The 114,278-nt window shown below is 43.2% G+C and overlaps 1 protein-coding gene across 8 annotated transcripts; it reads right to left on the reverse strand.

Moving 5' to 3' along the window:
• Positions 1 to 4,591: 4,591 nt before the first annotated feature.
• Positions 4,592 to 101,528, reverse strand: LOC133345208 (POU domain, class 2, transcription factor 3S-like). 8 transcript variants are annotated; one of them, XM_061555762.1, is made up of 14 exons: positions 101,484 to 101,528; positions 65,653 to 65,709; positions 29,221 to 29,294; positions 24,598 to 24,723; positions 23,734 to 23,964; positions 21,057 to 21,320; positions 20,340 to 20,525; positions 20,088 to 20,229; positions 19,694 to 19,830; positions 17,798 to 17,932; positions 17,459 to 17,519; positions 17,176 to 17,311; positions 15,471 to 15,541; positions 4,592 to 14,794 (listed from the first exon to the last, which is right to left on the reverse strand). In XM_061555762.1, the coding sequence occupies exons 1-14, from the start codon at positions 101,515 to 101,517 to the stop codon at positions 14,619 to 14,621; spliced, it is 1,830 nt and encodes a 609-aa protein (XP_061411746.1). In that variant the 5' UTR covers positions 101,518 to 101,528; the 3' UTR covers positions 4,592 to 14,618. The 8 variants fall into 8 exon arrangements, with proteins under 8 accessions (XP_061411746.1, XP_061411751.1, XP_061411745.1 ...); XM_061555767.1 differs by lacking the exon at positions 23,734 to 23,964 and having other exon boundaries at positions 21,057 to 21,124; positions 21,203 to 21,320; positions 29,203 to 29,294; XM_061555761.1 differs by having other exon boundaries at positions 29,203 to 29,294.
• Positions 101,529 to 114,278: the final 12,750 nt, after the last annotated feature.

Consider the following 114,278-nt stretch of genomic DNA (forward strand, 5'->3'; position numbering starts at 1 on the left):
AACATGACTCCCACTGCAATCCAGACAAAACAAGTTCCATCAATCTTTGAAAGGTGGCTGGCGCGGAGTGCAGCCCCATCGGTAGCACATTAAATTGGAACCCTTGCGGCGTGCGGAAGGCCGTCTTCGGTTTAGATTCCTCGTCCAAAGGCAATTGCCAAAAGCCAGACAAGAGATCCAAAGTGGAAAAAAACTTTGCACCGGACAATGCGTCCAATGAGTCGTCAATGCGCGGGAGCGGGTATGCATCCGCCACTGAAACCTTATTCAATTTGCGGTAATCCACACAAAATCGTAGAGAACCATCTCGTTTTTTAACCAATACGATCGGAGCTCCCCATGGGCTGGAAGAAGGGGAGACAATATTCTGTTGCAACATCTCGTCAACCGTTTTCCGAATGCAATCCTTTTCCAGCGGGCTCACACGGTGAGGATTCAATCGATGTCGCAATAAGGTCGTGCGACCGACATCAAACTTCCCTGAGCTAAAAACGTCCCTGAATTCCCAAAGCAACTCCCTTAACCGCGTCCGCTGCTCGGGTGTCAAATCGTCGTTGCATTGATACAAATCGCGAAACCAGCTCGGTTGCTCCTCCACCCGTAGCAGCGTGTCACCACCCCCAGTTGCCAAACACGCATCTCCTTCCGAACCCTGCGCGACCGACGCGTGCGCCAACGTAGTCCCCTCTTGAAAAACGACCGGCTCGTGCCCCGTGTTCACAATCTGAATGAACGGTTCGGCCATCGCCGGCACCATCGTAAAAGCACCCACCAAAGAGGGCATTCGTGCCACGGCATTTGAGGGCGACAACAGAATGCCTTCCTCCAAGTTACCCATTGACAGCCCTTTTTTCAACCTTAGCGGCACAAGCATCTGCGTCGCAGGCGGAACGCGCACCGTGCGGCTAACCACCGCCTGAACCACAGCGTTGACACGAGCAAATTTAGACGGAGTTCCCAAAAAATGTAGGCACTTCCCAGATGGCAATTCCAATCGTCCCTTCTCAATCGAAATCTTAATTGGCATCTTTTGCAAAAAATTCGTGCCTAACAAACAAGGTACAGCCAAAACAGACGAAACCAAAATGTATCCAGTTACGCACACCTCCGACTTGTATCGTTGCAAGTACTCGACCCAAAATTCCCAAACTGCCCCCATTTGCCGCTATACACGGTCCATCCACAGGTTCCAAAACATGGGGCGAGGTTGGTAATAATCGGAAAGTTTGCAAGGAAATAAGTGTCGCCGAAGCCCCCGTATCGACAATGACTCGAACCTGAACCCCTTCAACAAGCGCCATCACATCCGACGAACCCGGCGCGGCTCCCAAAACACGATGAGCCAACGCACCCCATACAGCATTCCCCTGTGCATCATACAAAGGGGGATCAACAGTGTGTGGTGTCGCGGATGGGTGAGGTGTAGGATACGGCCGTGTATTGCATGTGTCGCGACTCGCCTGATAATCCTGCGCTGGGTAGAATCCCCGGTTGTAGGCTCGTGATGATCGCGGGAAGACGCCTCTCCGTCTCCAGCAGTCCCGTGCGAAGTGTCCTCGACGCCCGCACTCGTAGCACGTCAGCGGACCGCCACGTCCGCCCGTCCGCGAGCGGCGGGGTGGGCCCAACGGCGGTCGTGCGGCCGCTGCCGTCAGCGACGTCGGCTCCCACTCCGGTAGGCCTCCATCCGCCCTGACGCCCACCACCAGGGGCTGTGGTGGCACCGCCGATGGCTCGTCGCGAAGATCCAGGTTGACCTGGATGTTCCTGGCAATCTGCAAAGATGACCCGTCGTCGTCGCTGTCGCTGGGAAGTGAGAGGACGACTCGTAGCTCCTTCGCCATCTGCAACAGCTTCTCCTGGGCCAAGGAATCAAGGGCAGCCTCATCCATTGCCGGGTAAGCCGCTTGGCCGAGGGTCAATAGCGCACTGCGATACGCGAGGGGAGATTCTCCCACCGCTCGTCGCCTCAACTGAAACTTGCGCTTGGCGACCGATTGAGGTTCATAAATGTCCTGCATCGCCGTGAATATCCCTGACAACGACAAGCGAACCCCCCGAGGGAGGCCGTAGAACGTCGCCAGCGCGTCGTCCAAGGCCGTTGGCAGGGCCCGTAGCGCTTCAGCTTCCGTCCACCCGAGCGACTCATACGCTGCCCGAAATCGTCGTGTAAACGCCGTCCAGTCGCCGACTGTAACCTCGAAGCGTTCCACGTGCAGTCGGCGTGGCGTGCTCGAAGGCAGCGATTCCGGCTCCTCCACAGCATCCAGCTGTGCACCTGGCGCATCGGGAGATCCAGCCGCGCCGCCGGCCCCCACAGATGTAACGAGGTCGTGCGGCCGCTGATCCGATCCCGTCGGCGCCTCCCGTACCGTCTGCATAAATTGTTCAAATTCTTGCGTGAGCACCGCCATCCTGACCTCCCACGCCGCCAGCGTAGCTCTCCATACATGAGACGGGCTCTGCTCATCCTCGTCGTTCGGGTCGCCCTCGGCACGCGGCGGCGCCCCATCAGTCGCGTCCCCCGGGGAAGCGGGAGCCTCCACTCCCGATGGAGGTATCACGTCCGCATCGCTGCTGTCAGCCGACGATGCCGCCGGCTAGTTCTTCTTCTTCGTAACTTTCTTTGACATATCGGCGTAGTTCTTTCAATCACTTCTAACACCAGTTGTAGGACTCGTACTCTCGTTGTCTTTCTCGTCTTGTTTATTCACGCGTAGAGTTCACACCTCATCATCGCTCCGTGTCTCTCCGTTCGCTCCGATGCACAACTCGCCATTAACAACACTCCATGTCTCCCCGTTTCTACCGTACACTGTATTCTCTCTATCCACTGCTACCGTACACTGTGTTCTCTCTATCCACTGCTAACCGTACACTGTGTTCTCTCTATCCACTCTACCGTACACTGTGTTCTCTCTATCCTTATCGTACCTATCCCTGCTCACTGCTGCTCCGTCTCTCTCCCGGGCACCAACCACTCCAGCTCCAATCCCAACCAAGACTCCCGTCTCTCCGTTACGCTGTGCTCTTTATCCCCGCACCAATCCGTCCCAATCAATTATCTCATCCCCCGCTTTGCTACTCGCCCCCAGGCCCCCAGCCTCACGTGACCATGTTATTGCCGCCAGGCCGGCGTCGGTCATTAGCCACTCACCCTCCTGACCAATCACCGGCCTGCGTCCTCAGTCACCCCTAACACCTGTCGCGTCTCTTAACGACCCCCCCTTAATGCCACGACAACAACAACCGTGTCCTCAGATGCTCCCACTGTACTCTGCTCGCTTGCCTAGCAACAGAACGCGTGGCGCGTGATATTTCAAGTCCTACATCACCCCCCCCCTGTTGAAAAAAGTTAGCCGTCCCGGCTAAACAACGCGTCACGCGGAAACACAACATACAAGGAAAACACTATACAACAGAATGCCCTACACACTGCATAACATGGGTTAGGTGACTATACAAAGTAAGACACGGGGGGGGGGGGGGGGGAGTTATGTCGTTTTTCTATCACGTAATAACCCGTTTACCACACGTGTCATATCCACCATTGCCAATGCAATATGCAATGCTATAATTATACCGCTTGGGAAGTGCCACCAACCAGCTTTTGCCAACCAAAAAAACCCTTCTAAATACGTGCACACCCTACCCGAGGTACCTGCGCTGGAGTTAACGAAATTGTACAATCCCCCAAAATATCAAACCCCTCCGACTCCGTGGGACTTGGTACAGACTGAGACAACAACAAATCCCTTCCATAACTGGAGCGGAGTCAGTCACCAACAGCCAAGCACCACCTGGGGAGATCCACCCACGAAGGGCCCCCCTGCAGTTCCCACCTTCCACACGGGACTCCTTGGGGCACGGGTCCAGACGCGAGCAGAAGAATCTTCCCGTGGAGGTGGGCGGGATGCAACCGTGGCAGTGAAACGAGTTTTGACGATGTGTGCGAATGAAAATTACTTTTCCAACGGAGCCACTACCACCATCGCTTGCGAGGAGAGCGAAAATCCATGCGAACTACACGGCATCCAGCAGGCCTCCCTCCCTAAAGCCCCCCCCCCCCCCCTCTACAGACGCCACAGGATTCAGGCCATAACCACTTGTGAATGGGGCTGTCCAGTCACTGCCACTTAATCCCAGTTGACACGCAAGCATAGTTATCACAGACTGAGTTTGAGTGGGCCCTGATCCTCCGAAGAGGAGCTTGCAGGTGGAGATGTATCTTTTCAACCATAGCTCTAACCTTTTCTCAGAGGCAAGTAAAACCACGACAGGTTCTGTAACTGGGACAAATAACTCGGCGAGGTAGGTCTAAAAAGGCATGGGAGCATAGATGTGTATATTTAGCAGGAAACAAAAAATATTTGCAACACTGAAGGTAGAAATGTTAATCGAATTGTAGGTGGTTCACGTTTTGACCGAACAAAATTGTCCACAGCTGGAAGAACCATCATCCTGACAAATCTTAAATAGTGAAGTCAACTTGGATCCAGATAAATTCCCCCGAGGTAATCGATGTGTGGAAAGGGTACCAACAGAAGCACCTGGCAATACGCACTCATGGAAGGCAGTCAGAACGCAAGGCCACTCTTACTAGATACCTTTAATACTTAAAATACAGGAGTACCAAAATCTCAAACATACATGATTTAAGAAAACCCAATATATTAAGGTTGTATTAGAACATAACAGTGATAGCCAAAGGGTGAAGGGAGCTGCTGCACGATGGGCCAGATGAACAGGGCCAGCTTTGCCTCGTGCGATCGCTTGACCCCATGTGCATGTGCAGGGTCAGATGTAACTTCACACTAGACAAGATCTCCTTAAACTTCATGTCGTATGCCATGCATGCTCCCCTCCCCCCTCCGTGGTCCAACTTTTGTGTTCGTCAGTCAAAAGGTGCGCTCGGTGGACCCTAATAACCAATCTGCGGGTGAATGTGCAGAAAACTGATCGTACAATAACACTGGACCACGGACCAGGCATGTATGAGTAAGTTTAGAGGAATGATCCTCGATACTTTTTAAGCAAACCCCAAAAAACTACATAACTTAGAATTCAATGGACATTCTACATTAGAGAAATTCCCAAACCACTGGCACTGCGCCAGCGATTGAGCATGTGTAATATAATTATAAACTGTATTCTATTTTCTCTGTGAACGTTCCTTTACACTGCTATATTCAAAGCCATGCCTCGGTGAAGGGCAAGGCTTTAAAAGTTAATCATGGCACATCGAGGGCCCTCCGTTCACCCCCTGGAAAGCAATGCAGCGCTCGCCAGGCGGGACAATTACGTGAAGTAGTCATTGATTTAAGTGTTCAGTATTCGTCGGCTGCTTCAGCACACCACACGTTATAAGAGTACAAAAACCAGGGATGGGGGGGGGGGGCCAATCCCACCAATGCAGGAGTTACCATGAGCATCGACGTACGGGGCCGGCTCCTCGAGCGAGCGAGCAAGCGGATCGATCCGCTTAAGCGTTTTAATGGCACTGTACGATAAAGCAAGGCGACACAGGGTCAGTTTGTACAAATCGTATGTGCACACATTCACACGTACAGCACAGTACAGCACTCAGTTTTGGTTTTAGTTAAAATTTTCAGTGAAAAAAAACCACAACTATTATTCAGGCACCCAGGCGGACACCCCCCCCGAGCTGGGGATCCCTTCCGGGCAAAGAATGCTTCTCTTTGGTTTCAAAACGAATCAAACAAAAACACACATTTCGCTCGTCTCGTTACAGTTCACAATCGGAGTTGCACGTAGCACTTGAGATGAACATCACATTCTGCTCGAGACGCTACAACCACCGGGCGTCGTAGGAACTCACGCAGCTCACGCGGACGGTGAACGCGTAACGCCACTTGTTTGCGGAAAGCACGCATACAAACAACGCTTTGCGTACAGACGCGGGTCGTCGCATCACCCCGGACAAGAGGCTCGAACCCGCCAGCTGCAGTAGGACTTAAGGTGGCACCTTGCCGGCAGCAGCAGCGGACACCGCCCGTCGCTGCATTCGCAGGTCGAGCCTCGAGTCCTCGGGCTACGCAAGCAAGCGGGTGTTGGGGTGAACGAGGCCTCGTGAAACGTAGCAGTGATGGGCAGCTCTCCAGACCTACGCTGGGCACGGCCGGAGGAGCTGACACTGACCCACAGTGAAAACACAAGCATTTTAATGGCAGACACCAGACGTTGCCTCAGGCGTTGTCTCATGTCCCAGTCCTTAAGACTCCCCCCCCCCCACCCCCGTCCATTACTACTCCTCCAGATGCAATGTAAATTAGTTAGATATGAAAATGGCAGGTGTGTTTCGGACAGAATGTAAACCATAAGCGTTGATGCAGCGCGTGTGCTCAACAATTGTCCTGCTAAATGTATTCAATCCACCTGGGAAATGGACGTGAACCGTGGATTATTTATTTCAGCCGATTCAGACACTAAACAATTAACCCACAGAATGCAACAAAGAGATAAAAACGAATGACATTTCATACGAAACCAATGGTTATGGAACGACAACCCTCGCGTAACTCACACAGCCCACCTGCCAGTCCAGCTTCTTCACCAACCAATGGACAACGCGTGCCACTGATTATCCAATTTCCAATTCAGTTGGTGAACATGACAAGACATGGGGAAAGCTGAACTGAAGATGCACCGCGGGGAGGGGTCGAGCGGACTGGAGTGTCACAACTGCTACGTTTATTATTCGTACAATGCAGGCGTGCACCTCACCTATGCATCACATTCAAGAGGCACCCACAGAGGTAATTATGTGACGGGGGGTGTGGGGGGGGTGGAACAATCGTCAAAGCAGCAGGGCAGATCCTGCACATCGGAACTGGACACCCGGTGGCAGGAACGTCACCCCGACGCGAAATGGAACGGTCCGATGCGAGGAAGCACAACGCACATCCAAGTGCCGTGCAGCAACTTAAACCTGAACCCCATGCACGTTCATCATCGCGATCCCGTCTCTAGGTTCGCCCATCACACATCCTAATCAGCAAACTGAGCTCGTCATCGATCACGATTTGAAGCAGTGCTGCGCGTGAACGCACAAAGCCACTAAACAATGCAACTCCCAACTGTGCAACTAGGACAAGCTCGACATTTGGTTTCTAGACAGATGAGGTATTTAAGTAAATGGTGCACTCCTTCAACATCCACAGCCACTCTTCTCTGTACCCGTTCATCCCAGGGGAGGTGCGAGCACGAGGGTCATGGGTCCGTGTTCGAGGGGTCAAGATCGTAGGCGCACGCGCCACGCATACCTACGGCACTCGGGCGCGCACGCACACGAGCACAAACCCGAACCGTACGAGCTACTGTTACAGTAAGCGAAAGTCTGTCTTGCCGACGGTACAAAAATAGTTTTGTTATTTGCATCGTCATGGCCTATGTGTATTCACGTGAGGTTAACTTTCGTGACGTATGTGGCACTGGGTTAACCATATTCATTAGCCCTTTTTACATGAAAGAATTGGTTTCAGTGCAACAGAAAGCTACTCGTAAAAACACTTTTAATGAACTCAGTTTTGAATAAATCTTTTTTTATTATTAAAAAAATGTTTCCCAATGCTTCAATGTGTACTATATTCTTTATTTTCTCATTGTAAATATAATGGTTTGGTCAAAATGGTTGCACTGAACTGGTTTTTAATTTGTCTAACTGCTCATGCTAAATACAAAATCGCACTGTGCAACGTAAAGTGGACATTAAACACCCTGTGACACAATTCGCAAGAGTAGATGCCCCGTATCTGCGTCATTGCCAATATCACGTGAAAATTACCTCCAAAAAAAATCGGAGCATTTTTAACTACTCGATTCCTTTACAACAACAGTTAAGTCATGCAGAGAGCCTCTGCATAAGAGATGATTAATCTCATCACGTCACAGCTTAGTTAATCGGTGGCTATAAATTCATCATTTTAGACCGGGTTAAGATAAAACTAGATTTTAGTACTCGGGCTAAATCTAGTTTTCATAGGTGGTCAACGACACGCTCCGAGTCGCAGCGTGTCGGTAACCGCCATATGAGCAACTCACATTACCACGTGAAACCAATCATTTATTATTTCCTACTCGAGCAGGGGGGGCTTGTGGCTTAATTTCAGTGGGAGGCGCTTACCCAGTCCGACCCCGTAATGAGTTAGTGAGGGGCAGTAGATACGCGGAAAGTCGTGAACTCAATACTGCAAACTTGTTAGGGAGCCCTTGCACAAAAAACCGACGCCGTAATAACAGCAGCGCCTAAGCCTATTTTTTTGTCAACAGAATAAGCATTTAACCAATAAAGGACGATATTCTGTCACACGTTTTTTTGCTGTTTGTTAAATGGGACACTGCCGTTTGGAATTTCCACCATTATATTGGCCACCTCGAACACCAAGTCTTCGTCGGCTGAACGCACTGTTCATTCGCGTGCACTGCTGGTATGGACAACGCTCGCCGAATTGAGGACATTGATCAAAATACCGCTGGAACCAATCCGCAATCGGTGAGGACTTATAAGCACTCGGTGATGAACAAGTAGGGTCGGCGATGGACACTGGCTTCCAACGCGATTTTGCAGGGCATCGGCATCTCCTACACAACAAGCACCGCCAATTATTTCTGTTTTATGTATAAGTTCGGATGTACAGCGACTTCTGTGCCGCCAGTCCGAAAGCTCACCGTGGGGGTTTCTAATCACCGTCGAAGTGTGCCCTTTAACAGGGAGGCTTTCGTGACCAACTGCATCGCCTTAGGAAGAAAGTGTCGACCCAGATAAATGGAAATGAAGTATTGTAACTAGATAGAAGTCAGCGCTTAAGACTTTAAGGGGACGCACATACAGGTTTACGTACATATGCACATGCACAAAAATCTCTTCACAGGCTATCATTGAACCTTAAAAAAAGAATTCTCTCTATATGTACAGGACATAACACAAATATAAAAAAAGAATGTACATGTTAAAATCATGTTTCAGAATCCACTGGCTCCCAACACCACTTTACCTGCAAATAAAATTAAATATTTCGAATGAAAAATAAACGTTTGAGGGGCCCACCCTGAAGATGCCCAACGCGGATATCCAGGGCCCCGAATCGTGGATCTTGGCACCCAGGTTGCGAGCCAATGGTGTTCATCAATCAATATACTCTTGTTAAAAACATCACAATGTAATCATTCACTGGAATACTACCACTGCTATATAGTATATACAAAAAAGACCATAAAAACGTGTTAAATCAAACTAAACAATATTTTAAGCATTATTTCTCCTGGAACAACCCGTAACCTCTGAAAACTACAAAAGCCCAAGATACGATTAAATTAAATTACAATGTCGCCGTGTTTGTTTCCCCCTGCTTCATCATCCGACTGCGTCCGCAATGCGTGGCGCACAGCACACGCCGCCGCATTTAAACACAGAAGCGATCTTAATGGGGACGGGGGAGGGGGGGACATCTGTGCGCCGAGTCGCGCTGAAACGAAGGCAGCGAGAATCACGGATGAGAGCCACGTCGAGTGCCAGAGGGGGCAAATATATTGGTGGTCAGAACTAACTCAGAAGGGGTTCACACACTTGCTGAATATCTATTTATCCAGGAAAGTCCCCGTTGAGTCACAGGACACTTTTTTTCACGATGCTGTTGCTGGGGGGGGGGGGGGGGGGTCCTGCCAACATTCCCAGGAGGGGGATATGATGCTAAGTATTTTGAGGTCCGGAGAAACGCCGATCTCGCACACAGCATCTCTACAGAGCTACGTGCAAACTGTTTAAAGACTCAGAGCTACAAGGAAGGCAAATGAAGAGCATTTAAGCTGCGGCCGACTTGAGGCCGAAAGCGTAAATCTCGAGACATTTCGAACGCTGTGCAGCAATGTGCGCACATGGTGCCACGAACTGTAACATCACTCGAGCAGGAGCTCCAGCTGACGCTGCAATGAATAGGAAAAAGCGCTTCCAGGGGTCCCAGGTTCCCTCTAAGAGTATCGTTCCAACCACAGGTCGCCCTCGGAACGGGGTGGTAACTTCTGTGTAAGGAAGACCAAGCACAGAAAAAACGGGTTTTTGCAACGCGTACTGAATCTGCATCGAATGCATTCCCACTCACCGTTCTGCCATTCATTTGGACTGCATTGATATAAAAAAAGATTTCTTAGGAGTCCGTAAGTGCTGTGACTGCAGTGCCCAATGTAATTAGAGTCCAAAAAGACAAAGTCCCCCATATAGCCTTAAGAGACTGTTGGGGCAGGTGCTGTTAGCGAGCACCTATTAAGGCCGGCACGGCACATGAGAGATTGCCAGTATCACGCTAGGCCGCCTTTGTCTCCCTAGTGGTAATGTTTACACACCGCACCAGGTATTGATTTGAGGCAGAGTTGATCTAGGTGCAGGGGTGGGGAACCTTGTTTCTGCCAAGGGCCATTGGGATATTTATAACATCATTCGCGGATCAAACAAAAAGTATCAACTTAAAAATTTGCCTGTTATAATTGGTCAAACATTTAATGAACTCACCCCTGTGATGGTCGGAACTGCTTCTCATTGGCGAGGCGTGTGATGTTAGCTGCTATTGATGATGTTGCTACTCGCAACTGCTTTTCCAGGTTTGCTCCTAGATTTATTGAATTTCGAGTCGCGCCTGCGGTTGCCTTGGCAGGGCCACATCAAATGATTTCGCGGGCCTCACACGGCCCGCGGGCCGGACGTTCCCCACCCCTGATCTAGGGGATACCCAGGACCGGATCAAATAATTGTCAGTGGTGTTGGCCGTGAACAGGAATCGAACTCGGGACGCCGGGTTCGTAGTGCAGCTCGCCAACCGCTCCACTACCACTCCCCACAATTCAATAGAGCCCCAACACATGCAGGCACAAGTACACATTACGTCCTCGACCTCTAGGTTTCGATCTCATATACATGACCAGCTGCACACCAAAAGGGGCTCCTGGTGTGGCTTCAAGAGATAAATGAATGCCCTCAACGAAGGGAGTCAAAACTCAATCTCCAATGGAAGTTACCACTCGACGCTGCTGCATGTGCCACGTGAATCGATGTTGAAACACAAACCGACCGTCGTTATTTCGATCCAGTTCTCTACTTTTACCCAACTTATTCAGCTGCGAGAAGCGCAGCCAATTTCTAATCGTCTGTTAATCCCCCCCCGTGCGATGCAGAAATGATCCTGAGCAGAGGAAGCTTCGTCGCCAAAATTCAGCACTTCCACATGAAAGCCGGCAGGCGGCAGACGAGTGCCAAGGTAAGGACGTGTGTTCAGCTTCTTTCATATTTTGTCGAAGTCGCAAGACGACGAACCAGAAATCTGCGCGAGTAGCATCAACAACACATGTGACAAAGAGCTTCATGGCTCATCGGATTCCTCCAGGATAAACATTCTCATTCTTACAATGAACACCTCCTGTAATGCTGCCTCATTTGACGCGGAGAACTTGCCCCGAGCGACATAACTTACTCATCTTCTTGGTTCTTTCGGTAAAGTCACGTAGAAGGGAAGTAATAAAATAATAAAAATAAAACAAAATAAAATAATTCTCACGACGTTTCGGCTACAACGCAAGCAGCCGTCTTCAGGTGAAGAATGAGACTGCCAAGCTAGGAGCTTATATATAAGCTGGGTTGGAGGTGGAAGAAGAGCGCCTTAACAAAAAGAATGTGCATATCAAGAGGAATTTAGCATATTCATGGGAATATGTAGCCGAAACGTCGTGAGAATTATTTTATGTTTTATTTTTATTATTTTATTACTTCCCTTCTACGTGACTTTACCGAAAGAACCAAGAAGATTAATCCCTGCAGTCACGAAAGCTTTAAATCGATAACTTACTCAATTCAGAACCTTACCGAACCCTCATCAAAACATTATTCTTGGCATGCAGTCACATCTCACGTTAAAATATGTTCAACTCGATGAATTGACCCTGGCTATCAAGTTCATAGATTCTATTTTTTTTGCATGAACACAGAGCACCGTATCCCCGTGCCAGCTGAAAGCAGTTAAAGCTCACCAAACGTGCATTTAGATTGTTGTTTAAAGCTGCGCACATGGAAGATTTCCTGTTTACAAACGGCATGCAGTGGGGGGGGGGGTGACGGACAGCTCTCTTCGATTTGCACTTTGTCTCACCCCAAGCACTCTCAACAACCGGGCTCAAGTGATGAGCAGGAATACATTGACCCACAAGCACATTGCTTAATGTAACCAGACCAACATGCCCGAATGTTAGACTCATGTGCAAATGTGAAAAAAGAAAACAAATCAGACATCGGAGCAATGAGAACTGTGATGAGAAAGCAGCAGTGTATCCACAAAAGATAATGGGACTATTTTAGCCTGCACTAATCTTAATTTACCTAACAATGTCTTATTATTATTCACAAAATCACATGAGCACGCACCACTAATTTACTCTTAGAAGTATGAAGTAACATCACAAAGATGACAATGGATTTGTTGGACACGAGAAGAGAGTGATTAATAACAGTCTTCAACTCAATGTGGCTGGAACTGTCTGGCTGCATTTCCCTTGGCAAATTAAACACACCCTTCACACTGACCACGCGCCTACAATGCCCAACCGATTGAGGACCAGGCTTACTCGATTACATTAAACGGTGCTGGCGATTCCCCACGCACCTCTCCCAACTGCCCCTGCCTGTTCCAAGTGGCAGCTCGACGAATACCGGGTGAGAAAGCACATCGAGCCATCCAGCGGGCGGACTCTATTGCTCGGGCGGCAGGAGACAGAAGGCAGTGATGGTGCACACATTTGCAATCTTGTGACCTAAAGGCAGAAAGTTAAACCTGAAGGTTTAAAAGCAGGCTGCTCTCTGAACTTAGTTTGTTGTCCTTCCCTCGCACCTCTGATTAGCACAATTAGCTACGTAGGGTGCGAAAGAAGTTCAACATCCATAAGAGGTGTTAGATCGTGTAAATGTGTCATTAAAACCCGCCACCACCCGACACAGCCAACTAGTAAGGGTTGTCACGTAAACAGAACATGCCAATTCTGGCTGTTGCCCGATGAAGCTAGTTGTAATTACTGGCGAAACGTCGTACTCGGATTGTATATGTTGTGGCTTGACTCTCCGACACACCGGTGTGCTGTACTAGTGACGAATTGGCACGTTCCGTTTACATGACAACCCTTACTAGTTGGCTGTGTCGGGTGGTGCCGGGTTTTAATGACACATTTATATATTTACGCGATCTAACCCAAAAACCTCTATTATGGATGATATTGGTCACGAAAGCCTACGTGTTCAAAAGTTCAACATACAATACGTACAAAGGGGCGTGACTACACATATTTGGCAATGGAAAACAGCCTCATAATGCAGCATGTACCATTTACAATGTCAAATCCAACTTCAGCTTCTCATCCTCCTTGTGCAAATGAAAACCATGTCTCCCTCACTGTGGAACAAGCATTTAAAAACAAGAGCTGTGTGCAAAACGGACAGCATCGGCAAAAACTAGTTGTGCACTTCAATAGTTGCTTGCGTCTCGCTCGTGACCACGTCTGCAACAACCAGACGCATCACGACGGGTGGAGAAAGAAAACAGAAATTACTCAATTCAATCTCAGCTGGATGCACAAGTCTCCTGACCGCACATGTATCACACACACACAGAGCACACAGAGATAATCTTTGGATAATCTGCAAAGTTTTCATACGGATACTTGCCAAAAAGCTCCGTGACCTCCAAGGGTATGCGTTCAGATGCATCACACGAGTGTTCAAGGTAGGCTATAAAATGTTGTACCATAGGGCTTCATCCGAATACACTCTGATACAGTTGATCTCTTTATCACTTCAGTAGAAGTACACACTGGCAGATTAACAACTTGAGGGCACCGGTGGGTTGAAGAGAATCCACACTCAGGCCCAGAGCAACGGCTCATCTTGTCAGGGTGGAGAAAAATGGCCTCTCCACTTCACGATGCTCTGCCCAAAACCTTAATAGCGTACCATGGCAATGCCACAAATATTTCTGAAAGCGCATGTAAGTAGCGGCGGCGTTAACACGAGAAGCATGGTTATGCTGGGGTCAGCACTGCCCTGCGGTTCCCATGGGCGGAGGGTGTGACTGCCATGTGGGTGTGCGACACTGTTGAGGAACGTTGGCTGGCTGGCGTGCTTGCCGCTCGCACTCTGGCGGTGCGTTTGTAACGACAGCCTGATCCACCACCTGGTAATAACTGGCCAACGGCTGCCGTGTTTACAGTCTCAGGGTCCCGAGATTGGTGCAGCAGCAGCTGAAGTCCCTCTGCCCCTCGCCCGGCTCCTGTGGTGGCAGTAGTTAGGCAGTCGGTTTTTGCAGAGGCTGTGGAAATGATGGGGCAGACTAAGCAAATGCCGTGGTGATGAAGTAAGGGAAACAAACACAAGTTTCCACTGTTAGCAACGACGACCGCCGTTTCTCCTCGAGTCTCCCACCAATGTTGTTTTTGTGACATTGTTCTCATTACACAGACGTCGCATCCTCAACATCCATCGCCACGGCCCGGTCGGCAGCCAGCGTGGCGCTGGCAAGGCCTGGCGGCGGCCGTTGAGGGCGAGGCAGAGGCCACGCGCGTCACCACGGCGGCTACTGCACGCGCGCCGTGGCGTCGGAGGTCGCGCTGGTGCCGGCGGGCGTGGTGACCACGGTGCTGACGAGTGGGATCCCCGCCGCGCTGATGAACAGCGGGGTGGAGCCCGCGGCACCCGCAGAGCTGCCGATCAGGAGGCTCCCGTCAATCAGGGTCCCCCCACTCTGCAGCGCTGTACAGGGGCAGAGACGCAGTGGAGGGGGGGGTCGGCATCATCGTCGTCGTCGTGATGTAATATTTCGATTGTGCGCGTCACTCATCCTGCCTAAAATAATGGACGCATGTCAAATCGCAAGAACTGAAGAGGTAGTGGTTTAATTTGAAATGTTCGTTTGTTGAGCGATTTTTCAAAAGCCCATAACAACGGCACACGGTTGGGCTGCTCTTATGAAAGGTGTCACAGGAGTGAGATCCATGTTAAGGCAGACGCTGTAAATACGGTGCGAGCACCACATTACCGTCGGTCAATGTAAAAAAATACTAACAGACCTGTGCTGGGATCAGGTGGTGGAATCAATAGCACGCACTGGTGTGCATTACATTTTTGACACATTCATTGACAATCTCCATTGGTAGCAGCTTAATTAAGAGACAACCCCAAAAGCTTAAAGAGATATTTGAATTACTTTTGATAACAGACATTCAAACTTTCTGCATTGTAAAATGCTAATTTTGGACTATGTATATATTTTTAAAACCTCGACGAACAAAACCTCACGGGGCAAAACGGTCTCAGGACACAATGATCAGAAGGTTCTCAACTTCGATTTGGTGCAGGTGCATAAATTGGGTTCAGCATCGGCCGATCGTGTGCGGGGCGAGTGCGCGGGGTGCTGCTGCCGCCATACTCTGAATGGTGGCAAAGGTGGGGGCCGAGGACGATGCCAGTGGCGCCGGCGTGAAGCTGACGACAGTGCCCCTGAACGACGAAAACAACAAAGACAATAACAAAAATCCCCCGTGTAGCCTTAACAACTCTTAAGGAAAGTGCTGTTAGAGAGCACCTATGAAGGCCGGCACGGCACATGACGGGGGTGAGGGGTGCCAGCACCGCACCCAGGACCAGTTCAGATAATCGTCGCTGGTTTTGGCTGTGAGCAGGAATCGAACTCGTGTCACCGGGTTAATAGCGCAGTGCACTAATCGCTGCCGCTCGCCACAAACACCACCACGGCCATCACGGCGCGGAGCAGGCAGAGTTACCCACACAACCGCCACGCAGATGATCACGCGGAACCAGTAGTCGCACATGTAGAGGTACGAGTTTCACGCGGGGAGCAAGTTGAGTGGGCACGGTGGGGTTAGGGGGTATAGGGTGCATCGGGCGCAGTGCAAGGCAGCTAGCAGAAGAAAAGAAGAGTGCAGAATGAACAACAAGAACTGACAGGGTAAAAAGAGATTAGAATACAAACACATGACTCAACAAGACAAGGTCACAGGATTGATTCAAAATGCTGCAGCCACTGTGCTTACTTAAATCAACACACGAGCTTTTTGTTAAATTCAGGATGGACTGTACATTTTCAAATACTACTTATGAGGTCCTTCAGTCTCAGGCCTTCATATTTATTGGAACATCCAACACCTTTTACCTAGAAGTCAGTTCCTAGAAGTTATCGAACATGTATTGATTGGAAACTGGGTTTGAGTTATATTTTCAGAAGCATCTTGGGATAGCAATCCACTAAGAGTTTATTTGATATATATTTTTTATATATCACAGTTGCTGAGTACAGATTCAAAGCCCGAAGTGCCAAGCAGCCAGCAACAAAACAGCACTATTATGAGGGGGAATAGAAAATAATTATTATTGAACTGAGAAAATTAAAAATAACTTGGGGAAAAAGGACATTGGGATGGACAAAAAACAACCTGTGCTGTATTATCGTGATAGTCTAAGTATGTGGGTGTTCATGGTGCAGCGTGCTAGTCGAGATTGTGTGGACCACACCATGAACACAATCGGATAAGCTAAATATGTGTTGTATAATTTGTTTCAAATTTGTAACTGTGTACGCTTTTTATTGTTTTGTGTAACTCATATTGTTCATAATAAAGGATTTTGGATTCGATCGCATAAGTATGTGTCGTAGCCCTCCACCCCCCGCCACAGCCAGTAAGGTTTGTCACGTAAACAACGCACCAATTAGTTATTACTTCAACCCACCGGTGTGTTGGAGAGTAAATCCACAACATTTACAATTTGAGTGGTACGACGTTTCTCTGGTAATTACATCCAGCATCATCGGGCGATATTCTGGCAAAGTAGTAACTAATTGGCACGTTTAGTTTACGTGACAAACCTTACTGGCTGTGGCGGGTGGTGGAGGGTTACGACACATTTATATATACGCGATTGAACCCAAAAACCTTTATTATTAACTCATATGTATTGACGTAATAGTAACGTTCACTTGCGAAGCGCTCCATGATAATTTCATTGCCAAGGGCACATAGCAAAAAAAAAAAATCTAGTTGAATGAATCGATTGATGAATTGACAGGGCAAGAAGTTAAGGGCTGAGCAAGGCTACTCTCGCCGCAGTGGACCCACCCCGCCAGCTGCGCCATCTGCCCGCTGGAGAGCGAGTGCTGCCGTGGAGACATCAGCATCTCGCAGCCGGTGGCAGGGATGGGTGTGGAGGGCAGTGCCGCCGTGGTGACCACTGTGCTGCTGCCCAGCGACGTGCCTGCACGGCCACGCAAAACCGAGGGGTTCTCAGGAAGGAGGTGCCATTGTGCGGGCACACGATGGCGCTCATAAGCGGGAGAACAACGGAAAGGACCGCCCCTGACTTGACAAAAACCCGACGGAGGATTACGTGATGCAGTTGTACCTGAGTGCGGCATCATTGCGGTGTTGAAGCTCACGACCGCGTTAGAGTTGGTGCTTTCTACCTGTCATGCACACATACATATGCGTCCGGCATGTTATCAGTAGCCACGCCTCTCTAAAGCCCAAGGAAAATCTGCATTTCAAAAAGCCTCAAAGTCCGTTATTTGCACTCAGCGTTAAAATATATACCAAACACGACGCAAGCACACAGGTTCAAGTCTTTGTACGCGTACGTAGCCCCAACATCCAAAAAACCTTTTCCAAAGTTAGCCCCACACCCACAGCACTCCCTCTGCATTACTACAGCCTGTGCCGAAGCCCTTAACCAGTCGGCACGCACCAGGGTGTTGGCAGGTGGGTTAATGCGTTTCTCCTTCTGTCGGCGGTTACAGAACCACACCCGCACCACCTCCTTCTCCATGTGCAGCTGCTCCGCTATCATGCTCAACTCCTCCGATGTCGGTTTGCAGTTCTGCTACAACACGCACACACGCACGGACAGAGACACGCGCGCGCACGCACACACAGCCACGCGTATACCACAAGCGCGCGCACACACACACAAACACGCACACACACAAACACGCAGCTCCTTGAGTTTCATACACAAAACAAAACATTCTGTACACTCGGAGATGTTCATTAGTTAAAATAGTTGTCGTCGTTGTTGTTTTAACATTCCATGCTGCAAGCTCTGGGGTTATTCACTTATGTGAGCAGGATACATCTTCTTGTTTCTTTCGGTAAAGTCACGTAGAAGGGAAGTAATAAAATAATAAAAATAAAACATAATAAAACAATTCTCACGACGTTTCGGCTACAACGCAAGCAGCCGTCTTCAGGTGAAGAATGAGACACTACCAAACTAGGAGCTTATATATAAGCTGCATTGGGGGTTGAAGAGCGCCTTAACAAAAAGAATGTGCATGTGAAGAGGAATTTAGCATATTCATGGAAAATGCGTAGGCGTTGGGCGGGGGGGGTGTCAAAGTCATATTATGCCCATGCATTATGCAGGATCAGCAGCAACCAAGGGGGGTGCAGGGATTAGCAGTAACAAAGGAAAGGAATGTTAATGATATGTAGCTGCAGTTACTCAACAACCACGTAGAAAACTAAAGTATAAACTACATAAAAAACTAAAGTATAAACTGCATCGCACCATCAGTATACTTACTATACTCTATAATAAGCTGAGTTACTAACAGCAAGTAATACATTACAATTCTACCTCGTAAAAATTCTATAATATGCTTCCATCTAAACCTTATTCTCTTATATCACACGAGCATATACCGTACTATATACTGCCATAGATAAACCCAACATTAAATTATATACTGTATTGCTGTAAACCAACCTATATCTTATACATTTAATATAACACTATGTATTATTCTACACACACTAATGTGTATCGAAATGGTTTATTGCGTCTTTCCAATGATTGCTGAGCCAGAATCCATCTTCTCGGTTAAAATTGTCTCTGTGTTTGTATATGTGGATCGCCTCATGAACGAATCTCTCATGATAGCCAGATGGCTTGCAGAGAACCTCTGTCTTGGAGAAGTCGATATCATGTGAGCCCACTGAGTTGTAACAGTGATCTGCTACGGCTGAGGTGTTTGTCCTACCGTGTTTCAGGTCAGCTTTATGTTCACGGATGCGGTCCGAGACATGTCGTTTGGTTTCCCCAATGTAACTGCTACCACAGAGGCAACTTAGTTTGTAGACGCCAGGGTACTGTATGTCTGGAACCACATCTTTTACAGACGGTACCAGATCACGGATTTTATGTACTGTGTTGAATCGGACCTGGATCTTGTGTTTAATCAGGATTTTGGAGATCTTTTTTGTGACCCCAGCAATGTAGGGTAAGGTGATGGTCTTGAAAGGCTCCTCAACAGGATCCTTCTTGATGGTTGGAGTGATGGCTTTGCGGATTGTATAGTCGGAGTAACCATTTGCCTTAAGAGCTTGGCGTACGTGTTTGAGTTCACTGGAAATGTGTTCATGGTCGGAGATGCATTGGGCTCTATGATATAGAGTCTTGATCACCTGAAGACGGCTGCTTGCGTTGTAGCCGAAACGTCGTGAGAATTGTTTTATTATGTTTTATTTTTATTATTTTATTACTTCCCTTCTACGTGACTTTACCGAAAGAAACAAGAAGATGAATCCCTGCAGTCACGAAAGCTTTAAATTGAGCAGGATACGTTTGTTCATTGGGCCTCACCTCCAGGAAGCTCTTCTCCAGAGCCACGCGCACGTGCGTGTCAATGCTCGTACGCTTCTTTCGCCGCCGACCCAAGCCCTCCAAACCCGAGGGGGACGCGTTTTGATTTCCGGGTGAGGTGTCAGCCGGAATGTGCTCTGGATACACCCGGTGGAGACAGGGGGACGGGGGGGGGGGGGGGAAACCAGGTGAGAACAGCCAGGGAAAAAACACACGCGGAATTACGATTGCGAATGGTGATGACGACACTCAAGTCCTGCAGAAGGCGCCCGGCCGAAGAAGGGAAGCATAGACGTGGGGGACAGGGAAGCACAGAATAATAATGGATGTTGACGCACTGCCCTCTGCGCAACGGTTGCCTGTATACCCGCTATCCACTCACGCACGTGCACACCTGTGTCATTGAGCCACTTCTCCAGCAGGGGCTTGAGCTTGCACATGTTCTTGAAGCTAAGGTTGAGTGCCTCGAAACGGGAGATGGTCGTCTGACTGAAGTCATTGCCATACAGCTTCCCCATCGCCAGGCCTACATCTCCCTGCGAAGAATTACAGAAAACTAAACAGACGAACTGGCGCGTACAATACGTGAAACAAAACGCGATGCGTGTCGACATGGGAGAGCCCCCTCCAGCTCACGCTCTACTACCTGTGTGAAGCCCAGCTTGATGCGCCGCTGCTTGAACATTTTTGCAAACACCTCCAGCTCCTCCAGGTCTCTGGGGTCCTCGGGCTGGATGCCTGGGCTGGCAGCGCCGCCAAACCCACCCGTGCCGACGCCCATGCCCGCGGCCACGTCGCCCTCGGGCACCGTCGCTCTACTGGGCAGGGTAAACTACACAAAGACAACGCACGCACGCGCGCACGCGCGTGTAAGCCGCTCAGCTTGCTGCGAAAGTAGGCCGTCACCGGGCCGAGTTGCCCGTCTGGGCCTTTTTATCAGGATCGTCTAATGAGCATTGGGAAGTCCTTAACGACACTGACACATGCGACTTCGCCAGGGCTGAAGACCGGGGCCATGTCGTCATCATCATGTGCCCGATACTGGATACACATAATTGGTGTCAGGAGACGAGAAGATGAGACAATCGAACCAGCAGTTGATTGATCAAAGTTGATGATGCTGATGAACCATTTAACATCATCAATGACACGGCATCATTAAAACAAAGGGCACACGGCACCTATACACAAGGTTTGAGAGAAATGTCTTGGAAAGTTTATTCCCATACAAGTGATGGCCAGTGCACGAAGTATAAAATGCCTCGTTCGTAAGCATATGATGAGTAACCACCCGAACAGCTCTCGCCCCAACAGTGCAATGTCGGCTACATGGGGGGGAATCATTGTCTCTGCGTGCACTCACCGGAGCTGCGACGCTGCGCTGCGTCACTTGAGGCAACTGCTGCAGGACGTTCTGTGCTTGCGCGAGTCCTGCGGGGACATCGAGGGAGCGTGAGCCACGGCGGTGCATGACCTGAGCCACCTTCCCGCCCCCGGTCCTCCCCTCACCTGGCCTGGTGTGGCCCGCTTGAGGCAGGATGACTTGAGCCTGCTGCAGCCCGGTGGCTAGCCCAGTGGCGGGCTGCAGGAGGAAGAGCTGGTGAAGAGGCAGCCCAGTCTGGAGGTCCTGACCACCGGCACGCGACGCGGCAGAGGGGTTCCGTCAGCGAGCAATACGCACTGGGGCTTTGTCTGTCATAATCACTTTGCGAGCCTCTACATGAGCTGCCGAGGATTCCAATTAGCATGCAAACGTGCACGTGTGGCCATGCGTAACAGGAATTTAACAGATTCACCACCTTGCCCCCATTGTAATTGATAAATTGTCACGATTATGGGTCATGATTCGATTCAAGAATCTATACATTCTTGCCATTGTGGTGAAAGTAAAGCTTGCAGGGTTTATATAAAGCCAATTACGTAACACATCTGATTAAAAAAAAGATATAAATTTTCACGCACATAGATGCGTGTGCTGCGAGCATAATAAACGTTTTTAATAGATGAGCCAATGCATCGTTACATAAGGTTGTTTTTTATTTGTTATGCAATCTGGATTTTGATTGTTGTTGTTGGCAGCGTCCACAGGACACCCACTTGATGGGCCCCGAGAGCAATTGCGACTGGAAATAATACGTCTGTGGACGCCAGAAACGATGACCGACATAAGCCTAAAGCTTACAGAAGGAAAGTGTTACATGCATTTATAAGACAGTCAAGCATCGAATTACACAACCCATGCAGCGATATCCAATGAATGCAAAGCGGGATGCATGTATATGCCTGATGTTTACAAGTATCGACATAATTGTACATCAACAGATGAAGCTCAATAGGTTTTAATTAACACCCAAAAAAATGATTTTATATATATACTGCCCAAGTTGTATTACGGATGCGTACATTTCCACGACTGGAATGTACCGCACAACATGCAAACAACGGGTGTAATCGGAGGACCCAATTAGCCTTCATCCGTGTTTCTTTTAATGCATATTACAGCTGCAACTGTCGATTGGGTCTGTTCATTTTTACTCCGACAAAAAAAATGGTCAATTTTGTTTTCTGTAGTCAAGAAATCAGTTTCCATCGTAACTCTCATCCAAAACCACCATCCACATTGAATACCCGCTCAATGTACATGGTTTAATCTACCAAATACAAAAAACCATGGCCTCATCAGTGTTCCTGTTTTAGCCCAATGTGCACAAATCCAATTTAATTATATATATATTTCAAACTACAACCGTTCAAATGAATATACCAATCCAAATCATAAAAGAATATAAAATGCGTATTCACGATATATAAAACAGTATATGATGATTGTTGTGCTAATGAGCGTTCACCCGGTTCACCTAAATAGGCATACAATAAATTTTGCATCGTCAGTTGTTGCAGCAAATATATATTATCATTTTTTTTGTGTTTACTTTGTTGTCCTTCCCCCGCACCTCCAATTAAGCACGGTTGGCTACGTACGGTGCGAAAGAAGTTCAACATACATATGTACATTAACTCAAAGTATACTTACATATTTAAATAAAAAAAAATTTAACTTACAAAACGGTCGTAAAAATCACTACACATCCACTTATTTGCACACACTTGACAGCAGGTAATGGTGGAGGTTAAGGGATTCACGACGAACATTAGGGCTGGTCATGCAATGGTCTTCGAGCAGGGGATCATGCAATGGTTTGAGACGTGGGAGAATGTTACAGGGCTATTAACACTCACACCACAGCGGCACAGAGATTCCCAACAAGGTGCATTTCGGCACACATGGTACTCAAGAAGGCCAACTGCACGGCACCTTTCCTGGACAACCAGTGTTGTCGAACGAGGCTGTCCGTATTGCAATCAAATGACCACTTTTCCCAGGCTCACATTAAAAGCTGCATCACACTCCATTCCACCCCTAAAAAAAAAAGGAACCAGAAACACCGTCAATGGACAGTGCTCGCTGCTAACTCACGAGAAGGAGTGCGGCTTCGTTCATGAGCTGGTGAAACGGAGTTTCCAATGTCGCAGCTACGGTGAGAGGAGAAGCTCGTGCAAGCTTCGTGATAGAGCCCAGGGGAGAGGGTCAAGGGCGAGGAAAATGGCCAATTAGAGAGCCCTGTGGAGACGACACGAGGTCACTAAAAGTGCATTGCACAAAAGAGTCTGACTAGCGTTTAAGTTGAATTTCTCAATGTCATATTTGTTTACATGAACGAGAGTACGCTTTCAACGTAGTGAAACTAAACAAACTCTTATCCAACAATTTAAGAGAAAATGTTATATTTTATCATTAAAATGTAACATCACAAAAGATGTCTCATTTATCAACTGCACAGGGCTCTGTGTATGGAATGACGATGATGAAGCCAGGGTTGGGAGTCTGTAGCCGGTTGTTTAAAACATATAAAGTGGACCTTGCTCTTACGACTGTCTTAAAGCAGTGCCAGTGAAGAAATAACAAGGTCACTTGAAGTGTTTTATGCAAATGGCCACAGGAGTCATGCTGACAGAGGTGGGTGATCATGGGGTCACACCTGCGTTGCAATTTGTATAGGCTGAGCCAGGGATATCTGTCCCTGCAGTTGACTTAGTGAAATCTGTCCTGTGGACTGATTTATGGTGAAGTGGGCAGTTGTCTGCCCAGCTGTTGTAGCCTGTTGCTGCTGCTGCTGTTGCTGTTGTTGCTGTTGCTGAGTGGCTGAAGTGATGAGCTGAGCCTGCGCCTGCTGTATCAGCAGGTGCTGCTGTACACCAGCCAGCGTCAACTTGCAGGAAAAAGAAACACAGACCTAAGTGCCGTGCGCCCGGTGGTAACCACACAACTCGGTGGCTGAGTGGTTTGGTAGTTTTCGGTGAGCCGAACCAATTGTGCCGCAGCCACCATAACACAACACAAATTAAAAGATGCATCTCAACCGCAGTTGCATGTCGTGGAACACACCATACATAAGTGTCAATATTTACCATTTAAAGTTTTCCTTTCGGCAACAGAGCACAAAAAGAAAATCAAGCTTCACTTTCCTAGCACCTTATCTTACCAAATGGAAAGTTACATCAAAGTACAATCTTCAGTATGTTATACTGCAAATAAAAACAATTTACTGCATTGACAGTCTTCCCACGAATGTCGACATAACTAGACTCTCTTTTTTGCAGCTGTGTGGAGCTGAGAGACCACAACATTAAATTATTAAAACGTTCATCCAGCAATGGGATGAGATGAGCCAATAACACAAAAATGCAAAAAAAACACTTTTTACCCCATCCTGCGTGTGTGCTCTCCGGATAAAACAAAAGGAACGCACACCACAGCCTTTAGTCAGTTGTGGCTGAGCTCGCACAGTAACCTTCGCTTTTGTAATGTAGATGAGCTGTTTAAAATGTTAAGAGGTCGTTACCCCAGCGATCTGGCCGCCTGCAAACAGCAGCTGTGCCTGTGGAAGAGCTGCCATGGTGATGGAGGGCTGGCTGGTAACCTGAGACATTTGTGCAGGTGCCTGAGCCAGACTAGCTTCGGCCTTAACCTGCGAAACACACGTCGATACCAGAGTGCACAACCCCACACACAAGACACAACTACGTTAACGTGCAGTCTGCACCACAGGCGGGAGGGCGATTACATTCACGGCAAAGCACAACAGCGCAGCCTTACAGTAACATAAGGCAAAACTATTTCTTGGCGAATGTGAAGTTCTGACAAGGCCATTAGGACGAACCGAGGGGATATACTCAACACTGCCCTTTCCCCCTTGAGATCACCGTGAAGGGGGGGGTTAACCACCAAGGTGTGCAAGCTCACTAATCCTCCCTGCCAAATTTGTAGCGATGAGGAACTAAGTTTTCAAGTCAACAGACACTCCATCCAGGTAGCTAAACGCTTAAAAGAAATCCCAAACAACAAGTTCAGCACCAGATGTAGGTTTCAGGGTGCCATATGGGACTTGAGTTGTGGCCTTTACTGTTTCATCGCCTAAAAGAGCCTGGTTAATGTTTTAAATGAGCTCATGGGCAACCCATTTTCACCTCCTTGTGAAAGGCCGAGATGGTCGAGAACCTGACCACCTTCTTTAAGGCCACTAAAGACAGGCCCACAACAGAATTCCATTGAAAAGTATTTGCCACACAAGAAGAGACCAACCACACGAGACTGGGTGCATGCTCTCTCTTGACCACACTATGACCAGTCTCCAGGTGGAGGGATCTTCTGGACTTTTACAGAAATTCCTGAACGTCGGGGTCTCGACCCCAATTTTCAAACCTGGCTCTTTCAATGTCCAGGCCTTACGCGTAGGGCTACGAGGCCCTGGTATTAGTGTATATCAAGCTTGTCCTTCCCTTGCACCTTTCTTTAGCACAGCTGGCTACATACGGTTGGGCTACATACGGTGCGAAAAAAGTTCAACACAAATATCAATTAAAAGTATAAGTATAGGTTTTTACCCTTTCTGGCAATAAAACAGGTGTTAAGATATTCTTGGTTCTTTCGGTAAAGTCACGTAGAAGGGAAATAATAAAATACCGAAAGAACCAAGAATATGAATCCCTGCAGTCACGAAAGCTTTAAATAAAAATGTAGGTGTTAAGATGTTAAAACACCAAACTGAAACTTTTTGCAAGGAATCATGTGTGCATTAACCATATATATGTGTGGTGAACATGCAAACAAAAAACATGCTCTGGTAGTAATTCATCAATTAAAAGTGTCTGCCATGGGGCTGGAATTTAACACTGGAAATTAATAACTCCAACACATTTTCCGATGGTAAATATGCAAAAGCTTAAGTTACGTGCCACACAGCGACACTTACAACAGTGCAAAGGGGGGGGGGGGGGGATGCCATCATCATATTGTTTTGTGGGCAAAACCACAGATGATGCACACAATGAAAAATAACATCAGGGCAGATGCCAAGGAGAGGACCGGTAAAGTGGCAGTGCCGTGGAGCCACTTGAGGGAGCCATCGCCTCTAACGTACCACCAACCGGTACAGTGCAAGGAAATTAGGTCAACTTATGCACCGCTCATAACAAAACAGTTGCTCACGTAGCTAACACCGGTGCATGTAGCGTTAATGCCACAGGAAATATAAATAATGAAGGCGGCAGTGAGTAAGGTAACAGCAAGGAGTGAAATTGGTCCTCTTGCCTGCAACTCTGGGGTAGGAGATTAAAGTGGGATTAACTGTGGTTAAACCTCCCCTTACCAGCGAGTACGAAAATGAGACGGAGCAAATTTTTCGGGCAGTGCACAATGAGACGTAGGTGGCATCAGATCTAGGTATGTCCGTTAATTGAACTTCTTTCGCGTCGTACGTAGCCAACCGTGTTAATCGGAGGCGCAAATCAGAGATGACGCTAACCGCGGAAAGGGTGTGAACGACCAATCATCTCGTTAAGCGTTTGCGGGACCTGCAAGGATGGCGCAGAACTGCTGGAACTATGCGGTGCAGCATCATCATTATTCACCGCTATGGGGGGGGGGGAGGAGCGGGGTAATTTTTCAGTGCCGAATTTTCGGTGCCAATTAAACCTTTCTAATCTGGGTCCACGTAGAGTTTTCACAATAGGGTGGGGGGGGGGGGTACGCCGGTATCTGAGAGGTGGTGCACAAGCTTCAAGAAATAAAGCGTGGCATCACAAAGTGTGCAAGTCAATCAATAAACATTTTTTCGTAAAAATTCGCCCCCACTAAAGAGAGAATCGCAATACAGTCTAAATTAAACGAAGGTAGTCCGACCTATAAACTCAAAACGCATATAAAAATAAAAGAGCAGACACACTCAAGGCAAAGCAAAAAAAAAGGAAATGCAAGTGTACACGTTTTGCTAAAACGAGCACATTTTATGTTTTATTTTTCTAAGTACACGGTTAAAGTTTCCAAATGATTGGCAATGCAATGCACGACTGTACCATACTGACGTGTGTCATTCAAAAACCAAATCCAGATTGGCAATGATGAACAAAAGAATGAAACTGAACTTTTATGTTACTAAGTGACAAAGCATTAAAATGCAAGTGACCTTGACATGATTTGAGAAAATTGGCCGTTTCTATGCGACACAGGCAAGATGCTTAAACAAAAAGCAAACGTACGCGTGCAAGACGTCAGAAAGTTTGGTTGCTGCAGCTCCTTAGTATTAAAATTCCCTCCCTTTATTACTGCTAATCCTACTTCCTCCCTTTATTACTGCTAATCCTACATAATACACGAGCATAATATGACTGAGACCCCCCCCACCACCTACACATTCCACTAGTGACTAATCCCTATCTGCATTTTCCATAAATATGCTAAATTCATCTGTTGATATGCAAATGCCTTTGTCAAGGCGCCCTCCTCCTCTAACCCAGCTTAAATATACGCTGGTGGTTAATTCTAGATTTGAAGCTTTCGTGACTGCAAGGATTCATACTCTTAGGTTTTTTCGGTAAAGTCACGTATGTAAAAAATAAAATTAATCAAAGTAAAATAAAAAATCACGACGTTTCGGAGGCAACACAAGCTTCCGTCTTCAGGTGGAACCGTCACAGCACGATTGCTGTATTTTGTTTTTACTTGATACAGCACTTGACTTGACACTTTACTTGATACTGCGATCGTGCTGTGACAGTTCCACCTGAAGACGGAAGCTTGTTAAGCCTCCGAAACGTCGTGATTTTTTATTTTACTTTTATTAATTTTAATTTAATTTTTTACCTACGTGACTTTACCGAAAAAAACCTAAGAGTATACGCTGGTGGTGTTCATTCAGACGCCGTCTTTCCGACAGCCCTGTTCTTCACCTGAGGACGGCTGCTTGCGTTGTGGCCTGAAACGTCGTGAGAATTGTATTTAATGTTTTATTTGGATTATTTTATTATTTCCCTTCTACGTGACTTTACCGAAAGAACCAAGAAGACGTCAGAACGGCTAAGGCTGTTCCAAGTGCTGCAAGATTAGCCCCACTGAGCCACAGCGTGTAATATGCAGCTCATCATTCCACTCCCTGCAAATCCCGTAATGGCATTACAAAAAATCTATAACTCTTTTTACCGAAAGACACAAAGAATATGAATTCCTGCAGTCACGAAAGCTTTAAGTCAAGATTTTTTTGTCGCACTTTTGCATGGTCTCCGAGTCTTGCACGATCCTGCCTTACGTGTTCCATAAACCCAAAGGTACAAATTTAACATTTGATTTTAATGCTATTTGCATAAACTATAAATAATTCGATCTTAAAAGCATGATTCAATGAATGTATTGTGACCACAATTATGAATTTCAATACAAAAAGTTGATGAATGATTATAATCCATGTATATTCCAAGAACAAAAAACCTTACTTATGTAAATAATTAAGAGACAAAGCAAAGACAAACATATATAAACAATTAGCTAAAATGATCAGTTGAAGCCTAAACCTGTTAAGGCATGGCTCGTTCCTGCGGACAGTTACCAAACATCTGCGGATGTAAATTTAAATAACGGAGTGATGCTCTTCCCCCAGCTGATCACCAACACGGATGTGACGTCCAGTGGTCACTCGTTGGGAGCACTACATGGCCCGAGTTTTATCTATTGTCTAGCAAAGGGGCACAACTGGCCCACACGTGGTTACGTCACAGCATCAGCCGCAGGGAGCTCTGGCCTATTTATAAATAGCCGGATGCCCAATATTTTTGAAGCTGACGTTTTGATGTTTTTTTTTATGTACGATTGAGTTTTTTTGCTATTCAAGCGCAGTATAATACCATAGCATCCCATTCCCAAAGACGAGGCAAGCACCTATTTCTGGCATCGACATTCACAGATAAAGATCTGTGAATATGGCAAGGCAGTCCCCTCACTTGCCTTTTTAAAGTCTGAACGCACCGATAATAAATTATATATACACATCTCTGTTGAGTGGGGATTTTACTCAAATTTAGGGGGTTTCCCTTCAATCGTATCATGTTTTTTTTTCCTGATGTGGAAACATTGATGACTGAGAACGTGTGGAGGGAAGTGAATCGTGCAGCCTTACCCAGAGTTCCTTGCTCACCTGTCCCAGCATGCTTAGCGGGAGACCATCGTGGGCGGAGATGATGTGATAGTCCACTCCATTCACCTTCGGTCCTGCAGGCATCAAATGACAATGCTGGGATTCAAGGTGCCAGGACGACCCCAGTTAAAGCCTTCAAAAATTGTACAATTCAGATTTCATAAGCTCTTTGTACATATGTTGAACTCGACTTACAAAAATGTAATCCCTGTTGTAATGTGAGAGGTAAAGTGCAGAGAGTGAAAGAAATCTCCTTTGGACGCCGCAAAAACGAGTACAGCAATGCATCATGTTGGGAAACAATCCAAGGAAGAGATAACAATTAAATACTCTCAGTTCATTTTAAAATGTGTCATGACCAGAAATCAGAACAGGGTACTCCTCTCAAGCGATGTGGTGACTATTCATCAATATACAGTATAATAAGCCCTGAGAATGGACATTAATTGAATTGCAAAACCAAATTATGAATGTGATGTTTACAGTGACTGGCAACAATGACGAAAAATCAATCTAATTACAAGTGAGAATCTGTTTCACTCCGAGTGGTTGAACGGGGGGGGGGGGGGGGGGTATGAACCTATGATTGAAACACTTTTGATGCTGTGGCTCTGACAGTCCGCCGGTGGATCCAGGTGCCTTTGATCTTCTATCTTGCAGGCATTTGCAGAGCTATTATAGGCTGTAAGCGCGGGAGCACCCCTAACTCTGCTGAGCATTATGTGTACTCCGGTAATATACATGCTCCAGCCTCCTGCTCAAAAGGCATGGCATTGTGATGTTTTGTTTTATGTTCTTTATATTTTAAGTAATTGGGATGGCAAGGGTATAGAAAATATGGGAACGTGTTAAAAGCGTGCGTTATGTATCCATAACACAAGTGTTTTGGGTTAGATCGCTTAAATATAAATGCGTCGTTAAATATGCTACCACCCAACACAGCCAAATAGTAAGGTTTGTCACGTAAACAGAACGTGGCAATTCGTTACTAATACGGCACACCGGTGTGTTGGAGGGCATATCCACAACATTTACAATCTGAGTATGACATTTCGCCAGCAATTACAACTAGCATCAAGTGACGGCCATATTTTTAGAGAAACCCTGTTTCGTTCCATAAAGAGGGATAGATGTGATGAAAAATAACTATCTGACTAGTTTATCGGAGTACTCCCGCAATGTACGGTATTTTTATACTTCAATTACTTGGTCAGTTTCAACGCTCGTGTTATTTGATTTGGTTTTGGCATTCAGTTTATTTGTGCATCATTGTAACTGTTCAATTGCAGCGCTTCTTCAACTATCACCATCTCACATTTTCTTAGCCCGATGTATGAACATCTTGTTAGCCCGTCCAAGGACGGAAGTTGTAATATTAAAGATGTAAATTCACGTTTTATTACGTGATTGTTAATTTTATTAGGAAATGTAGCACAAAGACAATTTTCTTAACTTATTAAATTTCGATTTAAAGCTGCTTGCGTTGTGGCCAAAACGTCGTGAGAATTATTTTATTATGTTTTATTTATATTATTTTATTATTTCCCTTCTACGTGACTTTACCGAAAGAACCAAGAAGATTTATTAAATTAAATTAAGGACTTGGAAGATTTCTCAGTATACGAAATTTTGTGTGAATCTCTTATCACTGTTCAAAAGGTTTCCCTGCAGTTGGCTATCCTTGATGAACACATTGATCCACTGAGGATATTTAGATCTAGACAGGGCATTTATACACTGTATAGGGGCATTGTGATCTGCAGAGGGGCCAAATCCAGCTAGCATAAGCGGCAAAAGAAGCATTAAAATTGGTACATTTTTTGACCAAGGATTCTTCGGTATCTTACACAATAGGCAAAGGCGAACAATCTCTGTGGCTGTATAATTTAAAAAACTCGTAACTTCACTTTAGCACTGTTTTCAAATCACCTGAAGCTGTTAACTGACAAATTCATCTTGACAGATGGACGCTTGATAGCGCAGAGTGAAGAAAGTAGAGTGCTGACACTGTCTGAAGTAACTTAACAAATAACGAAGACCAAAGGAGAAGTATTAGAGTTATGAATAAATTGATCAAAGTATAATTGTATCTTGTCTAAATGTAATGAAGGGAATATTAAAAAAAAATAAAGTCATAAAACACTTCACTGCATTTCACTGTAGCACTGTATTAACGGCAGTGAATGTTGCACAAAAGGAATTGATAAAACACCTCACAGCATTTGACCGCATCACTGCATTAATGGCAGTGGTTGTTGCACGCAACAATGTCAAAAACACCTGACGTAATGTCACAGTAGCGCTGTATTTAACGGATGTTCAATTACTTGCAACTCACTGCTCTGATACCTACTTATCTTCCGCTTTCGCTCGCTGGGGTTAAAAACAATTGGAATTCGATACAATGTCTGCAAAGTAGCAGATGTTTATTGTAGCATAATTTGGAAGCGTAAAGTAGAGACTTACCTTTTGTTGGACGTGCCGAAGAAAAAAATAAAGGCACAAAATGCACTGTGATGCGGCGTATAATTATTTATTGCCTTCACTTTCTATGAAGATACTAAAATAAAGCGAATTTGCATTAAAAATAATCATAGCCGCTCGACCTTCTTCTGCGTTAGTCAATGTAGAGTGACGTCACGTGCGTTACACACAGACATTCTTGGCTCATTATATTAGTGATAAAGGTTTTTAGGTTAGATCGTGTAAGTATAAATGTGTCGTAACTCTCCACCACCCGACACAACCAATTAGTAAGGGATTTGTTACGTAAACAAAATGCCAATTAGTTACAACTTCAGCCCACCGGTGTGTTGGCGAGTAAATCCAAAACATAAAAAATTTGAGAATGACGTTTCGCTGGTAATTACATCCAGCATCATCGGGCGATTTGCCAAAATAGTGAAGCAATCCACCTGCTTCCGGACGACGTCATCACTGAACCCATCATGTGCAGAGATCAGAGGAGTTTATTGTAAGTATATAATAGATTAGTAATCTAATATTGATTTGAAGGTTTTGTGACTGCAGGAAAAGTCACGTCGGTAGAAAAAGAATAGATCACGACGTTTCGATCACAACACAAGCAATCGTCATCAGGTGGGACAACTACAGCAAGAAAAAACTGCTGAAGAAGGCGAGAGATATGCCGTGGCACGAGGTTATAAAGGCCTCGGCAGTAGGGGTGGGAGAGAGGAGGTGGGGGGAAGGAGGCAGGGCAGAAAGTGGACCCCGCGGCAGCACCCGGGTCACTGGAGTAGAGAGATGCACGGAGTCGTAAATAACAGCTGACATAGGCAGGCAGGATGGAAACATCACAGTCAGCTAAGACTTTACCTGGTTGATAACGTCCTTCTAATGATTGCTCAAGTTTGTACCCATCTTCTCGGTTGAAGTTGTGTCTGTGTTTATATATCTGGATGGCTTTATGAACGAATCTTTGTTGATAGCCAGTGGGTTTGCAAAGTATCTTCATCTTAGAGAAATCAATTTCGAGTGAGCCAACCGCATTAAAACAATGATCAGCAATGGCAGAGGTATTGGTCCTACAAGTGTTTCGAATCTGCCTTGTGTTCGCGAACGCGGTCCGAGACATGTCGTTTCGTTTCCCCAATGTAACTGCTGCCGCAGCCACAACTCAGTTTGTAGACACCCGGTATTGCATATCAGGAATCACATCCTTTACAGATGGGATCAAATCACGGATTTTGTGTACTGTGTTGAAACGAACCTGGATCCTGTGTTTGTTTTAAAATTTTGGAAATATTTTTGGTAACTCCTGTTATGTATGGTAAAGTCATGGTATTGGTTGGATTCTCGGATGGTTGTCTCCCCATTGATGGGGAGGCAGCTTTGCGGATTGTACGGTCAGAATATTCGTTCATCCTGAGGGCTTGGTGTACGTGCTCCAGCTCACTGGCTAGGTGGTGCTGGTCGGAGATGCAACGGGCCCTGGATGGTGGTGGGAGTCAGGCTTTAGATAGGCATCCGTGTGGGTGGCTTTCCTGTAGACAGTGTCCCAACGAGCCATCAGGTCTCTTCTCGATCAAAACATCCAGGAATGGTAGCTTGCCATCCTTTTCCACTTCCATGATTAACTTGATAGATGGGTGTATGAAATTGATGTGGTTGAAAAATTGGTTCAGTGCTGGCAGGCCATGTGGCCAGATGATGAACGTGTAATCTACGTATCTCTTCAACAAGGAAGGACGTAGGGTGGATGTCTGGATGGCATCTGTCTCAAATTCCTCCATGAACACATTCGCTACCACTGGTGATAAGAGAGAACTCATTAGGGTACCCTCATTTTGTTTGTAGAATGTACCATTCCAGCTGAAGTAAGTGTTGGTAAGGCAGTGCCTTACCAAAGTCGGTACATCTGGATTCAGTCCCTGTTGGAGCAAGTCTTCAATGATTGCAATGGTATCAGGTACAGGTACATTGGTGAACAGGGAGACTACATCGAAACTGACAAGTAAATCATCTGGAGACAGTGAGTAGTCCCTGATTAGACAAACCAAGTGAGCTGAGTTAAGTACAGCTTCAGTTTCATTTATTTGGTATAGCCCTGTGAGCCATTCGGCTCTTGAATCGGGTGCAACCGCAACACACACGCGCAAACAGAAAAATCCAGGAAAAAACAGCAAAAAAATCTTCCAGAAAAAAGCACCATACACCCCCACCCCATAAACCCCCACCCCTTACACCCAGCTGCTTTGCCACATTAAAGCAACTGGAGAGAGGAGGTTATACTGGTAGGAACGAAGTGGATCAGCCTACAACAGATTATATCGTCCGTCCGTCCGTCCATGTAGCAACATCGCCCCCTACTGCAAACACTTGGCATGACCCTACAAAAACCTTTAGACTCAGTGACGCTTTCCTGGCTAAACAAGTGTAACATTCCCTTATAATTCCCTCAGATAGCTTTTAATTAAAACATTTAAATTAATGAGGCTTTCCTGGCTAAACAAGTGTAACATTCCCTTATAATTCCCTGAGATACCTTTTAATTAAAACTTTTAAATTATAATTTAACTCACAGCGCCCTAAAGCCTACAGCTAGGCCTAAAGCCTCGAACTACGCCTCAAACTCTCCCTTCGTATTGTACCCCCGCGTGTGTGCAAGGGAGTTAATGTTTAACAATGTTACATTCCCTGATGCTTTTAAATAGAAACATTTAAATTTAAAGCTTTTACATAAATATTAAAAACATTTTAATTAAAAATTAACTCACAGCAGCCTAAAGCCTACAGCTAGGCCTAAAGCCTAGAACTAGGCCTCAAACTCTCCCTTCGTATCGTCCGATTAGGTGTAGCTACATCGCTCCCTACTGCAAACACTTGGCAGGACTCTAGAAAAACCTTTAGACTCAGTGGGGCTTTCCTGGCTAAACAAGTGTAATAATACATTATGTTTATATTCTTTGGTTATTCGTTCCTACCAGTCCACCCCGCAGGGTCCTGTTAAAGAGCCATTGAATAATAAACTCCGGGGCAAAGGGAAGTTAATGACAATCTGGGAAATCTCCAGATTGTCAAAGGACCATATGACACGACCTCCACGGACGTTTTGGACAGTTTCACAAACAAATCTCCAGACTCACTGGTACGGACGCAGAGCACAGGGCGTTTTTTTAACGGCAAAAGTTCGAAACTTAGCGACAAGAATAAATCGACATTATAGACTGCCAGTACACTCTCAGATTAAGAACCAGACTGCAGTCTACATTAGTGGCTTTTTTTATTAATTACCTTATTTTACTCTTATTCACCGCATATATTGGTTGTTATTGTATCTTTCTATCTACGTAACTTTACCAAAAGAACCAAAAAATATGAGTTCCGGCAGTCACGAAAGTCTAAGTCAAAACTTAGCCATATCTTGAAACCTCAGGATATCAAAATACAACTCGAAAATAAAAAACACGGATCACTGGATAGACAGGGAACAAAGGTTAATAAAACCCTCGGAATACATGTGGTAACAACTATGGTAGATCACCAATCTTGGTTAAACATAAACCAAATAATAATCATTAAGTATTAGACATTGGGTAAGTCAAAAGAGATACAAGGTGAAATAGGTCAATCACACACAACCAAGATAATATGCATTCCATAGGACCAGAGCCCCAAACTGCCTTTGTCTTCCCACAATGACACAACACATGGTAGCAATAAAATACGTATGAAGGGAGGATGCCTCCCCTTGAGATAGCAAACACCACCAAGGCAGATCAATGAGGACATCTCCAGGAGTAATGTGTTGATATTCCTAGCATAAGAGTTGGCATATTAGAGTGTTGTGTGTTTTTTATTTATATTAAAGTTGCTTAACACAGAAGAGTCTCAGTGGTGTAGTGAGATCTGAATTTTGAGACCTGACAAACACACTAAGACATAATCAGTAAAAGCTCAAGCGAGAATCATTGTATTATCCCAATTGATAATACAACCCTCCACAACGAAGCCAAGCCAAATTAGCATAAATGCATAAATTAGCAACCTTACATACACTTAAGCAACATTCAATTACTCCTTCCCAAATTAGCATAACTATATTTGCATAATTACATAAATTAGCATACATTTGTTTTATTTTAATTAATTTTCAAGACCCAATATATACAACAGAATGGGGTTGCTCATCTGGGATCTCTCGCAGACAGTTTATGCATGAATTAAGGAATGATTCACTGTTGTGTTAACCAGAGTATTGTGAACTAACATTGCCTTGTGATTGTAAACGGGCGTAAAACAAACCAAAAAACTCACTTTTTCCGCCTGAGGACGACCGCTTGTTTTGCGATCGAAACGTCGCGATATATAATTTTTTGTTTTCTTTTCTTTTTCTACCGACGTGACTTTACCGAAAGAACCAAAGAGTATGGATTCCTGCAGTCACGAAAGTTCTAAGTCAAGATTTATTACATCTTTTATTCTAACAAGGTTACAGGTAAAACATTGAGTTAGTTGTAGCAAATATTCAGTTTACATGCACACCTGTGGTAATATTTAAAACTAGCCTATAGCCCATCCAGGACGGGTGTATTGTAGTAAATCTGACATATTCAAGCGAAAAGCAGACAGTAAAACCATATTCAGTGCATCCATTGGTGTGCCATTTGTAAGGCTGGTAACAGAGACGTCTCAATCGGGTTACAGAGTTCGCGTGGTATGAGGGTTCTGGCTTTTTAATGAGGGTTCAGTTTTCGGTGAGGAGCCCCCCCCCCTTCCCATGTGGAGTGACGTCAACCGCTCATGATTATTAATGACAGCGTTACGGAGTGAGCGTGACATCAAGGCTCTGGCTTTTTATATATTAATGATTTCTTTATTCCCTTTACTTTCCATAAAGGTCAAAATGAAAGCTAATTTGCGTAAACAAATGTTTGTTTCCGCTCCACCTTTTTCATGTGGAGTGACGTCACCCGTTCATGATTATTAATGACGGGGGGGGGGGGGTCCATGTGGAGGACCCCACCTGTTCATGATTATTAATGAGGGGGGTGGGTCAACGTGCAGTGACGTCACGCGCCCCTTTTTACTTTGATGTCTCAACAGCGTTACGGAGATCGCGTGACGTGAGGGTTCTGCCTTTGCAGTGAGGGTTGTGAGTTGACGCTGAGGAGGGGGGGAGGAGGCGCCTCGCCCCCCCCCATGTGGAGTGACGTCACCTGCTCATGATTATTAATGATGGACGGGTCCATGTGGAGGACGTCACCTGTTCATGATTATTAATTAGGGGGGGGGGCTAGTCGACGTGGAAGACGTCACGCGCCTTACACACTGACATTCTTGGGTAAATACAGTAGTAAATACGTTACTTACTGAGGGTGGAACAAATGAGGTGTGGCGCCGTGCCGAATATATGGGGTTTGGGACTGCATTTCAAACACAGTTACCATGGTGGTGATGCTGTGCTAGGTCATGCGGATTTTTCAAAACAAAACAATATTAATTTGTTTTTGAAAACCTTGGTGACAAAAACGTATTTAATTATTATCCAGGAGATATATTTACGTGGGCATTATTTGTCCTATTTAATATTAATTTGCAGGGCTTTTATTTATTTTTTTGCTTTATGGCTGGCACACTTTTATCCCTGGTTAATTACGATCACTCTTTTTCAGTGGACAAGATAGCAGCTTTTAATTGGGTATGCATACCCCGTGCAGTATGCACAAACTCTTAAAATGTGACGTGATTTGCTGCGGTGTGTGCAAAGACTGATTAAATCCCCCAGAACGCAGCCGATCTCATCAGACCTCGGACGCGAAAGCACAGTTGGGGGTCTCTGGACGATGCTTGGATGGGTGACCACCCTCCAAAACAAGTCGGGGTCGTGGGCAGTAGGGGACTGTGCCGCTAAATCCAGTTTTTTGCACTCAACCCCACCTTCACCTTCAATAGCGCTTCACAAAACCCCCAGTGAACCTGCGTGGTGAGGTATGGTCAAATAAGCCTGCCTACAGGGTGCAGTGAGGCTCTTAATCCTGCAGTATACCAACAAATAGGCCATATATCTACGTGAAGAAAGCCCATTCATCCAAGCGGTCACTCATATACAGGTGCACTGTATTTGGTTAAAACAAACTGGTTGCGAAAGCAACAATTAGAGGTGCAATTGTTAACCAAATAAGCTAACTTATTTAAGAGGTGCGGTCATTTTTACGGTGCTACACTGATTAGTGTAGATGGTTTTGATGCCAAAATAATAATGGCAATAATTGACTTATTTCCACATTGCTTCTTATTGTAGCACATATGAAATGTGGTAGACTACCTTGTATTTCTGGATGAAAAAATATTATTCAGTTCTATTAAGTGAAGATAAATTGTGTTTATAATATGTTCTTAACACGAGTACTCATTATGTTTTGATGTATACAACTTCAGACTTAGGATGCCTTCCCCGTGACATTGCTAAGTAAAGCTGCCATAATGTGCACAGCTTGCCAGCTGCCTGTAAACATCACCTGCCACTTGGCAAGTGATGTTCACATGGCCACCTCCAGCCATGTTTTGCCCGGCATCGCAATGCTATGTTGGTGCAAACAGCAGCACGATCCTAAGATCCATTCACACCACCATCTTCATTATCATAATTGGTTTTTTACCCTTCTATCTGGCAACAAAACTGACACCTTTTTACAAGGAGTCATGTTTGCATAGACCACAATACCTGCAGCCATAATGCAAACAAAAAACATAACTCTGATAATATATGCACTGTCCTTGAAGTTGATTGGTCCACACCCGAGACAGCTTTCCTTAGAGCCTAGTCTCACATGGGTTGGACCAGATGACGCCAAAAGGCGCAAAACTCAAAGACAATGCACCATCAGAGTATGAGAGCTCGGGGTAAGCATTTACACCATTGGAACCTCATTTGCCAGTAAAAAAGGTGTCAGTTTTGTTGCCAGATAGAAGGGTAAAAAAACAATTATCATATTTTTTACTGGCAAATGAGGTTCCAATGGTGTTAATCCTCATTATCGTCACCATTTTATCCTTCATCTCCAAAGGTTTACCTTTCAGTACCTACTCTAATATTAATACTTAATTCCACGAAGTGCAACACACATCACATTATACACCGTGAACGTGAACCCCCCCTTCCCCCCCCCAAAAGAACACCAATTATATTAGGCACTCACTTAGTTCCCAGATTGGGCTATCGCTGAGAGAACGGAGAACACGAAGTGGGCAGCCACCAAACATGGCTGTAAGCAGGTGACCAAAATCACATGGAAAGCAGCCGATCATGGAAGCAGGGTTTTCATTTGACAAGAAGCACAATTTTCATACACGACATGCTTAATTTAGATTTTGGTTTTCGAATAGCCCACTGAAGCAGGTACGTTTCAAACATCTGCCCAAAGAGACATTACCAACAACCAAAACAGGGCTCAGAGAACTACCGTTAAGAGGTGCCAGTGCTTACAAAATGTACTCATATAGTGCTGCCATTGCAGGATGACAACCGGTTACAATGTAAGCATTGCGTAATGATAATTTAATCAATTAAGGTTCATGGCTAGGGACTCCAGACATGTAACCTTTCTAGTAATGGATTTACGAGTCACGAAAACAAAATAAAACGTGTGGTGAGGATGGCCCCCGAGATTGGCCAATGACAGCCTCCTCTTGTCCACGTGTGATCATTGACCGTTTGGTGCACCGAGCAATTACACTTGCACATGGGAGGTGTCGTAGCCAGAGTTGAAAAGCATACCACACTTTATTTGTACGCACGTAGCACTTCCTTCGCACCGTACGTAGCCAACCATGCTAATTAGTGATACGGGTTAAGGGCAAACAAACTAAGTCGGTTCGGAGAGCAGCCGGCTTTTAAACCTTCAGGTTTAACTTGCTACCTTTAGGTCAAAAGTTTACAAATGTGTGCACCATCACTGCCTTCTGTCTCCTGCGGCCCGAGCAATAGCGTCCGCCCGATGGCTCGATGTGCTTTCTCACCCAGTACTCGTTGAGATGCCACTTGGAACAGGCAGGGGCAGTTGGGAAAGGTGCGTGGGGAATCGCCAGCACCGTTTAATGTAATAGAATAGGCCTGGTCCTCAATCGGTAGGCGCATGGTCAGTGTGAAGGGTGTGTAGAAGGGAGATGCAGCCGGGCAGTTCCAGCCACATTGAGTTGAAGACTATTAATCACTCTCTTCTCGTGTCCAACAAATCCATTGTCATCTGTGTGATGTTACTTCATACTTCCAAGAGTAAATACGTGCAGGCTGCAATAGTCTGATTTTCTCCAGAAGAGTTTTGTTTGGGTTAGATCCCGTAAATTACTAATATTTGTCGTTAAAACCCGCCACCATTTTTAACAATGTCTCATCTGCAACCGCTAATTGGTGTATGTACACAAATTCAGCAGTCCCGTTTCCTACAATGGGGCCTACTTCTGAAACGAAAAGATTTAATTTACATTGTAAGAAAGAGTATTTGTAAGGCATGACAGATACGTTGGATCGACTGCCAGTTACATATGCACAGACACAACTGAACTGTAACTAATGGGACCTAAAGCCTTTGTGGAGGCTACTTAACGACAACAACGATAAAAGTCACACTTGGAAAGGTCCATTACAAATTACAACCCAATTATGCAAATGGTACTCTGTGTACAAATTTCAGGTGAATCCTGAGGTGCTGAAAGGAAAGTGAGGCATTCTGGGTAGAGGGGACTTAAGGGAGGGGTGGCGGAGGTGCACAGAAAGTGTCGTCTGTGAATTATCTGCAATTTAATCATCACAACTTCAACATAAATCAAACATCAACCGTGCTCAGGAAATTAGTTACTACAATAAAACCTCATTATTCGAAATTGAGGATAATTTGACACGGCTGCCCTTTTGGCATATATAAAGTATTAGTAATTCGCCATGAGCCGAATTGCCAGACCAAATGATCCAACTTCGGCATGCATATGGAGCGACGCCGCACGCCACGACCAAAGCAATGACTCAAGTCTGGTGGCGGCGCGCACGTGGTGAGCGTTAGTGCAGACCTGTTTGCTTTGGACTTAATCTTGTTTATGTACTCTGTGCAAGCCAACCCTCTCAGAAATCTCGTCTACACCTACATCAAGAAGTTATAGAAAGGGACTGAAGTATAAATCCCTTAGTCTGCGAGACAAATCCAAAGGTCAGAGCACCATGTGTCGAATTAACAAGAGTTTATTATATGTCCCAATTATGCAAATGTTGTTCAAGCCCTTTAGGTACAAAGCAAACAAATTGAGTTCCAGTACCCAGAACACAATTGTCAACCCTTCATTTGACTTCAGTGAAAGATGAAATATTCTCAAGAAAATGCATACTTGGCAGCCGCGTAGCATACAATTTGGCATCGTTAACACTGAGCTAGAAGTTCGATTGCTGCCACGAATGTGGGGGAACTATCATGCCATACAATGATGCAAACCCACCCCACCACCGTGTCCGCAATTCTTGGTACCCCGCTCGTTATGCGAAAAAGGTTTCGTGTCAGGAGTTCACTTTCAAGTGATCCTATGTAGCTTAAAAATATCGTTCAGAATGTTGAGTGCAGTTGATGAGTGAACGAGGTGATATTGTTAGATCTGAGGCTTGTGAGATGGCATTAACTGAGATGATATTTCTTGATTTGAAGCTTTCGTGACTGCAGGAATCCATACTCTTTGGTTCTTTTGGCAAAGTCACGTAGGTAGAAAAATAATAGATCAGGTGAGACAACGACAGCAAGAAAAACATCAGTTTTTCTTGTCCCACAGCAATAAAAACTGCTGTGGTTGTCCCACCTGATGACGGTTGCTTGTGTTGCGATCGAAACGTCGTGATCTATTAATTTTCGATCTACGTGACTTTACCGAAAGAACCAAAGCGTAGAGATGATATTTGTAGAGTAAACGGTGTTTCTTGTACATTTACCCTCAATTATGTATATTTATCGAAAACGTAGACATGCCAACGGCAGACATGCCATGCGCTACCTCTCACTCCTGACAACAAAAACACCTAATCATTCAAGCAAAAGGGGTGCCACTCTCTCTCTCTCCGTCTGCAGTGCTTGGTTAAACTGACACGGTTGAGACGTTGTTGGGAAGCTACGGAAGATGAATGGCAAAGCAGTGCATCACTCTCGCCTGCATGTGGTCTCCGATGTTGTTCCGGTGTCTCAAGATTTCTTGGTTGCACGCAGAATCTCTTGAGGTGTCTAAGCCTCCATAATAACACACAGGTGTCACCTTGGACTCGACATATTGAGTGCAACACAGTAATGTGTTTGCATCCAAAGCAGAAACGTCTTCTACACAGCTGCCTCAGCGGTAGGCATACGACAGTGTTTAATCCTATTGTGCCTCAGTGCATTTACGATGCAAAGCCCAAAAATAATGCTAAGAATTTATTGTAAAATGAAAGGCAGCATTAACTTAGCCATCTCTTTGATGGTCAGTAACACAAATTAACACAACATGTTTGCAAACTAACCAGGCAAACACTATAAACAACATAATCGTATTCATAAAGCATACTAATACAGCAATGCTATGTGTCTCAACACACTATTTGTATGCAAAACCACCAGAAATTAGATAATGATGTATAGACAACAACGATTTTACCCCAAATACTAAACTGTCTAATATATAGCTATCTCAGTATAATCACATATTATTTCTTACAAAACAAATATTCATGTATCCTAACACAAAGCACTTGTGTGCCTCGCACTCTTGCTGTCATTCAACAGGAACGCGGACGTTGAAAATTAACACCTCATTTGAGACCAAATCATCACAACCCCTGGCTTTGGCATTCCTCCTCCTTGAAGACACCGGTGGTGTAACCATCAACCGCATCAGAACGGCAACGTCCCGATGGGCACAATTCCTTCGTAAATAGGAAAGTCAAGGCATAAACCATAGTAGTGTGATTGTGGTCATGCAACGCAAATTATGGACCACATAGTAAACCACTGTAGTTTACGCTCGCTCAATGGAGGAGGAACAGCAATACTACACCAGGTCTCTCCTGGAGTCAACTCGTGGCTGTGATGGCATTCATCGCCTGAACATAAGGCCATCGGTAAGAAAATAACTTAAAAATTTATTTTTTAAATGTTGTCCTTTCTCTTGTATTCAAACAGCCTTGAGCCTTACGACGGTTCAACTCAGTCTTGTTTAAATGGAGACACAACCAGCATATAAATTATAACAATGGTTTAAACAAACACAAACGAGGCTGGTAAGAACAACACTCAGACATTAATAAACAAAGGAGTGTCTGGACGACATCATACACCTTTTATCTCATTAATCGACACAATCCACAAACCCCCATTTGGGAACGAATACTTCCCCAAACACAACAATCATATTTTGCAAAGACATCCTACAATGTTTCGGTGGCAAATCTTTACACACGAGTATACAAACAACAACAATACTTACTTAACAAGTGATGATCAAATAATAGCATTGTTTTTTTCTTCCAAAAAGACACCCGTACCGCAAGTGTCAGAGTTTATGGCGATTAATGTTAGCAGAGGTGGGACAAAGTCATTGTTATGCAAGTCCAAGTCGAGTCTGAAGTCATCAAATTCATGACTCGAGTCTGACTCGAGTCCAAGTCACATGACTCGAGTCCACACCTCTGAATGTTAGCATTGCAATTTTCACATCATCACGACACAACTTCCGTTTCATGCTCCCAGAAGAGGAGATGAGGGAAAAAAACTGTCAGATACAACCTCCGCCCCCCACTCGATTTGCATAGTTACAAAAGGCAGATTTCGATACCTTGCCACCATCAACCGTGATGAACACCGCTCAGGAGTTAGCATACTGAAAATAATTCAGCAGAAGGCATTTCTCGATCCACATCACCTTCACCACTATCCTATAGCAAATGGTACACACTCCACATGCGGCAACATCAGCGTAACCAAATACACATATATAATAGCCCAGATCTGTCCTTCTGTCATTCTGTGACTGTGATTAACGCCCCCGGATTGGTTGAAGTGCGTCACGTGACCGCGGGCAAGCAGCCAACCAGAGGTGCGCTCCTCCCAAACATGTACGCCCCCGGATTGGTTGAAGTGCGTCACGTGACCGCGAGCTGCCCACTTCGCGTTGTGGTGCGCCCCGCACCTCAGAGCCCCGAGAAGCAGCAACATCAAGGCCAAAGCGCCGGAGACGCAGCCACGGAAAGCTGATGGTCGATCCACTCACACACGGCTCACTCATACACACAGCTCACTCACACTCACAATCGCATGCAGCTCAGAGGAGACGGGTGAGTGAGAGTGAGGCAGCCGTGCTCCGTCAACTGCTGCCCTGAGGGAGAGCCGTGCTCTGTCCACTGCTGCCCTGAAAGAGAGCCGTGCTCTGTCCATTACATTAGTACTAGAGTTTTTTTGGTGCTTAAATCCACTGCTGGATGAAGGCCCACCGCACGCTGTGCGAGTGGATCGTAAGGATTTACTTGACCAGTCTATTGGGGGCCGCCGCACGCTGCAGTTGTTGGGGAGTGCCACAGGCTGTGGTTGTGCGGGGCGCCTATGGGGCCCCCCCAACAACCTAGTTAAAGAATACAAGTAGAAAAAAACATACTTGTTTGGAGCTGGGTGCAAGGCACTTTTTTTGTTGTTGCCAGGAACATGTGATTGAATTGAGAGGCTAGGCATGTGTAAAGAGGGGGGGGGGGGGGGGGCTGGGCTTCGGTGTTGCAGTAAGAAGGAGACCTTTTTTTTTAAAGACCTCACACACAATGCTTCATTCAAGAATTCTTAGGGAGCTGCTAAGGACTGAATAATAATGTTGGCTTAAATGGAAAAAAGCGCCGATGCCCCACTTGATGACAGGTCTGCTGCATGCTACACTTGAAGCCCTCACACCGAACAGGAACAAACAAAGATCAAGACGACTTCATTGCAATGATACGTTTACAAAGTGTAAGCGTCTCCGTGTTCAAATGAACATTGTGCAGCGCTCGTCCATGCTGGATTTTGGTCTCGAGAGAGTAATGGATAATTCCGAGTCTCACGGTGGCAATTTGTCTCTCTCGACTCACAAACCATTCCAGACTTCCCACAGAGCCATATTAATTTAATCAAACTGAAAAGAATGATGGGTTGACTTGACCCCCTGTTTGGAATTTAAACTTGTGCACTTGCAATTGTTAGACACTGCTACAGTGCCAGCTGGCAGGATAAAAAAAATTATAATGACCAGATAATCTAGATAACTGTCATAAAACCTAAATTAATTTGTGGACTGATGTTAAAGTGAAGATTCATACCAGGATGTAATAATCAATTACAGATCTTACCATTTCAAACATTATGATGAACAAAGTATCTTCAAATTACGAAATTAAACAACCAACATCATCAAATGTTGTCATAAAACTAATGACCTGTCATGACTTGCAGTGTCTCCCAATGCAAACTAATGAAGCTCAATGCTATGACTATTTTGTTGTGAACAAAGGCCAACAATCTACATTGGAAAGCCTAAGGACGCAGCAACACTCGATGTATCCTCGGCAGCATCCATTTGAATTTACTTGCAATGCTTTTATGCAACCATTTCACAGTAAAACGAACATTAATTTTGAAAAGAAGCCGTTTCTTTGAACCAGTGGAAACAACGTCACTCTCTCAGGGGACCCCACACAAGCCGTATAATGAAGGCCATAATGATGACCATAATGGAGGAAAAATACAAATAAAAAGCATGCGTGTGGGTGGGTGTGAATGCCAGGGCCGGCGTACAATGAAAGTGAGCAATGAGCGATTCCATCAATTGTGGGTTAAACACACAGAGAGTTTTGTTTGTAACCGCAACTAGCCAAAAAATAAGTTGACTACACATGTCACACTTCCAATTAGCACAGTTGGTTGCCTACAGTGCAAAAGAATTTAAACATACATACACATGTTATCATACATTGCTTGCAGCTTTTGTAATCCTATAAAATTCGGTAGTAAGTGTTTCCTAATTGCTGATGCCTAAAAAGTATAGAAAATGGCTATTATTCCCCACAAACTTTGCTTTTGTGACCAGGACCGTGATATTTTAAATGTACCTATTTTCGATGAGAAAATGGGCGAATTTGTGTCTTTTCATTCACATGAAGTCAGAAAAAAAACATATGAATCAAAATTAACATAGATTTATGCTAAAGTAATGCAAAAATTACTACAAAGGATTTAGAAGGGAGTAGTTTTTTGAGATTTACGATTGAACTGTAAATCACTTTCACAAATCAGCCCCCAAATGTAGTCGCTCCCATCATGTTCTCGTTATACTGTCCTTGGTAGTGGCGTTCAAAGTCCAGCATATCCTTGCTGCTCCGAGTATGCTCCCATGTTCTCCTTGAATTTATGAAGATGAGCATCAAGGATATGGACTTTGAGGGACATCCTACAGCCCATTGTGCCGTAGTGCTTCACCAGTCTCAACCAGCTCCACATATTTTTCGATCTTGTGATTGCCCAGGAGGCCACGAACCACTGCGACAAAGCTGTCCAAGCCACTTTCTCCTTACTAGTGAGCTTCTTGGGGAATTCAATGCACTCCAGGGATCTTCTTTATCTGTGGTCCGACGATGACACCGGCTTCGACCTTTGCCTCAAACAGCTCTGACAAATTGTTTCATAAGGCCTAATTTGATGTGCAGTGGTGGCATCAGCACCTTCCGGGGGTCCACCAGTGGCTCCCACTTGACGTTGTTCCTCCCCATAGAGAACTCAGTCCGCTGTGGCCAGTCCCGCTTGTGGTAGAGCACCTTGGTGTCCCTGTTATCACTTAAACTGGTTGATGACGTCCTTCCAATGATTGCTGAGTTTGTACCCATCCTCTTGGTTGAAATTGTGTCTGTATATATGGATGGCTTCATGAACAAATCTTTGTTGATAGCCAGTGGGCTTGCAAAGTCTTAGAGAAATCAATTTCGCGTGGAGCCAACTGCATTAAAACAATGATCAGCCACGACTGAAGTGTTTGTCCTCCCGTGTTTAAAATGTGCCTTATGCTCACGAACACGATAATCATTGGAACGACGTCATCAACCAGTTCAAGTCATAACTGGCTGTGATGTTTCCACCTTTGTAGTCATTGTATTGCTTTAGTATAAATACATGTTAATTTTTATTCATAGGTTGTTGTTTTTCTGACTTTCTGTGAACGCAAAGACACAAATACGCCCGTTTTCTCATTGAAAATAGGTGAATTTCTAAAAATCACTGTCCTGGTCTCAAAAGCAAAGTTTGTGGGGAATAATAGCCATTTTCTGTACTTTTCAGGCATAAGCAATTAGGAAATAACACTTAATACCCAGGAACAAACAAAAAAGTCACTGTTATAGGCCCTTAAAACTTAGAAAATTCAATCAAACTTATTACAAATTCAAGCCATCTCCTTACAACACCACTTCTGAGGACCAACAGGTAGGTATGGTGACAGCGATCCTTTACATGAAAGATTTGGCAGCCCATGAGGAAGCCATACATGCAGCACGAGCCACCATCCCACCTCCCAAGTCAATCAAATTTACCTCACACTGGGCTAGGCTGTTACAAAGTGTAAATTTTGACCTTTGCCTGCTTCAGAGAGCATTTCGAGCTGAATTCTCAAACAGTGATTGGCGGGCAAGACAGCAGCAGCCAAATAATCTGTCACGAACCCACGAGCAATGCTTATAGAAACTCCTTACTCGTAGACCATGGGCTCAGTTCATCGAGGTGGAATACTTGGTTGTGTTTTATGAACATTTTTATTAGAAATATAAAACGTAACTCTAAACACAACAGCCTTACTGGTAAGTATTCCCAGTGCCAGTTGCACTCGTGACTCAATGTGGGAGGACAAGGTGAAAGAAGACCAGCTGAACCTAAATATTTAAAGGAGATATTGCTGATAAAAGCACATCTTATTAAAACTGTTAAACAACTCAAGCCCGTGTTTTAAATATAGAACAATGCAGCTGTTATCACCCTTAAAAGGCGCAGGTCGTGCTTCCCTAACCAGCACAAAATCTTACATGACGCGCAAATGAAATGTTTTAAATTCAAAATGCGAAATTTATTCTGACATATCTGCACGAATAATTATGTTTGCGGCTACATGTTTGACAACACAAACATCCCACTACACACATTGTACATGGTACCTTTCAAGCAATGATTTCACAAGCGTGTTGTATTCCAATGCCGATTGCCACTTGTGTATGCAAAGCGTATTACTCAGCATGAAATACAAATGTACCGTCAAAAAATATTTTTAAAAGTTCTTCGTCAGCTTGCTTGGTGAACCCTGAGATATGCATACTTAGATGAATGTGCTGATTTTGGCTAATAATCAGTTCAAATGTTACTAATTGACATACAAAGCAAACATTTGCAAGTTGGCAAAAGTAAAAACAGGTCAATTAATTTTCGATTTAAAGCTTTCGTGACTGCAGGGATTCATCTTCTTGGTTCTTTCGGTAAAGTCACGTAGAAGGGAAGTAATAAAATAATAAAAATAAAACATAATAAAACAATTCTCACGACGTTTCGGCCACAACGCAAGCAGCCGTCCTCAGGCGAAGAATGAAACACCACCAGCTTAAATACATGCTCCAAGCTTGGTGGTGTTTCATTCTTCGCCTGAGGACGGCTGCTTGCGTTGTGGCCAAAACGTCGTGAGAATTGTTTTATTATGTTTTATTTTTATTATTTTATAACTTCCCTTCTACGTGACTTTACCGAAAGAACCAAGAAGAAGGTCAATTAATATCTGTTAAAAGTATTTTTGGAAGTGACTTATTGGTAGAAAATCTAAAACTTTGAAGGTTAGTTTCCACTTGGAACTAACACATTGCCAACACCTCGGCGCTATGTGCTTCGTCCGTTACACGATGGAGGGTTCCGCATTAGAAACGCGGGTGCATATTTCAAGCACTTTAATACAGAAACGGACAGACCTGATCATTTTGGAGTGTCAGCAGAGCAGCATTATCTTATTTAACTCCGATTGATTGTTCCAGTGAGGCCATGGCATGTACTTAAGAAGTCAAGCCAGGTGCTACTGTTATTATGAATTCTTGGATTTTATTCTCACTGTCCTGTAGATGCTAATGTCGAGGAAACAGATTGTAGTTTAGACTCAAAAACTAAGTGTGCATCCTTTCAGTCCCATATGTCAGACATGGGGCTGGTTTGGCTAGCACTACAAGTAGTCACATTTGTCTTTAGTGGTGTTGATCTTGATCCACCATATTTGATTCTTAATTTAAAATCAGCCAATCCAGGGGGAGGTACAGATGTTATTGTCAGTGTGTATAGTCAATAATCGTACCCAAGTGGCCAGACAAGAAACCCTGTGCTAACCCTCTAAACACCACCACGTCCTTCATTTATATTAAGCCTGGAATGATTGATTGATCAATTTAAACCTATTCTTATACTAATGACATCTGCATTGAAGAATGGGCAAAAATCAATTATGTATTCTATTGATATGCAAATTACACCTTTAATGCTACCTACGTGACTTTCCCGTAAGAGTATAAAATAAATGATGCGGACCCAAAACAGATAAAACCGACAGTAAAAAATTTGACAAAAATAACACATTCTTGAATCTAATACTGACAAAAAGCGGAATCTTTAAAATGTATCTAATCATTGGGGGGGGGGGGGGGGGGATGGAACCGTGTTCGCCACTTATGGCAAAAGCTTGTGGTTCAAATCCAGCAGCCTCCCTGATTGATACTGTGGGTATATTAATCGGAACAGTCATCACTTTTGCCATGTCACAGATTCTATGCCAGAATTCCCAAGAGGAGGGTACAAAAATCCAAGCAGTGTCATGAACAGATTTCTAACATTGTTGAAATGATGGGAAAAAAAAATCTGATTTCTAAAATGCTGTACAAACCTCTTTATAGAGCGAATATGCAATACAATGTGAATGCATTACATGCATGATGTACCCTACTTGAGGTTCCATGGATTAAATAAAATAAGCGTCAATAAATTATGGTTACCGAATATTATGTCGGCCTTTTACAAACACCACCTAGAGAGTTTCATGCAGATATGTTTAAATGCATAACAATAACAAAATAGAGGTTAAAAATATTCATCATAACATATCACATTTGAAATTATGACTTGAATGTATTTTTTTATTAAACACCCATCACTTCCAATCACACTGCAATGGATTCTAAAGTGGATACCAGAAATAATGGATGTTGACGTGCACACGTATATTTTTCATAAAAACAATTTTCATTTCATGCCACTGCCCTCGGTGGCTCAACACCAAAATGCAATAAAGTTAATCCAAGATTAGTTAATGTTATTCTTACATTAAAATATTTCAATAATTAGTTAGTTATTCCTGCGAGAACCTTTTTAATGTAGTACTGTATAATAACACTATTTATCTTGATAAAAATCTGATGATCTATGAAGCTCTTTTTCACAGGTGTCCAAGTAGGGTGGGGTCAGAAAGTTACAGTATACGTATCGAATCATGCATGAGAATCGATTATTTACAATTTAAAAACGAAAAAGAACACGTGCATTCCCCCTTGGTCAATCCACTGATGGACAAGGGAGGCCCTCTGCACGCCATGTGGGCCACGGTGGTTATTTGACCATACTTCACCGGACTAATTAATGCGGTTTGTGAATGTGGCGGAGCATACGTGTTGGCGCGTGTGAAGTAGAACAATAGATTTTGCTGCATTGCCCTTTGCCGACACCATATGCAAATGAACACGTGCGCAAAAAAACCTATATAATAAACAGGATGATAAAATACGTATTGAGGTTGAGACTCAACAGGGGCATTGTGCACACATCAACACCCTTCAGGAAACATCACACAAACGCACGCTCGTGCTTCAACGGCATCCAAAAAAAAATGTATCAACAGAACAACACTAAATTAAGCAGCTAATTAACTTACCTTTCCAATTAGCAACTGTCTTAGACTGACAAAATAGATTGCAGCATGTGACAAACACGCTCAATGATGCGCACCTGGGTCTAAGCTGAGAAGATAATGGCAATAGTTTGTGCAATCACGAATTGACTTAAAGTTTTCGTGACTGCAGGAATTTATATTCTTTGGATTTTCGGTAAAGCCACGTAGATAGAAATAATAATAAAAATAATAACAATATCACGACGTTTCGATTGCAACACAAGCAATCGTCATCAGGTGAAAAATAAAGCGGGAGCGCTACTAAGGCAGGGAGTTATAAGGATTTGAGATGGGTGTAGCCCAAGGGTCAGTGGGTGGGGCTAGAGATGAAATTTGCATGTAAATGTAAGATCGGGTAAATCTTGACAAACGAAGCTGTGGGGGTGGCCATTGTATTGTGAGAGATTAGCATGTCAATGTAAGAAATGTGCTTGTAAATGTAAGCTCAGAGAGAGCTCGGAAAGGAACATCACCACATGGAGGTGGAAAAGGATGGCAAGCCGCCATGTACTAACACAGCTAACGGTGGCTGTGTTAGTGAATGTGACTCAGAGAGTCGGAAATAACTGCTCACATCGGTAGGTAGGAAGGGAACAACACAGCCAGTTATAACCTAAACTGGTTAATAACGTCCTTCCAATGATTGCTCAGTTTGTACCATCTCGGTTGAAATTGTGTTCGTGTTTATATATCTGGATGACTTCAGAATAACAATCACAAATTTATTTTCAATTAGATGGCATTTGCATGTCCTTCACAGGTGCCACCTGTATGAAAACCTACACTGCGGTCACATGAGTAGCAAGTCCTCTTTTCACATATCATCTCTATCGGACACAATTTCACTTCAGAGGAAAGCAATTTAACATGTAGGCTTTCGCGACCAACATCATCCATAAAAACGTAATATAACCCAAAAGAACCAGTATTATGGATGCAGACAAATGTTGTCTCCCATTATTAAGTACTTTAATAAGTACAAGGTCATGCGTTGTTTTTCATAAATGTAAAAAAATACGATTTATTAATTAACTTACACTTTCATATTTTATACCCATGGTGCTCTCAGCTGGTTCTAATCGAGACTTCTTACCAAACCTGTCACTTTTTAAAGAACCAAACACTGAAAGGTTTACGAAGGTGTCGGTAGCTGTTCACGATGCTATTGCCGCCTGTTATAAGTTGATTTATGAAGAGAAGAGAACAACTGTGCAGACATCTCTTGGTAAGCTTTTCAAGAGAATGGAGAGGAAACACGAGCGCCAAAGGGAATTAGAATCTACATCTGGAGAACATCAGAACCAGTGGCATCTACATCTGCAGGATACTTTACAACTTTTAAAGCTATTCCCCGGGTTTAGTATAAATTCCGTACAACATGTTGGAATGGATAGGAGCAAAGCGACTTCCAAACAGACCTCTGGAACCTAACTCGTTCGTAAGTAGAGGAGTCCCAGTAGATGCAACGTTACGTGCCAAATAAATAATGAAGCTAAAATGCAGTTGCAGTTTTCACAGAATAAAAACAAGTTAATTCCCTTCACTGAACACCATGACTATTCAGAGCAGTAATTAAGTGACTATGTCAGACTACATTTTCCACTTTCAAACATGAAAAAATTGCATTTGACTAAAAGGAAATGTGTGCAGTCGTAAGCTCTCACGAACCTAAATTAAAACATATTTATGAACAAAAATCGTTCACAAATACAAAACAGTGACATTGAGATTGCATAGAGAAAGTACCAACATGCAAATAAAGAGTCAAACAAGAATGGCTATCGCCAACATTATTGACAGCAACATGAGAAGTAGTTTTCATTAAATTGGATTCAAGAAACAAAGGTATAATATTCATAAGGAAAACATTACCGTACTATGATTGTCATAACAATGAATAGGAATGCACTTAAAATAAATTCTATACAAACTTAATATAGAAGGATGCAAAGTGGGGCTCAATATAAACATAAGCAAAACAAAAGCCGTGTATAACAAGTTTGCTATATAAATTAAGATATGTCAGAAGATTCAACGGGAAAACACATACGATTATGTAATACCCAGAAGGTGTTTATCGGATTAATTGCTCTTGCAGAACACGCGTGCCAACAAGAACACTCAATTGACTTTGATAATGTTGAAGTTATGTGCAAAACTAGTTACTACTGGCCAAGAATTATTAGAGAATCTGTCGAAATTGAGAAATAAAATTTTTATTTTAACCGTTCAGATAGCTACAGGCTTAGTGCTGCTTGCAAGCGAATTATCAAATAATACATCGCTTAAATGCATGCCTATACAGGTCACCATACGTTAATTGGGATTACCTGTACGCAAACAGTAACAGGTACTGCTATTTTAGTGCACGCAAACGACAGAAGGTACTAGAACAATGTGCATGCATAATGTGGATGCATAATGTGGATGCATAATGTGGATGCATAATGTGCGCTGATTACCATATGAATAACCCAACTGGCAATGGATATTCATTGTCATCTGTATGCATTCATTAATCCCCCCCCCCCCCCCTTCGGACGTGAAGGGCTCACAAATGACGCCATCACATCTATTCTTCTATTTAAGGAACGAAACAGGAGGATTTCTCCAGAAATCTGGCTGTCCAACTGATTATGCTAGTTGTAATTACTGGCGAAACGTCGCACTCAAATTGTGACTGTTGTGGATTTGCTCTCCAACACACCTGTGTGCTGTGCGCTGCGCCACTGTCCGAGTAGTGCTAAACCTTCAAAGCCCGGGTGAACATCTGACTCCAACGCATTCAATGAATGAGCATGAATGAACATCAATGAGTTTCAACGAGTTTCAATGTCTTTCAACGAGGTAAAACTGATGGAAAACACAAAATACAGCATCCATTGATACTTGCAACATCAATAACACTGCAGCATCATAACATTGTCTTAGATAACACGAATCTCAACGATAGGTCCTGGATGGACCAGGCACCTACATTAGCACTGAATAGCTATACAAGAGAATAAGCTACTGTGTTAAATAAGGTCACTTTATGTAATCACAATACTGCAGCCGAAATGTACAGTGCTGCATATAACACTGACCTGTGGATGAGATACTTTTTCATCCTTGCTCTCAACAGCATATAAAAGTTACATGGGCACAAGTCTGGCTTGACTTATCCAACTACAAATAACATTCACAATCATGAAAGTGGCAGGCGTCGTTGTTAACTAGGCCCCATGTTCATCATAACATTATAACAGCATTCCCAGTATTATAAAAAAACATAAACGAACTTACAGACAATGCTTCTTAAAGTCCTGCAATGAATAGATGCACCCGTCTTCACTGAGACACGATTTGTGCCTCCATATTGTACTCTGTAATGGCTGACACCCCCACCTGGCCTCGTGGCTTAAATACCTTTAACATGGAACTTCCTGGTCACGTGACCAAACTCAGCACCCTCATATCAGGAAGTTCCTGTATCAACACACCCCCATATCTGCCGTGGGACAGAACAAGCTGTGTAGGGTGTTGACGGATTTAACGACACATTTATATATTTACGCGATCTAACCCAAAAACCATGTATTTTATATGGGTATCCATTACCAGTTGAGTTATTCATATGGTAATCAACGTAGGTTATGCATGCACACTGTTATTGTACCTCCTGTCGCTTGTGTGTACTAAAATAGCAGTACCTGTTGTCTGTTTACAAGTAATTCCCATTGACCAGTACAGGCATGCATTTAAACAATGTATTACTTGATGATTCGCTTCCAAGCAGCACTAAGCCTGTAGCTATCCAAACGGTTACAATTATTTTCATTTCTCTCAATTTCAATAGATTCTCTAATTAATCTTGGCCAGTAGTAACTGGTTTTGCACAGAAATTTCAGCCGCACCACCTCTACATAACAATAGGCTCAGTCAACCATTCTACACAACAAAGACTAATTTCCTGGCAGCGATTTCAGCCGCATCATCTCTACATAACAAATAGGCTCAGTCCCTTTAACATGCACCTTTACATCAGCTGCACCTAGTTTACACAACAAAGGCTCATTCCTAACAGCGTGCTTCAGCCGCACCGAACCTCATAAAAATAATATTCAGGGCCTACCTTGGCTCCTCCCACCCTCAACCAGTATATATACAAGGACGGTTTCCTTGGAATTTCTCTCACTTGATACAGCTATCGTGCTGTGACGGTTCCACCTGAAGACGGAAGCTTGTGTTGCCTCCGAAACGCCGTGATTTTTATTTTATTTTTATTTTACTTTTATTAATTTTAATATTTTACCTACGTGACTTGACCGAAAAAACCTAAGAATACTGAATCCGTAATTACGGTGCAGGGTGCGTTTCAACGGCGTTTTGGCATTGATCCGCCAATGTCAAAGAGCATTTGTCGTTGGTACTGACAATTTGAGGAAGCAGACTGCTGTTTATGTAAGGGGAAGAGCACAGGGCGACCACGCACCTCAAGCGGAAAATGTGAGAAGAAAGGCATTGGGGACGAATTCAACTATTATCTCGATGTTGTCCGTAAAGCAGGTGGAGGGCACAGAGCATTTATAAAATGGTTAGCAAAACTTGATAACTCATTGAACCGTTTGTAACTTTTTGTGTAATGTTGCCATCGTGAAATATACTGCTTTGAAATTGGGTCCATCCTTTTGAAACACCCTGTATATACGTGTTCTTTGGGTCTTTCGGTCAAGCCACGTAGATAGAAAAATAATAAAAATATCACATTTCGATTGCAACGCAAGCAATCGTCATCAGGTGAAAAAATATAGCGGGAGAGCTACTGAGGCAGGAAAATATATACTGGGAGAACTGCCAGGCAGGATGTTATAAAGGTTTGATGGGTGTAGCCCAAGGGTCATAAGCTTAGTGGGCGGGGCTAGAGATTAAATTTGCATGTAAATGTAAGATCGGAGAGCTGAGCCACCTCCACGACGACGAAGCTGTAGAGGTGGCCATTGTATTGAGAGAGATTAGCATGTCAATGGAATAAAAACGAAAACCACCGCCACATCGAGGAAAACAAGCAACGGTGGCTGTCTTAGTGAGACATTTAGCCTGTTAATGTAAAGACATTTTACCTGGTAATGTAACTCAGAGTCAAAAATAATTGTGAACATCGGCAGGTAGGATGGAAACATCACAGCCAGTTATGACGTAAACTGGTTAATAACGTCCTTCCAATGATTGCTCAGTTTGTACCCATTTTCTCGGTTGAAATTGTGTCTGTGTTTATTTATCTAGATGGCTTCATGAACGAATCTTTGCTGATAGCCAGTGGGTTTGCAGTATATACGTGCACACACAAATACATATATCCCCCATTTAATCATGTAATAACAACATCAAGGAATGTGCTGATACAAGTACTTGTTTAGGCCATGACAGCACAGGATAGGGGTGGTATCACAAAGGGATTGTATCACAACCTCACCACCTCTGTCGTTTCAAAACCAATGTTGACAGCCCACACCAGCTATAGAAGACGCAATCAGCAGATTCAGATACCAATTTTTACTATAGTTGTGAACGACTGGGCATTGAACCATCTGTGGTGGTCAGGATTGAAATGCAGTCAGCAAACAACTGCAACTGGCTCATCATTAATTTACATTAAATCCACAATTAGCATTTCTATAATATAAAAATATTTATTTCTTTAAAAATCTTCATGTTTTTTAGAAGCAATTACAGTACATAACAGCAAGCCCAGAGAATGTTCTCATTAGCATATTAATGAAAATTACCATAGACATTCAATTATTATAAAATGCAAAATAGACAAACACCCACTGTATGTTTCATACATTATTCTGTAAGCATCAGCACTTGAAGCCAAAGTCTTGGACATTGCACTAGACTTGCATTCACATAGCCTCAAAACCAACAGAAAGTAACATTTAAGTGACCGAAAAATAACACAGAATGTAGCCTTTGCTATGCAAATCACTTGGGCTAATATTGACTATTATTTACCATTCAGCCAATATCAGCCAATATAAAAAAAATTACAACGCTGGAGAAAATTTATTGATGCAAATGTATCTTACAAATTCAGTTGCGGGTTTTGCGCCATTAAAGAAACAGACCCCCGTGTAGCATGTGACACACTGTTGAGGCAAGTGCTGTTAGCAAGCACCTATGAAGGCCGGGATGGCACAGGAGGGGGTGGGTGGCCAGCACCACGCCTGGGCATCTTTGTCTCCCCAGTGGCGATGATTTTACACCCCGCACCAGGTACTAGGGGAGGCCCAGGACCGGTTCAGGTAATCGTCACTGGTGTTGGCCATGAGCGGGAATCTAACTCAATGACAGAGTCATGAACCAAGTTAACATATGCAAAGCGTGACCACACAAGCAGCACACAGCAAACAACACCGCACACAACTGAATGGTCCTGATCCATCACATTTACTTGTGAATAAAAAAAATCACCTCTCACAATGACGTGCATTACAAAATAACATCCAATAGGCACATTGATTCATCTGCAGTCGATTTGATGGAAGGATATTCTTGTTTTTTTCGGTAAAGTCATGTAGATAGAAAATAAATACAAATAATAAAATAAAATTTAAAGGAGTCACACATTTGAAGATGCATCTCCTTTTGTTCTGCTCTTCGTTGGAATTCAAGTTACATTTGCCAATATTGTACTTCGCATATAATTTTGCAAACATTGTACATTCTTACATGCCTTAGTCAATGCATGTGTAGTGACAGGGTGCCATCTGTTGACCATGAAGGATAACTACGGGTATGGGTACGCCATATAACAGCCAACCATAAGGGGGGCGTAACTGGGCCAAGGGTCAGAGGCGGGGATCTGTCGGGAAGCTCCTGGAACCTGCATGAGAGTTCTAGAAGGGGGGCGTGGCCAGAGGCGGGGCTTGGCCACACCGAGGAGTATATAAGAGGGAGGTAACAGGAGGTTCGGGGCTGCCGTCGCTGTATTCGCCGTCATCTCTTGTTCATCGTCCGGCCGTGTGGCCGATCCGCTGTACGGTCCCCATCGTCGTCGTCGCTGTATAGACAGCCAGCTATATAGTTAGACGCCGGCGATGTGGCTGTAGGAATGGGTCAGCTATACGTAGCCCAGTGTATATGTGGCTCAGTGATTCTGCCTGTGAAGCGTGAGAAATAAACAAGGAGCCTTCTACACGTCTTGTCTCGGAAGTTGCTCACTACACATGAACCTTATGGCGGGTCCTCGGGGTCCCATAAGCCCCCAGCTCTCGTATAAACTGCGTTGCGACGTCATTTTATGTCTGTTGAAGGCGAACGATACGGCAATATATTCCTCTCGACGAGCCCTACACGATGCGCTAGTCAAAGTTTAAAAGTTTTGTTTCTTCTGTGCATTCGTCCTCGCTGCGCTTGGACGACGACAACAGAATGATACGCGCTAGGTGGGTCGCGGCGTTCATGTGCGCGGTGGGACGGAGTTGCCAAAAATAAATAAATGAGATTTTGACTTCCGTTTATTTGGGGACCCGGGGTCCCGCCATAAGGTTCACATGGACAAGAATGCATTTTCTACATTCACAAATCAATGCAATATCATAATGCCCAAGTTCACCGTTTTTTTTAAGCAGGACAATTTTAAAACCTATTAAACTTTGAGCCTCATCGGGAAGGTCAGAGCTGTTAAATAAATGCTGTTGGGTGGGTTTGCCCGATGTTATAGACAAGAGCCATTCACCAACACTAAGGGAAACTTCTCCGGGGGGGGGGGGGAAGAATAATATCGTCATCTACACGGTAGCTGACACTGACAAATAGAAAATACTCCTGCTCATAGACATGCTATTACCCACAATCTCCCATAATATGATTCTTCACATTTTCTGCTGAAGGGTTGGATGCTCTTAAGTAAATTGACTTGCAAAGTGTTTTCCAGAATAGGATATTGAGCAGGCGGCATCCCATGTGGCAGCGCTGATGGCATGACACAGGGAGCATTGCTCAGTGAACGCTGCTCTGCCTTCCGACTGGCCAGGCAATATCACGTGGTATCACCCCTTAAAGTACCGTCACATAAATACATTTCCGTTGAGAGTGATCCTAGTCAATTGTTTTTACGTACATTGTAAAACGCTTGATCGAAATTTTCTGATTTTTTTTGTAACCAACAAATGGAAAGAGCAGAAAATAAAAGAAAACTATCATTCAAATAAAGTTAAAAACAAATTTTGTTCTATTCTATTCCTACATATGACAATATGTTCAAGAGCTAAATGCAAATGGCAAAGTGTTCTATGAGTGCAGACAGTGGATTAGTCTAAAGTCCGTTTGGGTTGAATTGCAACAAATGTTGAAAACAGCACTGGTTCACACTTCACTTGGTTTGAGGCAAAGGGAGCCATCCAAATTGCACGCACAGCATCACACCACATGACGTTCTGCTTGGCAGATAAGGTATACATCATTACTATTGTTATAATAACATTACTTGGATGCAATGTATCTTACAAACGTGATAAACTCATACATGTGTTTTTTTGCCGAAATAAATAAAAAGGAAAATATATACGTTCTAAACTTTTTACTTTTCGGTTTGGCAGGCAGTAAAATGTTTGTATTGTAGAATGTAACCACACTTATGTAATATCCCACAAGATCATATAGTTTATCAGCAGTACATCGAGCAACTCTGAATGATGAGAGTTAAAATCCTGACTCAGCCCATCATCCCTCCGGGATAACTATTAAAAAAAGGGAAATTTGTGAATGTGTATCTGTTCGAAATGTTTAGCATACTTCCCGACATGCAACAAACTTGAAATTTGGCATGTGGGTTAGCTTCCAGACTGTAAATAATGCAAAAAGTATAAAAATAGACTTTTGTATTTTGAGGGGCGGGGGGGGGGTGCAATAATGGATATATTTTGCACAGCTAGTGAGCGGTGACGTCACATCTGTGATGTCATCCGCATGCGGCAGCGTCACGCAGTGTGCCTGCTGACGTCACACATCCCCCCCCCCACTCTCCGCATAGGCCGTGTATTAATCCAAGACAAGAATCCAAGTCTCTGGCATTGACTATATATCTTTTGTATTCTCCTCAGGGAATGGAGTCTTTGCTCTGCTGCAAGTCTCCGGCCACCACTCTCCCATTGACATATTTCGTTGCTTCCTCTTAGTACCTTTCATGCGACGGTCAATGGTATAGTGTATAGCAGATTGTATAATAATAAATAGTATAAAAATGTAATGTTTAATAAACCAAATCACCCAGAAGACATTGTATACAGTGCAAAAATGAAAACCCATGTTTGAACAAGCACTGCAGCAATGTAATACTGGCTCATGTTAGATCACTAAAACACACACACAACTACTCACACATAACCCGGATAAAAAAAAAAACGGAGCAATCAGTTCAAGCACAGTGGATTCATAGTCCAGAGCACCTGATCGACAGTTGGAAGGGGAGTGTGGCGAGACTTATGATACCATCGCAGTGAGTGAGGCTGCAGCTCCACTCGCACACACGCCCACCAATAAAACTTCTCAAAAGTATTTAACATTCATTTCAAATAAGATGTTTGTTCTTTTCTAAGTCCGCTTGTCCTGGCGAGGGTCGTGGCAACAACATGTTGAGTTTGGCGGTCCAGACCTCCCTTTCCCTGGCGACAGACTCTAGTTCTTCCTAGGGAATTTCCAGGCGTTCTCAGGCCAGCTGAGCATGTCCTGGACCAGCCCCAGTCTTCACCCAGTGGGACATGCCCGGTAGCGTTCCAGGGGGAGTCTACCGGGGGGCATCCTTACCAGGTGCCCGAACCACCTTAGCTGGCTCCTCTCAATCCAGAGGAGCAGCGGCTTGACTCTGAGGCTGTCCCGGATTACCGGGAGACTGAGCCCGGCAACCCTGTGGAGAAACCTCATTCTGGCCCCTTGTACCCATGATCTCATCCTTTCGGTCATTACCCAAAACTTATAACCATAGGTGAGGGTGGGAACGTAGATCGACCTGTAAACTGAGAGCTTTGTTCAAGAACTCAGCTCCCGCTTCACTACCACGAAATGGCCCAGTGCCCACAACACTGCGGACACCGCACCGATCCCGAGCTACCTCTTACCATCACTCGCAAAAGAGACCGAGGTACTTAAACTCCTCCACAAAGAGCAACTGCTCCCCCCTCACCTGGAGAGAAAAATCCACCATCTCCCAGGAGTAAACCATGACTTCGGATTTGGAGGTGCTGATCTTCATCCCAGCCGCTTCACACTTGGCATCATACCGTTCAAGTGTATGCTGGAGATCACAAACTGATAAGGCAAAGAGGACAACGTCATCTGCAAAAGCAGCGACGTCACCTCCATGCCCCCGTACTGGATACTCTCCATACCTCAGCTGCGCCTTGATATCCCGTCCATGAAAATCACAAACAGGAGTGGAGACAAGACACACCCTTGGCCAAGTTCAACACCCACAGTGAACGACTTTTATTTATACTCTCTGGTTCTTTCGGTAAAGTCACGTAGATAAAAAAAACGTTTCGGTCGCAACACAAGCATCCATCATCAGGTGAGAAAGAATGATCTGCTGTTGTGGCTTTATATAGGCATGGGAGGGGGGGGAAGGGGGGGTTTGTAGAGTCGTGGCTGCAGGAGTTCACGAGGGGGGAGAGGGGAAAGGGTTTGTAGTGTGCAGGGACGGGTGGGGGCTGGATAAATGAGCATGTCAATGAGCTTGAATTAGTAAACGAAAGCAGCACGGGTGGGTGAGTGAAAATCACAGCATTTAAAACTTGATGTGGTTCATTGTTCCACGACCATGACCGAATCCACATTTTCCTCCTGAATCTGAGGCTCTACCACCGGGCAGGGCCTTCTCTCCAGCAGTCTGGCATAGGCTTTACCTGGGACGCTGAGGAGTGCGATTCCTATGTAGTTGGAGCACACCGTCTGGTCCCCCATTTAAAAAATGGTAATAACGACCTCAGTTTGCCAATCCCGAGGTACTGTACCCACCTTCCATGCAACATTGAAGAGGCGTTTAAACCACGACACTCCTACACTATTCAGCGCATTCAACTCTAGGCGAATCTCGTCCACTCCAGCAGCTTTGCCGCTACGAAGGCCCTCAATCGCCACAGCAGCTTCGGCAGTCGTGATGGATCAAACCCCCCCCCCCAGCTGTTTCCAGGGCTGCCTCCTGAGCGGAGGGCATGTCTACCGGGTTGAAGAGCTCCTTAGACTATACCTTTTAGTCGAGGTCAATGTTACGCCACCATTAATGAAAACAGCCTGGGCCATGTCCCATCGACCTCTCCTAAGGCGTCGGATGGTTTGCCAGAACATCTTTGAGGCTGCCCGGTAGTCCCTCTCCATGGCCTCTCCAAACTGCTCCCACGCCAAGGCTTTTGCTTCTACGACTGCTGCAGCTGCAGGTGGTGATCTGTTGACAGCTCTGCCCCTCTCTTCACCCGAGTGTCCAGAACATATGGCCTTAGGTCCGATGATACAACTAAAATGGGAATCATTGACCTTCAGCTCAAGGTGCTCTGGCTACCATGTACACTTATGAGCATCCTTGCGTTCAAACATGGTGTTAGTTCTTGACATTCTGTGACTAGCGCAGAATTCCAATAACATCTCACCATTCGGGTTCAGATCCTCCCAATCACGCCTCTCCAGGTAACTCCATCGTTTCCCACGTGAGTAGGCGGCACTCTACCGAGCACTGCACCCACCGTCTCCAAGAAGGCCAAATACTCTGAACTGCTGTTTGGCGCATAAGCACAGGCAACAGTCAGAGTTTTCCATTCCGCGACCTGAAGTCTCATTGAGGCGACCCTCTCATCCACTGGGACAAACTTCCACTGAACAGCACCCAGCTGGGGGCTTGTGACATCCCCACACCCGCCCCAGGGCTACTCACCATGGGTTACTCCGGAATAGGGAATAGAAGAGAGACCACCCCCGATCGAGAAGTTTGATTTCAGTGCCAATGCTGTGTGTGGAGACGAGACCGACTATATCTAGTTGGTACCTTTCCACCTCCTTCACCAGCTCTGGCTTCTTCAGGTCCAGTCAGTGTGAGACCATCCCTCTCCCTGCCATACTGGCATCGCACCCGCCCTTCGTCTGCGCATGGTGGGCTCACACAACGGCGCCACGTAGCCATTTTCGGGCTGGGCCCGACCAGGTTACGTGGGTCACCAGGCCACCAGGCGCTTGCCGGCGAACACCACCCCGAGGCCTGGCTCCAGGGGTGTGTCCCGGTATCAATGAACATGTATATTACATTATTATTCCCTTCTTGAGATCTAGCTAGCACTGTGGATTGGATCCGTGGAGCCTATAGTCATATATTTTAGAATGGGAATGAAGGCTGTGGTGAGGCAGGAAAAACTCAGCCAACTTAATCCACACTCTTTGGTTTTGTCGGTAAAGTCACGTAGGTAAAAAATAAAAGAAAACAAATTAATAAAATCACGACGTTTCGGGCACAACACAAGCGTCCTTCTTCAGGTGGGGACAACGTAGCGAAAGCACAAACGCTTAAGTGTGTCTCAGAGATGGCTGTGACTAGGGATTATATAGTCGCGGGGCCTGGAGGGAGGGGGGGGGCATGGTAAGTGTGGGGGCGGGGTGTGGGCTGGGAGGTGCTTGTGTTGCGCCCGAAACGTCGTGATTTACTTGATTTTTCTCTTTTATTTTTTACTTACGTGACTTTACCGAAAAAAACAAAAAGTATGGATCCTTGCAGTCACGAAAACTTAAAATCTAGAACCTAATCCACCTGCTGCAGCTATGCATGCCGACTCGGCAAAGGATTCTCAAGGATGTAGTATGACCCACACTTCCATAGCACACATTGCCATAAGACACAATGGTCGATTCCCATATTTTATGCAAGACCCCTTGTATGATGTATGAAAATCAACAATTCAACTTCCCTGAACAACGTGCAGATTTGTACTTTTACAGTCAAGAGGGACTAAAATTAGGAAATGAAAATATGGAATGCTGGCCATAGCAGAACTTGTTAAGCCCACCACTTTTGCAAGTGTCTAATGCCACAAAACCCGTGCATTGAAAAAAACTGCATTTTCACGTGACAAAAATGTATTGCATGTAATCTGGACCTTGTTTAACCTATTTTTACTTAGAAGGCATCAACATTCACACAACACATTATTGCACAAAATAGGAGTTGTACAGTACTCCAAAAACCCTGCTATTAATTAAATGGGGCATATCATGAACATATTTTTATCCAAAACCATGTGTTCTTCATCAATGTTGGCAGCCGGCACATTCTGTAATCCTCTAGCATTTTAAACACAGTCCAGGTGATTAACCAGCCAGGACAGAAAGATTCATGTAGAAAGGGTTTTAAATTGTGCACCAACACATGAAAGTTGACACTTGTGAAACTGTGGCTGACCTTTATTGTCAACAGTTTTTCTTGGTCTACATTGGCGGTCAAGCATGGATGTTAAGTCTGTGCAAGTCGACATAAAGCACTACGAATCAAGTGCTCTCACATCAAGATCTAAGACAATTTAGATATGTTGAGAGATTGTCAGTGGTTAGACAATAAGCTAAACAAATAGTTATTTTATTTAAATTTCCTGGAGAAATTAAAGATTTATGAATGCATGTATTCTCTTTGGTTCTTTTGGTAAAGTCACGTAGGTAGAAAAATAATAGATCACGACGTTTCGATCGCAACACAAGCAATCGTCATCAGGTGGGACAACCACAAGACCCCTTGTATGATGGATTCCTGCAGTCACGAAAGCTTCAAATCAATGCATGTATTATTACGTTTGACATATTTTGGCTATTTTTCCCCAACGGCATCCCAACTATGCTAAAAGCATCGTGTCATGAGGCGAGGTATCCATCCGGATCGCTCGGTAGAGCTGGAGTTTATTTAACATGAAAATGTTTCTGTGGAGTCATTAATGACCGGCCTGAGACCATCAGCAATCTATAGTTGAGGACCCAGAATCAAAGACGGCCACCGATTCGAACCCAGAATTTCAGTGGTGGCAACTTGGTGCTCTCACCTCTGAGTCAACCAGCCACCTCTTTCTTTTTTTACAGCGCCATGGGGTGGCATGTTAACCTGTACATGTTCGCAGGGGCATTGATGTAACCCCAAAGACACCCAAGAGCCACAAATTCACCACTTTGAACAAGAATGAGACGGAAAATAAATTAAATTAAGGATTGCACAATGCTCAGTAAAAAAATAATCCACACATTTGAGAGAAGTCACTCAATTTCCCCATTAACGTCCACCTCTAGACGATATTGACATGAAAACTCGACACCAATGCACTCATTGATTTGCATTCAACACTTTCAAAATACTTTCTTACCATCCAACAATACACCACACAATGCGCGATTAATGCTGTTCTGAGTATAATGCATGTGGTGTGTGGACAGAATCGATAATGCCTTTGCATCGGCGTGGTTCCATTGAATCCATGGCTTCAGGAACTGGTACATACAGGCCTGCCAAGCACTTGTGTGCTCGTGGCACTCCCACTCATGTGTTTTGCTTCGAAAGCAAACTGTCTACAAAGCTTTATACGAATACAATCCATGGTGGCACCAGGGTGCACTTTGCCAATGCACACTCTAGCAAAGGCCAACGTGCCAATTTTATTGTAAAAAAGATCAACTTTTGCCGACACTAGAGCATGCAGATTGTCATTGAGTGAGACATTTAAATGGTGTTATTTACAATGCAATTTTTATTGTTTATTTTGGAAAAAACACCTTTTAAGCTTGCTTCACATTTACTTTTTGTAAGCCAACAAGGTGCAGAAGACATTGGAGGTCCCACAACATTTCTGTAATGTGATCAGGATGAGATCGCAAATCAGTAATGAGTGGAATAAAATAATCAATGAAAAAAGACAAACCGTGTGAATGATCACACAATCGACTCACCTGAAGGATCATCCTGCCCATTCTCACTCATGCCTTCTCTTCCAGCCATGCCGTTTTCTGCAAAATGACAACATTCCCATGAGATCTCAAATGAAACCGACTTCATACCTCAGGAACCTCAACAAAAACAAGTTCATTTTAACAAGGAGAAAAGGAAAAGAAAGACTCATTTTAAAAACCTAAATTCTCTGCTAACCTGCTTCCATGTCCAAAGGGACTGGGGAAGGGACGCAGCGGTGAGAAATATTTTAGCCCGCAAGCAAGTCGAAAGTGAGAGAGCACACAACAGAGCCACGGCGTAGCACCGCGCGCCTTGGCTGCAGACGCCGCTGCTGCTGCGAGCGGCAGCGCACGTCTCCCGGCTCTGTCTCAAGGGTCAGCATGGCCGCGCAAGCATGCAAATCACGGCGAATTAAATTAACCACTCTTTTAGACGTGTTTAATGTATGCAAAAGCAACGCCCACCCCCGGCGCTACCGCCACCATCATCAGCGAGGCACGGCAGATGCCCGACCAGAAAGCGGGCCCGCGAGCTGCCCACCAACAAAAACTCGCTTAACCCTTCCAAGGCTAATTGTGAAGCTGGGTTATGCACGATTGATAATCATGGAAGGAAAAACAAATAATGTTTTAAATTAAATCGGCAAAATAAAAACTCATATCAATAGCTCCATATCTGAGAGCCAATTCATGCGATGGTGAAAAACAGGGCTTCGGCTATTTTTTAAAGAAAAATATACAAATTGTGAGGAGATAAATCAATAATAATGTTGTAATTCTACCAATTATTGTTATGAACTGCCTTTAAATCTTGACTGTAAGCTTTCGTGATTGCAGGAATTCATATTCTTTGGGTCTTTCGGTAAAGCCACGTAGATAGAAAAATAATAATATCATTGATCCGCCAATGTCAAAGAGCATTTGTCGTTGGTCCCGACAATTTGAGGAAACAGGCTGTTTATGTAAGGGGAAGAGCACAGGACGACCACGCACCTCAGAGGAAAACGTGAGAAGAGAGGCGTTTGGAACGAATTCAACTATCATCTCGATGTTGTCCGTACAACAAGTGGAGGGCACAGAGCATTTATAAAATGGTTAGTAAAACTTGATAACTCATTGAACCGTTTGTAACTTTTTGTGCAATTGTAACATGTTGCCATCGTGAAATATACTGCTTTGAAATTGGGTCCATCCTTTTGAAACACCCTGTATATACGTGTTCTTTGGGTCTTTCGGTAAAGCCACGTGAATATAAAAATAATAAAAATTATCACGACGTTTCGATCGCAACACAAGCAATCCTCATCAGGTGAAAAATATAGTGGGAGAGCTGCTGAGGCTGGGAGTTATAAAGATTTGAGATGGGTGTAGCCCAAGGGTCAGTGGGCAGGACTCAAGATGAAATTTGAATGTAAATGTAAGATCGGGTAAATCTTGACAAACGAAGCTGTGGGGGTGGCCATTGTATTGTGAGAGATTAGCATGTCAATGTAAGAAATTTGCTTATAAATGTAAGCTCGGAGAGAGCTCGGAAAGAGCCATCGCCACATGGAGGTGGAAAAGGATGGCAAGCCGCCATTTCCTAACACAGCTAACGGTGGCTGTGTTAGTGAATGTGACTCAGAGAGTCGAAAATAACTGCTCACATAGTTATGACCTAAGCTGGTTAATAAAGTCCTTCCAATGATTGCTCAGTTTGTACCCATCTTCTCAGTTGAAATTGTGTCTGTGTTTATATATCTGGATGGCTTCATGAACGAATGTTGGCTGATAGCCAGTGGGTTTGCAGAGTATCGTCGTCTTGGCAAAATAAATTTCGTGTGTGCCCACTGCGTTAAAATAATGATCAGCCATGGCTGAGGTATTGATCCTACCGTATTTCAGATCTGCCTTATGTTCACGAACCCGGTCCGAGACATGTCGTTGAGTTTACCCAATGTAACTGCTGCCCCAGACACAGCAGAGTTTGTAGACACTGGGGTATTGCACGTCAGGGATCACAGATGGGATAAAATCACGAATTGTATGTACTGTGTTGAATCGTTCTCAGATGGTTCTTTCCCAACGGTTGGGGTGATAGCTTTACGGATTGTGTAGTCTGAATATCCATTCTTCTTCAGGGCTTGGTGTACGTGCTCCAGCTCACTGGCTAGGTGGTGATGGTCGGAAATGCAACGAGCTCTATGGTATAGAGTTTTGATGAGGGAATTCTTCTGGGATGGATGGTGGTGGAAGTCAAGTTTTAGGTAGGCATCCGTATGGGCGGCTTTCCTGGAGACAGTGTCCCATTGAGCCATCAGGTCTCTTTTCGATTAAAACATCTAAGAATTGTAACTTGCCATTCCTTTTCCACCTCCATGGTGAATTCGATGGCTGGGTGTATGGAATTGATGTGGTTGAAGAAATGATCCAGAGCTCGTAGACCATGTGGCCAGATGACGAACGTATCATCTACGCATCTCTTCCACAAGGAAGGATGTAGGGTGGATGCCTGGGTGGCATCTGTCTCAAATTTCTTCATGAAAACATTGGCTACAACTGCAGATAAGGGGGAGAACCCATTGGGGTACCTTCAACTTGTTTGTAGAATGTTCCATTCCAGGTGAAGTAAGTGTTGGTGAGGCAGTGTCTAACCAGGGCCGGTACATCAGCATTCATTCCTTGTTGGACCAAATCTTCAATGATTGCAATGGTGTCAGGCACATTAACTTTGGTAAACAAAGATACATCGAAACTAACGAGCAAATCACCTGGAGATAGTGAGATGTCCCTAATTGAAAAATATCAAGTGAGCTGAGTTAAGTACAGCTGAGGTGGTCTTACCAGTGAATGGTTGCAAGGTCTCAGACAGAAATCGGGCCAGTTTATAGGTGGGCGAGCTAATGGTGGAAACGATATAATGGAGTGGTGTACCTTCTTAATGGATTTTTGGTAAGCCATAAAATCAGGGTGGTCTAGCAGCAGAGGGTTTTAAGGAAAGCCGCTTGGTTGGTTCGATCAAAGATGTCGAATCAGTGATGTTGGTTTTCGTAACCAGGCGGTTGGTAGGATCTCTCTTGATATTGGTATAGCTGCCATCATTAAGTAGGTCCTGAATTTTGTGTTTGTATGTGGTTTTGTCCATGATGACAGTGGCATTGCCCTTGTCGGCTGAGACGATGACTATGTCATCTCTCTTTTTTAGTTGCGAAAGCTCAAGGCGCTCATCCTTGCTGATGTTGCTAGTAGGTATCTTAGCGTTTTTTAGGATTGCAACGATTTCTGATCTTGCCACGTCTGCAGGAACGTGTCCCAAACCCTGAAGGGCTACGTCGACCTGGGCAATGATATCATCAACTGGGATGTGTTTAAGGGTGACTGCGAAATTCAACCATTTAGCTAGAACCGATTTTAGGCTGTCGGAAATTGGGCTGTAGCTCTGATTGATAACAAGCTTGTCGCCATCTAACTTTTTAATGTATGGATCTGACTTATTTTTGGAAAGGAGGTTGAACAGGTACATTCAAACAACACGCCAACATGTGTGAAAAGAACACTTCCTTTGTGGATATGCAATTACCATTAGCATTCCCTGCATAACTGGAATGAGGTCCCTTTTCTTGTCACCACCAAAATAAATGTGGGCAAATATGGCTGACAGCAATAATGCACTTTTCAGGATGTGATGATGGTTAGAGCATATGCACAAAGGTTTAGTTGCTTTTTACATATTTGTGCACAAAAGCCATTTCAACAACCTCCACTTCAACATCCGACCCATTTGCCTGGCTCCTAATGCAGGCTCAAACACTCGGCATATGTTTCATTCGCTCTGTTCATTCCACTCTGAATCTATGGAACTCTTGCCTTGTATATGCTTAACGTTAAACTTCTAACCTGCTATAACTTCACAAGTTATGTATTAACCACCTGAAATGTGTATACGTTTAAATGCTATATCTGGAAACCATTGGATAACAAGACAGGCAAGCCTCAGATTGGGTGATTCGACAAATAGATTCACAGAAGACAGACTTGACTCTGGAGGAATGTTCAGACAAGAGACTCACAGAGTGGTGTTGATTACATTTTTTAAAACAATATAATACTTTGAGACCTTTGCAACATTTTTTACAACCCATTCTATATGAAACTGGCTCATTGATAAGTTGAATGTAATAGCAAAATAAAATAAAAATTCAACATTGATTGATGTACTTGAAACTGCAGTAGCAAGTGAAAGCAACTGCCAAAGAAACCATCCCTATTCCTTAACAAAACTCTTGTGAAGAGAGGATTCAGTTTGGGTCACAGAATGCTCAATGTTACTGAAACAGTGGGAAATAGCATTCATATATACAATCATTGACAGTAATCACTTATCAATTTATTATAGAATACAACTGAGCTTTAAGTGGATTACAAGATTACACTTTTGGTTGCTGGTAATGTGAGTATGGCTGCCTGTTGCCTAAGGAGACTATACTTTAATTCGCAAAATTGGATAGGTTGAATTTGTTCTCTGAAAATCTAAAAGTAAAATGCAACAAACACAGTAGAACCCCTCTTAACGACCACCCCTGTTAACGACTAATCGCTTAACGACGGGCCACCATAGAGTCCAATGTGTTCGCTTACCATCCATTCCCCTGTTAACGATGGGCTGTTGTAGGTCCAGTAAATATAAATTAATGCATTGATTAACCATATTTATTTTAATACTATGCATTTATAATGTTGTTAGTATCTTTCGACTGTACTAACCAAACCAAAGCCTGCAAATCATGAGTTGCTAACCTGTGAAAGGGTTAAGTTAATTTCCATATCCTGGACGCAAGTCAAGCTTTCTGCTGGATGATGTGATAAATACTTGCCAACGGTGCCACAACAGAGCAACAGCGCAGCCTTTTCCCAATACTCTAATCTTCGTTGACGGTCTCCTCTTATGTGCACTCGAAAAGTGCACTAGCAATATGAAACAGCTATTTGTGCATTCCATGTTCTCTTTGCCTTACCTAGAGTCTGTGTTTCATGTAATGAAATGGGTAGACTTGTTCATAAAATATTGTTTAATTAATATAGCGTCGTCGTAGTAATTTCCATCTCATAACCACCAAGGAACGGCAACCAGGCAGTGAGCCGGTGCCAACAATTACCCAAGATCTGCAGTCCTCTATATATGTGTTTATACATGCGGGAGGAATCCAGAGCACCCAGCAAAAACCCATGCATATGAAGGGGAAACATTACCTAAAGAGAAGGGACATTGTTGGTTCGCACATTGCTGTACTCCCGTCTTCTCGAAAGCCAGGGCGTGTGGCACCTCGATGCCCACGGGAAGGGAGTTTCGCAACATTTGTGCAGCGATCCACCAACTCGCTGCCTCCACAGTGCTGGATTCGACGAGGGCGCGAATGCCGATCCATATTTATTGTAGGGTTCAGTAACGTGGTAGTTTTACGCCAAAATTCTTGTCATTAATTTACTGATCAAACTCTTAAACACAAGATCCAGGTTCGTTTCAACACAGTACACAAAATCTGTGATTTGATCCCATCTGCAAAGGATGTGATTCCTGATATGCAATACCCGGGTGTCTACAAACTGAGTTGTGGCTGCGGCAGCAGTGACATTGGGGAAACGAAACGACATGTCTCGGACCGCGTTCGCGAACACAAGGCAAATCTGAAACACAAAACCTCTGCCGTTGCTGATCATTGTTTTAACGCAGTGGGCTCACACGAAATTGACTTTTCTAAGACGAAGGTACTCTGCAAACCCACCGGCTATTATCAGAGATGTGTTCATGAAGCCATCCAGATATTTAAACAGACACAAACTGAGCAATCATTGGAAGAACGTTATTAACTGACTGCGATGTTTCCCTCCTACCTGCCTATGTCAGCTGTTATTTCCGACTCTCTGTGTCTTTCTCCCTCTCTCTGTGCATCTCTCTCCGATCTCAACTCCAGCGACCCGGGTGCTGCCGCGGGGTCCACTTTCTGCCCCGCCTCCTCCCCCCCCTTCTCTCTCCCCCCGTACTGCTGAGGCCCACTATACACTACACTATACACTACACTATATACTACCATACACTACCATACACTACCATACACTACCATACACTACACTATACACTACTATACACTACACTATACACACTACACTATACACACTACACTATACAATACACTACTATACACTACACTATAGACTATATAACCTCGTGCCACGGCAGATCTCTTGCCTACCTCAGCAGTTTTTTCTTGCTGTGGTGGTTGTCCCACCTGATGACGATTGCTTGTGTTGCGATCAAAACGTCGTGATCTATTATTTTTCTACCTACGTGACTTTACCGAGAGAACCAAAGAGTATGGATTCATGCACTCACGAAAACTTCCAATCAAGATTGAGAAACTATAACTTTAAAAAATCTAGTGACGTCTACGTAGTGTCACTCATGATGTGAAATCCAAGGACACTGTAGTGATATCAATGTAGCAATAGTTTTAATGAAAGCAATATATCACTAATAAAACCACAAAACTTTAAAATCATGTTAGTTAGCATTGGGCAGTCTTGGTATAAACCTACAAGAGATATCCGTTTTATGTAATGCATTTTCATTTAAACTATTGGCTTTGCAATACTGATGGGGTGATACACCAAGATCAAATGTCCTGACAAAAGAACTGCTGGTTGCATCTCACTAAAGCAAATAAGTAAAGCCATTTAACTGTGGCCCTGACTTGGAAAAAAAGTGTTCAGTTTTTTATACACTTGAGCCAAATAAGGTTTCTGAAAAAAAGTCAAAAGAATCAACCACACTCTAACGTACCAATGAGAATGCACCTCGCCTCGGTTTTTACTGCAGATGGAAATGGAATGTGGTGCCGAGTCTGTCAGAAGCCGGCAACATCTTTTGCAGCAAGCTGACATTTGCAACGTAAAACAAAAACACTCACCATGTGTACTGCTCACTCACTGTCAATTGACAGTCATGGTGAACTTAATGGGTATGGTATATCAATCGTTTCAAGAGATTTAAAAAAAAACTGTTTGCAGTAAAGTAAATTAAATCTCCATTGTGAACGTTTTTTTTAAATGTTATCTTTTGCCCAATTTCACACAATTATGCTATTGGTGCCATATTACGTTCCTAAATATACATTTGGATTTATTGGCAGAAACACTTTGTTCTAAAGAACAGCCCATGGAAATCGTATCACAAAGTTACCACTCAGTCTTCGATCTCGACAAGTAACCACTGGGTCCACACAGAGTACGAGGCAGTACTTTCCCACTCAGCCTGCCACCGAGTAATGCTTGTTACATGACAGTCAAACCAATATTTCAACATCTCAAAGCTATAAATTCGAAACATCACGTGCAGAACCAAATTCAATGTGACGTTTCTTTGGTTAGCCCCTGGTGATCCAGCTGCGACCATCAGCTCGCTACACTTGAGAACTTTATTTAATCAGTTGGCTTGCCTGGATTCAACCTCAGGATCACGGTAGTGATTTACCCTCGGAGCCACGCAGCCGCCTCCAATCTCAATATTAAGCATACAATTCCTCGTCAGAATACGAGTCGGTTTTAGCAAAAAATTACGAAATTGATATGATGAGACGAGATGTTACGAACCTTTCAGAGAAAAAAAAGTCATTCAAAATTCCACCGTCATTTCATGTTGCAATGTTCACGTAAAAAAAAGAAACCCGTGAAAAGCTAGGGGACGTAGCAAAAGGTGGTGGGGGGCCTTGTGCGTTAGGGCAGGTACTAACGTGAAGCTTTGACTGGAAGCACACACGTGTGGGTTGAGACTGGGCTCCAAAGCAACTCCACGGGATGACGAAGGGGTTAACCTCTGGCACTGGCTGGGTACTTTTACATAATTGCATAAGCGCCTCCCTAACGACCTGAATATTAACCAGGTCATTTGCATAATCCAACCACCGAATTCACTCCCTGAAGGTCGTTAGTCAAAGTGAACATTTGCATATATGCAAATTAGCCCATCTGCTGCTTTGTGGCATAAAAAACTAACTTTCAACATTACTTGTTATTTTATTTCAAGGTGAAGTTTTCAGCAACGTTTATTGCTCATGCATGTATAGCAATGCATATTTTAGCAACGAAAAAAAAATATTTTGCGATACAAATGTATAAATGAAGTCTCGTGTGCTGTGCCATTATCAGCATTTCATAACATTAAAAAATAACCAAGTGAAGCAGCAAATCACAAGGAAAATTTGACCAATGCGTTTCATCAATGCTCGGCTTTAATCTGCATACATTTGGATCAGCATTGCTTTCAGTGTCTGTTCTAAATTTTCTTGCCAAATGTTTCCGTCAACCATTTTTCTCATGCTCAACACAAAGAACGGCAATGTCGTAATTGCACTAAAAAAAAATACGCGAAAATATTTTCTTTTGAATCACTTCCGATTCCCCATTTCCTCCATGTCCACTCCCTCCTGGAGTATTCTCAGCTCGCTTCATTAGCGGATATGCAAATGTCAGTACATCTGCCGCTGATTAGACAGGGCCTTCTGCAAGTAATTACCATACACCGACTCATTCATATGCAAATTGTGATGCATATTAAGCAGGGACAAAATTAGGAACCTACTTGAATATGTAAATCAAACATAACTCATGAATATTAATTAGGCAAGGGAGAAATGAGGGTGATTTATCTTCGGAGCACTTAATTACTTGCACCGATACGAAAACCAACTTCCCTTAATTACACGCTTTGAATATGTAAATTATGTTTATGCTAATCAAACCCTAGGAGAGAGGCTGACTTCATGAAGGTCCTTGCAACGGAACAAAGTGGCGAGTTTAAAAACGTACACGTGCAGTTTTGTATCGCTAATTTATGTACATATAGATGCAGTGCAGTAATTACAATAAAACCACCGGCTCACTTGTGTGCAAATGTATGCTTACGGCATGGGCCCACAATGATGAGGCACAAGCGCTCAGGGGTGTTTTGGTTGACTAACAAGAGCGGCTACGGCAGTGGCCGTGAGGCACAGAAAGTGAAAAAAACACATTTTATTCCCCACCCTTGACTGTGTGTGAAGCTATATGTAATGGAGTATTTAAACAGAAAAGCTTTTAGTTACATTTACTAATCCATGCACGTTAGCAAGACACGAGCACGCCACCACTCACTGTAAACACCGTAACCTGGCACTTCGTGTCGAAATCACCAAAGGATTCACAAAATGTACAATGCCCAGTTTTACATGGATAATATATCACCACCCCCCGATTGACCGGCATGGTTAAGCACAAGCTTCAATCCCAACCATTACGGATTCAGCCCATCGTTCTATTGGGGTGAGCAAGATAAGTACAGCTTCACATGGCTGTAAAAATATGTCTAATTCAATCGTTCGATATAACCTTGCTATGGACATGTAGAATTTCTCAGGACAAACAACAGAGCTCTACATTATGCTTGCTGGAGCACAGCAATATAAATGTATTTTTTTTCTGATGGAAGATTCATGAATACATAGTGGTTGCATTCTGGCAAGGATACAGACTGCAGTGTTCGAAAACTGGGGCCACCTTCCCATATGATTGCAATCTGGGCGCGTAGCAGAGGTCGCAACCGGGTACCCGATACCCGTACCCGGCCGGGTACGGGTACCCGTTTGCGGCCCTGGTGCGGTCGGGTACGGGTTATGCCGTGAGTCACTGGCGAGTAACCGTTTGTCACTCATTTCCCAACGTCTTGTCTCTTCTCACAATTTAAGTTCCTAGAATCAACCCACCCGCGCCTGCAACATGGCTTCATCCCAGAGGTCGCAATCAGGTACCCGATACCCGTACCCTACCTGTACCCGGCCGGGTACGGGTAGGGTACGGGTAAGATACGGGTACGGCCGGGTACCCGTTTGCGACCGGGTACGGGTAAGGAATCAAAACCCGTTTGCGACCTCTGGTGCGTGGTGTTACCGTGAAGACATGCTTTGTTTGCGTGCATTTGTTTAAAATTAAGTCAAACCAGAGTTGTTAAACGCACAATTACATGGTCACAGCATGCACAGCACACGGTACTAAGCAATGGCGAAAAAAGTTAAATATTATTTTTAATGCATTTACATAGGTGTGTATGTTTCATTTCTTTCGCACCATATATAGCTAACCATGTTACTCAAATACGCCACACTTTTAATAAAAAATGGCCTAGGTTCCTTCATCTCAATTTTTTATGCATTTCAGGAATTGTACGACATGCAGTCGGTCGCACGGAAAGCACAGCACCTCCAGTCACTGGCGGAAGAATAGCTCTGACGTTTGGAATATTCGTCTGTATGCATCCGTCCTGGATGATTTTATATCATCAAAATGACCTCATTTCTAAACATAAACTAAAGCAAACGATGGCAATTAAATACACATTTCACGTGTGCATGTTAAAGTCTGGTAAATGTCACATGACTACCGGATGGCACATTCGCAAAGACACTCAAACAACTTTCACATTAGAATCGTGACAAATTTCTGTTATCACGACAAATCAATGGTGGCGGAGGTGTCTTAAAATAGTGATGGTGCATAATGACCCATTTACCTTCAGAAAATAACACCATCCAATGCCAAGTTGCACCACTGACAAGCAATGAGAATGAAACTAAAACGGTGGAATACAAAACACAACTGGAACACTATTGGCTAAACCTGTGGTTTCTGTCATAATTTGCTCCGAGGCCACCCTGTCTTATTAAAAGAGCCAAATCTGGCAGTTCAAAGTAGACCTCTACACACTGCTTAACCAGCACATTGCATAATTAGCATGATAGCAGAGCAAATAAAGAAAGACGAGGCAAAATCTCTGGTCACAAATACACTATGTTATGATGCGAGATTTTTAAATAAAGTTCTCAAATAAATGTCATTATTATAAATATGTAAGGAATGCAGTTTAATATGTGAATGCTTAAAAAATAGAAAAAAATAGAAAAAAAGAGGAAATGTGCTCGCTCCGTCAGGTGAATGTTGAAAGAAAAGCTGCAGTACGCCAAATGTAACAAGTAAACCCGTAAAAACAAAGTTTTTCACTCTAAATCCTTTATATGCGTGGCGGCTAGAGTTCTCTCGTCCTCTGGCTTGAGATGGCTGCAATCTATGGGTCAGATGATTGTCTGCCAGTATTAAGCAATTGGTAATTAAATATTTAATTTGTTTTCCCTAAACAGTGTAAAATTTTGGAAAAAAAATTTCACGAAAATTAATTGTCACACACAACAAATGTGTGGAAAATGTCAGCTCGATTGGATCACGGGAAGTGGGTTAAAAAACGAGCGAAAGATTTGCACGTTCCTAAGCAAGCAAGTGAGCTTAATATAAAGGATTTAAAAATATATTCGCCTGTGGAGGACGCGGGGATCGATCCCGCGACCTTTGGCATGGGAAGCGAGGGCGCTACCAACTGCGCTACTCCACCACGGCCTGTGGAGGGGTTACGCTCTGGGCTCTTGCACTGTGATGTTCAGCCAAAGACATGAATGCGTTCTATTTGAATATGTAAAATAATTTTTTTTTGCCTAAAAAATGTAAAATTTTAGGAATTTTTTTTCACGAACAATAATTGTCTGGCACAACGAGTCTGTGTGGAAAATGTCAGCTCGATCGGATCACGGGAAGTGGGTTAAAAAACGACCGAAAGATTTGCACGGTCCTAAGCAAGCAAGCACGCGAACTTAATATAAAGGATTTAAAAAGGGTAATTTTCCCAACAATGTAACAAAATGATAGACGAAATGTAATGAGCCGTAGCAAAAAAAGTCCAACGTATTTAGCAGTATAACATAGAAATCAGCATCGCAGTACTACATATCAGTAAATATCGTGACGTGAGCAAACGAAACAATAGAAATGCATTGAAGAAATAATCTAGAATAAGTCTACATTATAGAGCAGCAGTATGCACACTTAAGTTAAGAAGCAGACTACAGTCTAGATTATAGACTGCCAGTACGCCGACTCAATTACATAAGCATTGCTGCAGTCGACATAACAAGCTGGCATAAGGGTCAGCAGCTTAAAAAGCAGGCTCCAGTCTACATGAAAGACTGACAGGACACTGACCGAGGTAAGAGGCAAACAACAGTCCACATAATAGACTGGCAAACACTCAGCGTGCCTAATATCAATATATTTAGCGTGTAGATAATAGAATGGCAGTGCACTGACTTGTAATTAATAAGCAGGCAACAGTGGACAGTATAGACTGCCAGTACACCGAGTGCGATCAAGAAGCAGGCTGCAGTGTAGATAAGTGGAAGTGTTGTACTAATTTATTTAATGGCAATTGGTCTGTGTATGACAGTAACAAAAGAAGCAATGTGCGTGACGTTAGGGAAAGTTGGAAATAAGTTAAATGAATTTTGATTCAAAGCTTTCATGACTGCTTTCTTTTTTATTAGAACATCTAAAAAGGGTAGCTTGCCATCTTTTTCGACTTCCATGCTAATCCTACATAATACACGAGCATAATATGACTTTGAGACCCCACACCGCCTACACATTCCACAAGGAGTGACTAACCCCATATCTGCATTTGTCATCAATATGCTAAATTCCTCTGTTGATATGTAAATTCCTTTGTCAAGGTGCTCTCCTCCTCTCACCCAGCTTAAAAATACGCTGCCAAGCTTGGTGGTGTTCATTAGGACGCTGTCTTTCCGACAGCTCTGTTCTTCACCTGAGGACGGCTGCTTGAGTTGTGGCTGAAACGTCGTGAGAATTTTGTTTTATTAGGTTTAATTTTTTATTATTTTATTATTTCCCTTCTACGTGACTTTACCAAAATATGTTCTTAAGAATCAGGATACACTGTGTTTTCATTATTTTAATGCACTTCTTGTCTAAATTTGCAATACAGAATGAACGTTTGGCTGATGGCCCGAAATCTTACTATTTTTTGGTGGATTATTGCATGTCCATTAATTAATACATTTTCCACAATCCACCAAGAGCATAATAATGGTTTTGGCATTGTCTGAAACTTCATAATACTCAATGCAAGTCTTTGCGTTTGCGAGATTTACTCTACAATAATACACCGTTTGTTTCCACATTCTCCCCATACAACACCGAATAAAAACACATCAATGACTAACGAACACACACATAAAAAAACCCACAAAAAAACAAGAGCCAATAAATTAATCTTATTAAAACAATAATTTATGTAAGCCACATTTATGCAAATTGCTCATTTCAACATTTGTATGACATCAATAGAAAACAGGAAAAAAGACCTCAAAAGGATACCAATTAAATTAAAAATATTACAGGATATAGGAAGAATTTTCCATGACAAATACATTAAAGCATCCAATCTACATTACATATATAAATATGGGCAATGTTAGTTTAAGAGAATAGCTGAATTTATCGATCATGGTTATCCAAAACACACAGCAGCATTGACAACGGCCTTCATGACGGGCAGGAAAACTGCTTTTAAGCAGCACAGGAATAGCTAATGTCAAAATTCGGATACACCAAAACACCGTCACCCCAGGCAAGTAAGAGTAAAACCGGCTGTTATCATTAGCCTCTCACCTGAGCCTACTTGACTGATACTGGAAAAGCATAGGTCCTTACTATACCACTCGGGTTGTTCGGGGGCACCTGCGGCGCTCCTCACAAACATTTATGGCCTTTGGCCAGGAAATTCACAAAAAATTGCACACTAATGGCGCATTCACGCAAGCACCCGATGTTCCGTTTTGAAGTTTTAAAATGAAACATCTTTGAATTGTATTATGTTTTGAATTAGATAATTGTATTTCTTCATTAAAAGCTTATATCATTTTACATCTGGAAGACTTCATTGAAAACGACATTGTGCGAATTTTCTCTCGTTGTTAAGTAAGATGGCCTTCACCATTGGAACCTCCTTTGTCAGTAGCAAAATATGATAATTGTTTTTTTACCCTTTTATCTGGCAACAAAATTATGAGACTAGGCTCTAAGAAAAGCTGTCTCAGGTGTGGTCCAATCAATTTCAAGGACAGTGCATACATTATCAGAGTTGTGTTTTTTTGTTTGCATTCCGACCGCAGGTATTGTGGTCAATGCAAACATGACTCCTTGTAAAAAAGGTGTCAGTTTTGTTGCCAGATAAAAGGGTAAAAAATACAATTATTATAAGATGTCCTTGCTGGGGGTTTGGATCGATGCGGACTTTCACCTGTTTGGGATTGCGGGATCGAAATAAGGCAACAGAGCTGGCCGTGCGAAAATACCACCGTCTGCAGATCGATTCCAACGTAATCGAACGTCTGTCCCTGCACCTCCGTCGTTCATGCAGGGGGCGTGTAGGTTTGCAGCGCCCCCTGCATGAAAACGGAAAGTGCAGCGTTCATCACAGATAGATGAAGTTGTGCGCTTATATAAGAGTATTATGAGCAGCTCATTATAGCGCTCTGGCTGTCTGAGGACAACACTGGGAGCTCAGTTGTTCTCAATCAAGACCTGAGAAGATCACTCGCCAAAAAACAGACAATACATATAATCATCATTCTGTGATTGTTGCAAACATGTTTAAATCTTCAGACTGATTCAGCTGACGTTCAAGGGTAAAACTACTGGGGAATTATGTGAACTGCTACACAGATTGGTGCTCCCGCAGACGTCACAAGCAAGCCGTGCAAAATGAAAATAAATTTACAGAAGCAGGCACCAGAGGTGCATGAAGAAATCAGCTGTGGGTTAAAACTCTGGAAGAGTTTTAGGTCCATGTATGCCTCATTAAAAGATCTTCCATGCAGACAGACACACAAGGCCCAATGTCACAAGTGACAATAATAATACTACAATTTGGAAGGAGCGCAAATTTCGTGAAAACGGAGAAATCGCTGTTCGATCGCGAACTCGAGGGCATGGAGCACAGGCTTATGGTTCCTCCTGTGTCAGTCTGAATAAGTGTGGTGCTTTTAGCAGACTCCTGAAGGGAGACAAGAGCATGACATTACTCCAGCCAAGCACAGTGAGGGCTGCCAAACTTCATTGACTTTTAAACCTACAAAAGCGTTTTCTTGGAAGGTTTGGTGAAGAGATTTTACAACAACGAAAAATTTATGGGAGTGATAAGGGAGAACAATATCTAACTGCACCAAGCACGAGCGTGTGTTTGGCTAAAGTGAAGTGGTACAAACTTTCAGAATGGATATTCCAGCTGTGGTCACGTTGATATGCTGATTGTAGGTTTTCAACAGCATTTAATCAAAAATACAATTTGACAAACTCAATAAAAACACATGACCCCAATTGACAATTCAAACAGAATTGACAATTTTTCAAACATTCAGGAAACACAGCACAAGAGTATGCCTATTCAGCATGAGCACTGCAGCTACCATCTGGTACTAAAGATGTCGGCAGTGGCAGTATCGGTGGCAGCTTTAACGACATTTATATTTATGCGATCTAGCCCAAAAACCTGTATTATGGATAGCTTTCCATTATTAAGATTAGATTTACAAAAGGACTCACAACCGTTATTTATTAAATACATTTTATAGTTGGATACTTTGGTGCGAAAGAAATTCAACATATATTAAAATAACTACCCTGGGTAATCCGATGTGTTTTCCAGTTGGATCTCCTGGCATATCTTCATTTGTATCGCAAACTTGTTATAGATGGCTTTTGTTTTGCTTATATTTATTTTGAGCCCCACTTTGCATCCTTCTATATTCAGTTTGTATAGAATTTCCTTGCAGTGCTTTCCCATTCATTGTCATGACTATAGTCATTAATAGGAATGCTACGATAGCTATCAGAGTAATGTTCACCTAAAAATATTATACCTTTGATCCTTGAATCCAATTTAATGACAACTACTTCTCATGTTGCTGCGAATAATGTTGGCGATAGCCCTTCTTGTTTGACTCCTTATATGCATGTTGTCACTTTTTCCATGCAATCTCAATGTCACCGTTTTATATTTGTTAATGGTTTCTATTTCTAAATATGTTTTCATTTAGGTTCGTGACAGCTTATATCACTGCTTACATTTCCTTCCAAGTCAAATGCAATTTTTTCATATTTAAAAGTGGAAAATTTATTATGACAGTCACTATTAATTATTGCTCTGAATAGTCATGATGTTCAGTTAAGGAAATGAACTTGTATGTATTGTGTGAAAACTGCAACTGCATCTTAGCTTCATTATTTATTTGACACGTAACGTTGCATCTGTAGTGAGTCCAACTGAGTCGCAGACGTTGTCTTAGGAGCAACACGTTTATTAACTATTTGCACAACATACTCCAGGGCTATTAACACAACATACCCGTGGGTAGTGACCACCCAACTAACCACGCTACGGCGGAACTAGACACGGTTCCACTATCCTGGTCCGGACCACAAGCTGGGTCCCGGACCGCGTGGCTGGAGTCTTTTTCAAGCTTGACGTGGATCGCCTGCCTCTCCAACAGTAAGAACCCCGAGCCCTTCACAGGGCCCCCCTTATATCGGGCCGGGCTGGGGCTGGCTCCGCCTCTCGCCCCGCCCATCTTCTCGATCTCTCTCGACCTTGCCCGAAGGTTCTCGACCGTTCCTCCCGGACCATGTGACCACCCATTGGCCCCCTCCACTGGTGCCCCCCCTCCAGGTCGGCCAGAGTATCATGCCCCCAACATAACCCCAGCTGGCTGACACTATCGCTCTCTCAACGGGAGCCCGCACCGCACTGTGCGTGGTGCCACCGTGCTCAACCAGCGCTCACTCAAGCACCCACTAGGGCTGGTACTACACTCCGTGTCCGGGGTGTACACACAACAGTATACATCCCGCCATGGTCTCTCAGGCCCAGAACCACAGTGACATTCCCAGTCACTACACATTTACAGAGACTCCTCTACTTACAAACGAATTAGCTTCCAGAGGTCTGTTTGCAAGTAGATTTGTTCATAAGTCCAACTTTACTCCTGTCGATTCTAACTTGTTGTACGGCATGTACACTAAACACGGGAAATGGCTTTAAAAGTTGTATAGTCTCCTGTAGATGGACATGCCACTAGTTCTTTATGTTCCACAGATGTAGATACTAATTCCTTTTGGTGCTTGCGTTTCCTCTCCACTCTCTTGAAACACTTACCAAGAGATGTCTGCACAGTTGCTCTCTTCTTCTCTTCATAAATCAACTTATAACAGGCAATAGCATCGTGAACAGCTACCGACACCTTTGTAAACCTTTCAGTGTTTGGGTCCTGAGACTCAAAACAAGCCAGTGCTTGACACCGAACAACCACCGTCATCTTTTGCGTGGCGGTTGAACTTTCTCGATTTGAACAGGCAACTAGATATAGACAGGTTTGTTCGTATCTCTGAAAGTCGCGCAAGTCAAGTGTTCATAAGTAGAGGAGTCCCTGTATTCAAGTAGATCCTTTTGCTCAGGATATATGCATCGAATGAATTATTTACGATTTTATGCAAAATATATGCTCATGTGCCCACTCGCCTAATTGAAAGAGCCATGACACAAACTTGATTTAAATAATGTATTCTTGAATCAAATCACAATTCCCAACTGTGACAACTCCTCAGACCGTTAAATTATAGGTATATAGTAAAGGCTCAGGATGTGAAATGTTTTAAATTCTGAATATGAAGACATGAGAACAAAATATATTGTGCCTGTTTTGACTTGTTAGTTTGATTTAATTAATAAAAAATTGGACCTTGTTTTTAACGTATTCGTCAAGTTGAGGGTTATGCACTCCCAGTATAACTGCTATGATTTTAGTTATTTTCGGTGAAAGGTGACAGGTTGGGTAAGAAGTCTCAATTAAAACCAGCTGAGAGCACCATGGATATAAAATTTAAAAGTGTATTGTAAACTTCCAAATATAGGTCTAATATAAGATCTTAATAAAGTGCTTATTTATAGCTCAGTGACCTATTACGCAAACATAAAAAACACAAAAAATACAATAAAAAGGAAACAAAGGGCAAGTAAAAAAACAGTTTGAAATTCATATTTTTCTTTTTACATTTCTGAAAAACAAAGCGTGACCTTGTAGTTATTAAAACATAAACTATTGGAAGACAACCTTCGTCTGAACGTCAGCTGCTAAAATAGTTTTATGCATATTCTTTGGGTCTTTCGGTAAAGTCACGTAGATAAAAAAAAATAATAACAATAAAATAACAATGAAGTGAATAAAAAATAAAAAAAATATCACGACGTTTCGATCGCAACACAAGCAATCAGCAGAAAAAAAGAGGGGGAAAGCTGCTGAGGTAGGCTGTTTAAAAGGTTTAAAATGGGTGTCGCCCAAGGGTCATAAACGAAGTGGGCGGGGCTAGTGATGTTAATGTGAAAAATTTGCATGTCAATGTAGGGTCGGAGAGCTACCTCCACGACGACGGAGCGGAGGTGGCCATTGTATTGGAAGAGATTAGCATGTCAATGTAAGATCGCAGAGCCGCCGCCACATCGAGGACATGAGCAACGGCGGCTGTGTTAGTGTGAGACATTTAACCTGTTAATGTGAAATCAGAGATTAGCATGTCAATTTAAGATCGCATTTATTTTTTCTATCTATGTGACTTTACCGAAAGACCCAAAGAATATGCATTCCTGCAGTCACAAAAGCTTTAAATAAAGTTTTATGCATGTTTATAAAAAATTGCTTTCATCCATAATAGTTTTTTTGGGCTAAATCACGTTATTATAAATGATATTGGTCAGGGAATCCTATGTGTTAAATTGCTTTCAGCTATGTCGTGAAATTGTGAAATACAAATATTTTTTACCGTTCCGATAGCTACAGACTTAGTGCTGCTTAGAAGCAAATCAAATAATACATTACTTAAATGCTATTTTATTGCATGAACGACAGGAGGTACAAGAGTAATGTGCATGCATAATATACGTTGATTACCATATGAATAACCCCCCCCCCCTTCGCACGTGAAGGGCTCACAAGTAACGTCATCACATCTATCCCTCTATTTAAGGAGGATTTCTCTACAAATCTGGTTGTCCGTCTGATGATGCTAGTTGTAATTACTGGCGAAACGTCGTACTCAGATTGTAAATGTTGTGGCTTTGCTCTCCAACACACCGGTGTGCTGTACTAGTGTAGTGCCATAGCGCTGGCTGCTGGTGAAAAAGGAGATCTGCGGTGTACAGCAGGACTGACGTCAGCAGGCCACGATAGACACGAGGGGGACATCTAGGGGAAAGGTCACAGAGGGGCCCATCGGGAAGCCTCAGGAACCCGCTAGTAGGTTCCAGAGAGGGGCGTGGCCGGAGCAGAGCGAGTCCACGCTGAGAGTGTAAGAGGGGCCCCTGCGAGGGACCTCGTGGCTGTTGTTGGAGTGAGATCCCCGTCGTGCGGTTCAAGATCGTCGTTACCATCTCGTCGCCATCGTCGCTGCTGTCTTCACTCGATATTGCGCTGCTAGATAGTTGTTGGCTGTCTCGGTTCAGCGCCGTCAGTGTTAAGACGGTTAATGTTATGTAGCGGCTAGCAACAGTAATAGTGTGTACCCACGTAGAGATGTGTATTGGCGGGCGAGTGTAGAGTGTGCACTCACGTAGGGTGTGCAATATACCGATGGTGTTCGTTAGATAAAAGTAGTGCCTCCAAGTCTGTCTCCGAGTTCAGTCACTACACGAGTAACGAATTGGCATGTTCTTTTTACGTGACAAACTTTACTAATTGGCTGTATTGGGTAGTGGCGAGTTTAACGTCACATTTATATTTACGCGGTCTAACCCAAAACACCTATATAATGGATATTGGTAGCAAAAGCTTACGTGTTAAACTGACGTTAACAATGTCAATGCCCCCACTACCATCCTCCATAAAGTCTGATGTGAAAGCTTCAACCGAGTTCATTCAGATGCATGTCTGCGGCCATCTGAAACGCTCTTCCTTCCCATATTCGGAAGCCATTGGACCTATACAACTTTAAATCTAGATTGTAAACTAATTTCTTTAGAACTGCTTTTTGTGTTTAGCTTGTTGTCCTTTGCCCACACCTGCGATTAGCAGTTGGAAACGTACAGTGCGAAAGAAGTTCAAAATACGCACATTCATTGCCCGTAGCAGCTGCACAGCCCGCAAAGACGCACGACATGCAAGTACGGTAGTTCAGCAGCATTTTCATTTCCACTCTCTGTTTCAGCAACTTAGTAGCACAGCAAGAAAACAAAGGCAAAACCTAATATTTACACTCAAAGAACAAGCGCTGGTGAACCACAGTTCAAACCACTTCTGCAGCATTGACTTTAAAGCAAACTCGGCCTTCACAAAAGAGCCCTGCTGTTGCCATGGGTGTAGTTTTACAAATATATATTTTTTATTTAATTTCTAAAATAAATTATTGTTTGAATAGATTGATGCAAAAAGGAATAATTATTTTTGAAAGCATTGTTATAATTTAAACAGATGCGTTCACAAGCAATACCTTGTATTATGCTAAATTACCCTGACTCTGCATTGGCTACATCATTGAGGACCATCCTGAAGAATACAAGACAAAATATATATATATCTCATCCTTGTCATTAATGTTGGTTTAAACCCAAAAACTACACGAGTAAGCCAACATTTCAGGCAATTGCCTTCAAAAGAGACAGCACAGCCAGTGTATATTATGATCGGAGCCTGTGGCTATGGTATTTTACGTGGCGAATGAAAACATCGGACTTTCCTTAAAATTAACACATTGCTGTGCAGAAATGCAACTATTTATCAATTGTAAAAATGTACATTCATGATACACGTCAAACCACGTGTTATTTTTTTTCAAGTAGGAATTCTGCAAAAACGTTACCTCTTGGCTAAATGGAACAAATGTGACTGCCACAAATGAAACAGACCCTGAATTATGACAATGTATCCATCTAATCGAGGGGGATGAGGGGAATGGGAATAATCATATGACCTTTGCTTTCCAGTGCAAACCTGCATTACTTATTTATCTGGATGAAGAGGATGGCTTGTCGCTTTAAAAGTGTACAGCACATGGCCTAATAAAGCAAGCATGCCCAATCAAGAGGACTATTAACACAAGTTTCCCTCAGGTAAATTGACAGGTATCATTACTTGCACACAATTTTCACAACGCCTGTACAACAAAGACCTTGTACCACACCAACATTTTTTGCAACCTACGTTTGAAAAGTGAAGCTTTAAAGCGCTTTAAAAGGTCAGGTTGTCTATGTCTGACATGCTATTTATTTTATGCGCATTTTTCCATGAGGTGGCCACATTATTTCTATATTTGCTAAATTATTATTGGTTGGCATGACAAGTAAGAAGTCACTTCATGATTATACTAATGATTATGCACACCTTTAAAATACAGTATCTGGAATGTATGTCTAAAATCATGCCAACCAATTAAATACCATGCTACCAAGGCCATGTATAAATAACTTTGCTAGGTGAACCATTACTAAATATTGTCTCTTGATTCAGTGATTTTAGAAGATTATTTTCCCACTTATATGAAAAGCACTGTAGATGAGAACCTGGTGACATTACAAATTGAGTGGCAGTGGCTACTCACAAAAGAGTGATGCCCCCTGCTGAGATTTTACCAGGCAACACAAAGGACAGCAAATACCATATACAGTATATAAAAGGCAAAATTGTGTATGTGTCTGTTCAAAATGTTTAGCGTACTTTCCGACATGCAACAAACTTGAAATTTGCCATGTGGGTACTTTCTGGACTGTACACCATGCAAATTTTTTTAAAATACACTTTTTTTGGGGGGGGGGGCTCAATAATGCATATATTTTTTGCACAGCAAGTGAGCTGTGACGTCAAATCTGTCACGTGACCCACGCATGTGGAAGCATAACGCAGTGGAGTGGTTAGTGCGCCGCGCTACGAACCCGGCGACCCGAGTTCCATTCCCGCTCACGGCCACCACCGGTGACGATTATTTTAACCGGTCCTGGGCCTCCCCTAGGTCGACTCAGCCTCAAACGAGTAACTGGTGTGGTGTGTGAACATCGCCACTGGGGAAACAAAGGCGGCCGGGCATGGTGGATCCAAGTCCTGGGCGAAGCCGGGTAGTCCAGCTAGTTACCAATAAACAGACAACATAATATCTGCATTTCCAAATAAACAAATAAAGTATTAAATAAATGCAAAGATCTCGCATTCCTTTCTAACAAAGTTAAGTTATCTTCTTGTTTCTTTCGGTAAAGTCACGTAGAAGGGAAGTAATAAAATAATAAAAATAAAACATAATAAAACAATTCTCACGACGTTTCGGCTACAACGCAAGCAGCCGTCTTCAGGTGAAGAATGAGACACTACCAAACTAGGAGCTTATATATAAGCTGCATTGGGGGTTGAAGAGCGCCTTAACAAAAAGAATGTGCATGTGAAGAGGGATTTAGCATATTCATGGAAAATGCGTAGGCGTTGGGCGGGGGGGTGTCAAAGTCATATTATGCCCATGCATTATGCAGGATCAGCAGCAACCAAGGGGGGTGCAGGGATTAGCAGTAACAAAGGAAAGGAATGTTAATGATATGTAGCTGCAGTTACTCAACAACCACGTAGAAAACTAAAGTATAAACTACATAAAAAACTAAAGTATAAACTGCATCGCACCATCAGTATACTTACTATACTCTATAATAAGCTGAGTTACTAACAGCAAGTAATACATTACAATTTTACCTCGTAAAAATTCTATAATATGCTTCCATCTAAACCTTATTCTCTTACATCACACGAGCATATACCGTACTATATACTGCCATAGATAAACCCAACATTAAAATATATACTGTATTGCTGTAAACCAACCTATATAAATGTATAAGATATAGGTTGGTTTACAGCAATACAGTATATATTTTAATGTTGGGTTTATCTATGGCAGTATATAGTACGGTATATGCTCGTGTGATGTAAGAGAATAAGGTTTAGATGGAAGCATATTATAGAATTTTTACGAGGTAAAATTGTAATGTATTACTTGCTGTTAGTAACTCAGCTTATTATAGAGTATAGTAAGTATACTGATGGTGCGATGCAGTTTATACTTTAGTTTTTTATGTAGTTTATACTTTAGTTTTCTACGTGGTTGTTGAGTAACTGCAGCTACATATCATTAACATTCCTTTCCTTTGTTACTGCTAATCCCTGCACCCCCCTTGGTTGCTGCTGATCCTGCATAATGCATGGGCATAATATGACTTTGACACCCCCCCGCCCAACGCCTACGCATTTTCCATGAATATGCTAAATCCCTCTTCACATGCACATTCTTTTTGTTAAGGCGCTCTTCAACCCCCAATGCAGCTTATATATAAGCTCCTAGTTTGGTAGTGTCTCATTCTTCACCTGAAGACGGCTGCTTGCGTTGTAGCCGAAACGTCGTGAGAATTGTTTTATTATGTTTTATTTTTATTATTTTATTACTTCCCTTCTACGTGACTTTACCGAAAGAAACAAGAAGATGAATCCCTGCAGTCACGAAAGCTTTAAATCGAAATTTAAAGTTAAGTTAATTGTCGAACAGCAGACGACATTTGTTTCATGATAGTATTGTCCCTTTAGGAATATTCTAACTCTTTGATTATAACCTGAAAAAAGTACAAAATAGCAGAAGCCATCCAATGATAACACTAAACAATGATTTCATAGAACGTGTTCTCTCAATTGTGTATTATTGAAATCCACACCCTAGTGCAGTTTCAACAAATTGATGAATAGGCTCAAAAAACATTGTAAATGTTTTGAAGGACTGTGATAATAGGGTTTTCCCATTTTTTTGGCAACAAAACAAGTGTAAAGATGTTAAAACACCACACTGAAACATTTTACAAGGAATCATGTCTGCATTAACCACAATTCTTGGTCAGAATGCAAACAAAAAACACTGATAACATATGCATTGTCCTTGAAATTGATTGGTCCACACCAGAGATCCACTTTCTTTTGAGCCTCGTCTCAAACAGTGTTAGACCATGCATATCATATTTTGGTACTAGCAAAGAAGGTCCCATGATTTTGAAGGACTGTTCTTTTTCATCTTTAGCGACTGCCGAAGCCAGTTTGTTAACTTTTAAAAGTATTATTTAATAAAAAAAATTATCCATTACCTTGTGTAATCGTGTCACTTCTTTCCTCAAAATATATTATTATATATTTATACTTTTAAGTGCAATTTACCTCTTTACTTGGTCTTACTCATGTGGTACTGTAGGAATGCATTTACATTTATTAAATAGAAACTTTGCATTAAAATATCACGTTATCTTAAACACATAACATATACATAGACATGTATATAAACAGACACAATTTTAACCGAGGAGATGGTACAAACTGAGCAATTATTGGAAGGACGTTATTAACCAGTTTAAGTCATAACTGGCTGTGATGTTCCCTTCCTACCAACCAATGTGAGCAGTTATTTTCGACTCTAAGTTACATTCACTAACACAGCCACCGTTAGCTCTGTTAGTAAATGGCGGCTTGCCATCCTTTTCCACCTCCATGTAGTGACGGCTCTTTCCGAGCTCTCTCCTAGTTTACATTTACAAGCAAATCTTACATTGACATGCTAATCTCTCACAATACAATGACCACCCCTACTGCTTCGTTTGTAAAGATTTCTCCGATCTTACATTTATATGCAAATTTCATCTCTAGCCCCACCCACTGACCCTTGGGCTACACCCATCTTAAACCTTTATAACTCCCTGCAGCGCTCCCGCCATATATTTTTTCCTGCCTCAACAGCTCTCCCGCTATATTTTTCACCTGATGACGATTGCTTGTGTTGTGATCGAAACGTCGTGATATTGTTATTATTTTTCTATCTACGTGGCTTTACAGAAAGACCCAAAGAATATAAATACCAAGCTATTGTGAAAGCCCGGTGTTCTGTTTGTCTGTCATCAAAATAATAAGAGGCTTGCAGAAGTCCCGAATGAAAAAGTAATATAAAGTGGGGGGTAAATAGTCGATCTAAAAGGCTTCCAAAACTTGTCAACACCCCATCAAAATATTTTTACCACCCCCAACCCCGTAGGCATTTCTAGACCTCCACACCCTACATGCAATAGTCAGTAGTATCTACCGACTATATAGTCATATCTAATGACGATATTAGGATCTACAAAATCTATAGTAGTATCTATTAACCATAAGAGGTTTTTTGGGTTGGATCGCATACATGTGTCGTTAAACCTGCCACCACCCAACACAGCCAATTCGTAAGGCTTGTCATGTAAACAGAGCATGCCAATTCGTCACTAGTACAGCACACCGGTGTGTTGGAGAGCCAAGCCACAACATTTACAAATGGAGCACTACGTTTCGCCAGTAATTACAACTGGCTTCATGAGGCGACAGCCAGATTTGTGGAGAAGTCCACCTGTTTCTTTCTTTATAGAGGCGTATTTACGCGATTTAACCCAAAAAACCTCTTATGGATATTGGTCGTGAAAGCCTACGTATTAAACAGTATCTATAAACTCTATCGTAGTAGCTACTGACTCGATAGTAGTAACTCTACAGTAGTACCTAATGACTATAGTATCTACTGAATCTATAGTAGTATCTATGAACTCTATAGTAGTGTAGTGGCATAGCGCTGACAAGCATTGTGGTTAATGCAGACATGATTCCTTGTAAAAGGTTTCAGTTTGGTGTTTAAACATCTTAACACCTGTTTTGTTGCCACAAAAAAGGGGCAAAACCTATTATCATATTTTGGTACTGGCAAAGAAGACCCCATGATGAAGGTGAGAAAGCTTGAAACGTCAATTGGGAATTCTTGCATTTAACATAGTACCATAAATAAGCCTTGATTTGGCAGTATCTGAGTTTTCACTCACATTGAACGTGCAAAGTGGCTCATCGACTCCCTGGCTATGAAAGGAATTATACACATTGTATATTATTCAGTGAATCCAAGAAGCCCATAAAATGTGCAGGAAAATATTTATCTTCTTGGTTCTTTCGGTAAAGTCACGTGGAAGGGAAATGATAAAATAATAAAAATAAAACATAATAAAACAATATAATATAATAATATAACATAATACAATTATTTTATTATGTTTTATTTTTATTATTTTATCGTTTCCCAGGTCTGTCTCATCGACAGACCTGTTCTCCACCTGAGGACGGCTGCTTGCATTGTGGCCGAAACATCGTGAGAATTATTTTATTATTTCCATTCTACGTGACTTTACCGAAAGAACCAAGAAGATGAATCCCTGCAGTCACGAAAGCTTTAAATCGAAAAGGGGAATATTCTTTAATTATTTAAGTTATCCTAATTATTTATTATATAACGCTATGCACATTTTTATCGATATATTGTATTGCGTCTACGTTGCCAGGAGGGGGCACTGCTCCAACACTGTATATCTGCCATCCTTCAACTTGCACTGACCAGCAATATTTAAGTATGGTCAATAGTCCATCTTCATCCACAGTGTGGAGAAGCCCTCATACAGCAGTGGATTGACAAAATGGTTGTCCATGTACACCTACATACTTGATTCATATATAATTATATATTTTTAAGTTTTCCCCAAGCAGACAATGGCGCAGTAGTGACGTCACAATGCACATGTGCGGTAGCATGGTACAGCGTTGAGCTGCGTTCATACATGTTGACGTCACACCTCCCCCACCCACCTTCCACCCCAGCCATGCATCCCGTACAAATGCGCAGGCAGTGCTAACTATTGTATATTAAGGAAAAGTTTGATCTAAAGTTCTCGTTAATATTCATCCGATTTGTGCGGATACAACTTTAATATTGATGGTAACGCGTGCACACTAACGGTCTTCCTCCACACCCCTTCTGTCTCTTGCTGGCCTGGCCACCACCGCCCACCAGGCGAGAAAGGCAGGCGTGCATTCATGAATAATTCACAAGCGTGCGACTTAATTCATCATTTACACGTCCCGCTGAGCCATTCCATATTGATTGCCCGGCACATTAATAGAAATCACTTAAAATAAATAGTAAAAAACAAATACTAAGTCAGAATGTTAAATTACCGATTGTTAGGAATTGCCCTACAAAGTCTGGACTGTACCCGATTATCTGCACTTTCATTCCACTCATCATAATTCACTTGTCTGAAGTACAATGTAGTCTTAAATTAGTTCGATAACTTATGTTTGGTCATTAGTTTAACTATTATATATTACTAGCCTGTTGTCCGTCCAAGGACGGGTGTATTGCAGTAATTCTGAAACTTGCAAGCGAAAAGCAGACCGCGACGTGATAATCATTGAATCAATGCGTGTGCAATTTGTAAGAACGGGGTGACAGACCTATTGCATTTTAAGGTTATAATCCCTTGTTCATCATGACGTCCTTTTTACTTTGATGTCTCAACAGCGTTCCGGAGATCGCGTGACGTGAGGGTTCTGCCTTTGCAGTGAGCGTTGTAAGTTGACGCTGCGGAGGGGGAAGGAGGCGCCTCGGCCCCCCATGTGGAGTGACGTCAACCACTAATTATTATGAATGGGGGGGGAGGTGTCCATTCGGAGCATGTCACCCGCTCATGATTATTAATGAGAAGGGGGGTCCATGTGGAGGACGTAACCTGTTCGTGATTATTAATGAGGGGGGCTGGTCAACGTGGAGTAATATGAGCGTTGCACAGACATTCTTGGCTCATTTTCGTAGATAATAATGGGGGGGGTGTCCATTTGGAGGACAGCACCTGCTCATGAATATTAATGAGGGGGGCTGGTCGATGTGGAGTGACGTCACGAGCATTAAGGACAGACATTCCTGGGTGATTATAGTATGTATAGGAGCCCACATCGTTTTACTTGCAGCCATCAGGTGTCCCTCCATGCTAAAAAGGTTGAGAACATGTGGCGCACAATACACAAGTCTTAGGATTTGACCACTTTACATTGCCGTGTAGTTAACTAACTTTGGAAGTTTGTGCCAAAGAACATTCAAGGAAACTGGTACCTATTTGAAATTACAAAAACTGCACCTCATCATTTAAGTTCTACTTAATACAAGAAAAGTGAATGTACATTCAAAAGAAAAAAAATATATGTAAATACGCTTGAAAATATTTATTATGTTCGAAGCCCAATCATATTTTATGCAGTGATAAAAACTGTACCAACAATGAACTGGCTAAATTTAACAACACACAAAGACGTGCATCTATTTGTTTTCCAGCCTGCACGAATGTTTTCTGATATGTTTACACGTCACTTACAGATTTGAATGAGTTAACTGGCCGAACTTGGGTGTACAAAAGGCATATTTCATCTTCCTGGGCATTCATCTGCTTTTTTTAAATAACTGCTTTGCACTCGAAATGTATTACTACAGAAGAAGGATACTTTATCTAAACTGGACCCAAGGAATGACCAACGTAGAAGAAAAATGTTGCACATAGAAGACCTGATGATGCAGGCACTTATAAGAAGGAAACTGGCACTATTTGGACACATATGTAGGATGGACAACAAGAAAATTAAAAGTGTGTCGTTCTGAAAGAGTGGAAGACCTAACAGAGAATGGCTTGACGATGACATAAGAGATTGGGGCCAGAAAGCTGCGGCACTACTTGAATATATTGGCACAAGACAGAGGAAAACGGGAAACAAATAACGGAATGTGCAATGGACACTTACAGGCCATCTGCCCATGGATCGTGATGATGATGCTTTGCACTTTATGGATCGCAGGTGATAGGCATTGACTAGACATTGCCTACTTGAGTAAAGTGCCGTAATGAACGTGTTCCAAATTGCCAGATGTTAAATATCGCACAGTACATTATTCAGAAAAGCGTCCCAATAGCCTCAAATTGAGTAGTTTTGTTCCTGCTCTTTGAACTGATATTAATCAAGCACACAGTTCAAGAGTATTTAAACTAAACCCCACACAAATCAAGATTATCCAGAAGTACAATTAACATCTAGACACATTGATACAACTCTTCAGTGTTTCTCTCACATTCTTAAGTCTGATACATTACACAAATTTTTTTTTCTCCTGGGTAGTAAAGTGATATTTCCTAATTGCTAATGCCTCAAAAGTACAGAAAATGGCTATTATTCTCCACAAACTTTGCTTTTGTGACCAGGACAGTGATATTTAGAAATTTACATATTTTCAATGAGAAAAACAGACAAATGTGTATTTTCGTTCACAAAGTCAGAAAATAACAACATATGAATCAAAATAAACATGTATTTATACTACATACAAAAATTACTACGAAATATTTAGACACCAAGGCGCACTACCACAGGCGGGACTGGCCACAGCGGACCGAGTTCTCTGTGGGGAAGAACAACGTCAAGTGGGAGCCACTGGTGGACCCCAGAAGGTGCCGATGCCACCACTCCACATCAAATTGGGACTTAAGAAACAATGTCAGAGCTGTAGATAAAGTCGGCAGCCTTCAAGTCTTCTTCCCTAAGATGTCTGAGGCAAAGGTCAAAGCCGGTGTCATCGTCGGACCAAAGATAAAAAAGATCCTGGAGTGCAATGAATTCCCCAAGAAGCTCACTAGTAATAGCTGTCGCAGTGGTTCGTGGCTTCCTGGGCAATCACAAGGTCGAAAACTATGTGGAGCTGGTTGAGACTGGTGAAAAACTAAGGCACAATGGGCTGTAGGATGTCCCTCAAAGTCCATATCCTTGATGCTCATCTTGATGAATTCAAGGAGAACATGGGAGCGTACTCGGAGGAGCAAGGCGAGCGCTTCCACCAGGGTATACTGGACTTTGTACGCCGCTACCAAGGACATTATAACGAGAACATGATGAGACACTACATTTGGGGGCGGATTCGTGAAAGTGATTTACAGTATAATCGTAAATCTCGAAAAACTACTCACTTCTAAATCTTTTGTAGTCATTATTGTATTACTTTAATATAAATACGTGTTAATTTTGATTCACGTTGTTTTTTTATGACTTATGTGAACGAAAAGACACAAATTTGCTCGTTTTCTCATTGAAAATAGGTAAATTTCAAAATATCACTGTGCTGGTCACAAAAGCAACGTTTGTGGGGAATAGCCATTTTCTATACTTTTTAGGCATAAGCAATTAGGAAATAACACTTACCCAGGAACAAAAATTGTGTTACATAGTGTTATCACTGTCCACATTGTATAATCGAGTTTACTATTCATTGTGATCAAAATTAACCATTCATGTTTAGATGTCTGCTGAGTATGAATTAATATTCACAAAATGAATTTCGATTTAAAGCTTTTGTTACTGCAGGGATTCATCTTCTTGGTTCTTTCGGTAAAGTCACGTAGAAGGGAGATAATAAAATAATAAAAATAAAACATAATAAAATAATACAATTCTCACGACGTTTCGGCCACAACGCAAACAGCCGTCCTCAAGTGAAGAACAGGTCTGTCGGAAAGACAGCGTCTGAATGAACACCGCCAAGCTTGGCAGCGTATATTTAAGCTGGGTCAGGGGGGGAAGAGCGCCTTGACAAAGCAATTTGCATATCAACAGAGGAATTTATCATATTTATGGAAAATTGTGTATAGCAGATAGTATAATAATAAACAGTATAAAAGTGTAATGTTTAATATAATGTATAAGGTAATATATAGTATTTTAATTGTATAGTGAATATACAGCAGTGTGGTATACAGTAGGGTGGGTAGAATAATACATAGTGGAATACATAGTGTAATATTACCATGTATAGTGTATAGTAATGCAGTATATAATTTAATGTTGGATTTGTCTATGGCAGTATATAGTACGGGGTAGATCCGTGTGATGTAAGGAAAAAGTTTAGCTGGAGGCATATTATATTTTTTGCGACATAGAATTGTAATGTATGACTTTCTGTTAATAGCTCAGCTTATTGGAGAGTATATTTAGTATATTGATATTTGATGTAGTTTATATTTTAGTTTTTTACGTGGTGGTTTGGCTGCTACAGCTCCTTACTATTAAAATTCCTTCCCTTTATTACCTACCTCCTCCCTTTGTTGCTGCTAATCCTACATAATGCACGGGCATAATGACTTTGAGACCCCCCCCCCTCCTACGCATTCCACAAGTAGTGACTAATCCCATATCTGCATTTCCCATAAACATGCTAAATTCCTCTGTTGATATGCAAATTCCTTTGTCAAGGCGCTCTTCCCACCCTAACCCAGCTTAAATATACGCTGCCAAGCTTGGCGGTGTTCATTCAGACGCTGTCTTTCCGACAGACCTGTTCTTCACTTGAGGACGGCTGTTTGCGTTGTGGCCGAAACGTCGTGAGAATTGTATTATTTTATTATGTTTTATTTTTATTATTTTATTATCTCCCTTCTACGTGACTTTACTGAAAGAACCAAGAAGATTCACAAAATGGTCCTATGCTCTTCGGCAGACTGGTCATGGTCATTAAAAAAAACTTTTAACAGGTCTCTTGTCTTACAAACTCATGAAAACACACTACAGTAAGGTCGACTACACATTCGTAATTCTTCAGCTAATAATCATAAGCAGTTTCTAATGCCACCTTTACATTTATGTATACATCCAATCGACTATGACAAGTGCAATATAGCTGGCACACGCTTATTCAATTAAGCGAGATATTCAAATGTTCCATCACTACTAACACTACTTTTCTAAAATATTTCAACAATGCATTTACAAAAAAAAAATTGTAGAAAATATGCTAATTCGGGCCCTCGATAAACCAAATCAGCGTGTTGCGGTACACCGATAACAGTAGGAAAGGCCAGATTATAATGCGAGACAGTGGTGGCAGCAACGAAAAACACTTGCACTGCGGTAAAAAGGAAACACCAAATGCGTGCTCGCTGGCTCTGTTACCACCGCCACAGCTGGAATGACTTACTTGTGCGGCGTGGGCCGCGTTTTGCCAACTGGAGCAGCACGTGCAGTCGACAATGCCTGCTATGTACTGCACGCTAAATGGAAATTCCACGATGACCTCACCTGTGATACAATCAGTACCTCCTGCTCAATGTATACTTTTGCTTTTTTGTAGGATTGGCAGTGTTGAGAGAGATGCATATATAGAGCTCTCTAAATTATAAATGTAAATGCATATACCACTGCAATGGTCCGAGTAATTATTTGAAAGTAAATGTAATGCTATTTGGCCATCCAAAATAAAGAACAGTGATCAGTTGATTGGAACGATTGCCTCAAGCAACACAGGTGCCTTACAGTCACACCTCTCATTTTTACTTTAAAAAATTAGCTATATGTTAAGGTAATATTAAACAGACTCGACTACATTTATTTTCAGCTATTTTTTATTTTACCAGGTAAGGCTTACTGAGAAATATAGCTTTTTCAGAAGCGACCTGGCCACAAATATAATAGCTCAACAAAGTGGCTTATCACGTGCAAATTTATAACAGCCAGATACTCTAAATGCATGTTTCTAAATGTGGAGGGGAAACCGGGGAGAACATGCAAACTCTAAATATACAGGCTTCATGGTCAGGATGGAACCCACTATCTTCTGTATACCAGGCGAGGTAGCTAACATTTCGCAACCGTGGCACCCCTATAAGTGTGCTTTGTAAATGTGGGAAGATTGCTAGACACGACAGTACTCTCACTCAGGCATTAAAGCACATGTAAGGTTACATTTACAGGCTTCAAGTAAATGGACTGTGGTTTTCTGTTACGGTACTTTTAAAGACCACATTACAGTAAAAATGACAATTCTAACAACACAGTTTGAGAAGAAAAAGTTAGCTTTAAAAGAACTATGCTTCGTATTACCCAAAAGTCTAATTACCAAAAGTATGCTTACCAAAGCCATAAGAAAAACAGTTACAATTAACACTAAAGTACATTGGGTTTAAAAAAAAGTGAATAACCCGACTCTTTGGTTCTTTCGGTAAAATCATGTACGTGACTTTACCGAAAGAACCATTTAAATATTATTTAAACTACTGTATTACGATGCGAATCTGCACTTTGTCTAAAACCAACAAGTTATGAATTGCTCTTAATGCTGCTAAAACAAATAGAATTGCAAAATTCACACCGCCCGCCACACTGCCCCACTGCAGAATGTCACGTTTAACGTTGGTGGACAAAACACGCTTGGCTATGCTACTGTTTGAAGCGCGTTAAAAAACAACGGAACAACCTCCTTCATAAAAAAAACTGTGACATTGCCAAGTGAACTCAGATGCGCCTGTAACAATACCGAGCCGACTTCTGCGTACCAGTGTCAACCAATGAGTCCAAACGTCGTCCGAGGTCTGCCTATTCCTCAGGATAAAATTATGCTCGAGTCACCACACCTTTGCCTGGAGCAGTGCGTCACTTCACGTTTGAGCTACAGAGTGAGTCGCTGACATCATTCAAAACTACCCACCTGGTAAGAAGCCACATGTGACACGACATGTTTAATGGGGTTTTTTCAGGTGTTCGGTGCCCTTGTAATGACTTGGAATTCTACGTCGATTTATAAATTGTTGTTACAGGCATTATCATGAGTAAAGTGAATAAAAACAATGCCAAACTAATCGGTCTCTAATTTGTTGGTCATAATTATCCAAATAAAAGTGCTGCATCTATGTAGTACAAATTTTAAACGTTTAACGTTGATGAAGATGTCTCACAAATAAGACAGTGGCAACACATGCCACTTAAATAATTAAGTCATGGACTATAAATTCCCTCTATGGGGCATACCAAGCACTGTACTGTAACTTCACACCAGAGCACGGCAAAATGCAAACATTTTCACTGCAAGAATCTTTTTTTTCCATTCTGCCTCGCAAAAAAACAATGTTACAAACGCACGTGGATCGTACCTGCTTACAGATGCTCATGCGATCACACGCAATACAGCAAGCTTAACCGGCCTTCAATTGCTATAGCAATACCAGCATTTAATCCGTGTATTTGTATTTTTATTGTGAGATTTCCTTCGGCATTTTTCGCAAAAAAATCGATAATCGATACTATCATGATATATGCGGATTTTTTTATTTAAATCTGATACGGATCAAACTGCTTTATTTAGCGGGTTGCAGTGCTTTGAAAGGCCACTGCACAAGTTTTTTTTATTCCGTTACATAATTTAAAGTCAGGCTACATTAGACGCATGACACAGTAAAGTGGTACTCTGCTTGGCCCCCAGAAGGATAATGATTTGACTGCGGTAACATCCCCCAGAAGCAATTCAACTTGAAACCAGATGTCAGTTACTATGCTATAACTACAGCACCTCCAACACGTTGTGATATGCCAATGGGAGTTTACACGAATGGCTCGGTACCAGAAACTTTGGGTGGACAAAGAGCAAAGTGACACGCAAAGTCAATAGCAGCAGTAGCAGCAATGACATCGGAAACAAGAAGTGGCACCATCGTTGCTCCGAACTTCCTACGTGAGTAGCCAACACCATCATGGGGACCATCCCGCCCCCCTTCCAACTCAAACGCACAATTGGCGACGTTATTATTACAACCAAAATTAACAACAAGATATGTAAAATTTTCGATTTAAAGCTTTCGTGACTGCAGGAATTCATATTCTTTGGTTCTTTCGGTATAGTCACGAAGAAGGGAAATAATATAATAATAAATTAAATACACTTATCACGACGATTCGATTGCAACACAAGCAATCATCAGGTGTGAAAACCACACCGACACTTTTTTTTTCAAATTTTCTTGCTGTGGTTTTCACACCTGATATGATGATTTGCTTGTGTAGCAATCGAAACGTCGTGATAATTTTATTTTTTATTTCTAAATATTTTATTTCCCTTCTACGTGACTTTACCGAAATAACCAATAATCACAAGAGATGTATTCAGGACAACTTCTCAAAAGAACCCTTCCGAAGCCAGTCGTGCAATGCAATGCTCGATCGATTCCATTAATAAGTGTATGGCAAGGTTCTTCCGACACACGCCACTGACATTAATCCGGTTCGGTCACAACATCGCGATCTGCCCATCACACACATCGCTTTACAGTACAAGCTCAAGGGGAGACATACAAGAACACGGCTCTTATGTTCTAGATACAGTAAACACCTTGTCCGTGTGTCCCGGTACATCACAGGTGTGAATTTAAAAAAAAACTTCGTTTGAGAGAGAAAACGTATACCTTTACAATGTTAGTCTTAAGCATTACAGTTAAGTTATTACAAGAAAGTACAAAGACAAAGCTCGTAGTTGATGCGACTTCTCTCGCATGCGTGCCACTTCACTTTATCAACAAAGCTTCAACAGATCAGCTGACCCACCACCACCACTGCATTTCTCTCAATGATTCGCTCCACCTTTATTCAAGCACGGTAGCAAACGCCCAATATCCGACCCAGGCAACATACAGTAATAATACTGCCGAAAATTACACACTCGTATGACGGAATCAATGATAAAAAATAAGCATTTTACTTAAAAACACCACCACCACGCATCACAACATCGGCAGCAACAGTTTAACGCAACGAGCAGACACGAGACAAACCCCGCCTCGCCTTACTTTGCTTAACAACTACACAGATAACCTTAGATCGCTGGAAACGTAACACTCGCACGATGGTAATAATACAAAATAAGCGTCAAAGACACACACACACGACACGTAGACAACGGCAATCAGCAGTCGCACGCTCGGAGCTCACCGCCTGCTGCCCCCATAGACAGAGCGGGCTTGAGAACACACAACAAACACAATCGCGAGCACGATGCTGCTGATGCTCATAGCGTGGAGCACATGTTAGTTGTTGTGGAGAGCGAGTGTTCGTTGTTGTATTAGTAGTTAATAGTAATTGGAGGCGGGAAGAGGCGACGATGAATATGCAGGAGGAGCCGCGTACCTGGAGTGGCGCGTGCGGCCGCCCCGTCCGCCATTTTGAATATCAATCGCGCTCCAACAATGCACCGCGCGCGCGCCCCCCCCCCCCCCAGCAGCGAGGCCGCCATCACGCCCCCTATCACCCCCCCCCACCAACTCCCCCCACACCAACCCCCCCACCCCCCCACTAACCTCCCCACCCCCCCACTAACCTCCCCCACACCAACCCCCCACCAACCCCCCCACCCCCACTAACCTCCCCCCCACCAACCCCCCCACCCCCACTAACCTCCCCCCCACCAACCCCCCCACCCCCACTAACCTCCCCCCCACCAACCCCCCCACCCCCACTAACCTCCCCCCCACCAACCCCCCACCCCCACTAACCTCCCCCCCACCAACCCACCACCAACTCCCCCCACACCAACCCCCCCCCCCACTAACTCCCCCCACCAACCCCCCCACCCCCACTAACCTCCCCCCCCACCAACCCCCCACCCCCACTAACCTCCCCCCCACCAACCCCTCCACCAACCCCCCACCCCCACTAACCTCCCCCTCACCAACCCACCACCAACTCCCCCCACACCAACCCCCCCACCAACTCCCCCCACCAACCCCCCCACCCCCACTAACCTCCCCCCCCACCAACCCCCCACCCCCACTAACCTCCCCCCACCAACCCCCCCCCACCAACTCCCTACACACCAACCTCCACCAACCCTCCCACCAACTCCCCCCCACCAACCTCCCCCCACCAACCCCCCCCACCAACTCCCTACACACCAACCTCCACCAACCCTCCCACCAACTCCCCCCCACCAACCTCCTCCCCACCAACCCCCCTCCCACCCCTCCATCAACGCCCCCACCAACCCCCCCACCAACTACCCCCACACCAACCCCCACCCAACCCCCCACCAACTCCCCCTCCCACTAACCTCCCCCCCCCACCAACCCCCCCACCAACCCCCACCAACTCCCCTCCCACTAACCCCCCCTCCAATCCCCCCACCAACTCCCACTAACCTCCCCTACCCCCCACCAACTCCCCCCACACCAATCCCCCACCAACCCTCCCCCCACCAAGCTCCTCCAACTCCCCACCAACCCCCCACCAACTCCCCCCCACTAACCTCCCCTACCCCCCCACCAACTCCCCCCACACCAATCCCCCACCAACCCTCCCCCACCAAGCCCCCCCAACCCCCCCACCAACCCTCCCACCACCAACCTCCCCCCCACCAACCCCCCTCACTAACCTCCACCCCCCCACCCAACCCCCCCCCCACCAGCCCACGCGAACACCCTACCACGAATCGAATCCTCGACTCGACCTATTTAACGATTCGATTCCTACGCGACGTGGATATAACAAAAAAACAGAATCGAATCGTCAACGTTGGTGAAGTGCTTCGGAATGCTTTCGATTCCTTCCCGTAGGTTCCCGTCTTGTCCAGAGTAGAAGGTAGTAGAGCTTAAGGGTGCAGCCCCTGCAATTGCCTAATCACGCCACTGCTGGCAGAAGGGTCACCTTTAGAGGGGGCTATAGACAGCCCCTTCTATCGACAGCCCCCTTGAATGGAGTATAGAGATGCAGCCCCTGCAATTTGCCTGGCTATCGACAGCCCCCTCTGTGGAGTAAAAAAGTAAAGGTGCAGCTCCTGAAATTTGCTTGATCAGGCCACTGCTGGCCAAAGGGTCTCCACTAGAGGGGGCTACAGACATCCCCCTCTGTGGAGTATAAAGGTAAAAGTGCAGCCACTGAAAAGCAATTTATCCCCGCCAACTCTTGTCACAATAAATATATTTGCCAATGATGTTTGTATTTCGATTTAAAGCTTTCGTGACTGCAGGGATTCATCTTCTTGGTTCTTTCAGTAAAGTCACGTAGAAGGGAAGTAATAAAATAATAAAAATAAAACAACGTCGTGAGAATTCTGAAGACGGCTGCTTGCGTTGTAGCCGAAACGTCGTGAGAATTATTTTATTTTATTATGTTTTATTTTTATTATTTTATTACTTCCCTTCTACGTGACTTTACCGAAAGAACCAAGAAGAATGATGTTTGTGCAGTTTTCTGGATGTCTTCTGTAAACTCGGTTGTTTTTTTTTCTCAAATTTCTCTTTGGTTGTTTTTGGTTTGACTTCTCTAAGTTAACACCTGGTTAAACAAACTAAACTTGAAAACTAAATTAGGCTGCACCATGTAGCAATAAAAGTACGAAACTGGTGCAGAATCTGTCCCTGTTGTTTCTAGTTTTGTATTGTCAACATGTACAACGAATTGGTATCATCAACCATGATCAATCCACTGCTGCATCCTCAAGCTGCCCACACCCTCTTCACGATCCTGCGATGCAACAATCCACAACGAACCGATTTCATCGCTCCATCTCCCAGGTGTACGTTCTCTCAAATGCGTTCAATTCTCGTGGACATATGTGAAAAAGAGCTTTAAAAGCTCATCGGATTCCTCCAGTATAAACAAAGATTCTGATCGTATTCCTTGGCTGTCACTCTGTGTATTTATTATTCACGACCATCGTCCACGTTTCATCGGTATACTTTTTCACGAATTTGCGATTTTTCAAAACGCGATTCTTCGATGCGTGAGCGTTTGAAAGGCACGAAGTAAAGTGTCGAAACGTCAAGTTGCAACGGGATCGATGCGCTTCCGTAAGATTATAACTTGACGATTCATGCAAATTGTATGCAAATTAGTTCCTTTGTGCTATAGCGTTGGGGAAGGAAACTGGAAATACGTTGGACACGTGCGGGGAAAAAACGTGCGACGCAGTTACGGACAGAAAGCACGAGCACGTGCAGAGGAGACATCACAGGCAGACAAACGACACAGCATATTCTTGGGTTTTTTCGGTAAAGTCACGTAGGTAAAAAATTTAAATAAAATAAATATCACGACGTTTCGGAGGCAACACAAGCCTCCGTCTTCAGGTAGAACCGTTACAGCATGCTCGCATGTATTAAGTAAATTATTTTCTTATTTTACCTACGTGACTTTATCGAAAAAACCCAAGAATATGAATCCTTGCAGTCACGAAAGCTTCAAATCTAGAAACGACACAGCGTGGCAGTGGACGCGAGATTATACAGTCATAACGAGACAGCGTAAAACACAAATACAAACAATACAAACGAGACAGCGCGTGTAGTATAAACGAGACTAAAATCAAGAGTAATTGAGACAAATATGCTATGCAATGGAACCGTGTTACTATATATTTGTGAAAATGCACAGGAGTCAGCGTGGAGGGGGAACGTTCCACGTCCATCTATATATAAAAGGGAAATTTGTGAATGTGTTTGAAATGTTTAGCATACTTCCCAACATGCAACAAACTTGAAATTTGCCATGTGGGTAGCTCTCAGACTGTACACAATGCAAACAGTATAAAATATACTTTTTTTTTATTTGGGGGGAGGGGATGGATCTAATAAGATAGTCCCCGAGTTACGATGGTCCGACTTACGATATTGTTGACTTATGATGGGGTCGTCGTAACGCATCCCCATCGTAAGTAGAGGACTACCTGTATATTGCACGGCAAGTGAGCGGTGACGTCACACCTGTGATGTCACCCCCCTCAAATTTTTGCACGTGACGAATTAATGAGTTAATGATGACGTCACCCTGCTGCTGCTGCTCTATATAAGAACGGGAGACACAGCAGAGCCTCACCATTCTGGCAAATTGCCCGATGATGCTGGATGCAATTTCCAGCGAAACGTCGTGCTACTCAAATTGTAAATGTTGTGGTTTCACGCTTCAACACACCGGTGGGCTAAAGCTGTGAACTATTTGTCTTTTGTCAACGTGACACTTTTTTACTGATTGGCCGTGTCGGGTGGTGGAGGGTTACGACACATTTATAAATAACGCGATCTAAACCCAAAAACGTTGATTATGAATAATATTGGTCGCGAAAGCCTACGTGTTAAACTCACACAGTGTGCCCGCTGACGTCACGCATCCCCTCCCCGCCTCTCCGCGTAGGCCGTGTGTTAATCCAAGACAAGAATCCAAGTCTCGGCAAAGCCGGGTAGTAAAGCTAGTTTCCCATAAACCCTGAATGCTTTCTGCAAACAAGTAAACCCACGTATGAGTTCTATACAACCACAACCTCAGATGAGCACAGTTAGCTACGTAAGGTGCAAAAAATGTTCAACAATGGAAAACAAAGAATGGGGTTTACCCTTTCCGGCAAGACTACAAGTGTTAAGATGTTCAAACGCCACATAAGACACCCATCACAATGTCCCCTAAATACAAACACGTATAGTACTGGAGACATCGTAAATATAGTCAATGAAGATGTGTCCGGACTCGCACCCGTCATGGGAACGTGGAATTTATTTTCACCACTGGCTGGAGATGAGTACCGCCCTAATGATAACTTGACAGGAAAATTACGTTTGCGACTCATGCATTTTTTTGGGGGGTTAGGCCACGTAATAGGTCAGAACATTGCCTAATCCAAAATATCTATTGAGTCATAACTGCGAAATGTTTTACTTGATTCTTAAAAGCATCATTCAATATACTGTACATATCGTGAACGCAATAATCGACTAAAGTCGATAAATCATTGTTAGAATGGAACGTTGGTGCCTTTGACCACATCATTCGCAATGTATCCAGATCTCATTCTGGGATGGGTGATCTTCATGAAGTCGTTATTAGCTGCGAGGCGACGTTATTTCGACAGCAGAGGGCAGCGCAGTGAAATCCATCCTTGTGCTGTGCTCATACGCCCCCGCGTAATTTGCTCTGGTTGACCACCAACCCGCACTGACAAGCGTGGTGCAGTATGGCCAATGTAGCCTGCACGGGGAGGCCCTCATCCAGCAGTGGATTTACATAATAGGCTGTAATCTTAATTTGGAGCTTTCGTGACTGCAGGAATTCTTCTTTGGTTCTTTCGGTAAAGTCACGTATACGTCACGTATACGTGACTTTACCGAAATAACCAAAGAATAATAGGCTGTACATGCATACATATGATGGCGTGGTGATGGCCATGGCATAACAATACGTATTTGGCAACGGGACGAATTGGATAATGGATAAATGTCGCTGCAGCACTATATTTTTCAGAGGAACGCCTTTTTCACCAACGTTTAAATGCAGCACTATTGCAGTGAAATGAGATGAATGTCTTTGTTCAAATGTTAATAACTATTTTGCAGTATTTGAGATACATGTGATTATTATTACATCACAGGATTTTGAAAGGTACTGGTGGCTTGGGGAGGCCTTCATCCAGCAGTGGATTGATCATGGCTGAGGATATACAGTAAATGAATGTATTGAGTGAAGTCAGGCGGGTATTGTAACCCCCTAATCATGCCCTGGGGGACTAGTGATGCTACATTTACCGTGAAATAAACAGCAATCATCACTGCTGGAAGAAAATGAGAAAAACCATAAAAATACTGCAGTGAATATCTGAATATAATTGTTTAAAGACGGTAAATGTAAACCTTGTTGAAAGAAAATACCCGTACTGCCAGGAGCACTATTTTTGAGAGATTAAGTGGTCAAATTTTGACTTAAAACTTTCGTAACTGCAGGAATTCATATTCTTGGTTCTTTCGGTAAAGTCACGTAGATAGAAATAAAAATCTAAATAAAAAGCGCTTCAATTAATTTTTTGTTTTCTAATCTCCGTGACTTTACCGAAAGAACCAAGAATATAAGATTAAGTGGTCGTGTGATTGGTGGTCGTGTGATTGACATAGCAATGGAGAGTTTGTACTGCTGCAGGTCCACAGTAAAATGAGCAGCACTCAACCCATGCACGGTTGAACAGAGACAAACATTTTTTTTTGCTCACGCGACGTGAATGCACGGCCCGTTAAACAATTGATAAACGTATTGCAATCCACTGCTGAACGACGGCTTACCAACGCCATTGGTATGGACACATCCCGGTTGGATTGGCTACTCGCACGAAACACGTTATCGTATCGTGCAGGCGAGAACCCTCATTGAAGTTGTACGCAAATGAGATGCAAATTTTTTTATGCAAACGTTACCTTAAAGCTCAAGGAATCAACGAGGCCGAATATATGAGATTGGTCATGCGAGACATAAAAAAACAAGACAAAAATTATCGATTTTATTTTTTTCCTGCGAAGAGGAATAGTTAATCGAATCGCTGGGGGTGGGCCTATACTAATTATGGCTTATTACATGTGTGTCAAATACAAATAATGTGACATCGAATTCCGTGGCAGGAGAAAAGAGCAAAGGATAACATGATAATGGATTCGAATAATGATACACTATTAATGTCATGCGCTCTTGAATGTACAGCATTCACGTCTTAACAGATACGATTCTGCCATAAAAGCAAGTGTTGGCTGCTTTAGAACTACCGCATTGTGTCAACTCTAACATGTATACACACGCATGGAAATGCAGCTGTTCAGATACGTCTATTGTTTAATTAATGCTATTAAAATACAAGACCTAAATTTACGTCTGTGAGGGTGAATAATGTATTATAAGGGAAGTTTGAGTCACTACTGTAACGTAACATTAATGAATGCACTTTTCATAAACATATTGGTTTATAAATATGGTTTAAAAAATGTTCACACAGGTTAATTATCAATTACAAGGAACTCTTTGAGTCACTAGTGTAACAACAAATTACTGTACTTTATTTAAATGTATATTTTTTTAAATATATGCTTAAAATACAAGGCATAACGAATATTCACAAGGGGGAATTATCTCTTACTGTACAGAGTGGTCCAGATGTCTTGTGACCCCAATTTAATTCTTATTTTTGCATAGCAATGGGTGTGTAATGTAAGCATTATCAAATAAAACATTGTTACAGGTCAATTAATTTGGGGTCACAAGACATCTGGACCACTTTGTACAATTGATTTTTTTTTTCTGTTACAAGTGTAAGAACCACAGGAGGACGCCTTAAATAGATAAACTAAGAGGAGTAGAATGCCACAGATGCTGGGAAGTGGAACATGGGAATGACCAAGTGTTCAAGTGGCGAAAAAAGGCTGGAAAACGGTTAGGGGCGGTTAAGGAAGAAAATACCGTAAGTAGATTCGTGGAGGAGAGAAGGACGAATCGACAGAGGACCTTCTGGAAGGTTAGATAATAAACGGATGAAGAGATGATAAACACGAGGAGCGTATTGAGAACACGGGGTCTTTGGCAGTGAAGTTTCGTATGAGTGCGCGTGTGTGGTCCGGGCAAAAATAAAAAAGAGCCTTACCCAAGAGATGACTCGTGTGGATTTCCCTTTCGCAAGCGTAACAACACAGGAATTACTTTATACTCTACATTGAATGTGACTAATATGAACACTAATACGATAAACAGCTGTCACATGACGACGTCCCAGCAAAGGGAGGACCTTTCCAACAAAAGCGATGGAAAGAGGCATTTAAGTGTGCAATCACGTGAGAATCTCTTGAGCCGTGTAGAATCTGTCAAATGTATTTACAGCCAATCTCTTCGTGAGTTTCTACGGTTGTTTTTCGGTGCTCTGGCCAATGGGTTCAGTAACCACCTATTCACCTCCAAATACCTGCCTGCCTGCCAGATGTGAAAATCCGTGTGCAACTACGTCAGTTGCAACCATCTGCGTGCAGTCTGCATGATCTGAAATCAGGTTGATAATATCCATATATCTCAAAGGCAAAGTTGTGAACTTGTGTGTCTGTTCAAAATGTTTAGCGTACTTCCCGACAAGCAACAAACTGGAAATTTACCATGTGGGTACTTTCCAGACTGTACACCATGCAAACATGATACAAATACACGTTTTGTGTGGGGGGGGGGGAGCTCAATAATGCATTTATTTTTTGCACGGCAAGTGAGCTGTGACGTCAAATCTGTCACGTGACCCGCGCACGTGGAAGCGTCACGCATTGTAGTGTAGTGGGTAGCGCGCTGCGCTACGAACCCGGCCACCCGAGTTCGATTCCTGATCACGGTCACCACCGGTAACGATTATTTCAACCGCTCCTGGGTCCTCCCCTAGGTCTACTCAGCCTCAAACGAGTAACTGGTGTGGTGTGTGAACATCGCCACTGGGGAGACAAAGGCGGCCGGGCGTGGTGAATTAAGTCCCGGGCGAAGCCGGGTAGTAAAGCTAGTATGCAACAATACAGGTTTTTTTGGGGTTAAATCGCATAGATATGTGTCGTTAAATCCGCCACCACCCGACACAGACAATTAGTACGGGTTTTCACGTAAACAGAACATACTAATTCGTCATTAGTACAGCAATCCGAGTACGACGTTTTGCCAGTAATTACAACTAGCTTCATCAGGCGACAGCCAGATTTGTGGAGAAGTCCACCTGTTTCGTTCCTTATATAGAGGCGTAGATGTGATAACAACACTTGTGTGCTCTCCTTGCGAAAAGTGGGGGGGGCGGGGGTCAATGAATCAATGTACATTATGCATGCACATTATGTGAGCCCATTGATCTTGTACCTACTGTCCATTGTGTGTACTAAAATAGCTGTACAAACGGTAATCCCTATTGAAGTATGGTGGCCTGTACAGGCATGCATTTAAACAATGTATTATTTGACGATTCGCTTCCAAGCAGCACTAAGTCGGTAGCTATCCAAACGGTTAATTTTTTTTAAATCAATTTTGACAGATTCTCTTAATAGTCTTGGCCAGTAGTCGTTTGTTTTTTCACAGAACTTCAACACTATCAAAAATTAATTGAGGGTCCTTGTTGGCACGCGTGTTCTGCTACTGCTGACAGTTGTAATTGGGAGTATTTAATATTTATTTGGTGTTATTTTAGTCTCATGCTGATCATTCGTCCTGTTTGCCAAATATGGCATTACCTCCCGTGGCCATTAGTGCTCTACTGTCATTACACATGTGTAATGTAGCTCTCAGAGACACCGTCTTGTCTTTCCGTATATTTATTATGAAAAGTCCACTAACAACTCAATGAGTGACCGCGAGTGACTATATACACTTGGGTAGTTAGACAACTCTATTTTGAGACAACATAACTTCTCGTCTCAAGACAACTCGAAGACAATAGAGACGATCCCTTCTAAGGTGACGACGACGACGACGATTCCCCACACCAACAGCCCCCCCCCCCCGGTCCGGTTCGCGCTGCCTCTTATGCCTCGCCCGATCCGGCCACGCCCCTATTCTAGAATTCTCGCAGCACGTGGCTCTGTCAATCTCCGCCCTTAATACACTTCCCTGTGCTGGGCCTACACATGGTAAGCTCGGCCTGGTTCTGGCCTAGTTCATCCATAGCAATGATCCAAAGCATTTTCAGTATTTCAGCTTTTAAACAAAGATATGACTGAATACATAAACCCCTTGATACAATTGCAGCTTATTTTGTTAAAATTATTGGCTGACTACCCAAAGGCAGAATCAAGAAAATCGAGGTTAATTTACAATATTCAAATATTCAGTGAGCTTCTATTAGCCAGGAATTAATTCTTTTAGTTCCTTAATAATTCAAGTTTAGATGTAATTATTAGTCATCTCTGATTTAATATTAGTTACGTTTTGGAATTAATTGTGTATTTTTATCTCAAATTATTCATGAGGAAGGACGTTCGTAATCTCCAGGAATACCATACAAACCTCAAATGTACGAAGTAAACCCCACTTTAGAGACCGTAGGACCACTTAGGGTTACAGTATTTATTTACGTTTCAACATTTACAATTGACCGTGCTTTTTATTTTAAAGTTAATCCCTATATACAGTGTCTATCTCAGCAGGTGGAGGCCCATATAATTAAATCAACAATTAAACCAATGTTCATGCTGGTCAAGGGGGGTTAGAAAAAGTGCTTATTGGAGATCCACATTTTATCTCACCGCAAGAACTGCACCACTTGCTGTCGTGCAACTATTTATATAACTGCGTGGACAAAGGCAATTTCGAAACGTATTAACACCTACAGAACATTGTACACGTCAAGCGAAATGAACCAATTACTTTGGAAACAAATTAAAGAAAGTAAATTGAGAATGTGATGAACCAACTCCCAATTTTCACGAATGTAATTTTCAATTAGTGGTAATTGGGATATGCGGAAGAAAGTCTAATTTGCGTGACACCAATGTAAAGCATGTGTGAAATAAACTCCATTAAAAACTTTTTTTTAAAACAACGGTTTTATTTTAAAGTGCACTAAAAAGTAAATAACTCGATTGGATAATGGGAAGTGGACGACATATTGATTACAAGAAACACGCGGCGCTTGCTTTTTGTGCGAGCCGATTGCACAGTTGAGGGACCGCAGCGTTTTTGACCTACACAAATATAAATAATTAATAAGGCATCCATACAAAATGTAAATTGCTTTAAAGTAGCGAATTAATTGATGAATTGATGCCGATTTTGATACAGGCATGCATTGTCATCGGATCTGAGTACGTGTGCAAAATGTGGAATTGATTGGACAACGGGAAGTGGACTAAAATTCGATTACAAGATTTGACCACGACAAATGGAGGAATCAAGTTAAGTAAAACCGTTGAAAAATACTTATTTGGCATCGTGCATCTTTTATGATACTTAATAAATTTCAGCCACTATATATTGTGGTGGAACATTTTACATGTGTCGTAATATAGAAGCCCATTGTTGATAAACTTAAAGGGAAATGGATGCACAAAAACCCAGAAAAGTATTGGCTTCCGGTTTTACGTCATCATTGCTTATAGTATCAGACATGGGCAAGATGCATTTTAACGGGGTTTAACCCACATTGATCATCGTGCTGCAGTATTGCCATACAACCCCCGTGGTCAGGGATCAGTAATCAATATAAAAAAATCGAATTCGGTAAAAAAAAAAATCTATATTTCAAGAGCCGTCATACATGGGAATACGAGACGGTCCTAAATAAATAATGTCATGAAGAAGAAGTCTTTAAAGAGCGGCATGCTGCTTTGGAGTCGCAGGTTGCCGACTCCTGCCCATGATCAACACGACGTGGAGAGACTTTCATCCCGCAATGGATTGGCAAAGGGCTTTAAATTAATAACTTTTAATTGGGAACTAACTGGCACCGATACATTTCAAGGTTTATCCCTTCCAATTTGGTCTGTCACGACCCAAAAGGAGCATCGTTGTAAGTGTGGGTTACACATTCTCGACTTAAACATTGCAGGGAAAAACTAAAGTGAACAATGCTCTGTAGTCAATCATAAGAAAATACAGAATAACGTGTCTGCAAAATCAAGATACTGTACAGTATATTAAACGATACAACGAAGCATTTCTAAACATAAACATTGCAACTGTTATCTGGGGACACAAAAATGGGGTTGTAAATATAGGCTGTTGCAATGTAGAGACGATATTTTTAATGAACGTAAAAATAATTATGTACATAAATATAATGGTAATCTGCCAGCGCAAAAGCAGCTGCATTTCCCATATTTGCTGTGGAAAATTGGTTGAGATGGGGTACGTGGCCCTAACCATGGTCAACTCAATGTCTCATTCCACAGTTCTGAGTATCACGAGGTTATTTGACCAGACTTTTCCACGCTGGTCAGTATGGGTCGGTGATGACGAGCATTTCGCTGCACTGTCCTCTGTTGGCCAACACGTAGGAAAACCTAGCAGCCACCAATGACAGCCTGTCTTATGCATTATCATCACCCATCCAAGCAATGTCTAGGCTCACACTTGCTTAGCATCTGAGGTCTGATGATGTCGGCCGAATTCCAGATCTTTTGGTCATAGTAATGTAAAGTATCAATACACAATTTAAGAGATTGTGCACAATTAGATGCTACCAACTTCGAGTGTGCTGATCTATGGGCAAATCTTTATAAGGAGGGATTCCACGTGGATGATTTAACTGCACAAGTTTAAATATTATGTATGGGGGGTGGTGAGACATGCATTCTTTTATGGGGGGTTTTGACCAGTTTACACAGATGTTGCTGTCGACTAGATAGAATATATAGGACGTGTATAAATCTCAATACCCCTTTACCTCTAGGAGTGTAGTCGCTATTAAGATAGAGTTATAGGGACTTTATGCATACCCTGCATAATCAATCATTGTTAAACCAGTATCTATCCACTGCTGAAAGGCCTCCTAAAGTTGCTGCCATCCCTCACGGTCCTGTGATGGACGTATGTATGTTAAACTTATTTAGCACTGTACGTAGCCAACCGTGCTAATCGGAGGTGCGGGGGAAGGACAACAAACTCAACACGAAAATAAGTTCTAAGGAAATTAGTTTTTGATAAAAATTAAAAAGTGCATAACTCCATTGGCTTCCTAATGTCGGAAGGAAGAGTGTTCCAGACGGCCGCAGAAGCGCATCTGAAAGCACGCGATGCAGTGACCGCCTTTGTTCGATGGTCAGCCAAAAGCCGTTGTAAAGATGACCAGAGTTTGCGTGGTGGTTTATGCTCCTTGATCTTTAAATTCCACAATTCATCTCGTTCCTGCACATGAGTAAAATGCCAGATAGGGCCAGATAGGGCTTCGCAATCATTAAGCAATTTTAAGTTAAATAAAAAAAACTTTTTTCAACTTGCTTTAACTTTAGATTTTTTATAGTGTTTTTTTTTTTAATATACCTTTGCTAGCAATTTATTACAATGCGATTTTGTTTTGTCTGGAAATTGCTTTTATCGTTCTTACGATTTCGTCTTTAACAATGTTTTATTTTACCTGTACAGCACTTTAAATTTCATCTTTGCACGAAATAGTGTAAAATAAACAAATACTTGATTGATTGATTGAAAAACTTGATGAGTTGATCTCATCGCTCCATCTCCCGA

The sequence above is a fragment of the Lethenteron reissneri genome, chromosome 21 (genome assembly GCF_015708825.2).
Source record: "Lethenteron reissneri isolate LAM-NWPU_2019-01 chromosome 21, ASM1570882v1, whole genome shotgun sequence".
In the NCBI taxonomy this organism is placed as follows: Eukaryota; Metazoa; Chordata; class Hyperoartia; order Petromyzontiformes; family Petromyzontidae; genus Lethenteron; species Lethenteron reissneri.

Coding starts and splice junctions, on each gene's coding strand:
- LOC133345208 (XM_061555761.1), bottom strand. CDS start 101,517: ATGGCGGACGGGGCGGCCGCACGCGCCACTCCAG. Junction 65,710..101,483: donor GGCCGCACGCGCCACTCCAG/GTACGCGGCTCC, acceptor GTCATTTTGCAG/AAAACGGCATGGCTGGAAGA. Junction 20,526..21,056: donor AGCGCAGCGTCGCAGCTCCG/GTGAGTGCACGC, acceptor GTCTTTGTGTAG/TTTACCCTGCCCAGTAGAGC.